This window comes from Haliotis rufescens, unplaced genomic scaffold (assembly GCF_023055435.1).
Source record: "Haliotis rufescens isolate VD_foot unplaced genomic scaffold, xgHalRufe1.0.p SCAF_38, whole genome shotgun sequence".
In the NCBI taxonomy this organism is placed as follows: domain Eukaryota; kingdom Metazoa; phylum Mollusca; class Gastropoda; order Lepetellida; family Haliotidae; genus Haliotis; species Haliotis rufescens.
In genome coordinates, this window is record NW_025964090.1 from 4,003,956 (window position 1) to 4,111,376 (window position 107,421).

The window sequence follows — 107,421 nt, forward strand, 5'->3', positions numbered from 1 at the left end:
GATAGGACGACTGCCTTTGCTTCCGGGAGTTCCGGTATGAGTTTGAGTGCATGATGAATTGCCTCCAATTCAGCCGTGAATACTGACTGACCATCGGGCAAGCGAACTGAATGTGCTTGGGGTTTGGAGCTGTGGATATGGATCCCGTAACCAGCACTGTTGTTGATAGGATTCTTGGATCCATCAGTGTATATATGGGCCCAGCTGTCCCAGGTAGTTTGAATTTTAGTGATAGCTACTGAACGTAGTAGGGTTGGGTTTTCTCTTTTAGTGACTTCTGATGTTAAAGCAGTGTCAACTTTGGGAGTTTGTAAAGTCCAGGGAGGGTGTAACCCTTTGTAGTGACTTTCTGGAGGCTGAATGTCATCGCAATTGTGACTTCGAATGAGTTCACGTACTAATATCCCAGATGGCTTTAGTGAGGGATTTTTTCGAGCTAGGGCCTCATCTCGAGCGTTTTTGTCTTGCCATATCTTTTTAACCAAAGGGTTTGATGTTCGTCCCCAGAACGATAATATTGCCTGCTCTCGTCTTAGTTTCAATGGGAGTTCTCCCGTTTCTACTTGTAGTGCTTCTAGTGAGGTGCCTGTCGCTGCGCCTGTGGCCAGTATTAGGGCTTTGTATTGTATTCTGTCTAGTCGCCTCAAGACAGTATTTGATGCTGAGTGAAAAGCCTCACAACCATAGTCAATTTTTGATCTGATAAGAGCTTTGTAGAGGTCCAGCTGAGTGTCCCTCGATGTGCCCCAAGATGTGCCTGAAATTGCCCGTAATACGTTCAGGTCTTTTTGACATCTGTTTTCCACATATTCGATATGCTTGCGCCAAGTGAGGTGTTGATCAAGGATAACTCCAAGAAATATTGCAAATTTTTCGAATTTGATAGGTTTGCCTTTTATGGAGACACGGGGTATCATAGCATCTTTCCCCCGGCGTTTGAATAGAACTCCAACAGTTTTTTCACTTGAAAGGGTGAATCCCCATTTATTGCACCATTGATCTACTCCGTCCAGGGCTGACTGGAGTTTTTTTCTGATTTGTGAGATATCTCTGTGCTTTACCCATATTGCTCCGTCATCAGCGAACTTAGAAGTTTGGGTAGGAGAGTTGACATGGTCAAAAAGATCATTGATCATGATATTAAACAGGGTTGGGCTTATAATGCTGCCTTGTGGCGTGCCATTGTCCAGTGCCATAGGATCCGATCGATTGTTCCCTATTTTAACTGAAAGCGACCTGTCTTGCAGGAAGCTGTCTATGAAGTTTGCCATGTTCCCTTCAACTCCATTTTGTGATAGTTTTGAGAGGAGTCCGTCATGCCATACCATGTCGAAGGCTTTGCTGAAGTCCAGAAATACTGCGGCTAGGTATTGTCTGTTTAATTGGGCTTTTTTTATTTCATTTTCCAGTCTTAGAATATGATCTAGACACGAGTGTCCCTTCCTGAAGCCACTTTGGTCAGGTTTTATGTGGTTGCCAGTTTCAAGATGATGCATGAGCCTTTTTGTAACCATGGCTTCCATGGCTTTGCACATGTTTGAGGTGAGTGAGATCGGTCGATAAGAGTTTGGTAGGGCTTCGTCTTTCCCTTGCTTTAGCAGCGGGATAACCGCAGCATGTTTCCATGCTTTTGGGACTTCTCCTTTGGACCATATCGTGTTATACAACTCAGTGAGTAAGCCTTTGGTTTGATCAGGTAGGTTTTTCAATATCTCGTAGCTGGTTGTGTCAAGACCAGGTGCTGTGCCTTTTCTATGTTGTATCGCATCATCAAACTCTGTCACAGTAAATGGTATATTGTATACCAGATGCTTGCTTTGCGGCCGTTTTGAGATCTTAGGCATAAGCATTTTTGCCTGTTTGAATTCTTCGCTGCAATTTGTGTTGCTGCTGACAGATGAGAAGTGCTCAGCTAGAATGTTGGCCTTTTCTTTGACTGTATGGGCGTTGGCTAACTTGGGAATTTTTGTGGGTTTACGCTTACCCCTGATTGCGTGTATTTTGCTCCAGACTGTTTTAGCATTTGTTTTCTCATTAAGGGATTTGCAGAAGGTCTGCCAAGGGCTGTTCCTCTAATTGTGGTGGGCTACCTATGTAGGTGAGTATAGGAAGGTGATCGCTTCCCCAAGTGTCGTCATGGACTTGCCATTGGCAATGTGAGGCGAGGTTTTTGGTGGCAATTGTGAGATCAATTGAACTCCACGTGTTGTGGACTTGGTCATAACGCGTGTGACTGCCGTTGTTCAGAGTTATGAGATTGTCGTCCTCAACCCATTTCTCTACCATTTTGCCATATTTGCATGAATCATTCCTGTCTTCCCAAAGAGGGCTGTGGGCATTAAAGTCACCAAGGATTATCCCATTTTTGCCTACTATTTGAGCTAGTCTTGTTAGCGGGAATCTGGCTTCATAATCCACCCAGTTTGTGACTATGTAGTCGTTGAATTCGTCAGCATTCGGTACATCGGGAGACTGGTTCATGGAGTCAATCCATGCATCCTGAACCTGTTGAAGAGGCAGCAGAGGCAAGGCAGCAGCTCGTCGGATCCACTGGAAGAAACACCCCGAAACACGCCGACTGAGCTGAAGGAGGGAAATATAGCTGCAGTCTCGTCCTCGTCGTTGTAGAGGGCTGGCATAGGAGTGGTTGGTTCTTCTCTTGCTCTCTTCCTTAAGCTGCCAAGGAACTGGATTCTGCTGGTGTCTTCTGGTGGGTGGTTATGTACAAAATAACAAAATTTCCAACTGTTGTACATTTGCCAATGCAGGTCTTAACGGTACATCGCCAATGAGTACCAGTTTGTCTTAATTACTTTGTTCTTGTAGTGGAGATATCCCTGAAAGAGGACCTGGAGAGTACCTCTTTGACTGCTAATGAACTCAACATGCGGCAAACCTGCCATGATTGTGCATGAATTGTTCACAGACTAGGGGGAATTTATATGTGTAATAAGTAAGTTTTAACAAAACATGCATCTCAACTTTTTGAGTAAGCTCCTACAAGCTCCTAACTCATTTATTTCCTGAGAATTTTCAAACAGAATTATTGGCCTACTCTTATTAATTAATCCGCTAATCATGGGCTGTGACCATTGTTAAGTGGGTAGACTGGCTGTGTTTGTTTAATTAATCCCACCTACTCCACTGTCTTACAATGAGTGTCTCACTAATGGGATGTCTTACTAATGGGATGTACCGTCGGGTCCAGACTCGATTATTTACAGACCGCCGTCATAAAGCTGGAATATTGCGGCGTTAAACCTAAATCAATAAATCAAATACTTAAAAGCTCCAACGACCTAACTAAGGCAGGCAAACAAATAACCTTCTTGTGGATACCCGCCCACGTAGGAATATACGGTAATGAAAACGCCGATAAGGCAGCTAAACTATCCCTCAAAATCCCAGAAATAAGCTTAAACTTACCCATCTCAAAATCAGAAATTAAAAGCAAAAAATCACCCAAAAATGGCATAACTTATATATAAACTCAAATAGCCAAATCAAAAAAGTACTCAGCAAACCACTAACCAAACCAAAAATTCTCCATCCATCAAAAAAAAATCGACAGAGTAATCACTAAACTCCAAACAGGACACAACAACCTAAATAACCACCTAAAAAAAACAAAAAACATGCTACAGGTAACTGCCCACACTGCAAACAACTAGAAACCCCAGAACACGCACTCATCCACTGCACACCCTACCTAACACATCGAACCGCATTACAAACCACCCTCAATCTAAACAAGGCTCTCACTCTAGAAGCAATACTAAACCCACAAAATAAACTAGAAAACTTCAAGGCCTTAGGCGTATTCTTAATCAAAACGGAACTAATAAAACGCATCTAAAAACAATTTAATCTACCAAATCAAAGTTACATAAACAAACAAACATCCACCATACCAAGCTCCCTTAGTTCTCCTCCCCAATCCCATCGGCATCTATTCCAAATCTCAAAATTCCCAAATTCTATATAAGCAACCCCTAAAGCCCCCTCTTGGGTTGCACACACCACTTTCGCCCCTTTCGGAAACACATTAAATGGCCTGGCCGGGCCGGCCCGTGTGCGAAATACGCATCAGTCGGAAAGCGCACGTTAAATCTCCAAAGTAAGTAAGTAAGTAAGCATTAAACAACAAACACTTTCCCCATTGTGCCTTCCTTTGTTTTTGTGAGTCTTTCCACACATACAGTCATACTTTGTCCGACATCAGACCTCTCCTGAATTACTTTGGCCCGAGTTTCGAAAGCAGCAGTTTCACCACTGATTGGCTTCATTCCTGTGAATGAAAATGTACCAGCTTTATTTCCAACATCAATTATATCGTAAAGGATAATCATATGATTGGAGATTAATTTCTCATTGTCAATAACTTTTAAAAAAGTGTCATCTTTACTAAAAGACATTGTAATACTATTCACACGAACATAATAATGCTTCAAATGACTGTAAAAGTCACTATTGTTACAACCAGATTTAGTACATACATACCCTCTGAGAGTCTAACGAACATGTCTATATCATGAGCATAGTGATGAAACAGTGTTTTCTCGAAAAGGTTAGCGTATCCAGCACCCGTCACAAATACATGCAAAGGCAAGTCTATTGTTCATCTGAAAAACACCGGAACATATGTTGATGTCCTTCACATGTCTACCATAAAATTCATGACAAAAGTTTAATATATCGAAAAATGCTGTTTCTACACTCAATAAAGTTGTTCTCAAAAGTGATTGATTTTATATAGTACGAATGCAATCATGAACGTCCAAAAGGAATATCCGTGGGAGTGGAGAAGAGACACAGAGCATGAACAAAACAATATATTTCTTTATTACAGTTTAATCTTTTAACATTTTAACCTGGACTTGCCCAATCTATTTCGTACTACAGTCTTGAGCACTGTTAACAAGTTCACTTTCTCTTGAAATGAAACATTTACAATTCGTCTTTGTAGGATCAATTAACAACCATTTACTTTTACTTTGCGTGAGTTCATTGGAGTATGAAACTTCAAAGAGTGAAAGCCAAACCGTATGAACGTCGGCGCTTGTGAATGTCAACTCTTTACTATTTAAGTAGCTCAAAAGTAAACACCATGTCATTTAGTACGTATGAACTAATGTTTTCACTGCAGCAATATACCTCAACTATCTGCATCACGGAACAAAAGAGTTCTTCAAAAGGAAGAGGTGACATGAGTGTTCGTATACTCAAATTGCTCTTCAGTAACATCTTTAATTTGGTAGTTTCGTTACAACAAATAGATTTAAATGATATCATCATAGTATGAAACAGGTCGGTCAGGAACTACCTCAGTAAGTCCGTTACAGTCATAGCGCGTCGTGATCCATTTATATCAAGTACATAGTCGCTGACAAGATCAACGTGACGGCAAGGATTTCGGAAGTTGTTAATGAATCTGTGGCGATGACAAGCGTGGATGAACCCGTGAAGATCCGGGTTAGAATAGGTCTTCAGAAACCCATGGTTGCCACAAAAGGCAACTATGCTTGTCGTAAGAGGCGACTGACGGGATCGGGTGGTCAGGCTTGCTGACTTTGTTGATGCATGTCATCATATCCCAATTTCGTGGATCGATGCTTATGATTTCAATCACTGGAGTGTCCGGTCCAGACTCTATTATAGCTGGAATATTGCTTGGTGCGACGTTAAACAACTAACAAACAAACAAACAAAACAACAACAAACATTGATGAATTGGCGATCAGTGGGTCAAATTGATGATGAGGCCTAACTATCAGATATTCGCTATGTATGCCAAAATGTAGAGTTCACGATTACAGCGTTTCTGTAGCTGCGTTCGTGCAAGGAATGTGGAAGTAGTCCGACAGTGTTTACGTCATTTCAAGAATACATTACGTTGTTACGTTGTGCTTCAGTTAGTCGTGGCGTGATAAACCCCTGCTCACAGATAATGTTCTGGCAACCGAGGACCCCCACCCACTTTAACGGACCTATTCATGTTTGTACAGAAAATGCACGTCCATCGATCCCAAGCGTCTCATGTGGTAATGGTTCTATTTTGTTACGTTTGGCTTTAGCATCAGGTCGTTACTGTGTCAATTGATTATTACGTGGTACTAAAATACATCATCGTCACATTCCAGTTGCGTGTCCAAATGGAAACCTTTCAGCTATTATTTCCCTCTTTGGAAAAAACCCAATTGATTGTTACATTGAAAAGGTCAATTATTTAACATTCTACGACTAACATTTACATTTTCTTATTCTTGTTCATGCAGCTCTCTGCATTTAGAGAATAAAGTTGGTTGGTTTGTTGTTTAACACCGCACTGAGCAATATTCCATCTATATGATGGCGGTCTGTAAATAATCAAATCTGGACCTAACAATCCAGTGATTGATATCATGAGCATCGACCCACGCAATTGAGATTGGTGACAAGTATCAACCAAGTCAGCGAGCCTGACCACCTGATCCCGTTAGTCGCCTCTTACGACAAGCATAGTCAACTTTTACGGCACGCATGGGTTGCTGAAGACATATTCAACCCTGGAATCTTCACGGATCTTAGAGAATATGGACCTAAATATTAGATAACCCAATTTAAACTTGTGAATCGTGCTATTCAAACCTTGATACTTTCGTCAGGATTGTCAGCAGCATTCAAGATATCATATCGATGTTAATCAATTTCATAAATGATGGCTAAAGGCATTATCACCACACATGACATAACAAGAAAATTGTGATACATTTTAGATTTAATGGAATCTTACCGAGTGGTAATCAGCTTGCACTTCAGTCTTTTTTAGAACACGTCAGTAGTTTCCATCACGAGGGGCGGTGGGGTAGCCTAATGGTTAAAGCGTTCGCTCGTCATATCAAACACCCGGGGTCGATGCCCCACATGGGTACAATTTCTGGCGTGCCTCTGTGATATTGCTTGACTGTTGCTAAAGTCATACTCACGCACTCACACACGCAGTTTCCATAATAAATTGGTAATGCTTCTTTGAGAATCAACTTCACCACAGTGATGAATTACCCGTTTATGATTCCGGTTAAGAAAAGGTCCATATCAACCTATGTTTGTCGAGAGGCGATTCATAATCTATATTCCTGAAGCTTAAGTTGTTGTTTGTTGCTTAGACCGCAATCAGCAATATTCCAGCTATATGACGACGGTCTGTAAATAATCGAGTCTGGACCAGACAATCCAGTTATTGACAACATGAGCATCGATCCACGCAATTGGGATCGATGACATGCATCAACCAAGTCAGCGAGCCTGACCACCCGATCCCCTTAGTCGTCTCTCACGACAAGCATAGTCGCCTTTTACGTAAGCATGGGTTGCTGAAGACCTATTCTATCCCGGATCGTCACGGGTTCATCAATGTTAGTAATTGCCACAGATTCATTAATCAGGCTCGGTGACTTGGTGGCATGTCATTGTGCTACGACGGCCTGGATCGTTGCTCGTTATATCAATCGCTTGGCCTAGACTCGATTATTTACAGTGGAATATTACAGAGTACAAAGCAAACATATAAACGAAACAATTAACGTGTTGAACTTTTAGCTGCAAAATATTTGATGAAAACTGCTAAGTGAACTGTTTGTTTCATTTTTAAAGGTATGAAATACATAACCTGTTTTACTATTTGATAGATGTCAAAATTTATTCTTATATTCTTTGCATATTTAGATTTGGATTTTCGTATTTCGCTTTACATATTGCGATCAAAACATCAATGTTGAAAGTTTGCTCACATCAGTATTGAATGTTTGCTCACATCAAAGTTGAACGTTTGCTCACTTCTACATTCCATCAGTAAAATATAAAGTATTGGGCAGACACCTTTGATACATCACGTAGTCTGTGAAATGCGATGATATGGCATCGAGTAAACAATCTTTCTACTGAGGGAAACAAAAGTGATCCCTCTTATGTTAAGCTATCGTCACGAAAGAATATATATGTGTACACTCACTCGTGTGAATTGGCTAGAGTCGTATGCCAGAAGGCCGCGGCTCATGGGCCAATCTGGTGATGTTGACCTCTGAATGATGTATGTTTCCAATTTCTTGAACGTCACCCGTCTCCTTAGTGGTTCGCTTCTGGTGGAGTGTGCACGGAGACAGCAATCTCTCAATCTTTTATCTGTCTCTACAGTTGCAAATATTGAGGTTGCTGTGTCTGAAGAAGAAATCGCGACACAGTTGGAAGACCAGGTTGCGGTTAAACCTTTCACGGTCAAGAAGTAGGGTGTCATCACGAATACAAATACGCATCTCATGACGTTTGCCAGTACATCCCTTCCACAGTCAATTAACGCAGGTTATTTCAATCTTCCACAGTCAATTAACGCAGGTTATTTCAATCTTCCACAGTCAATTAACGCAGGTTATTTCAATATCGGAGTGAATGTGTATGTCCCCAATCCGCTCCGATGCTACAAGTGCCAACATTTCGGTCATGGTTCCAAGTCCTGTCATAGCTCTGTGGTATGTCATCGTTGTGGTGACAGCCACGAGAGCACTGACTGTGAGCAAGATTTCAAGTGTGCTAAAGTAACATATCCTACCCTACCCAAAACAATATTCAAAAATCAAACCACGACCCCATCAACTATTTTCTACTCCGCCGAAGTCTCCCGTTCTGTTGCAACATCATCTATTTCGTGTCAGATTGACTTGACACGGCTCAAGTCAGAACAACCTGTTGCTACTGTTCCAATCATTCAGCCTATTCCTGCCATCTGTCTATCTAGTTTAGGATCTCAGTCTGAACTTCAGTCTGAGAAACAATCTCAAATGACAGTCGACCCGTAATATCCGGGATAGAATAGGTCTTCAGCAACCCATGCTTGTCGTAAAAGGCGACTATGCTTGTCGTAAGACTTACGGGATCGGGTGGTCAGGCTCGCTGACTTGGTTTATGCATGTCATCGATCCCAATTGCTCGGATCGATGCTCATGATGTCAATCACTGGATTGTCTGGTCCAGACTCGATAATTATTTACAGACCGCCGTCATATAGCTGGAATATTGCTGAGTGTGGCGTTAAACAACAAACCAACCAAACAACCAATCAAATGTCAGTAAAACAACCAATCATTGTTCGTCAGACAAAAAACGAAATTGAATAGAAAACAACCGCCCATCGTCCCTTCACCTTCAGAGGTTCCTTTACAGAATTGCTCTGGGCCTCCGGACATGGAGGTTACTCTGTCCCCAAGGGATAGGCGGAGGAGCTGTTCCTCCTCACATGCACGGGAGCGATCTCCAATTGAGCCACCATGAAATCTACTTCCGCTCGGGGTTGGTAACATTTTCCCAGCTCGCGAATTAAACTGTCGATATTTCGGTAAGTAAGGGACATTAATCGAATGTAGATGACTTGTACATGTGTAGAAATGCGTTATCGGTCAATCTACGGCCAGAAATGCGCTTGTCAATAAGCGTATAATAAATATAAAAAAAATCGCCTTGGATATCGAATGTAAACAAACCGGCAAGATGGCGAGTGACGCTCCTTTTTCTCTACTTACATATAGGGGGGATATACTTATATTTACCCTATAAATAACGAGTTCCTGTGCACTTGGCATACTGAAAGTCGTATCAAACACCAAATGTGGAGGGGATAAGAAAACCCTTCTCCATTTGTACGGATCACTTATACGCTAAAAACTGGATTATGGTTCCATCATTTATGGTGTCATCATTTATTACTGTAAAAGTAATTTACAGAAATTAGATTCAATACATCATCAGGGATTGAAGCTCTGTCTTGGAGCTTTCCGGACATCTCCTGTTGATAGTTTATTCGAGGAGGCCGATGAACATTCCCTCAAACAACGTCATCTTAAACTCGCATTACAATATATTACTAAATTACGTTCAAATCCCGCATATAGTTGTGTTTTCTCTTTATGAAGAATTGTTTCAAACTAAACCCACACTTGCTCCACCTCTTGGGATCAGAATTAAGCCACATATCAAAGCAACTAGCACAGATCTAAATATTATCGCGCCATGTCAGCTGTTGTCTACACCTCCTTGGCAACTTGGCAAACCGGAGGTACACCTAACACTTGCTAATTTTAAAAAATCAGAAATCAACCAATTAGTCTTCCAACAGGAATTTATCCAACTTCGATCCAAATTTGACTCTTATCACTCCATTTTGACTGATGGGTCCAAGGATTATGGCAAAACAAAAAATTATATCTTTTAGAAAACCAGATAACAGCTCCATATTCACCGCTGATGTTCAGTCTATAGCAGTCAGCACTGGAATATATTCAGCACCAAAGTAAATGTACACGGTTTATCATATTCTCCGATTCATTGTCATGCCTACAGGCTCTAAAAAATGTCAACTCTGCTCATCCACTGATTCTTGCTATTTTAGAATTATTTAATACCCTTGCAACTGGCCAATACGGCATTGTCATATCAGACGGCTTCGTCTGTTCTTAATGTACAGATCAGCCCATACACGTGAGCAGTATCATAGAAACATCTCACGTTGCTGCAGCCAACACATTTGATATGACTTTAGATAGTTGTAGAGGTCTCTGCAACTGAAACTGCGCCAGACGTAACCTACATAAATATCTCAGTTCCCTTTGAAGATGTACAAGGTATCAAATAATAGTATTTTGAATTTAAACATCAGTTTAAACATCAGTTTGCAAATATATAACCATATGTAGAATACAATAAATGTGATATATCATAACGAATAATGAAATTTAACACCGTTTTTAATAAATGTATTTATTTTAATTTAAATAACTTGCTGATGATACCATTGCCGATCCAGTCGACACAAATGAGCTTCCAAAATACACCATTGTAGATGTAGGGTCACAGAAAGGGAAGAAAAAACTAGTCGTGTCGGTTAAATCAATAGTTCGCTTTATGAATTTCTTTTGATTCCGTATCTTCTTTATTCTTAGGTTGGCATAGACGCCTTAACACCAAGTATGGTGAACAGGAGCTGAGCCCGTACAGATTGATCTCCGCCCTTCACCGCGAAGTAAAGCTGCTACCTATCCAGGCCACAATGCTTCAGGAAAGAAAGATGACAAGCCACGCAAGAAAGACCGCCACTCACAAACAAGCAGAAATCTTTGCTGCGTGGCGACTCTACAAGAACAATGATATCTTTATCTGAATTTTGCCTAGAGCCTGTCCCAGAAGGCGGGGGATCATGGGTGATATTGAATTATGTGCTTCTTGAGAGGGGTGTCATGGGCCGAACCAGCCTGGCACTTATTCTTTTAGTTCTCATAACTATTTAAGTTTATATTTGCTGGAGTATAACACCCCTGTAGCCCTGATGTTGCAGGCTGGCTTCCACTAGAACACCGCCCTTGTAGACACTCGATGATGGGTGGGGAACAGGGGTGCTGAATACTATTCCTTTCACCATGTCTCACAACAAACAATCTGGTTCAGCCAAAAACAATAAACGTAGACATGTAGATTCTACTCATTCTGGTGAAGAAGTACATATATCTCCTGACATATCTGAAGATCCGTGGCCAAGGTTCATGGTCATTGCTTCTGCAGACGGTAATCCATTGCGACTCAATCCTTTTGCTATCTCCTTTGGTATCAAAGGTGCATGTGGAGAAGTTAAAAATGTCACACGCCTTCGTACAGGTTCGCTGTTAGTCGAATGTTCACGGAAACAACAATCTGTTAATCTATTGTCCTTACAACAGTTTGTTAACACTAAGGTCGTTGTCTCCAAAAAAGGCACCATCAGGGATCACGCTCGTTGTCTGGCTGACATGAGCGAAGAGGATTAAAAAGCAAAGGAGTAACTGACGTTAAACGTTTTAGGAAAAAAACCCAAGATGGAACAATCACAGAAACTAATATTTACCTTTTTACTTTTTCTCTTTCAGTCCTTCCCACTTCCATTAAAGCCGGATACTTCAACATAGGAGTGGAGGTCTATGTAGTACTACCTAACCCGCTACCAGCAATTTGCACATGGTGCCAAGTAATGTCGTAACAATGCAGCATGCTTCTGTTGTGGTGGAGCTCATGACAGCTCCATCCATTGTGCTTACTGCAGCGGGGAGCATATGGCATTTTCCAAATTACGCTCAAAGTTTGAATTTGAAACAAAAATCCTACAAATTAAATACAACTACAATATCCCTTGTCATGAAGCTAAAAAGTTTGTACCTCTTCAATCGCAAACTCCATTGGCTAAATCTTATTCAGCTGCAGCTTCCTCTCCCTCACCAACCAAAACATCTGTTCAGTGTCAGACATCGATCTCGTGGGTTAATGATCAACAGATCATCCCTGATCCCATTATCTCTCTTCCAGGAACATCAATGATGATGGCAAAGTTGCAAGTGCCACCGTCATTGGATCCAGAACTGTCTCCTCAAGAATACCAGACACTAGTTCAATTTTTACTGCTGAGGCCAAAGCTATCTTTACAGCTTTGACCTATATCAAACATCAAAACCAATCCAAAAATTTCATCATTTTCTCCGATTCATTATCATGCCTTCAGGCACTTAAAAGTATCTCCTCAAATCATCCTATAATCCTTGACATTTTAGAACTCTATAATGATCTTTCTACTGGCCAATGTGACATCGCCTTTTGCTTGTTACCAAGTCATGTAGGCATAACAGGTAACTCAAAAGTCGATACTGCAGCTAAAGCAGCTCTTGACAAACCGTTGTCTCCACTCTTTATCCCGTACAGTGATTTCAAACCAACCATCAAATCTTATACTCGGGATCTCATGCGAAAGAGGTGGGACACCAAAGTAGGAAGCAATAAACTACACGAATTGAAACCAACAATCGGTCATACCTACTTGGGTTGTCAGTCAAGACATGACGAGGTCGTTTTACGACGGTGTCGTATTGGCCACAGTCGGTTTACACACGAATATCTGCTTAAGACAGATGAGGACGAACCTCCTAAGTGTATCCCTTGTGATGAAAGGTTCACCATCAAGCATATATTGCTTGACTGTGTGGACTTTGCAATCGCAAGGGATTCACATTATCAAAGTGTAAATCTAAAAGATCTCCTTTCCCGTGTCAGCGGGCATCTCATCATAAATTACTTGAAAGAAATTGGTCTGTATAATAAATTTTAAATATGTATGTGAATAATGAAATGCATGTTTTTAAATTTGGTGTGATGCTATTAGCAACTGACATTATTAAAAGGCTCTGTCCATCAATTGTCATCAATTGTTTTTAAATATGACATTGCATAAATAACTAAATTGTGTATATATTAGCTTGGTCTCGTCGCTATATGGCTGAAATAATGCCGATGCGACGTTAAATTTTAACTCACTCACTCACTCAGTCACTCAACATCAGAGACTCAAACTGATGTTCTACCATCTAAACCAGTATTAGACACTCATGATGCTATGAAACAAATTGAGACTGTAGAGGGCACCTGACAAACAAGGGAACAAACAGATGAAGAAAAGTGCCATGGCCCTCCAACAGTGCCTTCTCATTCGTCTAACCCTGTTGAGGTTCACAATTCATTTGAACCTCTGGAGAGAGATGGAGTTCACTCCTTCAAACTCCATACCTCATTTCTATTCACCTCCGGGTGCCTCAGCAACTGGAGGTTCTTCTGTCTTAGTGAGACAGTGTTTTATTCACAGCCCTGTAACTCTTGATACCCCACTTCAAGCTCTACCTATACATATGCACATATATTTACCTTATGCGCTGTTTACATCCCTCCATCCTTTCCTATGATGCGGACTGACCTCCAGGCCCTATATGACCAGCCCCCGAAGCCATGTATTATTATTGGCGATTTCAATGGAAATAGTCTGCTTTGGGGCAGTGCAAATACAAGTACCAAAGGAAAGACCATAGAAGATTTCATTTCTGATAACGATTTGTGCATATATAATGATGGTTCGGACTCTTATCTACATCCTGGTACAGGTACTTATTCTTCTCTGGATTTGACAATTAAAGATTCCGAAATACTGAATGAATTTGAATGGTTAGTCCACAATGACCTCTGTGGGAGTGACCATTTTCGTACTATTTTAAAGCATGTGACCCCATCTGATGTTCCTCCATCATCAAGATGGAACTTTAATAAAACTAACTGGGCCTTCTAGGGAACTCTCTGTACAAACAAACTTAAACTTTTACTTTTATTGGTGATTAATTAACAAAAATTACTGATGAATGCATTCCAAAGTCCTCTGCGGTTCCCCACATACGAAGATCATGGTTTAATGATGCTTGCGAACAAGCTAGGAAGGCCAGGAAAAAGGCCGCCCCCGCCATCCAATGCTGCATAATCTAAATAAATTCAAGATTATGAATGCTAAAGCCAGGCGCACATTTAAACAAAACAAACGCCAATCTTGCAACAATGTGTCTCTAAAATAAATTCACGTACGCCATTGTCCAAAGTATGGAACATGATTAAAAGGTAAGGGTTCGAAAACTAGCATCCACCATCTTACAAATGGGGATGGCTCGTTGACAGATACTTCAGATATTGCCAATACACTTGATGAAACTCTGTCTAAACATTCTTCCTCGTCGAACTATGTCCCTAAATTTCAATCCTAACAAGAGCAGCAAGAAAAGGAATCTATTTATTACAAATCAGATAATGGGGAAGATTATAATGAAATCTTCTCCATTCATGAGCTTCATACTGCCCTTGGGCATGCGCATGATACTGCTTCAGGATCGGATAATATACCTTATCAACTATTCAAACATTTACCACAATCACGTTTAGAAACCCTTTTAACAATATTTGATGACAACTGGACTTCAGGAGAATTTCCGTCTTCTTCGCGTGAAGCTATTATTGTTCAAATACCTAAACCTGGTCGTGATCATACTGATCCTTCAAATTATCGACCAATTTCATTGACAAGCCGCGTTTGCAAAACTATGGAACGTATGTATGATCAATAATTGCTTAGTTTGGTACCTAGAAACCAATAACCTACAAAGACATATACAATGTGGTTTCCCTAAAAACAGAAGTACCAGCGATCATTTAGTATGTTTTGATTTTTTGGTTAAAAATGCCATCATCAACAAACAACATGCCGTGTCTATCTTTTTCGATCTAGAAACAGCATATGACAACTCATAGAAACATGGTATTTATTTTTTTTACATGATTTGCCGTTTGCCGCAATTTATCTCTATCTTTTTTATCAGATAGGCAATTTTTCAAGTTCGTGTGGGTTCAACCCTGTCTGATCATAACAATCAGGATTAGGGTGTCCCACAAGGCAGTTGTTTGTCTGTCACATTGTTCAGTATTAAAAGAAACAGCTTATCTAAGGTTTTAAATGATTCCATTGATGGATCTCTATTCGTGGATGATTTTAACATTTCATGTCGTGGTAAAAATATGAATAGACTATCTAAATATATCTTACTTGAATATAGTACTTTTTCTCGTCACGATATGGCTGAAATAATGCCTATGTGACGTTAAAATCTAACTCACTCACTCTCTCTAACGCGGCGGCCGTTCACTCCAATTAACCAGCGGACGTTTTCTCCAGTTCCCGGTTGCCCAGCCTTGTTGGGATCGTTGGCAGCTAAAGCAGCTCAACAAATCTGTTACACCACTTCCATAAGTCTGTTATCAGAAGTAACATCAGAGATTTTATGCAAAAGAAGTGGGACACACAAGTGTCGCATTATCCATAGCAGGTATACACATAAATATTAATTGAAAGGTGATGATCCTACGATGAACCCGTGAAGATTCCAGGATGGAATAGGTCTTCAGCAAACCATGCTTGCCGTAAAAGGTGACTATGCTTGTCGTAAAAGGCGACTAACGGGATCGGGTGGTCAGGCTCGTCATGTCATGATGCATGTCATCGTATCCCAATTGCGAGGATCGATGCTCATGCTATCAATCACTGGATCGTCTGGTCCAGACTCGATTATTTACAGACCGCCGTCATATAGCTGGAATATTGCTGAGTGTGGCGTTAAACACCAAACCAACCAACGAACCAACCTACATTGTACGATGTGTATCCCTTGTGATGACAGAATCTCGGTCAAGCATGTCCAGCATGACTATTGAGTTTTCCATCGCAAGGGATGAATATTTCAAAACATGAAGTTTGAAGGGCCTTTTTAATACCGTGAGTTCTTCTTAAAAGAAATATCCTTGTTACAAAATTCTCATTTTAAAAAATGGTATTAGTACATTAGATATCTGCGATTGTAATTAGCTATACTCTTAACGGGGTTGAAGTAGCGTAAACATTATAATCCCCCTGTTGGAGTACGCTTATTTGTACCACAGTTTTAATGAAAGTATACTTATAAATTGTTATTGTGGGCTTAACTTTCCAACAACCGCCAGTAGCCAGAGGGATGGTGTTAATCCTGCTGGGGTACCATGTAGGTAGCAGAAGTACCGTTAGTCCCCATGATTCCAAGTATGGTGGCCTTACTTTGGCTGCTGGTGATCTCTAGCCCAATTTTATTTGTATTGCTATCAGTAGTTCAGTTTATAGGGTGACATGTTAGTTTTAAATCTACGTCTGTGATAATCTAGTTCGTTTACTGTGATTCGTCGACAGGTTTTATGTTCAGTTTTGTGTATCATTATTATATATATATACAAAAATGAGGTAAATGTTCACTCGGTGTACATGTAATATATAATAAAATAATAAAGTCCACGTTAGTCCATCATCTTCTTTATATCAGTTTCATACATAGTACTTTCGCTGTTTCTATGTGACTATAAACCTTAACTCACTATTTTTGCCAACTACATATTCTAAAAACGATCTGGTCTGGTTCTACGGTTTTGATGTACACACTGTGTCTTTTTCTTCTACATTACATGTTCTAATTTCATTTAACTACTATCTCGTCTATTTGTAGTCATCTTATAATGAACAATATGCGTTCAGGAAAAGGCATGATTGATCATCAGCGACACTTATTTGTATTCAAATGTTCATGAGGCCTAATGTATCAATGCAACCAATCAATGCCGTTTTCTCTTGCTGTCTTTGTGCCTTTGTGAGTTCTATGAACTAAATAAAAGACTCAATACAGACATTTTCCTTCCACTGATTAACTAGAAAAAGAACAGTGAAACCGCCTCATCTGTTTAATATTTAGAAATGTGCACTATATCCCAAAGAGGGATCACAGCAACTTTCCTTTTATGTCGGGCAACTTCAGCCTTTGGTGTCGTCATATCTCAAGTTATGAGTTACATCGACCATACTCTTTCCGCGAACATTTCCCGTAGTTTGATCAGGTTTATAGCATTCGGGGCCTAGGTGAAGCTTTCAAAATGTGCAGGACCCGTGTTTCCCTTGTTTGTATAGGTGAACACCTGACTTACCTCTGCATGTGTTTGTGAAGGGAGATGGCGATGGGACAGGATGCGCTTAGATCTGGTATCATCACTATTCAATAGCGATTCATTAAGAAAATGCATATGCTATTGATATAGTCGGAATCGTGCAATGGATTCTGCTTTCGGCATAGATTTCGTATGATTGTGGAAAGGATTCTTTTGCTTGCATTCATATAAGGGGCGATGGGGTATCCTAGTGGTTTAGGTGTTCGCTCGTGACGCCAAAGATTCAGGTTCGATTCCCCATGTGGCTACAATGTATGAAGCCCATTTCTGGTATCCCCCGCCGTGATATTGCTGGAATATTGCTAAAAGCTTCGTAAAACAAATACTCACTCACTCACTGTATTCATATATACAGAAATATAGTGAGTGAGTTATGTTTAACGCCGCTTTTAACAGTATTCCAGTTATATCACAGCGTGTCAGCTTAATGTAGGAGGAAAGCCCGAAGTGATTCAGGTCTCAGACGTTTACCACTTCGGTGAAGCCTATGAGCACGGGTATGGTGCTGACAAACCTGGAAACATAATCGGGGCGAACCGGGATTCAAACCCACTACCATAGGTTTCTGGCGTTCCCAAGGGACGCAACTCTGCACAGCGAATCGCGGCACCTAAGACGACTGAGCCACCAGTGCCCCCTACATAAATCTAAATCACCAATCCTTTTTCCTTATGAAATCTATTGCACTTTCAAAATAACATTTGTGATTTTAACCTCACCCTATATATTGACTGCTTCTGCGAATCGAAAGACGGGATTACCCTCTTCGATAACGTCCAGTATCAATACAAGATACAAATGTATTCAACACGTTAATATCGTTTATATATTTTCGTGCATTGAAATGATCTTAATCCTGTGTTGAGTAAAATAAACCACTTTGTAGAAACCACTAGGTTCAAGAACTTGAAAAGCACGATGGGGGTCTTTGCAACAGAACCATTTGACGTAAAAGAAACCCCTCTAGTCAGCACAAGTGAGTAGTGAACATCAACTTTGATCGTTATGTCCTTTGTGTACATTACATACATTTAAAAGCATATTCTTTGGCATCGTCATCTCCACTCTATTGTTAGTGGTGAAAAACATTAATATTATATTGCTTCCCAGAGTCTGTTGGTCCTAATGTCGGGATGCTTAAGATGATGTCACTTGCTATCATCTTGCTCTTTCACGTTGAACGAAATCCATACTGCCCTCTCTACTCACACCAAAACATACCCCATTACGGAGCCAATAAATATATCAATAAAATATTTATAAACCTCACAACAGCCAATGATTTTCAAACGGATGATCAATGGACGTAAGATATCAAGAGGGTTTTCTTTTCATGCTCTTCAACATCGTTTCTCCCATTGTATTGAACAATAATATTGATCTGAGTGCGTTAAACGTCACATCGACAATAGTTTCCATTTAAGACCAGTTGAGAACATTTAAAAATATAAATCATTATCAAAAACACAATATAGAAGCGGGTCACCTTACAAGGGATCGTTGGGACTTACGATACCTCTGCTCTGATCTACAAAAAACGTTTCCCCAGCAGGAGACCTCTAAAACCAAAATCCCATAAAATCCCTTAGAATGCCATGCATCCAAGTTGTATAGTATGCTTTCTCGAGATCAATCAAAATTGATACAACGTGGGCTATATTTACTACAGCATGTTTATGAAAGGATTCTAATCGTACTTAATGATCAGTGGTACTTCTACTTTGCCGAAAACCACATTGGATATTTGTAAAAAGATGATTGGTTTCCAAATGCCAAACTAATGTATTATTTACCATTCGTTTCATCATTTTGCAAAATCAACTGGTTAAATAAGAAGGACGATATTTAGATGGATCTGTATGATCCCGACAAGGATTTGGTAAGAGGACGACAATGGCATGATGCCACGAAGGGCGGATATTTCATATTTGCTCCAATATATCTAATCGCCCATGATCATATAGATTCTGAAGGTCAGACTAAAGGAAGGATTCGTATTTAGGTGAAGACCACAATGAAAGACGTCCTGCCTGATTAAACAGAAGTGCCTCCAGTCGCTTTATCTCCCGGAGGATAAAACGAATGATGACAGTTATACTGCCCTAGGTCAAATGTGTCTGTATGTTTTAGATACGTATCCTGGAAACAGATTGCTGACGGCTAATAAAATCTTGTATTGATAATTGTAACTCAATAAACCTGGTCATGAGACTTCTGCGATTCCGCTGAATTAAATGATTTGTGTTACTCAGTTAGGTGGGGCAAGAGGGGATCGACTCCCAATTTACATTTTGGAAGAGTGACCCATTGTATGATCACTCAATCAGTTTGATTTTTAGCTTATGCCGTGCCGTCCGTCGTCAATACGTCAACATTTTTTTCAAGCGATCCGACGTCTTCTCCCGAACCACTAATTGGAAATGAACAAAATTTGACTGGAAGTATCACTAGGCGGTGGGGATTAAAAATTGCACAAATAGCAGTGTTGACCAACACCACCACCATTTTTGGGATTTTTCTAATTTTTATTTTTTTAAATTTTTATGGAATGAAGTTGGACATAGATTCAATTGGGGATGGGGTTCGTTTCCGGGGCAGAATTCGAAAACCCTTCAGTGTATTTGATCGAAACTTGGCAAAGCTATCAGGCACATACTGATGTTGTGCCTTTTGATATTTTATTTTTTTTACGAATTTTTATTTTTTACAATTTTTATGGCAAGAAGTTGGACCTAGACTCAATTAGGGAACGGGTTCGTTTCCGGGTCAGAATTCGAAAACCATTCAGTGGGTAAACAATGTATGCTTCTTAAAGAACATTCAACTGTTGACTCATTACATACAGATTTGCACATTTACTAGTGGTTACTTTACAGACAGCTGCCGGGGGATTGTCATCTTTCTGATGACTCTTGTTTTTAAAGGAAATGATAACAAGAAGCTATTGTACGGTCACCCTTAGTTTCCATAACAAGGCCATGTATGCTGACAAGCCTAGAAACATAATCGTGGCGAACCGGGATTCGAACCCACAACCATAGGCGTCTGGCGTGCCCAAGGGTCGCAACTCTGCACAGCGAATCGAGGCGCCTTAGTTGACTGGGCCCCCCGTGCCCCAACCCCCCCCCCCCCCCCCCTTTTGACAGAGACTTTTTTCTTATTACATATTCCTTAATTAATTCTTAACGAAACAATTCTGATTCCGGGGCATGACAAGTTTTTAACAATTCTATTATATCAATGTTATCACATATGTTTTATTCCCACATGCTATCAACAAAGACAGTGAGTACTTGTTGCTATGCACTGTACGCTATGGTATTGACACACAACGATGATATCGACTTGCCCATCTTGAGGAAACGCCTTGACAAATAGTATTTTCTCAAGGTTACCTGAAGTACGCAAACCCTTCACTTAAATCATTAGAGTTGTCCAGTCGTGGAGAAAGGATGTTCCTTCCAAATACGGTCCTACTTCTCACTCATGCAACATTTGTATCAGGTTAGTACGGTCTCTCTCTCTCTCTCTCTCTCTCTCTCTCTCTCTCTCTCTCTCTCTCCGTTAGACCTGCATCACAAAAAAACAACATTTGTCATTTTAAAAATGTAATATATTCCTTGGGGGCATATCATTAGATACGACCATATATCTCATACTATATATCCATGCATGTTTGGGTAAAGTCCATATGTGTAATGAGGTCATTTTACTTTCTTTCCATTGTCCTTTGCGGTTTTGGTATAATACTTTATCGTTCTAGGATACCTATTAGCGTTGTGTTATGTGATGTTACTGCGAAAAGTTCTCTCAAAAAGCATTATCTTTTATTCCAAAATTTCACTGGAACGGATCTCGTGTAAATGTCGATCGTTGATATGGTATAGTATAACAAGAAAACAGCGTTATCACTATCCCCCACCATGAGGCACATAAGAAGTTTGTTTGTTCATAGAGTAGTGAACAATAACAATAAAAAAGAGCCCCATAAAGCCTTAAGAAGAGAAAGGCACTTGGGTCGCTTTTTGTCATCAGAAAAAAAATTAAAGGTGAAATTAATGCGCACAAAAAGCCCTTTCTCTGCACAAAAAATAACTCAGTCTTGATAAGTATCTCTTAGATGATCTAACTTAAGTTGTTTCTGAGAAAACCTGCCTCAATTGCAAACACTATGCATTAAGTTGAAAAGCACGGGGCAAGGGCCATAACTCTGTAAACAAAATATTTGTCGGGACCAATTTTCGAACACAGTCTTGACAAGTATCTCTTAGATAACGTGCAAACTTTCATTCATTTAATTTCAGTAGTTGCTGAAAAAACTTGTCCCCATTTCACTCAGTATACACTAAGTTGAAAAGCATGGAGCAAGGGCCATAACTCTGTAAAATATGAATGTGCGACACCAATTTTCGAACATATTTGGGGTCGTGAGTAGTAACATCAGTGTGCACAATTTCATTCCTCTAACTTGAATAGTTTTTGAGAAAATTTGGCCCAATTGAGAAGCGGACGGACGGACGAACTCCGTTCCAATATCCCCCGCCCAACTTCGTGGTGGGGGATAATAACGTTCTGCGTCAAGACCCTTCTGTGTTATATGTCCAGGCTTGGCTGGTAGCAAATCATTGTTACGTTTATTACCATATAGTACTGGGACAAGTCTCGTTCATCTTATTTGTCAACTCAGGAAACACAATAGTGTTTGTTATATAGTTATATTCCCTTCTCTAAGGGGTCAATTTTATGTTATTTGTCCAAGCTTGTGTTTGATTTGGGGTTTAAATTTCGCTTTGAACAGTGTTTAGATACAAATATGGCAGCTTATTAATTTTGAGAGAAAACCCCACAGTTATGCAGGTATTTGCCGTTTACCACGAATAAGGGATTCGAACCAAAGTTGTTTGCCTATCTATCAGTGAGATTTTGTATTACCCTACTGAATCGAGACAAGTCCCTCCACATGGGGCCATTAATAATGCATAATTATCCGATATATTGATGGGGAATATCCATTTGTGTTATATGTCATTTCCGCAAACGTTGTGTTTGGATGAAAGCGAAGAGGAATGCATTGTTAAGGGAGTTATCATTATTCGATTCATCTATCGACACGGTACTGTGGTGTCGATATCAACTATTTTAATTTTAACGTGTCTTTGTACAGCATTCGGGACATAGAAAACCGGACGTCATCGATAGTTTGATTGCTTGCAACATATATACAATTGTGGCTGGTACATATAACGTTTTTACATCGAATGCCGATGTCATACAGGTTTTTGCCTGTTAATCCCTTATATCGATCTGTTGGAACAAATGCCTATGTCTAGCGGGTGTTTTCTTCCATACACAATATGACAGGGTCATGTCAATAATTGACAATCCTGTCATTGATTCTTGCTAACGATCCAAGCCGTACGGGTACGATCACGTGCAATCAACCAAGTCACCGAGATCCATCCAATCTATTAGGTCGCCTCTTGCAACCAGTATCGGTGGCTTGGGACCAATTCTAACCCGGAATGTATGACAGATTGGCACGTATGACAGTTAACCAAAATTCCATATGATTTTTCCACCTGAACACGATAAATACGTGAGACCCGTGGAACCGTCTCAGCAAACTATCAACAAGACAATATGACAAGAGGGATGACTTCAGCTTTCAAATAGTCAAATTTTCCCTTGATGCCAAGCAATATTCCAGCAGCTCCAGCCTTTGGTATCTACATTTCACAACTTTTGGAGTACAGTCGAGGTACATTGAGACTGATACAACTCTTGCTCAAACGTTGTTTGATCAGGGTTAAAGCATTCAAGGTCTTAAAGAAGCTTGTCTTTGCGTGTGTTTGTGACGGGTGCCACCGGTGGGGCTGAACACCTTTCGCGAACACCTGGTTTCATAACCTTTTGAAAAGGATCCAAAAACTCTTTCCTTATGATACACTCGGAATCGTTAAATAAACTCTGCATTTAGCAGAGAATATGGAAATGTTTTTTTTCGCTTTTATCAACTTGTTATACCATACCTGGCAGATATCTTGCCATGAAAGTTTAATTATATTCCCATGTAGATATATATTCCCAACAGACCCGTGAAGATCCGGGGTGGAATAGGTCTTCAGCAACCCATGCTTGCCGTAAAAGGCGACTATGCTTGTCGTAAAAGGCGACTAACGGGATAGGGTGGTCAGGCTCGCTGACTTGGTTGATGCAGGTCATCGGTCCCAATTGCGTGGGGCGATGCTCATGATGTCAATCACTGGATTGTCTGGTCCAGACTCGATTATTTACAGACCGCCGTCATATAGCTGGAATATTGCTGAGTGCGGCGTAAATGTCTAACATGTAGGTTTCCATGAGAGTTAACCATTATTACCATATTTAACATATGGCATCCCGTGGGTGTAAACAAATATTCCCATTTCAGCATGTAAGCTCCAATGGCAGTTAACTACTAATCCCAAGTCTTACCTGTAGGCTTCCATGATCTTCTCCTGTGTAGCAAGTAGGCCCACGTGGGAGTTAACTAATATTCTAAGTGCAGCATGTAGGGCCCAATGTCTAGCAGGTAGATTCCAATTCAAGTTAATGTAACTTATATTCCTCATATAAATCAGGTAAGCTCCCAGTATAGGAGAAAATGACCTATTTGAAGAGTAAGCATGTTTCCAACAGGAAATGCCAAACATACTTACTTTTCAATACTCCCAAAGGGTCATACTTATCCGACTTATATACCGACTGAAAAAGCGAAAACACATACATAAATATAGCACATACTCGATACCCATAAAGGAACAGGTGGCTCGAACACAACACGAACGGTAATATTTTGTGCTGCTGGTTGTTCTCTGTTATGAATCACGTTGCTTGAACGTGCAGCACACACCCGGTGCAGCCGATATCTCAATTTCAGCTACGTGGGTTAGTATCAAGATGGAACGTGACGACATTTTCATAACGCAGTATAGTTATCTCGAGAACAAAGATGAAGTCGGTACAGAAGATGACGATTATCTCTACAAGTTTGGAGAACCTTCACAAGAACTTGATGACGACAATTTCAACACAGCGTTGAATTATTTCATATTTGAGGCGAGAAAACAAGATGGGACTCATCTCCAGACTTGACCTTTATATGGTATTTTCACGGCAGTGCAGTCCTACCTTCGGTCGAAAGAGAATTTGTATGACAGGTGAGAATGAATTTTTATAGAAAAAAAATATCCATAGAAATGTATGTCTAGTGTATATTTATAAGGTTGTTGACTTTGTTTAGATTATGTTTTCAATTATTTTCTGTGTCGTTCCATATTCTTGAAAACGTTGCTGAAAAATACCTTAATTATTGCTTTTAAGACTATACATTTTTTAAATATAAATGTAAAAACATGTATTTATAGTACTAAACTTTGCATTGAGAGGGGATAGAGAACAGACAGTGGATGTCGCCAAACCCTCAAATTACTGGCCCAAATAATGATACCAACGGGCGTCGCTACTTACTGTTCACAGAAGACATCTCTGAAACGAATACAGGCGGGGATTAAGGGCAGAAAGGTGAAACCAAAGAAAGTTCGGGCGTATAAAAATGAAGAAAATCCCAAACGATGCTATATTCAGCGTTTGAGAAATATCGGTCTTTGCTGTAAATTCTGTTATAACTCTATTTAACTCTTATTAACTCTATTTTATGACTCATTTGTTGATATTATCCTTATCTTTGATGGTGCATTAGGAACTTACATCGCATCAAAACATAAAGAATGTTTGAATAATTTATAAAAGTCTGTATCAGGAAATATCACTTTTGTTTATATATATATACTGAACAGCATTGAAAACGCACCAGCAATAAATCTTGAAATATTACAAAAACAACTTGAGCAATGACCGATTTTAATTAGAACAGACATAGACGGATTATTAAGAAAGACGACAAAGGAAACAGGAATACCACACAGTAATTACATTTACGTCATCAGTGTAAGGAAGACACATAGTGTTAAAATGAAAAGTCAATATCTGGTATGTCCGCCATTGGCAGCAACACAGGCCATGCAATGTCTTCTCATTGATCGAATAAGTCTGCGAATAGTGTTCTGGGGCATTCCACTCTTGACGTAGTGTATCTTCAAGTTCTCTCAGGTTCTGTACTTGCGGACGACGTGAGAGGCGTTGACCCAGGTAATCCCATAGATGTTCAATTGGAAACAGATCGGGTGACATGGCTGGTTATGACTGATGCCGCCCCACACCATGACACTCCCCCCCCCCCATCGATCTGTCTGTACAACGCAGTCATTGTGGTAACGTTCTCCACGTCGACGCCACACTCACAGTCGACCGTCAGCAATCCGTAAATGAAAACGTAAACGGACTTTCTTAGGAATGTTTACAAATTGAAACTATATATCCATTATCTTCCAGGGCACCGAATTGAGGCGGTTCGCTGCTTCAAGCGACCATGAGACGAACAACGTGAGGTAGCTTCAAATATCATATCCACTGCCAAGCTGCAGAGATGCCAGTCGATTACTACGGAGACTTCAGCAAAATATCAATAGCACATGAAAATAGTGTACATAACGAGTAAAATTGTACCAAACATTTGCTCCTGTAATAAACTTTGAAAACATGTCATTCGACAGGGCTTTAATATGTTCCTTTGTACCTGTTAAGAAGAGCTGGCATGTTAAAAAGCTATTTAGAAACATTGTACAGAAAAATCGTTGACAGAGGAACAGATCCGTGGTCAGAGGGACATTATTGCGATAATTTCCCAGGGCAAATTGACATTATAGTTGTCCGGTCCAGAGACATTCAAAAGAATATCCCGGTTGAGTGGGGCGTAAGGACAGTACGAGTAAAGAGTGACGTGCAAGAACAATGGAGTGACGTCGCTGAAGGTTTATAATGGGAGTTGACATACAATCGCACTTCTACAATAGAGGTAGTCTAGCAGAACGTGTTTTCAGTAAATGTTGTATGATGCCCCATTCGGCAATATTCGAGACAGACCATTTGTTTCCAACTCAACGTATTGTCTTCAGGACACCAAACATGTATCGGTCCCTTTTGTAAGATTATTTCTTTTCTTGCATCTATCAGGTAACCTCAATCTGGCCTTAGGCAAACCAACTAAATCTTCAACCTTCATCAATAACAAAGGCAGAGCAGTAGATGGCAACAGAGAAGCAGTCTTTTCAAGGAGCTCGTGTTGGGAGAGCCAAGACGGGGACATGCAGCCATACTGGATGGTTGACCTTCAAAGTGACTTCTTATTGGAATACGTTACCATAACGAACCGAGTGGATTGTTGTGGTAAGGACAATTAAACCTATACGGGCCGCATGTTTGGCATGTATATACTGAACCGCAAAAGAAACGTCATCCAAAGTAACATTGCATGAAAAGTTGTCATTTAAATATCTGGGTAATTTTTGTGAAAGTTTCTAATATTTAACATAACCTTGTCCGGAAAAATGAAATTTGATGATAAAAAAACAAAGCAGATGACAATAAAACCGATCGCCCAAAGGCAGCACGGCAACGGCCATGGTAACCCAATGCACGTGAGTTCCGTGCAAATTGAAATGCACATTCGTTCCCCAATTTCTTGCCCTATAAAAATCCACACAGATCAGATAACATTCATTCGTTAGTGAATTGGTATCACATGCAAAGGTTGACAAGAAATCAGCGACACCAAGCCCTTGGACGATTGCAAGATGGACAAACCCCCGGCAAGTAGCCAATGCATTTCACGTCCACGTAAGGACCACATACAGGCTCCAGCAACGGTACCAGACCACCAACACTACAGATGACCGACCACGTAGTGAAGACCAAGGGTCACCACCTGACGTCAGGATCGTCAGATATTCGACGGCATCTTCAAGAACGCGTTGTTACTGCTGTGGAAACGGCTCGACAGACCATGGGGACACAACAGCGACACATTAGTGCGGACACCGTGCGTCGAAGATTGACGAGCAGACACCTCCACTGTCACAGGCCACACCGAGGACCCATGCTGACACCACGTCATCGCCGGGACCGTCTTCAGTGGGCAACACAGAACCAGCATTGGCGCCTCCAGCAGTGGAGGAGAGTCCTCTTCTCAGACAAGAACCGTTACTGTATCTCAACAGCAGATGGCAGAGAGAGTCTGGCGACGCCGTTGGGAACGTTATTCGGATGCTTGTGTTGTTGAGAGAGACTTGTGGGTCGGCCCTGTGGTCTTCCAGAACATCGGTCCAGGGAGAGGCAATGGTGTCACAGCAGCTCGGTACAATTGATCAAGTCTTGAGATCGCACGCCATACCTCATTTGGCACGTCGCCGCAACCACGAGTTTCAGCATGATAACGCCCGTGCCCACACTGCGAGAGCAACAAGAGACTTCCTCCAGCAGAATGGCATCAGAACCATGCAGTGGCCTGCCCTCAGTTCCGATTTAAATCCCTTTGAGCACCTGTGGAGCGAGATTCAAAGACTGCTGAATGACGTCCGACCAAGGCCGACAACTACAGCTGAACTGCGTCAGGCGTTCCTCAGAGTGCGGGCTCAAGTGCCCATGGCCTTCATCAACCGCCTCAACATGTATCTATGTATCCATGTATCGACGTTGCACGGCAGTCATCAATGCACATGGCAGACACACGAGATACTGACTTGTGATGCCATTTTCTCAGAGACAAGTGTTATGTTTCGCTTTAAGAACATTTGACACTTTAATTTCAACCTTGATGATCAGTTTTGACAAGTTTCATCTTTTTAATATGTCTCAAAGTGTGTTTACAAATAAGGTTTCTTATATATCTATCCATGATGACGTTTCTTTTGCGGTTCAGTATACTAGAATATCAGCCACTGCCGACCACGTTAAGTGTTTCTGATTGTGTGAGTGATTTGGTGAGATTCACGCGTTGTACCGATGTGAAGAATCGAATCGCGGACCGTCCGTGTGACGACACCTTATCTCAAGTACAAGTGATTTTACTGAAATTCAATGATTAATGATTTTGACATGTTGTTAATGTTGCTTAAAATGTACTTATATTTTGTATTCGGTTATCGTTTAAAAGGGTCATCTAAAACGATGACAACAGTGTGTGCTGATTCAAACTGGTGTCCATGACCTGTGTCATCTATCATTAGTGGCTTGGAGTTCAGAAATTATACACAAGTGACAATTTACTGTAAAATATTGATTACCAACAACCTGACAGTATTGGAATTGGTCTTTCGCATAATGTCATTGAGCAATTATGTTCACTTGCCAACATGATTTTCACTTGAGAGTGTAGCACAGGATTTGGCTCTGGCGCTTTCATACATATGGCCTTGTAGCATATGGTTTTGTAAAATGTAATGTCTATGTTATCTCAAAGATAACGCTCAATTCACTCAAAAACGTAATTATATACTAATCAAAGTCAGTGAAGGATCACATCTTTAATGCAACATGAAATTATGATATGAAGTCAAATATTGGAATAAAACCCGTACACTATCATTGGGTGAACCCTCTGGAGCCACGCTAAGAAGGTAAAGGCATGCTGTGAGGACACCATATGCACGTGATGCATGATAACCATAGTTGCCACCGTTGTGACTGTTTGTGACTGGAACCTTGCATTCCGTTGCTTGAAACCCAAACAAGCGTTAACTGCAATTGCTGAAAACAGAAACAACGTCGTTTGACAGTCGAGGAATTACCCAGATGCGTAGGGATGCTTGAAACTGGGGCAACACAACGCCACTTTGCCAACGTCCTTGGTGTGAGTCAAAGCGTGGTCTGCAGGGCATGGAATCGGTATCAGACTCATGGTTCAACTACCCAGTGACATAGAGGTGGTCGTGAACGTTCCAACACACCGAGATGACCGGTTTATCTTGCACTCAGCAAAATGTTATCACTTTGTGATGGCAGCTACGCTCTTCACAGATGAGCCACGGTGCTGGTTAGACTTCACTGGTCGACCTGCTCGAGTGTGGCGTAAAGCAGGAGAATGATTTCAGGATGCTAACGTAGCTGAATGTGACAGATGGGGAAGTGGCTCATTAATGGTTATGGGTCGAGTCAGCCGGGCTGGGAGAACTGATGGCCATGTGTTTGTGAGGGACACGATGGCAGGTATGCGTTACAAGGATGGGATCTTGGATGTATGAGACTGTATGCTGGTGCAGCTGGTCCTGACTTCATCCTCATGGACGACAATGCACGTTTCTATCGTGCCAGAGTGGTTGATGCTTACCTTGAGCAAGAGACAATGGAGCTCGGTCACCGGATCATGCTTCAGGTGTCCATCTGCATCCAGGTTCTCTCCAAGAACTGGGAACTTTTCTTACCCAAGAGTGGTACTCTTCCCTTCGCATCCAGACGCTTATTTGAAGCATGCGACGACGGTGCCAGGCTGTCATCGAATCTCGTGGATCACATACCCGCTATTGACAGTTGTTGTGTAATGCTCAATGACTTTTTCCGTGATTTTGATTTGTTGGTTGCTGGCATGATGACATTTTTTTGCAGTCTAATCTAGTGATTGACATCGTGACCATCGATCCATACAATTGGGATACGATGACATGTCAACCAAGTCATCGAGCCTGACCACCCGATCCCTTTAGTTGCCTCTTACGAGCATAGTCGTCTTTTACGGCAAGCATGGGATGCTGAAGACCTATTCAAACCCGGGTCTTCAAGGGTGCCAGAATACGTACAAGCAGCCATACATGTATACATACGTGCATGCACATCGCTCACATAAATGAAATAATCGTAAAGGATACATGTTAAAATGTACGAGGGGCGTTCAATAAGTTTTGCAACTTCAATATAAGACAAAGTCGCAGCACTTTTATGTTTCAATATAATCTCCATTCACCTCAATACACTAATTTCATTTGTTCTTCAAGCTTTCAATACCACTTTTATAGAAATCCGCAGATTGACCCTTTAACCACGCCTCCGTTGCAGCCTTTATGTCCTCGTCATCCTGGAAGCGTCTTCCACGTAGGGGAGATTTCATTTGCCGGAACAGGAAATAGTCACTGGGGGCTAAGTCTGGGCTGTAGGGTGGGTGACTTAACTGTTCGAATCCAGATTCACATATGGCGACGTGTGCGATTCTAGACCGGATGCAAAAGTAGAATACCACGTGTTAACATCCAACGGCGTTTCTGGCGAATAGATTTTCGCAATTCTTTCATTACATTAGCATAATACTTTTCATTGATTGAAGTTTTTAGTGGCATGTAATCAATCAGTAATGTGACTCTTGCATCCCAAAATATGGTAACCATTACCTTGCCCGCCGATGGTTGAGTGCGAAACTTCCTCGTAGGCGGAGATTTGGGGTGCTTTCATTGCATGAATTCCATTTTAGTTTCTGCTTCCCATGTTTCATCACTTGTCACTAGACGAGAAAGAAATCCGGCTTCATCAGCAGTACAGAGATCGAGGAGGTCTCGACAACTTTCAGTTCCCTGATGGCGATCTTGAGCTCTGAGGTTTCTAGGTACCCATTTTGCAGATACCTTGGACATACCAAGATGCTCATGAATAATGGTTACAACAGTTCCAAATGATATTTGATTCACTCGTCGTTCAGACAACTTTCCTCTTTCTATAGCAGCAATGGTTTCAGGTGGGGTGGCATCTGAAGGCCTGACTGACCTTGGGTCATCGTCTATGGACTCCCTACCTCTTTTAAACTGACCAACGGCAAACTGTGGAATAGTCAGGAGCATCCTTACCAATCACTTCACACATGCGATCATGGGTTTCTTTTGCTTTGCATCCCTCCTTGGTAAGGAACTTTATTACAGCGCATTGTTTATGTTTGAGAGAATCCATGATGGTGAATGAAGACATCACATCTAACTTATTGTTGTGTTTGGAACTTGTTATGACACATGTCAACCTGATGTTATGACTAGTGTCATACCTGCCACAAGTTGACATTGTTTGTGTGAACACAAATGCCCAGGTTGCAAAACTTATTGAACGCCCCTCGTACCTGTTCCGGTGTGTTCACAGAGATCAATTTAATATTTCGTTGGTTTGGTTAAAAAGCTGTACATCAGGGACTGAAATAACATTATCCACTCAATCCACTCAAAGAGGCGAAAAAATGTTGATACAAATGCCAGATATGCCCTTTGTGTTCCAGGTGAACGAATGCATGACCTCAAGATTGAGGTCTTCGCGGATGACCCCGTGCTGCACCCATCGACCCCATCATACCTGTGTGCGATGTATGATGGGCCAATGCCTGTTGGTGCAACAGAAAATATCTCATGTTCTTGTGCTGCTCAAGGGCGTTATATCAGAATCCGGGGTCTGGACAGACAGCACCAAAGCGATCTACTAACACTGTGTGAAGTTGAAGTGTTTGAGAGAACATCTACACGGTGTAAGTATTTCACGCTTATCTTTCGATAATTCTATCTGGTAAAAGCAGAATCCATTGTACGATACCGACTAAACTGTAACCATGAGTCACCATCAAATAGTAAAAGTGTTCACGAAAGGGTGACCATGGCACATCTGTTACAAACACATACAAATGCAAGTATTCACATGTCCTAACGCTGGAATAAGGTAACAGTCAAACGAGGGAATTACATCAGACATCATTTGGTCACTGATGAGGCACATGTGGAAATTTCTTCCACATATGTAGCATAATCACCTGCGAGTTTTACTAAGGCCTTAAATGCTGTAACCCTGATCATACAACTGAGTCATATGACGTTCTTTCAAATCTTCGTAGAGTGAGTGAGTGAGTGAGTTTAATGTCACATCGGCAATATTTCAGCCATATCGTGACGAGTTTAAATTTGACATTAATATTATACTTTTAAACTATATAAAATTCGGTCATCGAATGACAGTAAAATAACTAGACTTATCACAGCAATATATTTAAAACTAGTATGGAATCATAAAATGGATAGCACAATACATAAAATCACATTATAAAAACGGGCTATAGATCGCCAGCAACTGAAGGTAGATCACCATACGAGGGACCATGAGGACTTACAGTACTTTAGCTTCCTGCATGGACCCCAGCCGGATTTCATCCCTTCAGGTGTTGGCGATTATTGACAAATTTAGCCAAATTAAAAAAACCCAACATATTCTACGATTAAAACTTTAGTAAGAATAACATACCCTCTCGGGGGAACAATAATGTTACACTAACCATGATCAATAAGAGATATTAATTTATTCTACTAATGTTAAAAAGTCATTTATTCTATACAAAATAAATTAACAAAATGTATTATGCAATTCTATTTCTTTAAAAAAGCAAATAATTAAATGCGAACTAATAGTATTAAAGAGATCCTTCATAGATGAAACCTTATATATTTATCCCTTGTGATGGAAAAATCAACACAGTGAAGCAGGACATGCTTAACCGTGATTCTTTCATCACAAGGGATACAGAACGGAGGATCCTCACCTTTCAATAAATATTTATTGGTGTAACGAAAATTGCCAACATGACATCGTCGTAAAATGACCTCTTCAAATCTGGACTGACACCCAAAGTAGGTGTAACCAATAGTTGGTTTTATTTGATGTATTTTATTTATACCCACTTGGGTGTCCCACTTCTTTTGCATCAGATCATGACTAAGATCTACTCACTAGCTTGTAATCAGTGTATGGAAGCAAAAGTGGTGTCACACTGCTGCTTTAGCTGCAGCATCAGCCATTGTGTTACCAATGATTCCAACGTGGCTGGGTAACAAACAAAATACGATGTCGTATTGGCTAGTAGCAATTTCATTAAATAATTCAATAATTTTGATTAAAAGTTGATGTTGACATGAAATGTTATGGACAGCCTGCAGGTAAGTACGAGAATCGGAAAATATGATAAACTTCTTATATTTTGACTGTTTACTGACATAAAAGCTGTAAAATTGGCATTGGCCTCTGCTGTGAAAATAGAACTATTATCGGGTAACCTGGAGGAGATAGTCCTGGATCCAATGACGGTGGCGCTGGCAACAGCGTCACTATCTTTGGATTCATCTGTAAATATAGCTTTGTAAGTATCATATGTATTTCTTAATTCATTATGTTGTTGTTGATAAATAAGTTGACTTGTTTAGATTTGTTTGTTTATTTAATGTTAAATCCACCTCTGGCTTTACTAACTGCCAAGGTGGAGAAAACAAAAGCAGCGTGGGGGCTTTATTTTTCAAGAGTAATTTTAGCGGCAGAATTATCAGATTGTAGTCTTATTCGAAGTGGAGGGAGAACCGATGATATTTATTGTAAAGGGGGTTAGAAACACAGCCATATGCAGGATTCGAGTTATTTGAACGTAATTTAGAAGTATACTGTTTAAGAGATGGCTCATCAGCCTTAACGTACAGGCTGTCAATGGGAGAAGTTCGGAAAGATCCAAGACAGAGTCTTAGACCTTGATGATGGATAGAGTCCAAAAGTTTAAGATTGCTTTTGCAGGCTCCACCATAGATGATGGAGCCATAATCCAGTTTAGAGCGAATGAGTGCTCTGTGCAGTTGAAGGAGGGTTTTCTGACCCCCTCCCCACTTGGAATTTAAAACTACTTTCAGTAGGTCAAGGGCCTTCAGGCATTTATTTTTCAAATATTTTATGTGTGGTAAAAAGGTTAAATGGTGATCAAAAACAATATCCAGGAACTGAGCCTCTTTTACAACTGTGACTGGAGTGCTATTTAAAACTAAATCAGGGTCTTATGAGGTTTGTATTTCCTACAAAAAATGTATACAATTTGTTTTGAATTTTGACAATTTAAAACCATTTTCCAATGACCATTTATTTATTTTGTTTAGACACAGTTGTAATTGTCTTTGGATAGTGTGCTTGTTTTCACCACGACATGATATGTTAAAATCATCCACAAAAAGCTTAAGTGATCCATCAATTGAATCTTTTAAAACTTTGGAAAGACTATTTATTGTTATGCTGAACAATGTAACAGACAAAATACTGCCCTGTGAGACACCCTGATCCTGATTATAATGATCAGATAGGGTTGAACCCACGAGAAATTGAAATTGTCTGTCTGATAAAAAAATTGATATAAATTGAGGCAAACGGCCTCGCAATCCAAAGGCATGTAAGTCTTCCCAAAATACCGTGCTTCCATGTAGTGTCATATGCTTTTTCTAGATCGAAAAAAGAAAGACACTTCATATGTTTGTTTATAACAGCATTCTAAACGAATGACTCCAATCTAACTTAATGGTCAATGGTACTGCGATATTTACGAAAACCACATTGAATATTTTTGATTAAGTTATTTGGATTCTAAGTACCAAGTTAATCTATTATTGACCATGCGTTCCATGGTTTTGAAAACGCAGCTAGTCATTGAAATGGGTCGATAATTGGAAGGATCATTATGATCACGTCCAGGCTTAGATATGGGAACAATGATAGCTTCACGACATTAAAAGAAGGAAGTTCTCCTGACGTCCATATTTGATCAAATATTATGAAAAGGGTTTCTAAACAGGATTGTGGTAAATGTTTTAAGAGTTGATAATGAATATGATCAGACCCTACAGCAGTATCATGAGCTTGCCCAAGTGCAGTATGGAGCTCATGAATGGAAAAGACTTCATTGTAATCTCCCTCGTTATCTGAATTAAAATTTTATAGGTTTCTTTTCCTGCAGCTATTTGTATATTTTAAATTGAAGGACATAATAAGGGGAGGAAAAATGTTCAGCAAGAGTTTCACCAAGTTTGTTTGCAATATCTGATTTATCAGTTAACAACTGATCACCATCTATGAGCTGGTGCATGCTTGATTTATTACCCTTACCTTTTATTTTCTGAATCATGTTCCATACCTTGGACATAGGCGTCCGTGAATTTATCTTGGATACATAATTTTGCCAATATTGGCGTTTGTTTTGTTTCAAAGCATTTATAATTTTGAATTTATTTAGATTAAGTACCATTGGATGGCGACGGAAATATTTCTCAACCTTTTACGGTGCATTCTTAGCTTGTTTGAAATATTTGTTAAACCATGGTTTACGAATATGGGGAATTGTGGAGGACGTTCATCAGCTATTCTATTTAGTTCATCAGAGAAACGTTTTATGGGGTCGGGAACATCAATAAACACTTTAGGTTTGAGTTCATTAGTACAGAGGATTTCATATAAAGGCCAGTTGGCTTTAGTAAAATTCCATCGTGATGATGGAGGAATATCAGATGGTGTTAAAGATTTTAAAATGGTGGTAAAATGGTCACTTTCACAGAAGTCATCGTGGACTGACCATTTGAATTCACTTAGTAAGTTGGAATCTACAACTGATAAGTCCAGACAAGAGTAAGTACCGGTTGCGGGAAGTAAATATGTGTTATAACAATCATAAAAATTTATAAATCATTATTTAAGAAAACGTCTTCTTGTAATTTACCCTTGGTATTGCTGGCAATGCTACCCCAAAGTGGGTTATGGCCATTCAAATCCCCCATGAGAACACAGGGTTAAGGGAGCTGGTCATTAAGTGCCTTATGATGGGACTGTCGCAGAGAATATGACATATAATATGCAATATATAAAGAACACAATGTAAAAACAATATTCAATGTGACACGGACTGCAACAGCCTGAAGAGGAGTATTTAGAGGAACAGGACTATGAATGACGCCCTGCCTCACCATTACAGAAGATCCTCAAGTAGGAGTAGAAATGCAATGGTAGGAGTCATACTGTCTTAAATTAAAATTATCCGTTATTTTGAAGAGGGTTTCTTGAAGAGAAAATGCTGATGGTTTTAAATCTTGAATTAATAGCTGAAGGTCATTACAATTATTCCGAAGGCCTCTACAGTTCAATTGTAGTAAGTTAGTCGAACAGCTCATGGAGGTTCAATTGGAGATCGAGATCGAGGGAAGGGTCCTCTCCGTGACTTCCATATCTGGAGGTTCAAAGCTGTTATGAACCTCTTCAGGGATTGTCAACGGGGACGGCACCTCTATTCTCTTTTCTTTGTTTCCTTTCTCTGTTTGTAGGATGTTTAGTTTTGCGTACTTTCTGTACTGTCTTGGGTTCAGGTTCAGGTTCACAGTTAGGTCCAGTCTGAGGCACAGTCTGCTGTTCAGGCTGAATCTCAGTCTGTAAGGCAGTCTGTACTGTCATGCTGTTTACTGCAACGGAAGCACACATGTGATTTGTCACAAGACCTGGCCCAATAGAAATAGCATGTTCGGTTGTACCTCCGAAGTTGCTAAATAATGACACCATCGACTGGAACTGCTCAAACATTCCTCGACATAGAAGGATTTTTATTTGATCTTGTATCAGTGGACTGCGTGGATGTGAGACAGACATGATTAGATGATGCTTTCATGACACTTTCATGATGCCTTATCGGAGTCATTATAAAAAAGTGACATTATTTGAAGATTTAAAAAAGATAAAAACCAGTCTCTCAACATGACAACTTTATTTTCGTATTTGCTTTCAACAACACCTGTAAAGATTGAAAATAACAAATTGCAACATTACAAACCTTTGGTTCAATATCTTTGAAAGAGTTTATCCTGTAGCAGAGGCGGTCCATGCCTTTCCCGTAACAGTGCTAAAATTGGTCCAGATTCACTAAAAGAAGGTTGTTTGATGAGAATATTAACTTTCAGAATCTAAATAAGTAATGAGGTTCAGTTTCAGATGAAAACGGAAATAATATATTTACAATATGTGGGGAAAAAATTGACTTTCCATATATATTTCTGTTAGGATGTGTAACACATAAATATGATGTTGACCACATAAACCAACAATACATTCTTCTGAATCAGTAATATGCTAAATAGTCCAGGCAATCTAGAATATTTTCACTCAACTTGGAACTAATTGCATCAGAATTTATTTCACCCAATGCATTTTCAGGTCCCGGAAACAACATACTAAAAGTCCCAAGCAAACCCAAGTTTTGGAAATATGTCTTATTTGCATAATCCAATATGGCCACCAATTATTAATGTATCTTCCATATTCAGATGAGGTTAAATGTTTTAATGAAAAAAGCATGTGTTGTATTGCGAAATAGCTGTATAATGTTTGTAAAGAGATATTCACATCTACTGTACGTTTTCGACCATTGACAAATCTACAAAAATTTAAGATGGCCGCCAATTTCAAGATGGCCGAAAGGTTTCCTAAATGTGTGTTTACACTGTTGAATCTTTTAGCTCTAAAGCAGTGTGCTAGGACTTATATGCGTATTACTTGGCACACTAACTTACTGAAGTGTAGTTAACACTTTTAGATAGAAACTCCGTCACCAAAGCCCCTTGGTGGCTTAAATTTCCAAGATGGCCGCCAAGAGTTTGATGGCTGGACATAGAATAACAATACACTGTTAGTCTCTGATGACATATTTGAGTGATTTGAACTTCTACACTGGGGTAACAGACCCAAGGATGCATGTAGAATACTCAATCATTTGCATCAGTCCAATATAACCACCAAGTAGCAATATTTATCTCTTAATTGACATGTTTTGTCGACTTTAAATATCAATGTTGATTGTTATTGTCTGAATCTACGTATTAACATGACGATAAACGGTACAACAAGTTTCGTTTTCATTCATGTAAATACTTGTTGGAAACAAGTATGACCTATATGAGGTCCTCTCAGAATTAACCCAAACCAGAAGAAGTCGATGAGTTATCTCCCTTGTAGTTCATTTGCGGATATTCAGTATAACCACCAAATACCAATATTTGAATATAAATCTGAAACTTTTTATCCACTTCTCATTCCGTTACTTGATTGTGTGATTCATGAACATTATTATGACCATACACAAATTGATTGTGATATTAACATTTGTATGTCAAATAGATATGAAATGGATTTTGACGATGATTATAACAGGGAAATATTCAACGATGAACTTGTAAAAGCTATCAGCAATCTTAGAAAACTCCAGGTTTAGATCAAATTTTAGGGGAATATGTGAAAGCAGGATAATGTTACTATATTCCTTATCTCCTTGAGTTATTTAAATTATCTCTTTAAAAATTGACCGTTTCCGGATCCGTGGAACATAGGTATAATTCTTCGTCTACATAAGATTGGTGACAAAACAAAGCCAGATAACTATAGGGGCATCACTTTAATGAATGTATTAAGCAAACTCTATACATCAATCATTAACAAAAGATTAACATTTAGGGCAAATAGTTTTAAGAAAATATCGGAGGAACAAGCTGGCTTTCGCGAAGGTAACTCTGCTTCTGATAACATTTTTGTTTTGATAGCTCTAATCGACAAGCATTTGTCCAAACGTAAAGGTAGATTCTACGTCGCTTTCGTAGATTTTATAAAAGCGTTTGATTTATCTGCTATTAAATCTGTGTATGAAAAGGTTAGAAATACCGTGAAGTCGAATGGAAAATTTTCAGATATATTTGAATCTCGCAGAGGTTTAAAATTTTCGAAGGGTGTGTTTTAAGCCCTTTCATATTTTCTCTGTATATAAACGAACTGGTTCATACATTTGACAATGAAAACATTAGAGGTGTACGACTTTTTCCTGAATATAAAGAATTCTTGATCCTTTTATTTGCAGATAAGTTAGCACTTTCTGAAATTTTAAGATCATAAAAAGAACTTGGGTGCTTGTACACGTCTAATAACATATTCTTTAAGACCCGTGAAGATCCGGGATAGAATAGGTCTTCAACAACCCATGCTTGCCGTAAAAGGCGACTAACGGGATCGGGTGGTCAGACTCGCTGACTTGTCTGATGCATGTCATCGATCCCAATTGCGTGGATCGATGCTCATGATGTCAGTCACTGGATTGTCTGGTCAAGACTCGATTATAGAAAATACTTAGCTCGTTTAAGAACTGGAGGTGCAAAAATCTACATTAATATTGGAAGATGGAAAAAGAGAAAAAGATGAAACTTGGCAAAACTGATCATCAAAATTTACATCAAAGTGTCAAATGTTCTTAAAGTGAAACACTAGTCTCTGACAAAATGGCATCACAAGTCAGTATCTCGCGTGTCCGCCATGTGCATTGATGACTGCCGTGCAACGTCGATACATGGAATTGTTGAGGCGGTTGATGAAGGCCATGGGCACTTGCGCCTACACTCTGAGGAATGCCTGTCGCAGTTCAGCTGTAGTTGTCGTCCTTGGTCGGACGTCATTCAGCAGTCTTTGAATCTCGTCCAGCAGGTGCTCAATGGGATTTAAATCGGGACTGTGGGCAGGCCACCTCATGGTCCTGATGCCATTCTGCCTGAGGAAGTCTCTTGTTGCTCTCGCAGTGTGGGCACGGGCGTTATCATGCTGAAACTCGTGGTTGCGGCGACGTGCCACATAAGGTATGGCGTCTAGTCTCCAGATTTGATCAACGTGCCAAGCTGCTGTTACACCATTGCCTCTCCCTGGACAGAGATGTCCTTGAAGACCACAGGGTCGATCCTCTGTGCAAAACAAATTCCCACCCACACCATGATGCTCGAACCACCCCAGATCTCAAAAACAAACATCCGAATAACGTTCCCCAAGGCGTCGCCAGACTCTCTGCCATCTGCTGTTGAGATACACGGCTCTTGTCTGTGAAGAGGACTCTTCTCTACTGCTGGTGGCGCCAATGCTGTAGCTATGTTGCCCAATGAAGACGGTCCCGGCGATGACGTGGTGTCAGAATGGGTTCTTGGTGTGGCCTGTGACGACAATCGTCGACGCACGGTGTCCGCACTAATGTGTCGCTGGTGTGTCTGTTGAGCAGTTTTCGCAGCAGTAACAAAGCGATCTTGAAGATGCTGCCGCACAATCTGACGATCGTCACGTCGGATGGTGACCCTTGGTCTTCCACTACGTGGTCGGTCATCTGTAGTGTTGGTGGTCTGGTACCGTTGCCTGTATATGGTCCTTACGTGGACTTGAAATGCATTGGCTACTAGCCTGGCGGTTTGTCCAGCTTGCAATCGTCCAAGGGCTTGGTGTCGCTGATTTCTTGTCAACCTTGGCATGTGGTAGCAATTCAATAACGAATGAATGTTATCCGATCTGGGTGGATTTCTATAGGGCAAGAAATGGGGGAACGCATGTGCATTTCAATTTGCACGGAACTCGGTGCAGCGGGTTACCAGGGCCGTTGCCGTGATGCGTTTGGGCGATCGGTTTTACTGTCATCTGCTTCGTTTTTTATCATCAAATTTCATTTTTCCGGACAAGGTAATGTTAAATGTACCAAGATATTAAATTGACAACTTTTTAATTAATGTTAATTTGGGTGACGTTTCTTTTGCGGTTCGGTATATATATATATATATATATATATATATATATATATATATATATATATATATATATATACAGTGGAATTGTAGAGGACTTGGGCATAATTTTAATGACCTACAGCTTTTAGTTCAAGACTTTAGGCCATCAGCTTTATGTTTACACTTTATGATCAACTCCCCAGGCCATGTATTATCACAGGGCCCTTGAACGGCCACAATCCTATTTGGGGTGGTAATGATTATTAACATACGTATCTGAATCCTATTCTTCACTAGATTTATCCGACCCGATAAGATCCGGGTTAGAATAGGTCTTCAGCAAGCCATGCTTAAGAGGCGACTAACGGGATCGGGTGGATCATGTCATAGATCCCAAATGAGGGGATTGATGCTCATGATATTAATCACTGGATTGTCTGATCCACACTCAATTATTTACAGACCGCCATCATACAGCTGGAATATTGCTGAGTGCGGCGTTAAACAACAACCAAATAAACAAACAAAACTAGATTGATCCCTTACTGACTCAAACATATTAAATGAATTTGAATGGTCGGTCCACGATGTCCTCCGTGGCAGTGACCACTTTCCCACTATTCTTTCAACCGTCAATCGATCAGATGTTCCACATTCATCTAGATGGTTATCACGAAGGCTAACTGGTCTATATTCGAATCATTATGGTGAGATAAGCTTAAGCCTGTATTATTGAATTATGACACTGACCCTATTCAAGTGTTTTCAGATCAATTAATCGAAATTGCTGATGGTTGTATCCCAAAGTCCTCTACAAATCCACATATCCGTAAACTTGTAAACATGCTAGATAAACTCGAAAGAAGGCAGAGAAATATTTTAATTAATTCACCAACACCTATGTCTAAGGTTTGGAAAAGGGTGAATAAAATGAAAGGAACAGGCTCCAAAGCAAGTGTTAAGCATCTTAAGGAGGGAACTCACTTACTAATAATTAAATCTGATATAGCAAACAAATTAGGTGAAACTTTAGCTAAACATTCCAACTCTAACATTTCAGAAAGTTAAAGAACGTCAGAAAAACAACAACTAAATTAACTTCTAATAACGGTGAGGATTACAATGAAATATTTTCCCTTCATGAAATGCATACTGCTTTGGATCAAGCTCATGATACGGGCTACAGGCACAGTCAATGTTCATTATCAACTTCTCAAACATTTGCCTGATTCGTGTTAAGTAACTCTCTTCAGTGTATTTGACAATATCAGGACAACGGGTAACTTCCCTTCATCTTGGTGGAATGATGTCGTCATTCCAATACCTAACCGTGGCCTGGATCATACTGATCCTTCTACTTACAGGCCAATATCTCTTACGAGCTGTGTCTTTAAGACCATGGAAGGAATGGTCAATAACAGATGAATATGGTACTTAGAAACAAATAATCTTATCACAAATATTCAATATGGTTTTAGAAAAAGTAGCAGTACCATTGACCATTTGGTTAGATTAGAGACATCTGTTAAAAATGCTATCAATAAACAACACATTGTATCAATATGTTCGAGTTAGAAAGAGCCTATGATACAACCTGGAAACATTTCATTGAGAGGCCGTTTGCCTAATTTCATATCACAGTTTCTGACGGATAGAAGTTTCCAGGTACGTGAAGGGTCTACCTTGTCTGATGTTTATGATCAAGATCAGGGTGTCCCACAAGGTAGCATATTATCAGTAACTTTGTTTAGTATAAATATAAATAATTTATCTAAGGTTTTTTTAAATTAATCTGTTAATGGGTTCATGGTTTGTTGATGCTTTTAATGTATCCTGTCGAGGAAAAGAGAGAGAGAGAGACAGTTGCAGCTTCCTCTAAATATAATCAATGATTGGTCTCAACGTGATGGTTTTACATTTTCTAAATAAAAAAAATAATTGCATTCATTTTGTCGAAACAATTAACCACATAATGATCCAGTCTTACATCTGGGGCACTCCAAGTACGTTGTAAAGGAAGCGAAATTCTTAGGAGTAATTTTTTATCATTTTATAGTTATTTCAAATTCCAAGTAGTGAGGGGACCAGTCAACCCCTCTTCCCGTATATAGATCACCCATCCATTCTAAACTCATCATCTATGGTGGAGCCTGCAAAAGCTATCTTAAAATTTTAGATTCTATCCACAATCAAGGACTCTGTCTTGGAGAAACAAAGCAATTACCGTACCAGCAAGAAAATAATCAATTACTAGCTTCATACAATACTTACAAATCAATATTTACAGAAAGATCTAAGGATGGTGACGCTGTCGCCAGCGCAATCATCGTTGGCACCAAAACTATTTCAACTAAATTGCTAGTTAATTCTTCAATATGTACAGTCGAATCAAAGGCTATTTTAACAGCTCTTGAATTTTTCAAACGATCTAAACATATGCAATTCATTATTTTTTTCAAAGTCACTGTCCTGTCTTCAGGCTATTAAAAATAATTCGTGTCAGCATTTATTTTTACTTGAAATCATTGAACTGCAAAATGCGCTTGCTACTGGCAATCTTCTGTTGGTTGCCTAGCCATGTTTGAATCGTTTGCAACTCATTGGCTGATGCTGCTGCAAAAGCAGCATTCAACAAATCTGATACACCACTTTTGATCCCTTACACCGATTATAAACCCGTGATTAGATCTTACATCCGAGATCTAATGCAGAAGTTGGACAGCCAAGTGGGTATAAATAAAATCAAACCAAATCTTGGTTACACCTACTTGAGTTGTCGTTTTGGCCATTGCCGTCACACCCACGAATATCTGTTGAAAGGTGAAGATCCTCCGTTCTGCATCCCTTGTGATGAGAGAATCACCGTCAAGCATATCGTGGGGGCACGGGTGGCTCCGTCGTCTAAAGCGCCGCGATTCGCTGTGCAGAGTTGCGCCCCTTGGGCACGCCAGAAACCTATGATTGTGGGTTCGAATCCCGGTTCGCCACGACTATGTTTCTAGGTTTCTCAGCACCATACCCATGCTCGTGGGTTTCACCGAAGTGGTAAACGTCTGAGACCTGCATCACCTCGGGGTTTCCTCCCACATAAAGCTGACACCCCGTGATAGTGAGTGAGTGAATTAATACATAAATATAGACATTAAAATCTGTAGACAAAGGACAGTAAAAACACTAGACTATCACAGATGTAGATTAAAAACTAGCATATCATCATAAAATTTGAACAATTCATAACAGTACACAAAAAAATGGGCTATAGATCACCAATATCGAAAGGTACCATGGGGACTTACGATACTTCTGCTACCTACATGGTAACCCAGCAGGATTTACACCATCGCTCTGGCTACTGGTGAATGTCAGTAAGTTTAAGCCAAATCATTAAAAAGCAACAAGAATTCTACGATTAAAAACATGGAAAATGAAAAATACTTTAAATTGAAATGGAACTTACATACCTTCTCAGGGGGACAATTATTTTACGTTACTTCAACCCCCTTTGAAGGTGCAGCCACCAACAATCTCAGTTATTAGTTCATTCCACCAAATTAAAATCACATACTTTTTACAATACATATCAAAATTTGTCAATCAATTCTATTTCTTTTAAAAACCGATGAATTAAACGAGAACTTACAGTAAAAAGATCCTTTATGGATGAAACCTTGAAATAATTATCCCTTGTGATGGAAAAATCGATACAGTCAAGCAAGACCTGCTTGACTATGATTCTTTCATCACAAGGGACACAAAATGGAGGATCTTCATCTTTCAACAAAAACTCATGTGTACAACGTGAATGGCCAATACGACATCGTCGCATAATGAACTCTTCAAATCTGGACTGACAACCCAAGTAAGTATAACCGATATTTGCTTTTATTTATACCTACTTGAGTGTCCCACTTCTTCTGCATTAGGTCTTTGATATAGCGTCTAATAACTGGTTTATAGTCAATGTATGGTAGAAGAAGTGGTGTCAAAGATTTGTTGAGAGCTGCCTTTGCTGCAGCATCAGCCATAGTGTTACCCGTGATTCCAACATGACTGGGCAACCAGCAAAAGACGATGTCGTATTGGCTAGTAGCAATGTCATTATAAAAAACATTAATGGATGATGTGAAGAGCTAGATTTGATTGCCTGTAGACACGATAATGAATCTTAAAAGATGATGAACTGGACTGTTTTTGGATATAGAACTGGAATACTGTTAAAAGCGGCGTTAAACCCAACTCATTCACTCACTCAAGCATATCTTGCTTGACTGTGTTGATTTTCCATCACAAGGGATACATATTTCCAGGTCACGTCTATAAAGGATCTTTTTAATACTATAAGTACTCAATTTATTATTATTTTTTTAAAAAGAAATACAATTGTATCATAAATCTTGTTAAAATGTTTTGTGTAAAATGGCTTTTTTAAAAAATTAGTAGAATGAATTTATAGCTGAGATTGTTAGTGGCCTTATCCTCGAAGGGGGTTAAAGTACTGTAAAATGATTGTCCCTCTGAGAGGGTATCGTAAGTCCATGTCATTCAAAGAATATTTATAACTGCTACGCTTTTAACCATAGCATATTTGTCATTTTAATTGTGGCGAAAATTATGTACAACCAACAGCGACTGAAGGGATGATGTAAATCCTGCTGGGGTCCATGCAGGTAGCAAAGGTACTGTAAGTCACAATGGTCCCTAGTGAGGTGATCGACCTTCATTTTCTGGCGATCTATAGCGCGTTTTTACAATGTATTGTTCTGTCTTGTTCTGCTAGTTTTAAATCATAATCTGTGATAAGTCTAGTTATTGTACTGTCCGTTGTTGACATGTTCTTATAACTTACATGTATTTATCATATAATAACCTTTGAAAGTCACGATATGGCTGAGATATTGCCGATATGAATTTACTTTTTAACTCACTCACTAACTCACTATGATATTTGCCAATAATCACCAACACTTGAAGGGTGATGTAAATCCTGCTGGGGTCCATGCAGGTAGCAAAGGTATTGTTAGTCTCCATGGTCCCCAGTATGGTGATCTACCTTTTGTGGCTTGCGATCTATAGCCCGGTTTTATCATGTTATTGTTATGTATAGTGCTATCCTTTTTTATGATTCTAGTTTTATATCTTTTTCTGTGAAAAGTAATATTGCCGATGTGACTTAAATTTTTTAACTCACTCACTCACTAAAATGTTCAATACAATAATCCGATATCAATAAAAAACAGAACCTTAAAATGTTACAACCATCATTTTTTTGTACATGAAAGATAGGTGAACACACTTTTAAAATAAATACTGATCCTTCCCTTTCTCCACCATCCTTCTTTCTGTTTCTCCACTCCACCATCCGTCTTTTTCTGTTACTCCGCTTCACCGTCCTTCTCTCTCCACGCAACCATCTGTCTCTTTATGTTTTGGGATTCCACAATCGGTGTCTCTCTTTTCCCCCCTTACCTTTCCATGAAACTTCGTGCCATATTCCGATGAATGATTTATCAAATTTGACCTTCAAACGTCTTCCTTGTAACAAAAAGTTTCAGCATAGTCACTCACAATAATCATACTTTTATTCAAACAGTTATTCATATGTGGGGGCGGTCGGGTAGCCTAGTGGTTAAAGCGTTCGCTCGTCACGCCGAAGACCCGGGTTCGATTCCCGACATGGGTACAATGTGTGAAGCCCATTTCTGGTGTCCCCCGCCGTGATATTGCTGGAATATTGCTAAAAGCGGCGTAAACCCATACTCACTCACTATTCATATGAGTGTGGAGATTAATAGATAAAAACATATTAAATAATCAAATATTGCCTATGCGTTATCGTTGCCATTTTGACATAAGAATGTCTTTTCTGTAACAAAATACGTCTGACCTGTAAAACAGTTCTTGTAACATTTATATTAAAAAATCAACAATTAGTTATTAACAGTTACAATTATGATCCTAATGTTTGACAGCTTTTCAGCCATGTCACTGTCAATTCACTTTCAGGGGACAACTGTTTATCCCCATAACAAGAAAATATCTTTAATATTCAGCATAGATGACTTCCAATAATCATATATTCATACATACACTTATTCATTGTGTGTCTATATTAATAGCGAGTAATACTGTATACAGTCAAATGTCATGTCTGTGTAATTGTTGATTATAAGTGCCTTTTTTTAATAATAATGTCTTTTACAGGAACAATATTTGTCTTTCCTATAACAATTATAATGTCTCTTCAAGTTCTTTCTTTTAACTGACATATTAGCTAAAATTATATCTGTGAATGTCTGTTTTTCAAAGGTTTTATGTTTATTTATTGTCATATAAAGGTAGACGTAAACTAATCTTTTTTGAGCCAGATGTCCCTGTTTTTACTATAATGAGGGGCGGTCGGGTAGCCTAGCGGTTAAAGCGTTCACTCGTCACGCCGAAGACCCGGGTTCGATTCCCGACATGGGTACAATGTGTGAAGCCCATTTCTGGTGTCCCCGCCGTGATATTGCTGGAATATTGCTAAAAGCGGCGTAAAACCATACTCACTCACTCACTCACTCACTACAATAATGAAAATCTGAGTTATGGGAAGGACAGTTAAAGGAAAGACAAATACTTTGCAATTTGTAATTTCTTACACAACGAATACTCACTGCAAACAGCAAAACGTCGTTTTTTCCGTATATGGTCATTGGACGGAAAAACGACGTTATTTGGACGTTTTCAAACCATCGTTTTTCCGTCCCAATAAAGTCGTTATTTGACATCGGAATTTACCGGGAGAGAACGATATCATCAAGCTCCTCCCTTTCGTGATTGACATTGTCAATCAAGCAACAGCATCTACTGGTATTTCTACTTCTCAGATTTCATTGGTAAGTTCTCGCGTGTTAGATTACAGGCCCGCGTTTGACGCTAAACTCGAAGCGCTTAGCGGAAGTATTGAAATCAATCGTTCCGCGCATTCGGATTACTTAATGCCTTGTCCAAATTTTCCGTTCTTGCATGCGCGATTTCGCGTATTGTTTCCGAGATTACATGTTACCACTATTTGACAATGATTCATAAACACAGTCTCATAAAAGTTCGGAATCGTACAATTCCAAACTGGTGATGCCTATATTTTAGTCTCTAAAACTGTATAGTTTTGAAAGAAACAAGTAACCCCATTTAAATTGAAGATGAGCCCCAGTGATATGGGAGATTCCGAGATGAACCTATTCTATGGCTATCTAGGCTGCCACCCAAACCGATCCAAATACAATTTCTTTCAATATTTATACTACTAAATAGTAAGGCTAACGCTTACTCATCGGTGGAACGTAGACAATATCGCTAATACAGATATAACGTATTTGAATGTTAATACTAAAGACAAACACTCATTATTTTTGCAGTGACGATATAACTCTTATACACGTTTATTGGTAACTTTCATCAGTTTTGCTCTTCATTTTAATAACTTTGTTTTCACATATACATGTCGCAATACCCGACAAGCCTGTCATACATAATTATGGGGCAGTTTTCAATCTTGTACTGACTTACTCTGGTGTTCCTGAGCGAAGCTTATTGGCTGGGGTGTTACACCCCGTTTTTCTGGTAATCCTATTATTACTTTATTTTTTATCTAATGACACCCTGTTCACTGGATCACGGCTCCGTGACTATCAATAACAATCAAGATGAACATTCAGTTCAAGTAAATGAATGAGTTTGTTTTGACGCCAAAGTCAGTCAAAAACCAATGCTCTGAGGTTTGATTACACACTTAAACCAGGTCGAACATCGTGGATCCTCATTTTGTACCTGAAGAGAATCATAGTTCATAAGCTAATCCATCTGCGAATACCGTCCCGCTCAAGAGGACCTTACTTGTTGCTAAATACCCCCACTCCCCCCGGCAGGAAATACTGCTGATAGCCCCTGGTCAACTCAGCCGCGCTACCGCAGAATGTTCGTGTAACTCTGCAGAGGGCATTCTTCAAACACGCTGAAATGTTTTCGCCTTGCATCCAAGATGGTGGACAAGCGGAATCGTATGGAATTTGGCTATCATAGGTCGCTATCTCTTTTTTGATTACCCAATAAAGTCAATTCAACATTCAATTTCCCATACAAGTAAATGAATAAGTGTGTTTTACGCCACAATCAGTCAAAGACCAACGTTGTCTGGTTTGATGACACACAATCTACCAGGTAGCACATTGTGTTCACCCTATCCCAATTTAAGTCTCCACTGTGCGTATTTCTGGTGACAAAAAAGGCCCAATGTACCTTAAAATCTCATCAAATACACTGCAAACACGAAAACGTCGTTTTTTTCCGTATATGGTCATTGGACGGAAAAACGACTAAAAATTCATTAAAATTGATTAATTGGTCAGCGTCTAGAAAGTGTCCAGAAAAGGGTCGAGTTTTTCAAGCGTAAAATGGACGGAAAAACGATGCTTTTTGCTCCGCCTTGTACAACTGTTAACGGCCAATCAGATGGCGCTGGTCCCCCGACGCACGTGATGTCCAAGGCTTCCTTTCGGAAGCTTTAGTTTTCGTATTTCTGGCATGCCTTGCTCTAGTATCTGTCGCGCGCAGTGCAGCGAGATTTGCTGATAAGCTAGTTTTAGGATATGTTACATGTTAATGGAATTCAGACACGCGCCAAGAAGTCAAACCAAACAATGTTACTAAGTTTATTGTGGTAACGGCTATGTACAGTTACCCCTATCGGATAATGGGTTGTGTTTCATTTGGTTATAACAATAACTAATTTTTTAATGTGAAGTTTACAAGATATACGACTTGAACGCGAGGTCGGTCACATGACGTTCTTCACGTGACTGTATTCTTGAAAAGGCGTAAACACTGACTACTTCCACATTCCTGGGGAAAACCCTTGGAATTCCCTGGTACGAATCCATACAGAAGCGTGGTTGCAAGCCCATTTAAGGATACCCTCGCTACAACCCATCCCAGAGAGAAAAAACACGAAAAAAAATCCAAACTGTCGCAGTGACAATTGACAGAAATCTATGAATTTACCTTAGTATCTATTTGACACATCTTCACAATCACCTTTCAATGATCGGCCAATTGATCAGTGATGCCAAAGGCTTGAAATAGCCACAGGTTAATTAACAACTTCGAAAATATCTCCCGTCACGTTTATCGTGTCGGCCATTTTGACGTATTGTACTTGATGTAAATGTATTACGACGCTCTGTCATTGTAATTGACTTACTGAGGTAATTCTGTAAAAGATCTTCTCATCTCATGAGGATATTGTTTGGAATATATTTCTTGTAAACATACTAAAACATATGTTTCTCGCTTTGGGGGGAACTATTTTATTCCGGGGTGGCCCATTAAATCTAGTAGTAAGTCAAGGCACCATGCGTGATCTGTTATTTTATGTGTTTAAATTACGATTTGGGGCGTTAATAAAATACACTGACGCAAGTATATTCTATTCAAATCAATTGGATAATTGAATATGCTTTCTTTTACATATTACATAACATCACTGCACAAAATATGAACAGTTGCAGTAACACACTACGGTAATCGCATTAAACATCATTTTCAACTGTACAGTATTTCAGTCTTTCAGTTATATCATGGTGTATCAGACTGATGTGGGATAAAAATCCGAAGTGGTTCAGGTCATCCAATGGGTGTTCGGGAAAAGGTGAGCGTATCCTGCCACACAAGTGGCACCCGTCACAAACACATGCAAGGACAAGTCAATTGTTCCCCTGAACAAAGCACGGAAACACACAATGATGCCCGTCCTCAGTTTTACCGAGCATGTAAATTATTTTGTCCGTCAAAAACATGGACGAGTATAAACAATATGTTCATTAACGTAATACATGTCATACAATTGACAAAATGTATTGACTCGGAGCATTATTGTTAACCACAGCGTATGCAGTTGAACTCATCACCCATCCCATTATTGATAACCCTTCTTGAAGATCTATGAAATCAGAAGCTGCAACACTCTATCTTTTAACTGGCATGTCAGACTTCTATTTCATTACTCAGTTTTATTTGCACGGATTACTATGGAAGGGACATTGTTTCGTTGTCGCATTGTCGCATTGACGCCTTTACAAAAACAAGCAAAACGTGTCAAAATTAACAAAAGCGCGACAATTGGCCATTTGTCGCATTGTCGCGTGTTCGCATTGTCGCTCTTTGGTAATCCTTTTCTTTATTTTTCAAAAGGGCGACGATGCCGTAACGCGACATTTTCAAGGTCAAAATATGTCTCGTTGTCGCATTGTCGCCCCATCACAAATGTGTATAAAAGGCGTAAAGTTCAGTTATTGTTACAGTTAGGAAGTTCAACCTGATACATGTACGTCTTGAAATGAAAACCGTCCGCGAGTCCATAACGTTTTATTGTGAGCTCTTCTCTAAAAGTGGTTAGTGTTCAACTCCCAGTTCCAAACACGTAGTACCTCCTCAAAAATCCACATACCTCCAGTGCAGTGGTCTTCCGGAAGATCTTACTCTTGACCGTATTGGACAACTGACGAGTGCACGCCTGACCTGTGACCTCGTTGCAACCCTCGTGATGTGTTTGCCGAAGGGAGAGGTGTAGGAAATGTGTGCTCCAGCCCAGCTCAGAGCTCGCGACATACTGTATACTGATGTATACAGTATATTGCAGTTGATATACTGTATACTGCATGTGATACTTATTTGCGGAAATGTTACAACTTTCAAGATTCAAGATTCAATTTGCATATATTTCATATACAACAGACCGCCGTCATATATCACTGGAATACTGCTGAGAGCGGCGTTAAAACAAATTGTTTTCATAATGGAGCGCTGCAGTCATTTAAAATAGAACCGTATACATATGTACATGTAGTACCAACTCACTCTATTTGTTTCGAATATTCAGCAGAAAATATATTATTAACCAGGTCTTTGGGAAAAGATATCAGATTTTTATAAGCAGCCACATAGGGATGATAAAGGACCCCTCGCTGATTAGGTTCTTGTTTACTTAAGAGCAGAGTTGGCCATGTTAGATGATATAACCAAAATCCGGGAGCTCCGGCGGGGGGCAAGCTGGTCTTGTTAGTGTATGGTATGAGCTGTGACGTTGACCCAAGAGAATAATGTAAAACATGAGACCAACTCTATAATGATTGGGAAAGTCTAGATTTCCACAGCTCTAGCCTGAAATTAAGAATTGTTCCATGCTCCATTTTAATTGTATTATTTTCATTTTGTAGACATGGATGGACCAACCAGGAAAGAAATTGATAGAATATTAATATTACATGTTACCACTGATCCAGTTAAATTCATCACTCAATAATAAATTAGTATTTGACATTACGGCATTTGATTATTAGGGCATGATCATGTACATGTTCACTGTAGTAATGTACATACCAGTAAACTTGATTATAATTTTTATCAAAGTGTAGCGCGGCATCAACGATTACTTTATGATATCCTCACTTGTCATCGATGTATTGACATCGAACAATGGACGGCAATTCGAAATTCTTATGGATAGCTTCAATAGGGACAGCGCCGGTGTCAGTACAATTTTCCTAGTTAAAATAAGTATCTACAAAATATAATCTGAAGCAGACAAGAACAATATTTTTTTATTAATACTTATTTACAATTTAGTCATTATCATCAAGAGCACCGATCTACGCATTTGGGATACGATGACATGCATCAACCAAGTCAACGAGCCAAGTCGCCTTCGTACAAGCATGGGTTGTTGAATGCCTATTCTAACCCGTATCTTCTCGGGTATTTTTTAAAATAATAAGGTACAATGAAATTCTGTATATGTCCATGATAAGTGTGTATAAGTAGATGGATAATATGTCCATACACGCCAAGTAAATGGTATATGCATTAATTTAAATGCAAATGATTCAATGATGAGTTCTTTCACAAGTCCATATTTCAAGGCATGTATTTGATATTCATAATAACTCCACAAAAGCTACACAATGGCAACAAAACGGTACCAGCATCACAGATACCAATAATACATGAGATACATATAATTACTTTAAAGTTAAAACATGTATCTAAATAGAAAATTAGAAGGATACACTTCCGACATTTTTCGTATTTTGTTTTCGTTTGGAGAGAGAAGTTGTGATTCGTATCTGGTGGGTGCAAACAGGTGTTCCCTTCCGCCCAGGCCTTGCGGCAATGCTATATCCCAAAATGAAACAAGCCTTGTTCAACAGGTTCAGACTCAAATTTCTATCCCACTTGGGCTCCTTTTAAATTTAAATATAATTTCTCGTGTCGATATGTGTCAGAAGAAATGAAATATTACAGCACAGGTGAACAGGTTATATGCGCATGTCAGCGTCGATCCTATAATATCCTTTTATGCAAAATACATATATACTGATGAATTAAGGTAGTAATACTACGCAAATATATGTCCAGGTGCATACATCAGTATCATCTCGTGATCTTAATTCGTGCTTTGAGCCCTTTTTCTACCGGAGATTCTGGGGTGTTACATCACACCAGAAAGCCAGGTCCAAATTCAAGTCATAATTTCATGGTCCGTCTAGTATGTTGGAAACCAATATCGCAATATGGCTAAATATTGCTGAACGTGGTATTAACCCGATTACTCACATAATTATTCCATTTTCTACAGTCATCTGCGAACACTATCTTTAAGGTGGTATATCTGTATCATCCAAATGTCCATACATATATGTCCACATTTATATGTATAAAGCAAGTCGTCCTGCACTCTTCCTTAAAAGATAAATGTTAAGCATTTCCTCTGTATGGATTTATATAATGTAATATCGTTTTAATGTAATGCTGATGCAGTAAACGTACCACAGACCTAATGCTAGAATAACATCTAATTTCTGAAATGAACATATTTTACAGAAAAAAACAGTTGTTTAAACAATACTTATAAAATATAAGAACAAGGAGCCAAGAGCCAAATATTGGGCTGTGTTGGACATATTTTTTTCGGGGTCTTATTACAGACAAACCTGATGCCTTTAAGTATAAAGATAAGTAAGTATAGATGTTGTACATATTCAAATATGTTCGTGATTAACCCAACCTTGAAAAATATTGAAAGATGAGTGGTAAGTATTTATGCCATTATTTCAAATTAGAATGAGAGCACATCAGGAAAGCATGGTACTTTAATATACGTATCTTGTTAACCCAATATTCTTTTTTAAGTAAGAGCAGCATGTATATCGAGAGTATAGGTTTGGTGCGTGACTTATCACACAGTACTTTCAGAAAGTGTGCATATTCTGTTTATCGGCAATAAATAACATAAGACGATTCATACGGGTAAATACGATTTACTTCAGAACTAGTATAGATTATTTAAGGTTAGGGGGAAATGTATGTAATTAACAGAACTTTGGCCGGGTTTGAAGGATTTGGGTCCTGGCTTGGGCTTTGTGTTGGACGTGTAGACGGCATTTCCAGGTTTGACGTATCAATGACAAAAATGATGTCAGATGCAATTCTCTGCCTTTTCGGGTGAACAATTGGCTTGCCTTTGGGTTCGTTTTAGGCGGGTGCCACTAGTGGATCGGAATGAGCTCGCGTTTTTGCGAGCATCCAATGTCATCATTTATTATGATGAATCATGAAACATGCTCCTGATGTTGTCGCAATGGTGCAGTTGGCGCTACTTTTGGCAAGGGTTTCTCATGATAATGGAAATGCTTATGTCGCTTTTGTTGACCGATAAACATGAAAAGATATAATGTTAGTGTATATGGTCATGTAATTAAGAAACAAACGACGAGTGGGAGTTGTTTATTGTACGATAAACAACGACCGAGACTCGTTTATTTCTATATGAGATATCAACATTACGTACAGCCTCTTTTAGGGTGTTAAATTAGGAAAAAATACACGCTTTACAATATTTACCCGTACTTAAATAATGATGATTCCTTGAATAGAATCCGACAGCGGCCATGCTAGATAAATCCATTTTAGGATTTGAGTTTGGTCCGCATATTCTCACAATTTTCTCGTCAATCATCTGTACCTTTTCTCCCAATACCGATTGTCATATCACTCTCACTTTCGGATTCTCCAGCAACATTTATTGGGAACAACTCACTAGACACATACCTCTCAAAAATAAGGTCAAATTTACAAATTTTACTTTTCAAGTTGCGAGTGCATGTTCGAATCTCAATAAATGACGTCATGATAGAACAATGTTTTATCGTGAAATAAATATCGCTTCCTTCTTTGTTCTTTGTGATTTATCGCGTAGCTATCTTATATCATCAAATGACGTATCCGTGTCATGTAGCAATAACATACACAAATATCGTTGACTTCGACGTTGAATAGTGTCATGAAATATGATTATCCTCTTGTGTGCAATATTTCTGGTTGATAAATCTAACATATTCTTACTTTAAGAATAGCGACTATACATTATTATATATCCCCTATCAGGTCTCTGTAACATTTGCAAAATGATTCAAATATAAAAATACAACTGAACCTAAATGTAATGTTTTAATATCCTTACGTTGCTGAGTGCAGCATTTAACAACAAACAAACAAAACATAATATCTTTAAGAATTATGTTAACAATTCCGATGCTAAAAATAATCTCACAATCTCCATACCTCTTTCTCTCTATGAAAACATAATAACTTTTTTTGAATAATCTGAAGGAATAATAATGGCAATACTATCATAATTATCATCATTATTTATGTAACTTATCCTCAAGTGAAGTAGTCCTCCACACTATACATTCAGTGAAGAAGCCCATGAACATATAAACTATGTAACATACATTCATGGAAATTAGATGAACAGTTGAAGTCAGCAAATGATATTATTCGGTCGAACGTCTATCAGCCATCTATTCTATTCATGAAGAACATTTCACGTGGGACCAACAGAGGGAATTATGACTATCGACTTGCTTATTATTTTTTATATTCATGCCAGCTCAAACGATCTATTGGCTTGATTTATTGTTATGGTATCCACAAAATAAGTAGGATCCGATTTTTTCCGTTTTTGTTGAAATTAAACTGATTAATATTTGCTGTTTACATATCAAAGTTTGCCAAATTGTTACAAAATGTTTGCCCACAGCAAGGCTACGTATCCCAAACATATTGTGCTAGGCACAGTATCACTGGACTGAGGGAGGGCGGTATTCCTCCTTGTGGGTCACCTGCTTGGCAATATGGGACGGGAAAACTGCAGGGGGTGAGGGCAGTTAAGTTGATGGTACAGACAGATAAGAGAGATCATTTTACAAATGTGAAACCTCAGTCCACAAAGGAAGAGGCGAAAGCTGAAACTTGGTGAGGTTTACAGAACAAAGGCAGTTATTTCTAGTTTCTTACTGACTCTCGAAGATACATTTAATAAAACAATTAATGCGTGTGTGTGTGTGTGTGTGTGTGTGTGTGTGTGTGTGTGTGTGTGTGTGTGAGGTAGAAGAAGAATTGTACACCATAAAAATGGCTACGTATGTAGTTGGGGTAGATATGTTGAATGCCCGGCCAGTATGACCTTTGAGTCACTACAGTTTCAGTCATTAAAATGCGTAAAACAGTATTGAGTGAAAGAAAACACTATAAGTGAGTGAAACAAAAGACCTCATTACAGGCACACCCAGTCCCCCAACTTCAAGTCTGCATGTATCAATACTCATACCTGCCACATCCTCAACCACTTAACTTACTCACACAATCATCTGACAACATGTTCGCCAACCCTCGTATCACAACGCATACACGCACGCACGCACGCACGCACGCACGCACGCACGCACACACACACACACACACACACATACACACCTCTGCCACACCACCCCTGTTGACATGGATAAACTCGGATACAATGTACATCCTCTCCAGTAACAATAGCCTACGTGTCATTTGTAATTGGATAATTCAACACGATTCATTCAAAATATGTCGAATAAACTTCAGTATAAAATGTTCACACAACTCATAACCATACTTCTTTTTTTCGTGTTATCATGATAAACATGATACCACCCCATGGGTGTACTTAATCTCGTGAGAATAGCAAATAATATTGTTTATACTCTACATTAATCCCATTGAATTTCTTATCTTCAAAAACAAACTTGCATAGTTGCCAACACCACGGTACAACAATTAAAGTTGACACAGTAAGACCTCCCCTCCCTCTCATCTCTAACTGGTATGAATAATACATTTTCACAAGGTTCTACCCACCATTGTGTTTAACCATCCACCCTTTCTATCTTTTTCAAATCGTAAATCTGACAAACACACGTCTGTTCATACGTGGCATGATTCGCAAAACTGCAGCCATGACTTGACTGTTTATACAAGAAATTAAATTGTGAATATAAGTCGTACCGTTAGAGAGAAATCTCTGCACTTATATAGCAATACACGCACATTCTTCTTTCCCCACCATTATGTCTACGTCAGCCATCATGGATCCATGCGCATGCTTTCATACATAATCCATCCTCCCACCATTCCCCAACATCCATCGAACTATAACTATATCCGCCCTCATGTATCGGTATTCGTGCTTTCATACATACATACACCCCCCTACCATTCCCCTACATCCATCGCAGTATAACTATGACTATAACCGCCTTCGTGCATCCGCACTTATGTTCACATTGCATTGCATATGTATCGAATTACACGTTTAAAATATCGTTAATATTTTACAACATGTACATATTATATATCAGCAAACAGAGATTATTATAACGCAATAGATTTCATCCGTCAAAACATCACAGAAAGAGGGGCAGCCTGGAATTTGACAATGGCATCTGAATGCACTAAGACGTTCAACTGGTCAGGAGGTGAGAGTTGCGGAAGATTACGGTAAACTTCAGTTACAGATCTCCATTACGAATATCTAAAGTATGAATAAAGATCACAGCTTGCTATGACGTGTACTTCATGCCTGCAGAATTAGCAATGTCCTTAGCTCTAAATTATATGTCTAAATGCTTATGTAGACAAAGAGCCAAATGTATATAGGCATGGCCATATTATATTCTACGCAAATATCACCACATTTAAAAACAAAGCTAGATTGAGTCTTTGAAGGGCATTAAGAACTGATACACACAAGGAAAAATATTTATGGATGTCAACGGAGGAACACTGCGTTTCAGAATATATACTTTCTCCTTCATCAGGTGCATATTATTAAATGCTATGAGGCAGAGAACATATATTTGTACCTGTAAGAACAACAAAAGTAAAAAGATAGCAAAGAAGGGAACGCAACAAGGGAAGCCAACAGATAACTGGCATGGCGCTGATTACCCCGCCTCCCGTTTGCCCATTGTCCATTTCCCATTACCAATCATTCATAAGTTAAGTTTTGGCTTTAATTTGTCCATTGATAATCAACCATCAACGTCTATTATCTCCACCCTAAAAATATGTAGTTTACTTAGAAAGTGGTATCCAAATATAACGTGTGTTACTGTTGACCACTTTCTTTGGCATTGTTGGTTCAAAGCTTTCGGTTACAGAAGCCGTGCCATTTTTCTCTTGTCAGAGGAGTACACAAAGTATACGTCATCTGGACTAACATTTTTGATTCGGTGGCTGGGTTAGATCGCCAACTTTGTGTTCTGGCGATTGGGTGCCTCACTCACAGTGTGGGTTCAAATCCCGGACGGGACTAAACCCAAGAAAGTACGAGAATCTGTACTTTACTCAGAAAGTGTTATCCCAATTATAACATTTGTTGACAAGAAAACATAATAAATGTATATTCGGCTTTGGATGGGTAATGATATCACAGACATATACGGATATTGATGATGACTTGGAGGAGCTTCGTAACGCACGTCTTCTCAATTCAGGGATTGGTAAATCCAAATATGTGTGTGCGCGTGCGTGCGTAAGTCTGGGCCTGTTGGATGTTACATAAAACATTCGAGTTGGATTAGCATGTTAACTATATGATCTTCTTTAGGCAGAGAATGCCGCGCATGAATGTATTGATGAAATTCCTAGGTACATGGGGCCTTTTCGTCCCCAGGAATACCCACAGTGGAGACTTCAATGGGGATAGGGTGTACACAATGTGCTACCTGGTAGATTGTGTGTCATCAGACCGGACAACGTTGGTCTTTAACTGATTGTGGCGTAAAACACACTTATTCATTTACTTATATCGAAAATTGAATGTTCATCTTAATTGTTATTGTTGAACATGTAATATATTTTTAAAGAAATAAAACAGTGACATAATAACTACAACTGTATGTGAGCGCGAGTAGCTTTTTTGGAATGAGATGAATAAGTCTTATAAAGTTGTAAGCTTCTTCACAACCGTGTAACTATGAATTGACTTTATTGGGTAATCAAAAAAGAGATAGGACCTAAAATAGCCAAATTTCATACGATTTCACTTGTCCACCATCTTGGATGCAAGGCGAAAACATTTCAGCGCGTTTGAAGCCACTGAGAATGCCCCCTGCAGAGTTGGACGAACATTCTGCGTCGGCGCGGCTGAGTTGACCAGAGGCTATCAGCAGTATTTCCTGTCCAGGTTATTTAGGTCAGTTGTTTGTTTGTTTGTTTGTTTGTGTGTGTGTGTGTATGTGTGTGTGTGTGTATGTGTGTGTGTGTGTGTGTGTGTGTGTGTGTGTGTGTGTGTGCGTGCGTGCGTGCGTGCGTGCGTGCGTGCGTGCGTGCGTGTGGTGGGGGGGGGGGCGGGGGGGGGGGGGGGGAGATTGGGGGGATAGATGATAGATTTAGCAACAAGTAAGGTCATCTTGAGTGGGAGGGTATTCGCAGATGGATTAGCATATGAACTATGATTCTCTTTAGGCAGAAAATGAGGATCCACGATGTTCGACCTGGTAGAAGTGTGTTATCAAACCTCACAGCATTGGTTTTTTGACTGACTGTAGCGTCAAAACAAACTCATTCATTTACTTGAACTGAATGTTCATCTTAATTGTTATGGATAGTCACGGAGCCATGATCCAGAGAACAGGGTGTTATTAGATAGAAATAAACTAAGTAATAATAGGATTACCAGAAAAACGGGGTTTTACACACAAGCCAATAAACTTCGCTCATTAACACCAGAGTAAGTCAGTACAAGATTGAAAACTGCCCCATAATTATGTATAACATGCTTGTCGGGTATTGCAACATGTATATGTCAAAACAAAGTTATTAAAATGAAGAGCAAAACTGATGAAAGTTAACAATAAACGTGTATACGTGTTATATCGTCACTGCAATAATGATTGTTTGTCTTTAGTATTAACATTCAAATACGTTATATCTGTATTAGCGATATTGTCTTTGTTCCACCGGTGAGTAAGCGTTAGCCGTACTATCTCGTAGTAAAATTGTATTTCTGAAGACATCACGATACAGTTTTTACGATGCATCACGTCTGCACTAGCGCCTGATAACAGCCTTGTGTTTGGGTGTTTCAGTGGTTTAAATCGCTGCTCTTGATATTGTTGATTAAACTTTGATACTATGAACAATATAATGTTATGTGAGAGGTTGACTTTAGAACGGTAACATACTAATAGTATATAGGATGACATAAACACAACATTGAGAAGTTCGTCCAGATTAGTGTATAGGCAACATTTAATAATTAAAATAATTACATTCAACAACTCCCCTTTTAAGTCCATTTTCCTGACTTATAAGTAAATGCAAGAACAATCGGCCGGAATACAATGTATAGTTCTTGTCCACTTCCATATGACTATATAGCATACAATAAGCTATCGGGTCCCGTTTAGATCGGTTTGGGTGGCAGCCTAGATAGCCATAGAATAGTTTCATCTTGGAATTTCCCATATCACCGGGGATCCTCTTCAATTTAAATGGAGTTACTCGTTACGATTCCGAACCTTCACGTGACTGTGTTTATGAACCATTGTCAAATAGTGGTGACATTAAATCCAGGAAACAATACGCGAAATCGCGCATGCACAGAACGGAAAATATGGTCAAGGCATTAAGTAATCTGCATGCGCAGAACGATTGATTTCAGTACTTCCGCTAAGCGCTCCGAGTGCAGGGTCAAACGCGCGCCTGTAATCTAACACGCGGGGACTGACCAATGAAATCTGAGAAGTAGAAATACCGGTAGACGCTGTTGCTTGATTGACAATGTCAATCAAGAAAGGGAGGAGCTTAACGCTATCGTTCACTCCCAGTAAATTCCGATGTCAAATAACGACGTTATTTGGACGGAAAAACGATGGTTTGAAAACGTCCAAATAACGTCGTTTTTCCGTCCAATGACCATATACGGAAAAAACGACGTTTTCGTGTTTGCAGTGATACATTCATGCGCGGCATTCTCTACCTCAAGAAGATCATATAGTTAACATGCTTATCCAACTCGAACTACCATCCCGCTGAAACATCCAACAGTCCCACACTTACACACACACACACACACACACACACACACACACACACAACGGATTTACATAACCTGGACAGGAAATACTGCTGATAGCCTCTTGTCAACTAAGCCGCGCTACCGCAGAATGTTCGTCCAACTCTGCAGGGGGCATTCTCAGTGGCTTCAAACGCCCTGAAATGTTTCATCTTGCATCCAAGATGGTGGACAAGTTAAATCGTATGATATTTCTCTATTTTAGGTCACTATCTCTTTTTGGATTGTGATGTTTTGACGGATGAAATCTATTGCGTTATAATAATCTCTGTTTGCTGATATTTAATATGTACATATTGTAAAATATTTACGATATTTTAAACGTGTATTTCGATGCATGCAATGCAATATGAACGTAAGTGCGGATGCACGAAGGCGGTTATAGTCATAGTTATAGTGCGATGGATGTAGGGGAATGGTAGGAGGGTATATGTCTGTAAGCACGAATACCGATACATGAGGGCGGATATAGTTATTTCGATGGATGTTGGGTTGGTTGGTTGGTTTGTTGTTTAACGCCACACTCAGCAATATTCCAGCTATATGACGGCGGTCTGTAAATAATCGAGTCTGGACCAGACAATCCAGTGATTTATATCATGAGCATCGATCCACGCAATTGGGGTCGATGACATGTATTAATCAAGTCAGTGAGCCTGACCACCCGATCCCGTTCGTCGCCTTTTACGACAAGCATATACGTACTCTCCAGACCAAAATGTATTTAGCCTCTTGTATTCACCCATTGATCAAAAACTATCATACAAAAACACAATAAAATATATCAAAATGTATATGTGATTAATTTTAGTTATGGAAAAGACCTTTGCTCATAGGTTTCAGCACCGAACTTCAGCGCGTGGTGGGAACCAGGTATGTCGGGGATGTAATCCAAGTTGATGCCGCATCTGCAGCTGATTGCAGCGCCCACTGCATCTACAACAGAACCTGCATCGGCTTCAACTATAACTACAACACTCATGGTTGCGAGCTGAGAGTTGGATCCGCCGAAGCATCAAGTGCTAATGGGTGGTTCTACTTTTTCCAGCGCCCATGTCTGTGAGAAAAGGACTGGAAGATAAACACTAGTTTCCGAAGTGACATGCATCCATCGTTAAACAATGCTGCCATACTTCTGGCAAACTTGCGGATTGTTTTCTGTCGCGTTTTCTATATTCCAGACGCTATCTCACCATCAGGGCGACAGCAACAAAGCTCTTGTTCGTGATAAAAGTTCATTAGTACTGATTCTTTGGATAACTGTTTGGATAACTGATATTCTGTTGTTGTTTTTTATTTTGCACTTTATTATATTATATATTTGGCAATTGTGTTGTCGTCTAAACGTATTTCGTGTTTCAGACAGTTTAAAGATGAGGTTGAAGCTGCTCGAATAGTGTTCGACCGATAGAGAAAAATGACTATTGGAAAGTTGGAGTCATCCCTCTTGTCATACAGCCATATGGATTGCTTTATTGTCACTGTGAACTGTGCTCGCTGAAATACCATTAAAACACACCGGATAGTTTGTTGTCACTCTTGAATCTTTATGCATAGATCTAAATATGATATAGACGAGGCGATTTCAATACTCATTTTGTATTTCGAGTTCTTGTGGATAAATCAGTTTATCATATAATGGGTAGGTTTCTGGGCTGGATAAAGCCAACCGATAAAAAACGATATCCGTTGGTGTCATATGCGGATAGAGATGCAAATATCAAAGGTCAAGTAGGACTACTTTCACTGTTTATAAACAAACATGGTGTCGCACTTGTCATTCGGCGACCGAGTCAGAATTAACCATCGTGAATCTGGATAAACTACAGGGATAATTGCTATAATTATATTTTAAAAAACCGGTCTTATATACTGAAAATCAGTGTCGAACTGCGACGTAACTAAGGCATTTTATAAGTTTTGGCAACTTTGGAGATATAAATTTCGAAACAATTTTGCGAGGGCACTAGGCCTAGCCAAGCGGGATCAGTAGCCATATCTGTGCTTGTAGACCTCTGCGGCTTGAAACCTTTTCAACAAATAAATATAGTTGGATTTAGACGAAATATGTATGAATTGTTACCTTGTTTCGTTTTGGCGCTGTGTTTACATCTGACTGAACGTCTTAAAATTATGACAGGACAGACCGACTGTCAACAACGTCTGACCGTGGCCGTGACGTCGCATAGACTACGGTTAGAGTAGCTTCCCTTTGACAAAGGGCAGTTACCCTAGCGGACAGACCGATGGATTGCCGCGAAAGGCAAGTAAAAACAATTTTTTTGCGTATACGTTGCTTCGCCACTGTATAAGAAACATATTTCAGTTGGAACTATAGTGGTTTCTGTCACTGTCCGACTGACACATCACTTACCCTGTGACGTAATGAATATTAATGCGCGCATTCCAGGAAATCTCGCAATGTTTAGGTAATGTTTGTGAGTGAGGGGAAGCGATTTTGAAGCACAGAATTGAAGAATGACATTATATGATAAAGAGGTTATCACGCTTGTGTGTTTGGGGATGGTAAATATCCTGTATTAGGAATAAACACTATGTATTTAGCTCGCCAAGGCTCGCTAAATACAATTGTTTTTACTTACCTTTCGCGGCAATCCATCGGTCTGTCCGCTAGAGTAACTGCCCTTTGTCAAAGGGAAGCTACTCTAACCGTAGTCTATGCGACGTCACGGCCACGGTCAGACGTTGTTGACAGTCGGTCTGTCCTGTCATAATTTTAAGACGTTCAGTCAGATGTAAACACAGCGCCAAAACGAAACAAGGTAACAATTTATACATATTTGGTCTTAATCCAACTAATGCAGGATAATACCATCCCCAAACAAAACCGCGTGATAACCTCTATGTAATGGAATCGGAATCTCTTTGAAGTACGGCAACTGAAATTCTTGCACGAAATAGGACATTTTTTCTGTCACTGCGTTAAACCATACACATTATTTCTATGAAAGGACGAGCCGAACTCTTTTTTTACAACATATATTTTCACAGCACATCAAACTGTCCAGCATATTTTACGAACATTTTGTTTTTGGTATATCTATGTCAAAAATATTATTCAGTGTAATCTGGAACAAATTATGTCTTTTAAATCCCATTTATTCCTAATATCACACTTCACATTATTTATTCAGTCAGTAATGTTTCAAGCACCTCCCTCAATTGTCAACAGCGAATATTTTGTCGTCCCCCTTTCTTGTTGCGCCGGTAAATAATGTCCTTGTGGTCATCTTGATCAATGCGAAACATAAAAATAAAATAAAAATATTCTAGTCATAACCTAATATTGAATATGTTTTATCCACAATGTTAAACATGCGTGAACGTTTGCTTGAATGAGTGAGTACATGAGTAGTATTCCTTCCGTATAGCGACGAGTTAAAGTTTGCATATTTCATGCATATTTTTTCATTACCTCAAGCTTCATGAATATTTTTGTTTAACTGTCAGTAACACTGAGTAATATCCCAGCTATATGACAGCGGCCTCTTAATAATCGAGTATGTACCACACAAACCAGTGAGAGCTATTCCACGTAACATGACAAGGATGACAAGAACTCAACCCATTTCACAGAACTTGACCGTGTTTCCGCTTTTGGTCTTTACATCCTGTTATTTACTTTACATATGCAAAATGACCCGTGAAGACCCGGGGTAGAATAGGTCTTCAGCAACCAATGCTTGCCCTAAAAGGCGACTTTGCTTGTCGAAACAGGCGACTAACGGGATCGGGTGGTCAGGCTCGCTGACTTGGTTGATGCATGTCATCGGTTCCAATTGCGTGGATCGATGCTATGAGGTCCATCACTGGATTGTCTCATGAGGTCCATAACTGGATTGTCTGGTCCAGACTCGATTATTTACAGACCGCCGTCATACAGCTGGAATATTGCCGACTGCGACGTAAAGCAACAAACAAACAAACAAACATGCAAAATATTACATATGTTAGTATTTTCATCATGTTACCGCAAATACACACCTGAGTAGATTTGTATATGCTGTAAATTTGCAACTACATGGACTAGGTGACAAACTATATGAAAATGTTAATGATGTAAATGATTCATTGGATTTATCAAATAGGACAAGATTATTTTTGTTGGCCTTGATAGGTCTGAGGCTGTAAATAGGCCTATTCTAAAGAATTTTGTATTTATCATTGTCCTTGACGCCCTTTACATATGCTGGGTTGTACCATAGATAGACCTCTGTTTCAAAACCACAAGCATGGCGAAGACAGTAATAAAAGGATTCACCATGTCGCTTAAGATACTGTGTTTGTTTTCAAAACTGGACACCCACTGACATGTATTGGTCAGTCTAATTAAACTTATTGCATGTTCTACCTTTCATATTTACAATGTGTGTTTAACAATCACTCATTGGCGGTTTCAAGTGGTCCTGGGCAGCAATTAGAAAGCGTTCTGTTTCACTTTACAGGCCAGCTGACTTCATCCAAGAGAAGGACACTGAAATCTGATCTAAAAGTAGATTATGAGAAACGGCTTTCTCCAAAAGTAACAAGAGTTATCAGTAGATGACATATCCCCCGATCTGGTGCAATTCGAAAATGGATTTTGGCTACTTATACCCCACTTTTGAATCACTGCCATTAGATACCTCTGTTCAACATGTCTTTGACAGAGTTAAAAATATATCTGACAAAGGCAAATAAAGCAGCAAGACGCGGCTAAAAGACACAAAACAAATTATTATCATAATTGGTTATCTGAAGGATTAAAGAATAGTAATTGAATTCCAATTTTCTCTTCTCTGTCATAGATATCGTATCTATCAAAGGAATAATAAAAAAAACACACACAACAAAATGACCGGCATGCCAGAAAATAATGTTGTTCAGTCTTTTTTTAAAAATCCCAAATCATCAACAGGCACCCTTCACCACAAGACTGATATGCAGGGCAAATTTCAACAAGTACGAGTTCTGCTTCGGAAACGAGCTTTACCCTCATTTTCAGCCAAACTTTTCGTCATGAAAACATAAAAAATATAACCAATAGATATCCCGGATCTACAAAAGACACCAGTTCACCAATGCACTGATCTGTGTAGCAAGTTACAACAAGAAATATTCAACGTTTTTTTCTGTTATGCTCCGGAAAGGGAAACGGACGGAAGACAGCCGAACGGACGGAATGCTGATCGCTCTTAATATAAAAAACAACAAAAAACCTTCACCATTCCTTCAATGTGTTTATGGACTCGGTGACGGTCCGGTCGTCATTAATGGCGGGTGGGGCGGTGACGTCGCTCCTCCATTAGGTTGGTAGTGTAGTGGCTGATGCCAAGGAAGTTGGCGGAGTCTGATGTTTACAAAGAACCAATTACGCAACTGTAGTAAACGCATCCCATCAATTATTGAAGCACAAATGCAGATGCGTAACAACATGGAAAAAATAGTTTAACATAAAACTAATTGTAAGAATCAGAATTTCTTTTACACTGAACATAAATGCAAAGATTCCTTACATATCTGTGAATACAAATGTACATGATGGTTAATGTCAGCACGGTGGCCCGAATCTGGACCAGACAACGTCCAGAGATATAAAATTCATGACAAAAGGCTGTATCAATATAGTTGTACTCAACAGTGAAAGCTTTGGTACGAATGGAATTTTGAATATATATATATATGATATAATGGGCAGGTTTCTCGGCAGGATAAAGCCAACGGCTAAAAACGATATCTGTTGGGGTCATATGCAGATAGAGATGCAAATATGAAAGGTCAAGTAGGGACTACTTTCACTGTTTTCAAACAAACATGGTGTCACACTTGTCAACCTGGAGAAACTACTGGGATAATTGCTTTTATTATCAAAAGAACAGTCTAATGTGCTGAAAATCAGTGTTAATCTGTGACGTAGCTAAGGCATTTTACAAGTTTGAGCAACTTTCGAGACATAAGTTGCGAAACAATTTTGCGAGGGCACTAGTCCTAGCCAAGCGGGATCAGTAGCCATATCTGTGCTCGGCTTAGAACACAGCATTGAACCTTTTCAATAAATAAAAAAAGTTGGATTTGGCCGAAATATGTTTGAATTGTTACATTGTTTCGTTTTGTCGCTGTGTGTACATGTAAGTGCACTTCGTAATGTTATGACAGGACAGACTGTCAACAACGTCTGACAGTGGCCGTGACGTCTCATAGACTAGGGTTAGAGTAGCTTCCCTTTGACAAAGGGCAGTTACTCTAGTGGACAGACCGATGGATTGCCGTGAAAGGCAAGTAAAAACAAATTGTGAAGGCAATTGTTGTTTTGCGTATATGTTGTTTCGCCACTGTATAAAAAACATGTTTCAGTTGTAACCATATTGGCTACTGTCACTGTCCAACTGACACATCACTTACCCTGAGACGTAACATATATTAATGCGCACATTCCAGGAAAACTTGCAATGTTTCGGTAATGTTTGTGAGAGAAGGAAAGCGATTTTGAAGCACAAAATTGAAGAATGCCGTTTTATGATAAAGAGGTCATCACGCTCGCTAAATACAATGTTTATTCCTAATACAGGATATTTACCATCCCCAAACGCACTCGCGTGATAATCTCTATATATATAAGACAAATATAAAATCCATGTTAAAACCTATACCCCGCCAAACTGCCTATGATACATATAGACACAATTTTGAAAATTATATATGTTCTAACTGTACCAAGTAGGAGATTGAAGACGAGTTTCATGTTCTTTTTATATGTGAAAAATATAAAACGTTGATATTAAAGTTTCTACCTAATTAAGATATTACACACAAAGACAATCAATTGACAAGATTATGTCCGATGCAATTCCCAAGTTTGGCTTGCACCATAAGTTCCCGTGTTTTTTCAAGTGAACAATTGACTTGTGTTTGCATGTGTTTGTTATGGGTTCCACAGCTGGGTCAGGTTACGTTCACCTTTTTGCGAACCCCTGGTATCATCACTATTTGATAGCGATTCATAAACGCATGCACATGTTAGAGTTGGAATCGTACAATGGACTCTTCTTGGCAGGGTTTTATTATGATTGTTGAAAAAAGTTCGCCTATATTATTTTGGAAGAATACGTTATAGATTTTGTGTTACAGTTAAAATTTAACTTATGAATATTACCCATAAGCGTAGAAAGTGCGTAATTTGTCGGAGATCGTTGGTTGGAATCTTTGATCTGGTCTATGGTTTTCAGGTGGATAATAGTATTATTAAGGTAAGAGTATATATGTTGTTTTAGTGATTTATCCCCTGGTCCCTTCATCCATGAAAAGTTTGTTCTATTTGAATGAACTGCCCCATCAACAGGTGATAGGTGATAACATCTTTATTGGGTAGGCAGGTGAACTTTTATTCACATGCATTTCTCCTCCTTCTCCCCCTTAACACAACAAAATACACAACTACAACATATGAGGATACTGTACGGTGCACTGACTGACCGCAGTTTATTCTTCAACAAGTATTCACATTATCATGAACATCGTCCGCATCAGGAACATCACCAGCATCATGACCATCAACCAACCGTAATTTACATGAATATAGATTCGATGCTTCATATTTTCAACGTGTACATATACACAGGCATCGACGCCTTATTACGTATTCTAATGGCTCGTCAGCGCATACTCATCAGAGTATATCCCAAATCCATACTCTCACAACTGGAGTGTTCGAGATTTCAACTATGGATACCGATCCAGCTCACGACGTATTATCATGGCTCGCCAGCACAACTTGCAAGCAACGCATAACATCCTGATCATCATATGGACAGCCGCAGGTACTACACACATAAATAATAAAAAATATAGATTCAACCGACGTGTACTCCAATCGGCATCATAGATAACCGAACATGTTTAATATAGCCAGCCCGACTGCACCGCACCTGAGAATGAAGTTTCAACTTCCCGCCTTTACTTATATACTCATTACGAAACCAGGTTACCTCCCTTTGTTGTGCTTTCCGACGTTAGGAGAAAATAATTTCGTTCTAATTCGTCCCTCAAACGAAAGAAATTATATTTCTCCTCCTTCTCCCCCTTAACACAACAAAATACACAACTACAACATATTGGGATACTGTACAGTGCACTGACTGAGGAAACAAAGAACGGGCAATTCAAAGCCCCAAAGAAAGAGACACTTTTAATCTATTTTCGATGCTGTCCTTAACATAGCCATCTTTAGCACTCTCGCTCCTCCAGCGACCATGTCGTTTAAACATTTTATCAGGGATGCCTCTATTGGCTGCCACTGTTGCTCCACCTGACCTCAAACTATGCAAACCGTAGCATTTTATGTCACGTACATAAGGCTTAAAGGCTTCAATAAATAATTCCCTCAACCGAGTATAAGACATCGGTTTGTTTTCGGCTCTAAATATATAGCCATCACTGGTCTTGAACAGATTTCTGAAAAGATAACTTTCTGAATTAGTTTCTTCCTTTAATCCAGATTTTTCAAAGAAACATTCCATACACTTCACAGGACACATCTTTGTCCCTGTTCTACCAATAACCAACCAAGCTCCATCTCTGTATACATCGGTCTTGGACCTTTCTATAAACACAGTCATATGAGAATCAAAAAACAACAAATCGCCATGCTTAATATTAAGCAACTCAGCAGACCGCATAAAACCTGCGAATGCAAGCAAACACATACACACAGTTCTCAAATTATATACATTTTGGTTTTGCATTTTGCAATCAAACATCCTTTCAAGTACTTCAACCGTAATAGGCTCTTTCTTTTTAACGGGTTAAACTAACTTCCGTTTGGCTGCCTCCAACAAATTTATCACCAACGTGTTGTCCGTGGGAGTGGGCAAACCAACAATAACATGAAAGTGTCGAATACTATAAAACGCTGACTGCACGGGCGAAAAAGAACCCGACCGCTGTATCACTGATAGCAAATAAAGCGCACAATGAAAGGGAGATAACGGTAACCCTACAGGCATACCGTTAGAAACAGCCCACTTTCTCCAAGCACGGAAACCATACTTGTACTTTCTGCACGTGGAAGTCGCTCTGGCATAATTTAAGCAGTCCCGGTATTGCTTTTGCTAATTCCTTCACACTCGGCGGTAGCTCAGCTATCTCGTCACCAAACACGTGATCAAAAACACCTGTAACAGGAAATTCAAAACTGAACCCGAATCGCCATCATGTTAAAATTTAAATCATAAACACCAAACAGACCATTGCTTTGTCTGCTTGGGACATATGCATCTTTGTAAGTAGGCAGATAAACCACTTCCTTCACCTGTGAAACAAACTCTCCCCTAGGACATAACAATGGCCAAAAAGTAGCTGAATACTAAACACGAACTATCAACGTAGCCCTGCCTTGACACATTCTCCAATGCCGTAATGACCTAGATACCAAATAAACAGGTGGCACTATCCAATTGTTGCCTTCAGACCAACTCATGGTAAATGCATCCACTCCACATGATCCAGGATTCCAATATCTGGAATAAAACCTAGCAACCTTGTTGTTATAATACGAGGCAAATACATCTATATCATATGGACCCCACATACTCTGTATGTGCTGATATACAAAATCACTGATTCCCCAATCGTCCGTGTCCACAAGCTTGCTAAAATAATCTGATCTCTCATTTTCTGACCGGGGTATCCACTGCATTTCCAACTGAATCTGACCTTGGAGACAAAGATTAAAAATGTCCATAGCAATGCTTTGCAGCCCAGATTTCATAGATCCTTTAGCTACAATCGATTCAACATTTTTATTATAAGAAAACCATTTGATTCTGTGTGACTTCAGCAAAGGGAGAAAACTCTGCAGAACCATATACACTGCCTTTAATTCCCTGTGTGTAGAACTCAACGCAGCTTCTTCCACCGACCACTGCCCATGAGACTGTTCCTCACCAAACTGTACACAATACTCTCCGTAGCCGACACTACTGGCGTCACTGTATACCACTCTCGTTACTATGGACTGATCACACCATATTCTCTCTGTATATTTATTTATCTCATGTAACCAAAACTCGAGTTGATGTTTGCTGTACTGTGTCAAAACAACAAACTCATTCCATGATGTTATACTCACCGTCTGCATAGACAAAGCCCTAGTCATGAGCTGAGCGACAGATCCTACAACCAAACTCATGCTTATCACCTGCCCCACGACTGAAGCCACTTTTCTAACCAGGACAATCCCGCTACCTTTCAATAACGGGATGATACTCTGATGTAACTTATCAACCTTCCGAAGAGGGATTGATAGTTTCATACACTTCGTGTCAATTATTAAGCCTAGCCATTCCATAACCTGACATGGAGCCCACAAAGATTTTTCACTTTTTGGTACAAAACCGGACTTTATGAGATCTTGCTTGACAGCATTTCCAATAGTCGTAGTATTAGCCATAGAGTCACTGGACAAAATACCATCATCAAGAAAAGTAACAATTCTATAGCCTTTGTAACGCCAATACTTTACCAACTGACGGGTGACCGATGTAAGCCCGAATGGCAAAACAAGAAACTTGTAATATGTCATTTTTTTACCAGTCCCCCATGAGAAACCTAAGTATTGGGTATGAAGAAGAAATATGTCAATATGGTGATAAGCCGAGTGAATATCAAACTTTACAAGCCAGTCATTTTTGTTTATGTACATCATGGCTGTCCTCCAATCTTCATATTTCACCGATTGTTTCCATACATGCTTGTTGACCCATGACAAGTCTAAGATCAGTCTCTTCTTACCTGAAGATTGGATTGACACTGACAAAGGATTAACAAATGTAGGCTTTATATCACGCTGCACAACTAAACCTTTTTTGAGTAATTGAGACACAGCCTCTGATACAAACTCTTCGTGCAATCTAGCAGACTTGTTGTTGCCTAAAACCGTATTGGGTGGTGTTGAATAAAACGGAATTTTGTATCCATTTTCTATGATATCAGTGACGTAGTCTGAACTTCCGATTCGACGCCAAAAAGCAATGTTTTGTTTTAGCCTATCCTTCACAATGATTTCTGCATGGCCCTGTTCATATTCAAAATAAGCATCAGTCAGTAACACATGATTATCACTATGACCTACGTCATACTTAACTTGTGAGTCAGTTTCTTTATTAATGGGCAGATCCTCCATCTCGTCCTGTAGTCTGAGCGGGTTGTTGTTCTCCGGACATCGGACACTGACGTCTGAAATGGCCAAATCCCCCACATGAGAAGCACGCTCCACTTGATGTGTTCCTCCGAAAGGGCTGATTGAACATGGAGAAACTGTTGACTGCCGCTGGCTCTGCAGAAGAGACAGTAGCACTAGGAGCACGACCACCACGTGGTCTATAGTACGGACTGCGTGCAGAACGCCCCATCTTGGACTTGATTTTCTTGACAGCTTTATTTTCTGCTCTTGTAATTTTCTTGTCGTCTTCGGAGTCGGACGCCACATCTCGTGCAACATATTTTTTTACAGTCTCCCATCCACCTTCCGACGTATCGGCAATCTTAATAAGTTTGTTTCTCTGCTCGATCCGAGTTTTTTCCGTCTCAACAAGCTCCGCCGCGTAGTCGTATTTCTTAAATTCTAAGGCAAACTTTAACTGATTTAAATTGTCCAAAGTTTCAGTATTGAATGAGTGTTGTATTCTACAACCTTCTCGTTTCCACACAAATTCCTTATCAGCTTTCAACTTGGATATCTCTTTGGTCGTTTTCTCAAATTCTTCACGAAAACCAAGTAAACGATCTTCAACTGATGGCGCTATTTCGGCTTTTGATCTTTCCAATTGGCGAAGAATCTCGTCTAACTTCTCCGATATGAGCTTGTCAGCGTCCATGTTTAATATAGCCAGCCCGACTGCACCGCACCTGAGAATGAAGTTTCAACTTCCCGCCTTTACTTATATACCCATTACGAAACCAGGTTACCTCCCTTTGTTGTGCTTTCCGACGTTAGGAGAAAATAATTTCGTTCTAATTCGTCCCTCAAACGAAAGAAATTATATAGAATATGTCATATGTGGTGGTGCACTTTCCCTTGAAACCTTGACGATAATATGCTCGACAGCTGAACCCAGTGTTAACAATTGATCTACTGACTGATTAAAATAGGGAAACTAGTGCCTTCAGATTGACAAGATTAGTTTTAGCAAGATTTGGGCAACCACACGTACACTATACTCTGTATGAATGTTGCATTTTTTGAAGATGTTGGCGTTTTCTATTAATGACCATGTGGGACACTATTTGTATTATTTGTTCTAGATACATCTGCAAATATTCTATTAATTTGAAATTGCAGTCAGATTTGCATGGGGAAAAACAAATTTCAAAAGGTTCGGCTAAAATGTGCCAAAAAGTCTGAAGTCGCACAAGTGATCAAGTGTAAGTTTACATAGTCCCATCCATGTGTGCAGTCTGGAACTAACATCAATTGTCAAAAATGTATAACAGCCTTATTCATGCAAGCTTTTAACAAATTCAGGAAATCCATACTTGTTGTCATGCCCAGTAAGGATGTTGACAACGAAGACTATTGATTTGCTCCTCTGGATGAAATGCCAAGACTTACATTTACCATATTCTTGAGGTTAGCTGAAGCGTTCATACACTTCATGAAAATCATTAGAGTTTTCTTGTCGCGGACAAAAGATGTTCCCACTGAATACGGTCCTACTCCTCGCCCATTCAACATTTGTATGTGGTGAGTACCTGTGTGTGGAGCCAAGCATATATTGGCAACCAAATATAAAATTTAATCAAATTCTTTGTGAAATTATTTATTGAAAAATACAAAAAAAATTCCATCATTTTAATAATATAATATTTTTAAGGGGCATGTCGTTTTTTTTTATTTCTTTATATTACTTGGACAAGACCCCTCTATGTTATGTGTCAACTCGTGTTTGGTTGAGAAATGTTCATTTGTGTTATGTGATATAATAGCCACATTCTACTGGAACGGATCGCGTTTGTTCTGTATGACTGTTGCTGTAATGTTATTTTACTATATCGTTCTGCGACATGTCCCCTTAACGTCAGAGGTCCATGTCCAGTTGGGAGTACATTAGTGTTGTATTGTATTATGAGATGTTACTGGGACAAATCGTCCTCTGTGTTATTAGTGCTTGTGTGGGTAAAGACCATAAGTGCTGTGTTTTATTATATATGTTAGTGTGAAGGACTGCGATTTCTAAAGTTTAGAAAAGTGATATTTTCTCAAATGACAGAAAAAAGGATATGTTCAGTGCAGTGAAAATACCACTTTGCGGGAACAACCAGTAACGAAGTTACCCGCCCGTGCGACTGTCTATGCGGCAGTACCCGAACACAGAACGCTTACATGTCTGTGTTGACAGTGAAAATAATTTACATCAGGTAAAAGAATAACTTCATAACAGTTCTTCTTGTACGTTATTTGTTTGAAAACTCTTCTCTTTCAAACAGCTATGCTTCAAATGAGTTGCTATTAAGCGACCACACCTCCTGGTTTCGTTTTGCGGAAGTCTGTTGTTAAATTTTTATATTTAAATGCGCTTGTAAGTTAGATTAAATACACCAAACAGAAAATGAGTTTTTATTAGTTCAGAAGATGTGAACAAGAATGTCAGCAAAACGTAAACTAAAAAAAATAATTCTACTATTGTATTATTTATATTCAAATATTCAATCAAATTAGCACTATATCTTGTTTGCATGCAGGAAGCCTTGTGTGAATAGGTCAGTGTATGTAAAAAGGTAAACATATATGGTAGGGAGAATTCAGATTTTGTTATTTAATTGTTTAAAAAACCCATTATCAACCAGAAATAAAGTATGCGCCACTCGTGAAAATATCTCCTTTTCCACGTCACCCGATGAGAGATACATCATATTTCACTGGACACATGAAATATCCTCCATATATTACATTTCACTGGGACGGGTCAAGCTGCCCATTGTTGTTAAGTGGCAGCATTATATTGTACTTGGTCAAGACCCCTCTTTATTACCCATATGGGCTAAAATATACAGTGTAATTTCTTTTTGATATTTGCACAGTGTGTAATTAGTGATTCTCGAGACTGATTGGTCAGTTTAACAAAAGATCGATTTCCATTGGATAACGTGACTATTTTCTCTCATTGCATTCATTTACAAATCAACGTCATTCATTCACATGTTTCACGTGCTACAACCTCACTGATTCAAGATTTATTAGACAAGAAACATAGTTGCATATCAATAGAACATGTCCCATTTTAATTCTGTCCAGAAACTCTCCATGCTGTGGCCAGTCTCTGTCAAAGATATTTACAAAATTAAACATGTTGTTCTCATGGGTACATAAAAAGGGGGAAAATGTAAAAGAAACTTTCGAAAATTCAAAATTTAAACTATGAATCAGAATAATTTCCTTTGCTCAAAAGTCATGTTTATCTCTTGCAAATACATTAAGGTGTGTCCATAAGCATAATGACACGTAATTAAACGAATTTTAACTTAATTCAACTAATTTGTGGCGTTATCAAAATATTTCGCCCATGGGCAAGAATATTTTCCTTTGCTCAAAACTTATATTTCAATTTTGCAAATACATAAAGGTGTGCCTACAAGCATCATGACATATGATTCAATTCATTTTAACTTAATTTAACTAATTTGTGGCGGTATTCAAATATTTCGCCCATGTTTTGGTTAGTTTCTTTAAAGCACTAACTAACTTTGTGCAAAGTATATTGTATCATTTGAAAAATACTTTCTATTATAACATTACATTACTATTTAAAATGGGCCTTTGGATGGATGTTACCTTTATAGAAGTTTTACAAATTTGGCCTTTTGTACATGTATATATTGTAACGATCTTTAATCAAACCGGCCTCACATCTCAAAAATATTTATAGTTTATCATACGAATTTATGCGAGTGTTCTCCAATCCATGGACGTTATCATCCACAACATTAAATTTTAGTTGTTACATTTCTATTCGTTACATTGTTTCATGACTACAGGTGAGTCAGCAATACCGGCTCTCGTCCAATTACAATCTGCCACGCGTGAACAGTTATGCAGGTGTTGCTGTGGGCAAATACCTAGCCTGTATATATATTTTTGTAGATATACGTATTACATATTTTCGTTAATTGTTGAAATATTAAGCGCAAAGACACAAAGGTTTATGAAACATGAATTGGTGCCTTGATATATTCAACAAGAACGAATCTTGTATTTTCTCCGCGATCCTAATGTGTCATTCTATAAAAGTATGTTTGGAGGCGATATCAAAGGCGCCACCCAACTGACACAATGTCGTCCGTTTCCCGTGAACTACCACCCCACACTGTCAGTAAGAGTTATGTAATCGGTACACAAATAACTTTGTTGCGGTGTCAGTGTGGACGGAGTTTGAATTAGTATAGTAAGTATAGTAACAATCAACAAGGCAAACGCCGTTTAAATAACCGAGTGACACACGCAACAACGGCTGTCAATCTGTCTCGATACCATCATCCTCCCCCATAATGCCAACATCAACGACTTGCACTGGCCGTCGAGATCTCCAGATCTCAACCAAATCGAACACCTCTGGGATGAACTCGATCGACGTGTACTTCAACGCCAGAACACGCCGCAGACACTTCTACAACTGGCCAACGCCTTACAAGCAGAATGGCACAGAATTCCGCAGGAAAGAATTCGTACACTTATCCAGTCAGTGCCGAGGAGGTGCAGAGCCGTGATTGCTGCCCGGGGCAGTCACACGAGATACTGCGTTCAGCGCAAACTTTTGGCCTTATGTGACATGACAATGTACATTTTTCAATGCCATTGTACAACGACAACCCATTTTTGCCGTAAAAGGCAACTATGCTTGTCGTAAAGGCGACTAACAGGATCGGGTGGTCAGGCTCGCTGACTTGGTTGATGCATGTCATCGGTCCCAATTGCGTGGATCGATGCTCATGTCAATCCCTGGATTGTCTGGTCCGGACTCGATTATTTACAGACCGCCGTCATATAGCTGGAATATTGCTGAGTGCGGCGAAAAACAACAAACCAACCAAGCAACAGATTTATATACATATTTAAAGCAGGCATGAAACCACAAAGATATGTCACAATTCAGAACAAAAAACGAACCAGAGATCGCCAGCAACCAAAGTGAGACCGCAATACTAGCGACTTTCAGCATGAAGGCACTCATGAGAGTTAACTAATATTCCCATGTCCAGCTTGTTGTGTCCATTGACAGTTAAGTCACAGTTCTATGTCTAGCAGACAGGCCGTTTTCTTTAAATTTGCATACAATGAATGTTGTTTGACGCCTCAATCGGCAAGACATGTAACAGAAACACTGCTTGAAGACATGCCATTTGTTTCCATCACTACAAATTGTTTTTCTGACATAAACTGTTTCTTTTCTTGCATCTCTCAGGTATCCTCAATAATCTGGCCTTAGGCAAACCAACTAAATCTTCAACCTTCACCGATTACAAAGACAAAGCAGTTGATGGCAACAGAGAAGCAGCCTTTTCAGGGAACTCGTGCTGGGAGAGCCAAGACGGGGACATGCAGCCATACTGGCTGGTTGACCTTCAAAGTGACTTCTTTCTGGAATACGTTACCATAACCAACAGAGGGGATTGTTTTGGTAAGGATACTTCAACTAAGTCAGACCGAATTTGTGACAGACATGCTAGAGATATCAGCCACTGCCAATCCTGTTACGGGTGTGTGAGTAAGTGTGCGACATTAAAGGGGCACTGATCTATCGCAATTCCCCGGAACTGGTTGTTGCCTTTGTTATTGTTTTTTCCCAGTGAGTACCCGGATGTATAGCAGAAATCTAGACTAGTTCGCGACCTCTGCTGCGCCATTCGTAAGCGCATTAGTCACTTTTATGGATACCGGTAGTAATAAGGGCGTATGGTCACATTGATCAACAAAATGAAATACAGTTTTCGAGATAATAAGGAAATGTAGGTATCTTTGTCGGTAGCCTCGGTAATGGTGACGAAATTTTGATAAGTCACTTGCTTGGTAATTTTGCGATTTTCGTTTACACTATTTTGACTTGCAACATAAAGTAAATATTTCACCTGAGCATTGCTTTTTTATAGTGTGTATATTATTTTACTGTCAAAATGTGTAACATATTTATTAAACGTCTAAATATTCAGTTATTTTACAAAGTGACTGAAAAACATTTCCATCTCTATTATTATGATAACGAATTCCAAACATTTTGATGTTTAATGTCATCACCAAGAGACTGAAAATGATACGTTGAAAAGTACATTTCTATGTTGTTTGGCTTCTAATCCTACATAATAATCTGTTGTGATGTTTGTAGACCCTTTTGATAGTCTTAATCAATCTGGACAGATTTTTTAGTCAAAATGACTGAAACATTTACACATTTTAAAAATTGCCTGAGAGAATCACATTTTACAAATTGACGGTAATATATACACGCATACAAAGGAAAAGGCCTGTGAAAACAACGTCTATCGCGCATTGAAGAATTTCCCAACCAAGACGTAGAGAAACAAGAACGAATTATCGTTTAAATGAAGGAAAACAAAATGCAAATACCATAATTACAACCTACCAAATTTATGTGTATATATTTTAGGCAGCTTCCTTGTTCGAGGAATGTATCCGTGAATATCCACACAAAGGAACAATATCCCAATCGTCTGCAGCTGTACAAAGAAACGTATTCGATGTCTCTGTAACAATCAAATATTTTAAAAGATATATATCGTTTCGGGATATTATAACCCGTGTTCGTTTCTCAACTGATCACTTGGATTGTTTCAGGTGTTTCACATAGGTGTCAAGTCTCAAGGGTCGGCTGAGAAAGCCCACGTGACAACTATTTTCAAAACGTCCACGGTTCCTAAAAAATCTATTGAGTGATAGATAACAATGATCAATCAATCAACGTATTATCAGTAAACCCTTTGAACAAAGTATGTTGTTTTTACATCGGCACTTCACGCCATGATATGAGTGTATTCCCTTTGTTTTAGTAAACCTAGACATGTAAACACTCACTTTTGACATATCCACTGTGCAAGATAACAGTGATTAATCAATCAACGTATTTTCTGTTAATCCTTTGATGACTAGGAACGATCCGTTGATTTACAAAAAAAAGTAAATCAACTGATCATTCATCTCTTGCTGGGCTGCCACGTGCATATTACATAACACACATTTCACCTCACTTCAAACCTGGATTTAGATTGAATAATTACCCCAGACACAATAAATGCCAAATGGCAACCTTTGTCAGGTAATCTAAGTGGTGCTACCACTAGTACTAGTTGTACCTGTAATAAATTCATTAACTGAGCATCAAGTGAATGACGACAAATACACAAGTGTAGGGTTATACGAGAAAACGTGGATGACAACAAGGGAGTAGTAATCGTATTATCGACGCAATCCGAAATCCGAAAATGCTTTCACTTTATGGATACTTTTTTTAGTATTAAACTATCACCATCTGGGGTATTTCCAAATGACGACATCCAGTGAGCTCCGCCGTTCTTTTTATCTGTTTGTTTAGGCTGAAGAAATTAATTAACATGCGCCCTTTGTCGAAATCTTTATAGATCACAGTTAACCAATCAGTGTTTATGCAAAAATGCGTAAAACAAATATTTCCTCCAGCCTCCAAGTTTATTTAACTGTCCTTGCAGACGGTAGCCCAGTCTCTGGTCACGCTCAGTTGCGTTGCGTATCATCCGGGTACTCACGGGGGAAAAAAACAATAACAAAGGCAACAACCAGTTCGGGGAATTGCGTTAGATCAGTGCCCCTTTAACATGTTTGGCTTTTATCCGCTTCAGGTGACCGAATGCATGACCTAAAGATTGAGGTCTTCGCGGATGATCCCGTGCTGAACCCATTGATTCCCTCACAGCTTTGTGCGATGTATGATGGGCCAATGCCTGATGGTGCAACAGAAAATATTTCATGTTCTTGTGCTGCCCAAGGGCGTTATATCAGAATCCGGGGTCTGTACAGACGATACGCAACGGATCTACTAACACTGTGTGAAGTTGAAGTGTATGAGAGAACACCTACAGGGTGTAAGTATTTTATTCTAATCTTATAATAAAAAAACCAGGAAACTATTTCAGTAATGATAAGAAATGTTCAGGAAAAGCAGAATCCATTGTCTTATTCTGACTGTACCGTAAGTATGTGTTTATGAATCAACGTCTGAAACTGCTCAAACATTGCTCAACATGAAGGGGCAGTTGACTTTCTGGAACTGGACGTGAATTATTTGGTCGGGTGTATCAATAGAATGCGTGAACGTTACACAAAACGGACGAGATGATGCTTTCATAATAATGAGATTTTGTTTTCGAGAATACCATATGACATTAATAATTAATTAACTTTTGCTTATCATAGAGTTGGTGTCGTACAAGGGATTCTGCTTTAAGCATATTTTTCTTATCATTACGGAAAGGGTTTAGTTTCATTTAAACTCCGATCACCTAAACCGCTGTCTTTTTCACTGAAAATGCGAAGTGTATTGGTGTATAGTTTGGCTGAAGCTGAACAACATACTCCTTGTGGAGATGTTTAAGGTGACGATAGAGACAAATACAGCATTGGTCGCTACTCTCTTGCTGATGATTTGAGGACTCACTTTCACTTGAATGGAGTATAAACTCTCATAGAGAGAGGGCCACACTGTCCGAAGGTCGAAGTCACGTCACGATTAACGTGACGGGAGGTATTTCCGAAGTTCTTCTTGAACCTATATAAACTACAAGTGTTAGTCATCATTGTTCATTTGGCCCATGATTGAAAGGTGATTGTGAAGATTTGTCAGATAAATGCTAAGGTAAATCCGTGATAGCCTTAGACTGTCACTCTCAGTCTTGATACGGATCGAGTCAATTCTATGATAGTTTGGATGTGCATTTTCTTCGTTTTGTTCACTATGATGGGTCGTAGCGGGGATATCCTTGAACAGGCATAAAATCAAACTCTTGATTTATCCTAATGTATGCTTAAACACTAAGTTTAAGATAAATGGGTCTAAATGATCAGAAACAACGTTTCTGCATTTATTTGTGCTTGGGAATTCCCAGGGTTTTCCCCAAGAATATGGAAGTATGCCGCTAGTGTTTACGGTCATTTCAAGAATAGTGTCGTGAAACATGTACAAACGTCAAAATGAGTTTCGCGGTCATGTGACCGACCTTTCGTCGAATTTAAAAGCTGTATATTGTGTAAACTTCACATTACAAAATGATACACAGTTGCTCAAAAGCTTCTTAAAAGCTAGCGATGCATCTGATGAAATTAAAGTCACGGGTGTAAGGACACATCTTATATTACTTATGTTCTTAAGTCCTTGTACTGACTCCTAGCTGAGGCTCATCGCTAAGACTTTAAGATATTGATTATGGTCGATCGTGGCTACTATGGATCATATGCAGATTGAAATAAATAAATGCGGCAAAGAGGGTTTTACATTTCGTAAACGCATATTTGCCATGTTCTTCCTGAATCTTATAATCACATCAGTGTCAAAAGGTTGGTTGGTTTGGTTTGTTGTTTAACGCCGCACTCAGCAATATTCCAGCTATATGACGGTGGTAAATAATCAAGTCTGCATCAGACAATCCAGTGATTGACAACATGAGCATCGATCAACGCAATTGGGATCGATGACATGCATCGACCAAGTCAGCGAGCCTGGTCGATGCATGTCATCGATCCCAATTGCGTGGATCGATGCTCATGATGTCAAAAGGAACCGAGCACTCAATCATATATCATTAGCCACTGCGCCGTGAAAATCCGGCGTGAAAATCCGGGGTAGAACAGGTCTTCAACAACCTATGTTTGCCGTAAAAGGCGACTATGCTTGTTGTAAAAGGCGACTAACAGGATCGGGTATGATCATGATATTAATCACTGGATTGTCTGGTCCAGACTCGATTATTTACAGACCGCCGTCCTACAGCTTGAATATTGCTGAGTGCGGCGTTGAACAACAAACCCACCAATCATTAGCCAATGTGTGCACCGTGTACAAACGGATACTTGCAAAAATAGACCATTGTTGTTGTATATGTCACTCTTGATTCATAATCCCTTCCTAAAACTGTCTTCATAGGTTTCAGCACCGACCTTCATCGCTTGGTGGGAACCAGGTATGTCGGGGACGTAATCCCAGTTGATGTCGCATCTGCAGCTGAATGCAGCACACACTGCATCTACAACAGAACCTGCATCGGCTTCAACTACAACTACAACACCCATGGCTGTGAGTTGAGAGTTGGGTCCGCCGAAGCATCAAGCGCTATTGGATGGTTCTACTTTTTCAATCGCCCATGTCTGTGAGAAAAGGACTGGAATGATACTAAATACGAGAAACACTGTGTTTAGAAAATGCACAGTAACGTTTGTAATGTGAAGTGCCTCATCGTATTTACATGTAACAATGATGCCATACTTCTGCCAAGCTTGTGTATTATTTTCTGTTTTGAAAATACCAGGCCCCATCGTCTCATCAGGACGAAAGCAACAAGGCATTTAATCGTGTGATAATAGTTTATTATTTTTTATTTTGTTGCACTATTTGTGATACTGCATTTTTTCGACCTATCTATTTTGGCAATTGTTATATTCTAAACATATTTCTTATTTTAAACGAAAGGCTGAATCGGCTGGAATAGTGCTCGACATATTGGAGAAGGTGATTGTTGGAAAGTTTAAATCATTCCTCTTGTCATAAAGCCTTGTCAATAATCGTTTTGCCAATGTTAATTTATACGCTGCATTACCATTTAATGACCAAGACCGGATAGTTTGTATTCACCCTGATTCAGTTATGAATTAACTGAACATAGTTGGTTGGTTGGATTGCTGTTTAATGCCGCACTCAGCAAAATTCCAGCTATATGACGGCGGTCTGTAAATAATCGAGTCTGGACCAGACAATCCAGTGATTAATATCATGAGCAACGACCCACGCAATTGGGATCGATGACATGCATCAACCACGTCAGCGAGCCTGACCACCCGATCCCGTTGGTCGCCTTTTACGAGAAGCATTGTCGCCTTTTACGGCAAGCATGGGTTGCTGAAGACCTATTCTTCCGCGTATCTTCACGGATTGTTGTTTGGATCCTCATGTTCACTGAAAATATTTGGAATTGTTTTATTCCAGATAATTAAATAACCCAGTCCCCCGTTTGTCTTTAATCAGTGCACAGCACCTCGCCACATGTGAAACGTACATCTTGGTAGCAAATTTGATTTAAGGTTGTATTATTTTTCAACCGTTTAATGGCATTCAATGCACAGCCACAGCTCTGGTCGCTATCATACATTTTATGTTCAAGGGCTCACACCTATTTGTGCCATGTTCTCTGACCGATATAATCTGTTGTATGAAGGCACGGTCATATAGTTAACACAGAAGGCTGAGGCGTATTTTGGTCATAATCAGCTTCCGGCAGACACAGTCTCAAGCGATATGGTTAAAACATGTAAGTTTTATAGCCCCGTCACAGGTGCTCCAATTATTCAATCAGGGGAAACAAATTTCATAGAATCATTTTTAACAAGCAATATTGATATCCCCGTCACTTTTGTTTAATTTTAATGACATCTCAATTTCAATTGATTCTTATGCATTATTTGACTCTCATCATGATCAGCGGAATGGTTTGAGAAGAATTGATCCGAATGGACAAGCAGTGTTACTTCTATAGAAGTGGATTAATTGTATAACAGTATATCAGTCATCACCGTTGTCATGCAGGGTACCGAGGTACTGTAAGTCCCCATGATCCCCAGCGAGGTGGCCAAGCTTTGGTAACTGGTGGCCTATAGCCCGTGTTTCAAAACTATATATAATATTGTGATGCTCAAATATGTTTCATAAATTGTGTTTAATAAAAATACTTTGCATAGATGACTCAATTGTAAGCTATTAAACTTGGTCCCGTCGCTATATGGCTGGAATAATGCCGATGCGACTCCCTCAATCAATCATCATCGTATACACAAACTTGACATTGTGACAAGTAAACCGCATTCCACAACAGTTACCGACACAGACAGAGGCACAATATCGTATTCTCATTGGTTAATATTTCACAAAGAAACTGGTCAAAAATCATCAGTAAACAGGAAACTCACCTCATCAGGATCATAATTACTTTTCTTTGAAGAAGGGAAGAAATGCAATAAAGAAACATACCAAAGAACGTAAAAGAAGAGACGTTATTCCGTTATTGATTAGTTCTGGTTTTGAATGTTCTCCACTTCAAATAACATACATTCACAATAAATAATTTATGACAAAAGTTTGTCAGAAAATATATTGGTTCTGGTTGATATTCCCGTAGCGAGTTTTTGAGATGAATACTGAAGAAACCTGTCATAAACCTGTTTTGTATATATCTTCGCATTGTGCAGATAATTGAAGGTCTGTTCGACAAAAACCTTTTTATCTTTATAATCATGTGAATGTTATGAGCATTTCTTGCATTAGGGGGGGGGCACGGGTGGCCCAGTCGTCTAAGGCGTCGCGATTCGCTGTGCAGAGTTGCCAGAAACCTATGATTGTGGGTTCCTATCCCGGTTCGCCCCGATTATGTTTCTAGGTTTGTCAGCACCATACCCGTCCTCGTGGGTTTCGCCGAAGTGGTAAACGTCTGAGGCCTGCATCACTTCAGGCTTTCCTCCCACATTAAGCTGACACGCCGTTATGTAACTATACTTCTGTTAAAAGAAGCGTTAAATCCAAATCACTTACTCGCTCATTCTTGCATTATGATCAGACAACACATTTAACCATACATAAAATACACTATTTCAGAACCCAGAATTGACCACATGAGCTATCTTGTGTCGTATTGTCAACAGTTTCTTGCCAAAAATGTAATCCCAACTATTGCACATGAAGCCAATAACCTAGCAGTTCCAGAAACACCTCCCACATTAAAATTAACACAAATTGAAAAGAAATTAATTTGTATTATATCAGTGTTTATCAGTATAACAATTCTCCCAGCCGGTCAAAATGTTGAAAAGAGATCAGTTCTTCATCTGCCATCACCTGTTGATATCTATGTAGTTCATTATGGCACAGATATGGCATTTCCTTGGCTATTCCCAAGTGGGACCAATGATTTCAAACAATATAACAAAAACTCAAAGTTTCGTAAAGATTTGACACAATTGCTACATACAGCCGTTTCATGTGATAAAATGATGCTTGGTAAGCAAATAAACATTCATCTAAAAATGAAACATCAACATGGTCTTCATCCTACATACACCTCACCGATATTTACAGTTGGTGATGTTCGCACCGTATCACAAAATCCTCATATTTTGGAACATTCCTATATATGTTCAGGAAAAAGACAAAAGGAACTGTCGCATACTTCAAAAATGTTTTGTTGATTTATTAGTTATGTCCCTCCAACAATTATTATGACTTTGTCCGCAGATGACAATGGCCTGAGTTTGGTATGACAATAACATGTTGTTTAAGCATAAATTCTTGATACAGTTGAAGATTATTTTAAACGTGTGGAATTTCAAAACCGTGAAATTCTTCACATGCATAACGTTCTTTGGTTTGGTTTGTTGTTTAACGCCGCACTCAGCAATATTCCAGCTATATGACGGCGGTCTGTAAATAAACGAGTCTTGACCCAGACAATCCAGTGATTAATATCATGAGCATCGATCCACGCAATTGGGATCGATGACATGCATCAACCAAGTCAGCGAGTCTGACCACCCGATCCCGTTAGCCGCCTTTTACGACAAGCACAGTCGCTTTTTACGGCAAGCATGGGTTGCTGAAGATCTATTCTTCCACGTATCTTCACGGGTCTGATACTAACTCACATCAACAAGCCTTCATGGAAATCAATATCCCAGTTGTACACTGATGGATAAAAAAATGGTGACCAGGTGTCAGCTGCACCTTTCACACATGATGGTACTTTATCATTACGACTAACTGATGGTAGTTCCATTTTTACGACAGAGGCTAGGCTATACTATTAGCCTTGCAACATATTGACCGTTCTAAGGAGAGCAGTTTCATATTCTTGTCTGATAGTCCTTCTTACAGGCAATCAACAACCATAAATTTGACCATCCCTTTTCAGTTGAAATTCTTCAATGCCATTTGAATTTGTCTGTGTCAAACAATAAAGCCATATGTTGTTCGCTTCCTAGTCATGTTGGCATAAGAGGAAATTCTAAAGCAGATTCTGCAGCTAAAGCTGCTGTTCAGGAGTCAGTATCGAGCAGTGCATTTCCATATACCTAAGACCTGCTATTTGTGAGACATATTTGACAGCAAAGCTGGAATAATCAAGTCTGCAATAAATATCATGCAATATAACCCTAGTTTGGATTTCATGGCGTTACTGATTTGAGGTGCGAAGGTGAAGTTGTAATCCGAAGGAGTCGCATTGGACACGGTCATTATACTCATTTTTTTTTTTTATTGAAGGGAGAGGATCCCTCTCAATGTATTCCTTCTCATATTCTGAGCGTCATTGGAATGTGTGGATTTTGCACTCATTCGTCATCGTTTTTTATACCGTTCAAACTATTTCTGAACTTTCCAATACTGGTTCTTAGCACTTAATTTTAGCATTTTTGAAGGAAATTAAACTTTATGATGTTGATTTAAAGTTTTGAATGTCAGTTTTAGTGTTTTCTGTGTTTTTTTAGTGATCTTTGTCATCACATTTATTCAATGTTCTTTTCATAAAGTGATCTTTTTAGCCACAAATAGGCTTAAAACAATATTTACTCATTCACTCATTATGGCATATCACAGAAACAAAAAGGAAATAGATGTTACAAAAAACAAAAGGTGTGACAGCCTGAAGAAAATCCTTGATTATTAAGTTAAGCTTCCAGCGATATACAAGAGTTACAATGTAAACTAGCCTTCTCTGACTGACTGACTGGCTAGAAGATTTAATGGGGCACTGATCTAACGCAATTCCCCGGGACTGGTTGTTGCCTTTGTTATTGTTTTTTCCCAGTGAGTACCCGGATGTATAGCAGAAATCTAGACTAGTTCGCGACCTCTGCTGCGCTATTCGTAAGCGCATTAGTCAATGGGTAGTAATAAGGGCGTATGGTCACATTGATCAACAAAATTAAATACGGTTTTCGAGATAATAAGGAAATGTAGGTATCTTTGTGGGTAGCCTCGGTAATGGTGACGAAGTTTTGATAAGTCACTTGCTTGGTAATTTTGCGAATTTTTTTTACACTATTTTGACTTGCAACACAAAGTAAATATTTCACCTGAGCATTGCTTTTTTTATAGTGTGTATATTTTTTAACTGTCAAAATGTGTAACAAATTTATTAAACGTCTAAATATTCAGTTATTTTACAAAGTGACTGAAAAACATTTCCATCTGTATTATTATGATAACGAATTCCAAACATTTTGATGTTTAATGTCATCACCAAGAGACTGAAAATGTTACGTTGAAAAGTACATTTCTATGTTGTTTGGCTTCTCATCCTACATAATAATCTGTTGTGGTGGTTTTAGGCCCGTTGGATCGTCTTTATCAATTTTAGTCAATCTGGACGGATTTTTCAGTCAAAATGCCTGAAATATTTACACATTTTATAAATTGCCTGAGAGAATCAGATTTTACAAATTGACGGTAATACATACACGCTTACAAAGGATACTTGTGAAAACAACGTCTATCGCGCATTGAAGAATTTCCCAACCAAGATGTAGAGGAACAAGAACGAATCGGTTCAAATGAAGGAAAACAAAATGCAAATACCATAATTACAACCTACCAAATTTATGTGTATATATTTTAGGCAGCTTCCTTGTTCGAGGAATGTATCCGTGAATATCCATGCACACAAAGGAACAATATCCTACTCGTCTGCAGCTGTACAAAGAAACTTATTCGATGTCACGTGTCTCTGTAACAATCAAATATTTTAAAAGATATATATCGTTTCGTGTTCGTTTCTCAACTAATCACTTAGATTGTTTCAGGTGTTTCACATAGGTGTCAAGTCTCAAGGGTCGACTGAGAAAGCCCACGTGACAACTATTTTCATAACGTCCACGGTTCCTAAAACATCCATCGAGTGATAGATGAGCAATCAATCAACAATGAGCAATCAATCAACGTATTATCAGTTAACCCTTTGAACAAAGTATGTTGTTTTTACATCGGCACTTCACGCCATGATGTGAGTGTATTCCCTTTGGTTTTAGTAAACCTAGACATGTAAACACTCACTCTTGACATATCCACTGTGAAAGATAACAGTGATTAATCAATCAACGTATTTTCTGTTAATCCTTTGATGGCTAGGAACGATCCGTTGATTTACAACAAAAAAAGTAAATCAACTGATCATTCATCTCTTGCTGGGATGCCACGTGCATATTACATAACACACATTTCATCTCACTTCAAACCTGGATTTAGATTGAATAATTACCCCAGACACAATAAATGCCAAATGGGAACCTTTGTCAGGTAATCTAAGTGGTGCTACCACTAATTGTACCTGTAATAAATTCATTAACTGAGCATCAAGTGAATGACGACAAATACACAAGTGCAGGGTTATACGAGAAAACGTGGATGACAACAAGAGGTAGTAATCGTATTATCGACGCAATCGGAAATCCGAAAATGCTTTCACTGCAAGGATACTTTTTTTAGTATTAAACTATAACCATCTCGGGTATTTCCAAATGACGACATCCGATGAGCTCCGTCGTTCTTTTTGTCTGTTTGTTTAGGCTGGAGAAATTAATTAACATGCGCCCTTTGTCGAAATTTTTATAGATCACAGTTAACCAATCAGTGTTTATGCAAAAATGCGTAAAACAAAAATTGCCTCCAGCCTCCAAGTTTATTTAGCTGTCCTTGCAGACGGTAGCCAAGTCTTTGGTCACGCTCAGTTGCGTTGCGTATCATCCGGGTACTCACGGGGGAAAAACAATAACAAAACCAGTCCGGGGAAATGCGTTAGATCAGTGCCCCTTTAACGTGCGCTTTCCGACTGTAGCGTATTTCGCACACGGGCCTGGCCAGACCATTTAGTGTATTCCGAAAAGGGTGAAAGTGGTGTGTGCAACCCAAGAGGGGGCTTTTAGGGGTTGCTTAATTATATTGAATTTTTGGAATTTTTAAATTTGGAATAAATGCCGAGGTGGGAGGAGGAGGGAACTAAGGGAGCCGGGTGAGGTGGGTGTTTGTATGTTTATTAGATTTTGGATTGGTAGATTAATTAGGTTTTAGATGCCCTTAAATAGGTCTGTTTTGATTAGGAATACGACAAGGGCCTTGAAGTTTTCTAGTTTATTTTGAGGGTTTAGTAATTTATCTAGAGTAGGAACCTTATTTAGATTGAGGGTGGTTTGTAGTGTGGTTCTGTGTGTTTGGTAGTGGGTGCAGTGGATGAGTGCGTGTTCTGTGGTTTCGGGTTGTTTGCAGTGGGGGCAGTTGCCTGTGGTGTGCCTTTTAAGATTTTTTAGGTGGTTATTTAGGTTAGTGTGTCCTGTTTGGAGTTTTGTAATTAATCTGTCAATTTGTTTTGAGGGGTGTAGGATTTTAGGTTTGGCTAGTGGTTTTCTGAGCACTTTTATGATTTGGCTATTTGAGTTTTGATATTGATTATGCCATTTTTGGGTTATTTTTTGTTTGTTTACAGTTTTAATTTCTGATTTTGAGATGGGTAGGTTTAGGCTTATTTCTGGTATTTTGAGAGATAATTTAGCTGCATTTAGCCTTCTCTCATTTGAAAGATCTATATATGCACCCATGTCTGTTTACTGGGACATTGTCGAAGACAATACTGTTGTTTCACAAATCATTCACGGATACATTGTTTGATAGGCAATTCTTAGAAGTCGTCGAATGACAAGGTAGGCTAAATCTATGGATAACAACTTCTTTATTTTACTGTTATGGCGACGTTTCGCTATCGATCCTTATACCGTTGTCAAACAAAGCTGAATAATAATCACGATACAGAATCTATATGTTAGGTGGTAACAGTAACAACAATTTCATACATGAAAGAGATTAACGTGAGTAAGCTAAATAATAACAACAGAAGGATAATACTGTAACAACATGATGGATAGAGAAGACGTGATGAGAAAGCCTAATCAACAGGAAGCCAGTTAAACGGGATTCAGTACACATATTGGGTAATTAATGCATAATGAGTTCATAGCAGGCCAATGGGATGAAATAGCCTTGAACTCTGTTAAATCGTTGCTGTTTGATTCTTGTGTTGATGGTGCGGGATGTATCACCAAAATAGGATTGTCCAGTTATAGTCAATTTTATACACTTACACCTTAAGGAAGGCTTCACGTATGCTAACATCCAACTTTATCCACCGCGTTCTGGTAAAGTAGCCGTGTGAATAAAGGCAAATAGCCTATAGCATTAACTCACGTACTGGTGGGTGGTTTTATTGTGTATGCATGTAAGTAAAGTAATGGTGTGGTCATTGGATCACGACACCCACGAGGAACGTTTCTCTGCAGGTCAGCAAAACAACTGAATAACTCGATACTTTTGTTTTGGCCTTGTCAAAGCCTTCTTCATTAACAATGTATGAGGTTCAATATTTAGTGCTAAAATATTAGTTGCTTAGTAAGCAAGGTCAATTTGATCTTTCGATCTACGAAATATTCTCATCTCTGTTTTACGAAATTGAGAAGTTATACTTTTTGTGGGGAACTTCTGATCAATCGCGGTTTATCATATTCACTAAATTAAGCCTTAAACGGTCCATGAAGGAAAAAAGATAATGAATAAATTAGTTCAACCTAATCTTTGGTATTTAAACATCATTTCACTCGGGTCCATTCGTCGTATTCTGCAACCTACATTGCCTAATATTAACGGATTAGCGACATTATATTCGTTGACTTTAACGCCAGATCCCGACACATATATACTGAACCGCAAAAGAAACGTCACCCCAAGTAACATTGCATGAAAAGTTGTCATTTAAATATCTGGGTAATTTTTGTCAAAGTTTCTAAAAGTTAACATTACCTTGTCCGGAAAATGAAATTTTATGATAAAAAAACAAAGCAGATGACAATAAAATCGATCGCCCAAAGGCAGCACGGCAACGGCCATGGTAACCCGATGCATGTGAGTTCCGTGGAAATTAAAATGCACATTCGTTCCCCCATTTCTTGCCCTATAAAATTCCACCCAGATCGGATAACATTCATTCGTTATTGAATTGCTACCACATGCCAAGATTGACAAAAAATCAGCAACACCAAGCCCTTGGGCGATTGCAAGCTGGACAAACCGCCCGGCAAGTAGCCAATGCATTTAAAATCCGCGTAAGGACCATATACATGCTCAAGCAACGGTACCAGACCACCAACACTACAGATGACCGATCACGTAGTGGAAGACGAAGGGTAACCACCCGACGCCAGGATCGTCAGATTGTGCGACAGCATTTTCAAGATCGCTTTGTTACTGCTGCGGAAACTGCTCGAGAGACCATGGGGACACACCAGCGACACATTAGTGCGGACACCGCGCGTCGACGATTGACGAGCAAACACCTCCACTGTCACAGGCCGAGGACCCATTCTGACACCACGTCATCGCCGGGACCGTCTTCAGTGGGCACACAACATTTGCGCCACCAGAAGTGGAGAAGTGTCCTCTTCTCGGACGAGAGCCGTAACTGTATCTCAACAGCAGACGACAGAGAGAGAGAGTCTTGCGACGCCATGGGGAATGTTATTCGGATGCTTGTGTTGTTGAGAGAGACTCGTGGGGTGGTCCGAGCATCATGGTGTGAAGTGGAATTGTCTTGCTCAGGGGGGCCCTGTGGTCTTCCAGAACATCGGTCCAGGGAGAGCAATGGTGTCAAAGCAGCTCGGTACATTGACCAAGTCTTGAGACCACACGCTATACCTCATTTGGCACGTCGCCGCAACCATTGGTTTCAGCATAATAACGCCTGTGCCAACACTGCGAGAGCTACAAGAGACCTCTTCCAGCAGAATGGCATCAGAACCATGCAGTAGCTTGCCCTAAGTCCCGATTTAAATCCCATTAAGCACCTGTGGGACGAGATTCAAAGACGGCTGCATGACGTCCGACCAAGGCCGACAACTGCAGCTGAACTGCGTCAGGCGTTCCTCAGATTGTGGGCTCAAGTGCCTTATGGCCTTCATCATGATCAACCGCCTCATCCATGCCATGTATTGACGTTGCACGGCAGTCATCAATGCACATGGCGGACACACGAGATACTGACTTGGGATGCCATTTTCTCAGAGACAAGTGTTGTGTTCCACTTTAAGAACATTTGACACTTTAATTTCAACCTTGATGATCAGTTTTGCAAAGTTTCATCTTTTTAATATGTCTCAAAGTATGTTTACAGTGTTTGGACAAATGAGGTTTCTCATATATCTATCCATGGTGACGTTTCTTTTCGGTTCAGTATAGTTCGTGGGACTCAACAGACTTTTTTAATACAGGTTATTCTGTGACCAGCCGAAACAGTTTCGTGTGGCCATAAGGACTTAATTAATTAAGTGTGCCGCTCATATCAATATGTGAAAGGATGTCTTATAACATGCGTATGAGTCACGGTTGCCTTTCAGTACTTCATTGGTGTGTGACTTCAGGTACTCAAATCTATCCGTGTCATTAGTTGTACCTGGCTTGTCTGATACCCCGTTACCGGTAACATAGACGGGGGTGTTACCATACCGCTGTATGACCCTTCCCCGTACCATCCTGATTCCCTTTGGGTACACATGAAGCTAAGGAGAGTTGGAACTGAAATGTGAATATATAGTTGTAATTGTGTCTGCATTTTTACCTCTATATCACGAAGGTACAGTGGGATAGCATAGTGGTTAAACCATTTGCTTCTTTCGCCAGGGCGCGATATATAAAATGGTTCTCGTTATTGGTACATACCCCCAAAAAACATTGAGAAAATTGTCATAATTTTGTAAAGTATAACATATAATTTTACCTCAGTTAACACAAACACACACACACACACACACACACACACACACACACACACACACACACAAACACACACACACACACACACACACACACACACACACACACACACACACACGTTTTGTATGTTTCAACCCTTATTCATGTGTACATATATAAACGTTGCTGAAATGATTTTGTACTCCTTATGCCCTGAGTGAAAGTTCAGTTCAGTTCAGATTCCCCACATGATTACAATTTGTTAAGTTCATTTCTGGTATCTCCCGCCATGATATAGATTGAGACTTGTTTAGCCGGCGTATACCCATAATTACTCACTCACTCAACTCAAGGTTAATTGTGTGGTAGCTGATGCTAAGGAAGTCGCCCGAGTCTGATGTTACAAAGAATAATACATTTTATGTCAATACGATCAAAGAATCCCATCAATAATCGAAAAACTGGTGCAGTTTGATGGGAAACAATATCTAAAAATTAATTGTAAATAGCAGGTTAGTATATAGTACGAAAGCAATTATGAACGTCAATGATGAATATCCTTGGGAATGGAGAAGAAACAGAGAGCATGACTTCAAACAATATGTTTGTTTGTTATAGTTTCTCATTTTAACCTGAATATGCTCAGTCGATATCACACCACAGTCTTGAGAACTATTAATTTTGCCGATGTGACTTTAAATATTAACTCACTCACTGATGTTACAAAGAATAATAAATTTTCTGTCAATCCGATGAAAGAATCCAATCAATGATCAAAAAACTAATGCAGTTTGATATGAAAAAATATCTAAAAATTAAGTGTAAATAGCGTCTTAGTATATAGTACGAATGCAATTTTGAACGTCAATGATGAATATCCTTGGGGATGGCGAAGGGACAGATATGTTTGTTTATTATAGTTTATCATTTTAACCTGAATATGCTCAGTCGATATCAAACCACAGTCTTGAGAACTGTTAGTAAGTGCAATGTCCTCCTGAAACTGAACGTTTAAAATTCGTCTATGTATGATCCATTATCAACCATGTAGGAACTGACTTCACACTATGGGTGAGTTGATTGGGTGAGTGAGTGAGGCTTTACGCCGCTTGTAGCAATATTCTAGCATTATCACGACGGGGGACACCACAAATGGGCTTCACACATTGTACCCATGTTGGGAATCTTAACCGGGTCTTCGGCGTGACGAGCGAACGCTTTAACCACTAGGCTACCCGACCGCACCGAGTTGATTGGAGTGTGAACCTCAAAAGAGTGAGAGCCAAACTGTATGAAACTGTATTATATCACTATCTAATAACTCGAAACATGTGTATACAATTTTGTTTGGTACATGTGACTTTATGTTGACACTGACAGACATACAACAACAAGCTGTATCGTGGAATGAAATGGTTCCTCAACAGGAGAGGTGACATGAGCGTTTGTATGCTCAAATTGCTCTTCAGTAACATTTTTTGTAGTTTGGTCACTACAGATAGATAGATATATATATGATATCATTAGATGAGAAAGTGTTGTTACGAAATACCCCAATGAGTCACTCACCGAGACAGCACGTCATAATACATTTTCATTAAGTAAAGGAAGTCAAAATGGCTGACACTATTAACATGACGGGAGGGATTTCCGAAGTTGTTAATTAATCTTTTTCGATCATATATGTTAGTCATCATTGATCAATTGGCCGATCAATGAAAGGTGATTATAAAGATGTGTCAAATAGATACTGAGGTAACATCGGAGACTGCTTTCGAATACATATGTGGGTCTAGACACAGATTTAGTCCATAGTTTGGACTTTGGAACTTCTGATTGGTCACATGATACAAAATGGTGCATTTCCGAAGTAGTTAATAAATCTTTTTCGATCATACATGTATGTGTTTGTCATCACTGATCAATTGGCCGATCAATAAAAAGTTGTTATAAAGATATGTCAAATAGATACTGAGGTAACATCAGAGACTGCTTTAGAATACATATGTGGGTCTAGACACAGATTGAGTCCATAGTTTGGACATGATGCAAATGGTGCCACATTGCGTCATTGTAGTGAACAATATATTGGATAAGTCTCCCGGTAATGATGGTCTGATGTCTGAAATGTTAAAAAGGGCACAGGATATCCTGATACCACTTATGACTCTATTGTTTAATGTTATATTTGATTCAGCTTACTTTTCTTCTAGTTGGTCTCAAGGTGTGATAGTTTACTTGCATAAGAAAGGTGATTTGGACATGCCATCCAACTATAGAGTGAGTGAGTGAGTTGGGATTTAACGTCACATCGGCAATATTTCAGCCATATAGTGACGAGATCAAATTATACACCAATAATCAATACATTTTGACAATATAAAAACATGTCGACAAAGGACAGTAAAACAAACAAGACTATCACAGAAATGAACATAAAACTAGCATGGAACTGTAAAAAGATGTAACAATATACAAGATATGATAAAACCGGGCTATTGGTCGTAAACCACTGAAGATAGATCACCATACTGGGGACCATGGGGACTTACAGTACCTTTGCTACCTGCATGGACCCCGGCAGGATTTATACCATATCCTCAGTCGCTGGCGACTGTGCGCATTTTTAGCCAATATTTAAAAGATAGATATTCTACGTTTAAAATACAAGGAGAAATAAATATTCATTGAATGAAAAGGGACTCACAATATCATCTCAGGGAACTATAATTTTACACTACTTTAACCCCCTTCGAGGATACAGCCAATAACCAATCTCAGATATAAATTTATTCCACCTAAATTTAAAAATATTTTTTGTACAAGCGGATCAACATAATTTGTTATATAATTCTATTTCTTTAAAAAAAACAAGAATTAAATGAGTACTAATGCTATTAAAAAGATCCTTTGTCGAAGAAACTTTGAAATACTTATCCCTTGTGATGGAAAAATCAACACAGTCAAGCAGGATATGCTTGATGGTTATTCTTTCATCACAAGGGATACAAAATGGAGGATCCTCACCCTTCAATAAATATTCGTGTGTATATCTGGAATGGCCAATACGACATCGTCGCATGATGACCTCCTCAAATCTGGACTGACAACCCAAGTAGGTGTAGCCGATATTTGGTTTGATATCATGTAACTTATTGATACCCACTTGGGTGTCCCACTTCTTTTGCAGTAGATGGCGTATGTAGCATTTAATAACTGGCTTATAATCACTGTATGGGACCAGAAGTGGTGTCACAGATTTGTTGAGTGCTACTTTTGCAGCAGCATCAGCCAATGAGTTGCCAATGAGTTCCAACATGGCTGGGCAACCAACAGAAGACGATGTCATATTGACCAGTGGTAAGTTCAGTATGTAATTCAATGATGTCGAGTAAAATTGGATGTTGACACGAATTATTTTGAATTGACTGAAGACAGGACAGAGAGTCTGAAAAAATAATGAACTTCTGATGTTTAGACTGTTTTATATATTCCAGAGCAGTTAAAATTGCCTTTGATTCAGCTGTGAATATGGAAGAGTGATCAGGTAATCTGGTTGAGAAAGTTCTGGATCCAACGATAGTGGCACTGGCAACAGCGTCACCATCCTTGGATCCATCTGTAAATATTGATTTGTAAGTGGGAGATATTGATTCAAGTTCAATATTGGCAGCACAAATGAAAGGTTTAAGTCTTATTCCAAGAGGCGGAATAAGAGATGATTTCTTTTTACACAAATCTTCATAACGGGGATTAAATACTCTGTTGTATGCAGGGTTTGACACATTAGAATATAGTTTTGTGATATATTGTAGAGATAGTTTAATACGGCTTTGTTCAAGAGATGGCTCATAGGCCTCAATGTACAGACTGTCAATGGGTGAAGTTCGAAAAGATCCTACGCAAAGACTGAGACCTTGATGGTGGATGGAATCTAAAAGTTTAAGATTGCTTTTGCAGGCTCCACCATAGATGATGGAGCCATAATCGACTTTAGAACGTATGAGTGATCTGTACAAGTGAAGAAGGGTTGACTGGTCCCCTCCCCACTTCGAATTTGAAACACCTTTAATAGATCTAGGGCCTTCAGGCATTTTGTTTTAAGATATTTAATATGTGGTAAAAAGGTGAGATGGTGGTCGACAATTATTCCTAAAAATGTAGCTTCCTTTACAACTTTAATTGGTGTGCCTGCTAGATGTAAGTCAGGATCACTGTGTGGTTTATATTTTCGACAGAAGTGAATGCAATTGGTTTTTGATTTGGAAAATTTAAAGCCATTACGTTCTGACCAATCATTTATTTTATTAAGACAAAGTTGCAACTGTCTTTCAATCGTGCGCATATTTTTACCTCGACATGATACATTAAAATCATCAACAAATAATGACCTATCAACAGAGTCAGATAAAACCTTAGATAGACTATTAATTTTTATACTGAACAACGTCACTGATAATATGCTACCTATTGGGACACCTTGGTCTTGATCATAAATATCTGACAAGGTTGAACCCTCACGAACCTGGAAATGCCTATTTGTTGAAAACTGTGATATAAAATTAGGCATATGTCCTCTCAATCCCATTTCATGAAGATGTTTCCAGGTGGTATCATATGCCTTTTCTAAGTCGACATAGCGTGTTGTTTATTAATTATAGCATTTTTCACAAAAATCTCAAATCTATCCAAATGGTCAACAGTACTTCTATTTTTCCTAAAACCACATTGAATATTTGTTATAAGATTATTGATTTCTAAGTACCATATTAATCTGTTGTTGACCATTCTTTCCATGGTCTTACAAACGCAGCTAGTAAGTGATATTGGCCTATAACTTGACGGATCAGTATGATCCCGACCAGGTTTAGGTATGGAAATGATAACAGCATTACGCCAAGATGAAGGGAAATTTCCAGATGTCCATATATTGTCAAAAAGACTTAACATTACTTCAAGACATGTGTCAGGTAAATGCTTTAGTAGTTGATAATGGTTATTATCAGCCCCTGTAGCTGTATTATGAGCTTGCCCTAAAGCAGTTTGTCATTCATGGAGGGAGAAAAGTTCATTGTAATCCTCACCATTGTCAGAATTAAAATTAATTTTCTTTTTTTCTTCAAGTTCTTTAAGTTTCTGAAATTTCAATGTATAATTTGATGAGGAAGAATGGTTAGTTAAAGATTCTCCAAGTTTTTGGCAATATCAGATGTATTCGTAAGCAATGTGTCACCTTCCTTTAGATGGTCTACACTAGATCTTGAACCTTTTCCTTTAATTTTTTGTACCATTTTCCAAACTTTGGACATAGGAGTTCTTGAATTAATTTTAGATACATAGGTTTGTCAAGATTGGCGTTTAGTTTGCCTGAAGATGCGACGGGCTTTAGCATTTGATATCTTAAATATGTTTAAATAATGGACTGTAGGGTGTTTGCGGAAATATGTATCTGCCTTCTGCCTTGCTTTTCTAGCTTGTTTACAGTCATCAGTGTACCATTGTTTCCGTATATGTGGATTTGTAGAGGATTTTGGAATACATTGATCAGCAATTTTCGTTAATTCGTCAGAAAACAATTGAATGGGGTCTGTAGCATTAACAAATAAATAGGCTTTTAGTGTGCTTTTGCATAACGTTTCAAACAAAGACCAGTTGGCCTTCGTAAAATTAAATCGTGACGAAGGCGGAACATCAGCTGGATGAACAGGTTAAAGTATTGTTGGAAAGTGATCACTTCCACACAGGTCATCATAGACTGACCATTCAAATTCATTATACAAGCTGGAATATGTGAGTGTCAAATCAAGTGAAGAGTATGTACCAGTACCAGGGTGTAAATAGGTGTGTGAATCATCGTTTGAGATACATAAATCATTATTTGAAATAAACTCTTCAAGGATTTTTCCCTTAGAGTTTGTATGTCTACCACCCCAGAAGTCGCCCATGATGATACATGGTTTAGGTAGTTGATCATATAACGCCTGAAGATCCGATTGTTGCAGATTTAAAGAAGGGGGGACATACAAAAAGCACAGTGTAAAAGCAACGAGTAATGTAAGCCGTACAGCAACAGCTTGAAGGTTGACGTTTAGTGAGACAGGGCTGTGGATCACTCCCTGCCTCACCAAGATAGAAGAGCCTCCAGTAGCCCTATCACCTGGAGGAGAAAAACAATGGTAGGAGTTGTACTGACGTAAGTCAATTTTATCTGTTTGCTTTGAATAAGTATCTTGCAGACAGAATGTAGATGGTTTGAATTCCTGGACCAATAGTTGTAAATCGTTAAAATTTGTTTTAAATCCTCTACAATTCCACTGAATCAATGATTGCAAAGTATTCATCTCTTAGGGGGATTGATTGGAGATCTTCCTCGCCCATTTCTTGTAGGCGACAAACTTGAAGTTCTACGATGGTTGCTTTCAGAAACATCCATCTCTTCAAGAGATCCAAATTTGTTAAAAAGTTGGATATACATGTATTCATAAACAGATACATCAATAACATATAAACAACCCAAGCCAAATATTCTTTGAGCAATGAAAGTATAGTGCTCAGGGCTTGGCATGACCAGTCAATTGATAAGACCGTGCCCATCCTACCACCAGTCTAGGCGAAGTAAGGGTCAAAGTAGTGTGTTGGGCAAAGGAACACTGTTCCTGGAACTAGTGCCCTCAACTCCCAGACTCCCGTCCTCCGCCGACATAGGGGCGCAACCCACGGCAAACAGGTTGCCCAATTTAGTCGCCTCATACGACCAGCAATGGGGTGCTGTGGACATATTCTACCCCGGGTCCACACGGGGGAAGAGCTATTAGCGTTACCCAGCACTCACCATCGGGAGGTTGCTCTTCACGAGTGCCTCCAACTCTTGAGGCATAACGATTTTGAGTATTTTCAGTAAAGCTTACATTTCCATTCTAAATACAAGATTACGGTTTTGGCCCGAGGCGTATGATAAATTAGTTGAATCACAGGCAGGGTTTCGCACTGGTTACTCTACAACAGATAATATGTTTATCCTCCAGTCAGTTGTTCAACTATACTTGGGTAAGAAAAGGGGTAAGATCTATGTTTTATTTGTAGACTTCGCCAAAGCATTTGATAGTATTAACAGATCTAAACTATGAAATGTTCTTAATGAAAATGGAGTTTCACCTAAAATGTTTAATGGTATTCGGTCTATCTATAAATGTGTTGCTTTTGTGTGTTATATATGATAACTATTTATCAGAATGTTTTGAATGTAAGCGTGGTGCCCGTCAGGGATGTATCCTCAGTCCTTTTCTATTTAATTTATTCATAAATGACTTAGCAAAAGAAATTGAGTCAGGCTCTTCACCAGGAGTTCAGTCCCATCCAGGGTTGTTTCAGTTGTTTCTCTTGTTGTTTGCTGATGACATCACTCTTATTGCTGATACTGTCTGCGGTTTACAGAAACGTATTAAGTGTCTCAAAGATTATTGTAATAGGTATTCATTAACTGTAAATCTTGATAAAACAAAAATCGTTGTGTTTAAAAAGTGTGGAGTTTTGTCTAAACATGAAAAATGGTATTATGGAGATAGTCGTATAGAATGTCTATCTTCTTATAAATATTTAGGTGTTACGTTTACTAAGAATATAAATTGGACTAAAAATGTATCTAATGCATCATTACAGGCTAAATAAGTTTTGTTTTGTGTGTTAAAATCACTAAGGAAGGTGAAACCTTATGATTATAAAAAAAATTTGTAGGATATTTAATGCTAAAGTGGCCCCGATTCTATTATATGGATCGGAAATTTAGGGAGTAGATAATTACAAGGGAATTGAATCTGTCCATTTGTTAGCCTGTAAGCAGTTTTCAGGTGTTAAAGCTTCCACATCAGACCATACTGTCCGTGGTGAATGTGGACGATATCCTTTATATATCTCAATTTATCAACGCTGCATTTCATATTGGTGTAAGATTTTAAATATGCCCGATTCTCGTTACCCTAAAAAGAGCTACAATATGTTGTTTCTTGAAGCCTCTAATGGTAAATGTAAACTGACGTCCAAAAGAAACTTAACCAACTGAAATTAAAAATTTCTGACAAAGTATAAACAAAATTTCGATGAAGTCTGTCTGAAACACATAACCTAAATACAACAATAGTGTATGCAGAAAATGTTAATCGTCTGTTACATGTTTGCGAGATAACACGCGAAAAGTGAAAAACACGTGCAATACGGACAACTGCAAATGCACGTGCGGGTAAGGGTATAAAACGATTGCAACGGCAAGTCAGACATCCACAGTGATAAAAAAAAGCACAAAAGAAATGCCACAGTCGTCAACGTGAACGTGAACGGTTATGGTACAGATGGGAGCCACCCACGCCCATTTTGCATGAACCTTCGGTTGCTCCCGTGTTGCCGTTACCAACTTGATGAAACGTTACAGACAGACAGGGCGGACCGCTGACAGGCCAAGAACAGGCAGACCCAGGGTGACCACGCCCCTTGATGACCGGTATTTGCATACCTTGCACCTCCGAAATCGCTTCCTGACAGTGACGTCATCGGCGACAAATGCCTTAGGTCACAGGGTTAGTCGACAGACAGTGGCCAGGAGACTCAAGGCCCATGGAGTCAGGGCTTTTAGACCATACAGAGGACAACTATTGACAGCGCAAAATCGTCGTCTGCGATTAAGATGGGCCCGGACTGTACGACGTTGGCAACGACGTGACTGGCAGAGGGTTGTCTTCACTGACGAAAGTCGATTCTGTATGTTTAGGGCTGATGGAAGACAACGTGTTTACCGCCGAAGGGGTGAACGAACGGCGGCGTGTTGCGTGCAGGAGGTCGTACAATATGGTGGAGGGAGTGTCATGGTGTGGCGAGTGATCTGTGGGCAGGAGAGGACACCGCTGGTCATCGTTGACGGAAACTTGACAGCTCAGTGTTACATGGATAACATTATTCGTCCAGTTGTCCTACCATTTCTCGAACAGCAGCCAAGTGCTGTCATTTATCAGCATGACAACGCTAGAGCCCATACAGCCAGAATTGTCACTAACTTCCTCGCAGCCAACAACGTCAACGTCCTGCCGTGGCCTGCACGCTCACCCGACATGTCCCTCATAGAACACCTCTGGGACTTGATGGATCGTCGTGTTCGACAACGACCACACTCTCCAGCCAACCGGCAAGAACTGATCTTGGCCCTCCAAGAAGAATGGCGTCAAATCCCACGTGACCTCATCAGACGACTGACTTTTTCTGTGCGTCGAAGAGTTTTTGCGTGTATTGAGGCATTTGGTGGTCACACACGCTACTAATGACTTGTTATTGAACGTGAGCGATTGTTTATGTACTCTGCCTATTGTCCATGATTCTGAAAGCTCGAGTTTTGTACCACACCCAACTTTGGGGGGCTCTGACGTCATTCTCGGTCGCGGTATCATTGTCATTTTCAGTGTTGATTATGTTGATATATTCATCTTCTCAATACACTTTACTTCATGCATGTATGTTTTGTTGTTTTTGAGCAAGAGTGTTTTCAAACTCTGGTAAAGTTTGTTTTGGACGTCAGTTTAATTGGGTGTCTAAAATCAGGTTGCTCTTGTATAAATTTGGGTTTGGTTATGTTTGGGAAAATCAGGGTGTTGATTCCCCAAACTTGTTTATTACTGAATTTGTGTCACGTCTAAAATGTATTTATGAACAAGATTGGCATTCAGCAATGTTCGGAAGCTCTAAAATGTATCATTATTCATTATTTAAAATGTCATTTTGTGTTGAACCATATATATCTTCTGTAACTATTGGTAAATTTAGATCGGCAATAGCTCGTTTTCGTTGCAGTTCGCATTCCTTATATATTGAAACGGTAAGATATAACAATGTACCTAGAAACTTGAGGAAGTGTAAATTATGTAATATTGGTTATGTGGAAAATTAATGCCACTTTTTGTTAATTTGCAAAGCCTATGATAATTTAAGACAACAATATATCCATGGAAAGATTTATGTCCATCCTAACTTCAACGCTAACTTCACTTGCAACAACGGTTACTGATTTGAACTCAAAATGTGGTCATTTGAAGATCCAAAATACATCCTTGAGAAAAGAAGTGGAAACACTCACTACGAAACTGGACTACCTCGAAAATCAAAGTCGACGAAACAATCTCTTGTTCCACAGCAAGAAATCTGAAAAGATTGTGAAGACTGTGTGCGAGAAATTCTGAAAAACACTATGGAGATTGATACTGACGTGATTATTGAAAGAGCTCATCATGTCAATTATTGTCAAATTTCTGGATTTTAATGTAAAATCAGCTGTATTTGGCAAAACAAAACTCTTGAAAGACACTGGCTATTCGGTATCCGAGGACTTTTCCTATGCTGTCCGACAGAAACGCAAACACCTCAAAGTGCTGATGGATGAGGCTAGAGAACGTGGTGAGAGGTGTCAGTTGCGATTTGATAAACTTTTATTTGAAAACGGGAAAACTATTACATATGATCTGGGAACAAACTCCCCTGTGCAGCTCGCCAAAACACAACCGCGTGCACATGCGCTGAGACAGTCTGCACGATACTGCTGAGAGCTAGGAGGATGGCCGGGATCCGCATGGATGTCTTTCGTTCATGTCATGGAATGTGCATGGTTTGAGGAATAAACTTAATAACTCTAGCTTTGTCAGATTTTGCGAAAATTATGATTTATTTGCATATCTGGAAACCAGGAAATGTTGTTCAACAGAAAACTTAGAAAGTTCGTTTGAACAGTACTGAGTGTATTTGAACAAGCGTGACTACAACTTAGTGAGGAAAACATTAACTAATGTGATAAAACACATGAACACTTAATTTAGTGACTGTATATTTCTTGTGTTAGATTCAAGTTTCATTGATGTTCAGAAGGATATTCTTTTGTGCTTTGTTTACATTCATCCTGATAATAGCTCTTTGGTGACAGATACCCGAGGACTCGGAGGTATTGATTATTTAGAGTACTGTTTACTAGAAATGCTAAGAGATTACCCAGACGTTCATGTTATGATGGCAGGAGACTTTAACGCACGCATTGTGTTACTGCCTCACTATATATTATGTGATGACGATATTGATTACATTCAATGTTTACGTGACATGAACTATGAAAGTGACGTCTTCTCAATTCTAAGGAAATCGAGAGACGCTTACGTTAATGACTTTGGAAAAAAGCTTATCGCTTTCTGTTGAACATACGGTATTCACTTTCTAAATGGGCGTTTTACCAGCGATGCACAGGGATCATTCACGTGTTTTGCAAACACTGGGGCCAGCGTTGTCGACTATTTTGTTGCTTCAACTGATTTATTTTATTCATTATCAGACTTTACTGTTCAGACACGTACTGAATCAGACCATTTCCCAGTTACTTGTAGTCTTAAGTGTAGACCTAATGTGGTAAAACCTGCAGATCAAACAGAAAAAAGTGTTTCAATACCGAAATATATATTGCGCTCTCAGAACGTTGAAATTTTATGTATCTTTGAAAGACAGATTACTTTAGATGCCAGTTGGAGATATATCTCAGTGTACTACCTCTTCTCAAGAGGCTGAACATTTGACATCTATAATTCAAGAGTGTGCTGAGGACAGTGGTATGGCTGTAAGCAACAGTCGTAACACTAACATTAGCAGGTGTGCTTCTTCGCCGTGGTTTGATGCAGAATGTGAAAATATGAAACGCTACAAATACAAACTGTTAGACATGTTTAGAATTAGTGGAGATATAGATACTTTAAAGAACTTCCATGTAGTCCGCAATAGATTCAGAGAAATATGCCGGCGAAAAAAATGTATTTGAAGAATCTGCTATTGTAAATATTCTTAACTCCTATAATGATAAGAGAAATTCAAAAACATTTTGGTCCGAACTGGAATTTCACCTACTGAAGCCACCCGTAACAGCACCCAGTATTGGTGTTTCTCAGTGGATTGATTACTTTAAAACTGTTTTGAATATTACTGATAATGTAACTGATGTAGATTTTGTTGCGTTCTGCAAAGCTGTTATTAGAGCCTCCAGTTAATGGCATGAATTGTCATATGTGTAACGATAAGGGTGTTGACAGTTTGCTAAATCAAGATATAACGGCTAAAGAGGTTTCAGAAGCCATAGATTCCCTCAAATGTGGTAAAGCAGCTGGTCCTGATGGTATTTTACCAGAGATGATAAAATATGGAAGTGATGTTTTAATTCCACATCTTCTAGTTCTTTTAAACAACATTCTATGCAGGGGTAGTTTTCCAGATCAATGGTCTAAACTATTATCTTCCCTCTCCATAAGAAAGGTAATGTTCATGTTGTAAACAACTATAGAGGCATTTCCTTGATGGATATTTGTGGTAAGGTTTTTTACCCAGGTTTTGAATAATAGATTAAAGCATTTTGTTAAGTTATATGATAAGCTCCCGGAATGTCAGGCTGGCTTCCGAAAAAAATAATCCACAGTTGATAACATGTTTATTCTTCAATCATTAGTGCAGAAATATTTGTCTAAGTCAAAAGGAAGATTTTACTGTATGTTCATAGACTTTCAGAAAGCTTTCGACTCTATTAATAGGGATCTTCTTTGGTTTGTTTTGCATTCAAATGGAACTCATGGGAAAATATTTACTATCATACAGGACATTTATTCTAAAACTCTCGCTTGTGTTAAAATTTCAAAGAGTAGAATCTCAGATTATTTTAACAGTCTCAGTGGTGAACGGCAAGGGTGCGTTTTAAGTCCTTCTTTGTTTTCGTTATTCATAAACCAGTTGGAAGAGGACATCAGCAGTGTGGTGGTAGAGGGATATTTGTACATGAGGATTTACTGGAATTGGTTCTTCTCTTGTTGGAAGAGGACATCAGCAGTGTGGTGGTAGAGGGATATTTGTACATGAGGATTTACTGGAATTGGTTCTTCTCTTATATGCGGATGACTTGTGTATTTTTGCAGATTCAGTTCTTGTACTACAGAAGAAGATTGATGTTTTACACATATTTTGTAACAAATGGGGTCTAAAAATTAACATGGATAAAACTGATATCTTAGTTTTTCGTAATGGTGGTAAGTTAAGGAACTACGAGAAATGGAAACTGGGGCTTATGCCTGTCAAGGTTTCTTCATATTACAGTTATATGGGTATTATATTTTCCAACTGGCTGTGTTGGTCGAGAACAGTTCAGACATTAGTCTTGAAAGCAAGTAAAGCTTTAATTCCTATAAAACAGCTCAGTTATAAACTTCGAAATATCGCTCCCAAAGTGTTGTTTAAAATGTTCGACTCTCAGATTAAACCTATTATTTTATATTGTTCAGAGATTTGGGGGGTTCATAAATGGTTGTTTCTCGAACGTTTCCAAGCGAAGTTTTGTAAAGTTTTAAATCCACAAATGTTGCAGTGCTCGGAGAATGTGGTTGATATGGTATTTATATTGATTCTTACACAAGATGTTTAATATACTGGTTTAAGCTTCTTAATATGTCTCAAGAGAGATTTCCAAAACGGTGTTACGATATGTTAGTTAGATTTGATGCCGTTGGTAGGAATACATGGGTTTCTGCTATTAAAAATATGTTATATTCTCTTGACTTCGGACATGTGTGGGAATTTCAAGGTGCTGGTGATCCTGAATATTTTATGAGTGAGTTTATACTGAGGGCTAAGGACTGTCATGCACAAACATGGTATTCTGAAGTGTCAGGATGCTCGAAATTAGAACTGTATTCATTATTTAAGACATCAATATCACTTGAACCGTATCTATTAAATGTATTGTCAAAAGAAAAGCGATGTGTGCTTACCCTTTTACGTATTGGAGAACTTGGAATTATGCATAACACAGGAAGGAGGGATGGCATCGATAAGACACTCCGTTTTTGTCCATTGTGCAAGTTAAGGGCAGTTGAAAATGAAATTCATTTCATTCTTGTTTGCCCTATTTATGAAGATATTCGCTCAAAATATTTCCCATATTTAGACTTCATTACTGGTAATTATCGTAAAGACACACTGGTTAGAATGTTAAACTCTTCTAATGTAAACCGCCTTGAGAAAATAGCCAATTATGTTAAAAATGCTATCTGTCTTCGTTCTTCTTACCTGTTAATATTATTTCATGCAGCACTTGATGTGAAAC

The 107,421-nt window shown here is 39.2% G+C and overlaps 2 protein-coding genes across 2 annotated transcripts; both read left to right on the forward strand.

The window, feature by feature from the left end:
- The first annotated feature begins 20,865 nt into the window (after positions 1–20,865).
- On the forward strand, positions 20,866–62,932 carry LOC124113796 (fucolectin-1-like). Its single transcript, XM_046474317.2, has 4 exons — positions 20,866–20,928; positions 26,539–26,751; positions 31,607–31,849; positions 62,037–62,932. The coding sequence occupies exons 1-4, from the start codon at positions 20,877–20,879 to the stop codon at positions 62,261–62,263; spliced, it is 735 nt and encodes a 244-aa protein (XP_046330273.2). The 5' UTR covers positions 20,866–20,876; the 3' UTR covers positions 62,264–62,932.
- Positions 62,933–73,836: 10,904 nt separating this feature from the next.
- On the forward strand, positions 73,837–86,312 carry LOC125372184 (fucolectin-like). The gene is made up of 4 exons (XM_048381360.1): positions 73,837–73,939; positions 77,655–77,870; positions 80,080–80,299; positions 86,279–86,312. Exons 1-4 carry the CDS (start codon positions 73,888–73,890, stop codon positions 86,310–86,312), a joined length of 522 nt encoding a protein of 173 aa, XP_048237317.1. The 5' UTR covers positions 73,837–73,887.
- The last annotated feature ends 21,109 nt before the right edge of the window (positions 86,313–107,421 follow it).

Excerpts from the sequence above, each read along its gene's own strand:
- LOC124113796 (XM_046474317.2), top strand. The coding sequence starts at position 20,877 with ATGTTCCTTCCAAATACGGTCCTACTTCTCACTCATGCAACATTTGTA. Across the intron at positions 20,929-26,538 it reads TCATGCAACATTTGTATCAG|GTAACCTCAATCTGGCCTTA; the intron begins GTTAGTACGGTC and ends TGCATCTATCAG. Across the intron at positions 26,752-31,606 it reads GAACCGAGTGGATTGTTGTG|GTGAACGAATGCATGACCTC; the intron begins GTAAGGACAATT and ends TTTGTGTTCCAG.
- LOC125372184 (XM_048381360.1), top strand. The coding sequence starts at position 73,888 with ATGTTCCCACTGAATACGGTCCTACTCCTCGCCCATTCAACATTTGTA. Across the intron at positions 77,871-80,079 it reads CAACAGAGGGGATTGTTTTG|GTGACCGAATGCATGACCTA; the intron begins GTAAGGATACTT and ends TATCCGCTTCAG. Across the intron at positions 80,300-86,278 it reads ACACTGTGTGAAGTTGAAGT|GCTAGGCTATACTATTAGCC; the intron begins GTATGAGAGAAC and ends TTTACGACAGAG.